Here is a 144,179-nt window from a genome sequence, read left to right as displayed (position 1 = left end):
TTAAGACTCAACAAGTACAATTTTCTTGCTGCACTGGCAGATCATTGAACATGAATGAATGAATGAATGAATGAATGAATGAATGAATGAATGAAAAGAAACTGAAATAAGAGGGAAAACTGGGACAGAAAGAATGTTTGAAACAGACGCCAGGTGTTGACGATGACCAGACCGGACAAAGTATCAACAAGGAAATGGTCAAAGGTCAGTATGAGTGGACAGAAGGAGGAACATCCAGGAAGTCGTTAAAATCCAAAAAACAGAGAGTGAGACAACCATCTCCTGCTCGGATGACATCAGAGCCGTTAGTCTTTTTTTTCCCACACAAAGGGTTCCCATGGTCAATCATAATATTGTACGCACTATTTGACAAAACATAACCAAAACAGCAACTTGGACAAAGAACATTCTTATGTGTTTGCAATGTCTTAGCATATTTCTGACAAATTTTGGTGAAGAAGTTTCCTGGAAGTAACTCTTACTGTAATTTGGCACTAAACGCTGAGAAAGAGAAAATTCTTTGGAAAAAACTGTGACTGAAAAATGTTTGAGCCATGGCATGATGAGTGCAAGTATTATACATGATTTTGATGACACATGATCACACAGTATCATCTATCTCCTAAAGGTTCACGTTAATAGAAGCAGAAAACACAAACGATGCAACTTAAGGTGTATTTGTTGTATGTGTTTGTGATAGTTAACGAAAAGGGCTCTTCTATGTCTCGCCATGCTTTACAACAACATGCCCAAAGACACTTGAGGATTTAGAAACGGCATGTCTTTGGGTGGCAATTTTGCAATTACTTTGTTTATTTATTTTTTCAATAGTAACGTGTTCCCACATAACATCAGCCATGTGTGTGGGCATGTGTGTCTTTGTGTGTGTTGTTTGTGTGTTTCAGTATTAGTTTAGTGTTGTTGATTTAACCCCGTCAGGTGCAGAGAAACCCAATACTCATCCTCCTAATGACCCATGTGTCAACTTCATAAGGGAACACTGACAAAAAGACACAGCTCTTCCAAGTCCAAGTTTAACCCTTAGACACAGTTTCCACTGTCAACATGAATTCTATGTCATAATACTGATCTTTTTATATGTAAATTATTGATTCATATTTTACTGCTTTCATTTAGTTTTATTGTATTTTATGTGTACATTATCGGATTCCCATATTGTTTTTAACTGCTTTTGTGCAGGCAAGGCAAAGTGACAGTATCTGTGTTGTGTGTTCTATTAAATTAATACAGTCTCACTTGTTTAGTGGCAATACACAAGAGAAGCTACGCTGTTAGAATAGGTGCAAAGAATAAAAGTGTCATGATTTAACATTCATTTAGCACAGTAGAGTGCTGTGCTGCAAGTGTCATTTTCAGATAAAAGCCCTTCTTCCATTCCAGCAGACAGCTAAAATATGAAAAACACCATTTAAGAGTTAACTCATGGCTGAGGTTTAGACCTGTAATCCCCCGATGATACTTGCTGCTTCTACCCTTGGTTAAAACAAACAGGGTGTGGGTCCCACATTGTCAGGATCGGATGAAAAGTTTGTGTGTTTGTGCATTCTTGCTGTGGCCGTTAGCAGAGCTTTTCTAAGAGACATGACCGTACAGTACACCTGGATGTATTTGCCGCTACCACACCTGCCACACCTGAGCCCCTGGAATGCATTTACCTCACTGCTCACGTGTGTCTGCACGTGTAAACACACGCAAGAAAATGGACATTATATATCACACAAAAGTAAACCGTATCTATTACCGGTTTAAGATGAATGGAAATCGTTCACACATCTTCACCAGTCACTCAAAATCTCTTCATCTATGGCTAAAATCTTTTTTGGTCACTGTAGAAAATTATGTCCTGGGGATTTTTGCCAGATTTTTTAAAAGTTATGAGTCATCCTTCTTGATGGATTACCATTTTGTATGGTAATGCGCAACAACTACCCTGACCCAATAACGGGCCCCTTTTGTTTACATAATTATCAGATTATTATGGCAGTTGCCTTGAGAAACAGGGCTTCTATTGCATATTTTAAAACAAAAACTCACATAATAAGTGTTCATGTGTAAGGGACTGATACTGGTTGTACACTCAAAGCTTCTGCTACTGGAAGATGTCAGCATTCAGTGCTACTGTACATCCTGTTTTGATCACACTTAGCAAAACAGTATTTTCCTGCATAACGGCAACAGAGAAGCTGAGAAGCTACACACCTGAGGATCTGAAGTTCCTCCTCTGAGTTCTGCAACTCATCAGATAGCCGTCTCCACCTCAGCAGTGCCTTCAGCTCGGATTGTTCTGCGGTCTCTTGTACGGAAAGCTGGACGGAGGAGAGAGGTGCATCATTTAAAGGGAGTGAAGGAAAAGGCAGAGCACAGGAATGAGAGGAAGAAAAGATAAATATTGTGAATAGCATCAGCAAAAACAAAGAGAAACAGAGAGAAACAGAGTGAATGATAAGTCAAATGCACTCCAATACGTATTTATGACTATTTTAGTCAGTATTCGCTATTGATTTAGACACTGACAGCTTAAATCTGTTTCTTCAGAGCCAGGCTTATATCGGGGTCATCAGGGTGACACGTTTTAAAAGTGCAGACACGGGAAAAACCTTTGCGTAACTTTCCACAGTGTGGGAAAGCAAAAAAAAGGAGGATTAAATCTGTGCACACGTCAACTCCCACATCAGAGCTGCAGTTAGTGTTACAAGCACGGGGATTCCCATCAACCCTACACTGTCTTCTTTACTTTGTCCTGTTGTTTATCTGTTTTTTAAGGTGGGTTTAATTACCAGGGCACCAGACTCTCTTGACAGTGGGAATCTCCAAATTCAAAGAAGTAGATAGCAGTACCTTTTCTTTTTCCAAACTCTGGTGTGTCTCAGCTTAGTCCTCTTACATTTTAGTAGCTTAGAAGCTTTGGGATTGGAAGCTTCATTTTGTGGTGAGCTCAGGAACTTCTTTACCCTTTCATTTTTTTGGAGCCAACTCCGCTGACCTCTTAGAATAAGTTTTTGTTTCATGATCGCCTCTCTCTGCATTGGGATTTGGCTTGTTTTTATAAACTCTTTCCTACAATGATTCATGATTTTACTACAGTAATGTCATGCCCAACTCTTGACATGCAGTCCACCCACAACGGTAACATTTGGAAATCCTGGCTCAGAAGTAGTGGAAAGGGGAGGTGGGAATGTCAACCTGCATTTCCTTAAGTCGTTGTATGGAGGTACTGGATCATATCATATGGCAGTACTTTTATATAATGACAAGGGAAAAAAATGTCCTATATCAACAAATGCTACCTTGATGTTTCCTGAGGTTGTTTTTAATTTAACGTTTTCTCTTTCCTATGAAGGACAATTGTGCTCTCTGTGGTAGTTTCATCATACAAGCTAAAATATCTGTAGTAGAACAAAGTTTTTGGCTGCAGTTGTACTGTACTTGTTGTGCTTGTGCCCAGATGATGTCCTCGAGGTAAGTTGCAAAGCCCTCGCTGATCCATTCCTCAGTCCAGTCTCTGGCTCCTATAACCAGACCAAACCAGGAGTGGGCGATTTCATGGCAAATCCTGGACCCACACAGAGACATGCCATTCTCTACGGAACCAGGACTATCAGCATACAACACACTTTGGGACAGGAAAATTATGTGGGGGCTGGGGGAAGACAAATAGAAAAGATCAAATGTCAGATATAAACGAAAGGGGATAGAAATGTCTTTACAATCAAGACAGAAAGAGAAAGAGAAGTATATAAAACAATAGGGAACTAGCAGGAAAAAACAGTGCGGTTTATGAGGAAATAAAAACCAGGGCGAGATGAAGACACATCGTATACTGCTGAAGATGTTTCAAGAGTTTTATTGTGGTAATGTTCCACAACTATGATTATAAAAACCGAGGCTGAACGCGGCAAGTAAGACAAACTCAACACTAAATATGGGAGTCACTCAGGGCCGATCCCTTTTCTCCATCTTCTGTGTTATGTTTAGCAAAGGGCAGCTTACTCATCAAGCATTCTTGCCAAACCAAATTGCCCTACACAAAAAAATAAAATACACATTGTTCATATTTTTTCCTGGACCAAAAACTGTCAACCCACAATTGGCAAAATAAATGAAATGAAAGATTTGTGCAACTGTTGTAATCTTCATCAAAGGCGGGCGATTTTATTGCTCCCACTTCTAGTCTTTTGTGACGTCAAGGCAACGCTGTAAATTTTAGGCTTGACGAGGGGTTGGATGTTTTCATGATTCTTTACAATTAAAGATAATTATAAACCAAATCTTTGTCATTTCAAGATCTTGGGACTGGGAACAAAGTCTGACATATGAATACATTTATTTTAATTTAAGAGTCTGTAATGTATTATGTCCATGATTCATTTATTGTGCAATTCAGTTAATTCTCTCGAGGAATTTAAATGTATGGTAAAATAAAAATTAAAGGTAAATAAAATGCATGTTAAATTCATGCAAATATAGCAAATGGGCATCTTTGCAAATCCTCTCTTATGCAAATAGATATGTATACTATTTATATGCTAATATATATATATATAAGTGAGACAAAATGAGGGACTATTTATGTTAACAGATTGAAAAGCCTCATTCAACTTTTAAGCCAATAGGAACACTATCAAAGACGTGAGCCAACCAAAATTGGGTGGTAAATTGTTAGCATATGTGAACTGGTGAATACTATTTTCCAGTAAATGGATGATAGTTTTCCATTGTCAATATCTTGATTTTGAAAAAGATAGCACTTTAGATAAAAAAAAGAAAAAGTAAAAAATAAAACTTCTGCAGGAACTGTTCATACTCTCCAGGAATACAGCGCACATGACGTCGTATAGCAATGAAACAGCAGAACAAGATCAATTGAAGTGCTCTGTCAAAGCCAAGGTCATGGCTGAAGACTCCTCTGTTGCATTCTTTACTTCTTTCTTATGTAACAAGCTCTGGTTGCCCTGAGGGGCTTAGGGCCAACTCTGTGTGAGAGGCAGGCTGTTCTTCAACAGAAGAATGGGAGAAGGGTCACAGAGGTGCAAATGAATGGTCTCTCTCACTCCTGTGGCCCATATAACAACACCGGACTGTCTAAGGTTCCTTTCACACTCACTAGATCTTAAGTGTCCGACTAACATCGACCTGCCATTGGTGGGAGAATTTATGGCGAACTGCAGGTCTCTACTGAAAGCATTTTCAAAGAATCAAACCAACCCTATGACTTCAGTTGCAGCAAACTCAGTAGTGTCCAAAAGTCTGAGCCCACTTGCCTCATCTCAGTGTGTCTTTAGGTCTAGTGCTTCTACAATTTATATGGGTTGGTGTGGTCCTTTATCTGCAACTGCAGAGATACACCAACTACATTTACTTCAGCTGTAATATTGACAGTTTCTTCTGGCAGCTACGGTACACTAAGCCCACATAGAAGTGACACTGATGGAATATAGGAAGCTGGAAAATGTGCTGCTGCTGAAAGATAAGCATCTTAAGTTATCTTGTGTCCTTACTCCTTGCCATAACCTAATTATGGTGACTTGTTCAGACAATTACAGAAGAAAACTGAGTAAAGGCATAGGTTAGATCTGCTCTGCCACGCAGTCCATATAGGAGGAAAATGATATTGGATATCTGAAAACAAGTAAAGTAGTCCGCATTCTCCAGAGGGCTGCTTTATCAGATCGAAAAGCAGGGCATCACCTTCTGTTATTTAGGAAAATGTAAACATCATACAACATGGTCTTAAGGGCATCATTTCAGAGACAGCTTTTCAAATCTAATCCCAAATTTTCCTGATTACACAAACAAAGGCTCTCACTGGAGCAGGGGATGCTAACATTAGCCTTATGAGTTTTTCTTTTTTGTAGTCTAATCTTATTCCACCACAATTGGAGAAGCATGCCTTTGTTGTCAGTTCCAGCTGCGCATTTGTCTGCGTCTGTGTGTGCATGAGTGTGAGACACAAAGACAGTCTTTCAGAGACGGGCTCTTGCACATGCTCCTCTGAGGGAGGGCGGAATCCATTACTACAGTGACAAATAGTGTCATCCCACCATGGTGGGGATGAATAACAACAGCATCTTTCACGTTCGCTGATGCACTGAGTGACATTAGTTGACATCGGGGACATGTCAGGGATGCAGGCATGGGAGGATTTTCACACACATCGTGGCATATGTAATACCTGCACCTTCATCTCTCCTCTATGAATCTGAGAGTATAGTGTGGCGATGACTGTTTGTGTATGTGTCTACAGTTTCACTGCTGTTTTAAATCAAATTTAATTTTACTTTTGCACAAAGTGTTTCTGAATTGGATATTTTACAAATTGGTAAATGTGACCCTTGAAACTGCCATGCGTAACTTTTAGATGTAAATCTTCTCCACATGACTCACTCTGCGTTTCTAAGTGTAGCCGTGTTTCGATCTATCTTAGTTGCCTGTTTTCAAACGGAGGACGGAGCAAACGAATAATGTTACATTGTTTCTGTTCCACCAAGATCAAACACAGGCAGAATAATTGCATCAGCGAAAACATGCCGCTTTAAACTGGTAAGTGGCTCAAAAAGCAAATGCCTCCACCGACACGAACATTCACAACCAAATCTGACCCATTAACAGTGCACACAAAAATGTAATCATGATATCGATATATATCCACCCCTTAATCAGATTGCATAAGTTACCAGGCCAAGTTTCAGACAGACACACAAAAGGCAACACAAACAACTTCCTAGTTAATGTAATTCAGTGAACGATTGCGTCACCACGTCTTCATCTCACCGACTAAGCTAATTTGATGTTGATGACGTTGAAGACGATTTCACCCAAATATGGTGTCAGACCCAAAAGACAACGAACACCCAAAAGGCAACAAACATTAAAGTTGTAGGCTGCAGTCTCGAAGTCTACAACCAACCTCAACTTTAAGTAGTTTCCTATTTTACAAGTTAATTTCGTCCAGATGTTAAATCTGTTTTCGAGAACCCAACAAAAGGTCTATTGATAAATAAATTTGGTCCGTGCCCTTTCATCAAGGTTACTTCAACATGTTCTGGTGACTGTACATAACTTTGTATTTACTGATGTTTATAGGCAACCTTCAGCTCATATAGATTAATTAATAATTGGTGATCCAGTCTCATGTATGTTTTTGACATTTGCCCTCTCTCTCTTTGAATTCTATTCCTTTTTTTTTTTTTAATTGGCTGCATCTGTGACTGTGCAACAGATTGCCCTTTAAAGTTGAATTCTGATTAATTTTAGGCATGTTCTTTTAAAGATTGTAATAAAGAAATTCGATTTTTAATTTCCGAGTTGCTGAACCTTCATTTTTTGAAGGTGATCATTCATCTACTACCGCTTTATCCTCCACATGAGGATCGCGGGTCTGCATGTTTTTGGACTGTAGGAGGAACCCGGAAAACCAGGAGAAGCAAGGTGATCACTATTGTTTTCATATTCAAAAATGCACAACATTGCTTTGGCTTCACATCCACAGAGGGATGGACGAAGATCATAATCAGAGGGGCTTTCTGTATCAAAACGTATTAGACGAAAAACCTTAGGTGACCTTTTGACCATGGAACCCCACTGGCTCTGCATCGCACAAAATAAAATACTGATTAAAGCCCTTCTGTGCTTTCTCACACGACTCCGAGTCACCCACTGTGGCTTGGCCATGAGCTGCAGAGGTGTCAGGGCCAGGGCAAATTTTCAATTTAGTAAGACACAGATTGCTGTAGTGATTAGCTTGTCCATTTCTACATCCATTATTTATCCTTCCATCTCCCCATCCATCGTTCCTGGCTGTAGGCCATTTTTCCCCCCAGTGGGACACTTCCATGCATAATGCAGCAGGAGCCCTATCATAGTCCTGTAATTGACATCCCAGCCCAGCTCAGCTCATAGCTGAGACACCAGTAAAACAGCCCCACGAGATATAGGAATGAGGAAAAAAAGTGCTGAGTGAGTGTGTAGGGTATGTGTAAAAGTGAGTGGCAGCAAGAAACTAATTAAAGGTGATAAAACAAAAAAACAAAGAAAAACAGATGGGAGAAAAATGTGACAAAATAAAGAAAAAAGGGAACTGAGGATCATGTGGGTGTGTGAAAAGAAACATTATGGAAAAAGAGAGAAAATGGATAGATATTTGTCATCAGGTTTTGCCGTTTCTCCAAGTGCAGTGTTAACTCCCAGGTGTGATAATTGTTGATCTGCTGCTGAACCGTCTCTGACACAAGATCGATTTGATGGTGAGATTTTGACACATGACATAACCACATGCCCATGCAGAATGTGGGTAAAGCCCTTTAAGACACAATGACAGACAGGTAAGGAGATAGACAAAAGTCAAATGGAAAACAAGCAGCACTTGAAATTTCTTTTCCATTCAGGCAAATGTTGGCGCAGACTGGCCTTTCTTAATGTCAGCTTACGGGAAGAAGCTTTGTCTCATTTTCCCTCCCTCCCGTTCGGACAGAGTCTGTGGGCTATTTTAGACACAGGGGTCTATTTGACCAAACTCCTACCACCCTTCTTTCTTTTTTAACAAGTCTGACTTCAAATGTCTGGCATTCCAGGCTGGCTGCAGATCAGCTCTCTGCTCCCAGACGGGGCCCCACAGGTCCAGGACAAATGCCACTCCATGTAGGGCCTGATCACATGAACAAGGGCCAAGCTGGGGCCCCCAGAGAGCCTACCCCACCCACATACACGACATTGCATCAGAGCCTGAAAATAAATAGCAGAAAAGATATCAGAGGTCATCAGGAACTGGGAGGCAACTCTGCCATTCGGTTGAGGCTGTGTTGTGCCAACGCATGAAAACTAAGCGGCGTGTTTCCAACGTTAGTTTCAAACTGCTGTCAAGTACTTAGAGTAAAAAGACTCAGATTCATATCATTCTCACTGGTGTAATCACACTGGTGGTGTCAATGCAGGTCAGAACCTGATGAAATTAAGAAAAATGTTCCACACGCACACAGAGATTTAATGAAAAAGATAACAACGATATATGCTAAAGGCATAATGTAAAACCCAACAGAAAGTCACAGGCACAGACATGGACACACACACACCCACATACTTTCAGCAAATCCACTTTGAATCCATATCAGCTGGGAAGTGATAACAGATGTCTGATCCATCCTCCTAACAATACAACAATCCACAGAGCAGTTTGCTCCTTGTTTAGTAAAGAGTCCAAAAACTGATGTCACTCCAGAGGAATGTTCTTGAGTGTGTGTGCGTGCGTGCATGTGTGTGCTTTCATCTACATCCAATATTATGCTGGTGTGAAAAAATTTAAACAGCATGGACACCTATTTGTCTATAATTTAGTGTATGTAATGTTTTCTTTAGGTGGATAAATGTTAGTATACTGCTGTTATGGTATACTGCTGTTTTATTGGAGACCACAACAACAACAGCTGTGTTTTGTTTACTTCCTGTGGCGGCCGTCAGGTATGGACAATGATGAGTTCTGGGTGGAAAAAACTCACTTTCAATGTCTGTCAGATAAACCCAGTTCATATAAATACAGAGTGCTTTAGTCGTGGATGAATAACAAAACATATAAGCGAGAAGCTAACAAATACCCAATTAGCATTGTAAAGGATGATTACGTTATTGTAAAGGAAGATTAGCATAGCTATTAACATGCACATCCCATTGGAGGCTTTCTTTCCACAACAACAGCCTCAGTCAAACGAACTGGACAAATCTGTTTCACAAGACTATAATATCATACATTTTCTTGCCTGCAGGATAATAAATAATCCTTTTTTTCTCTCTCTTATGTAACATTGGAGAATGAGACGGTGTGGAGAAATTGAGATCACTCAGTACTTTAAGGCTGTATAAGAAGTGTTTGACAGAATGGAAAGATGGATGAAGGCTAAATCGAAGTGAAATTAGCCGACAAGAGCAGAGCTGTCTCTTCATCTCGAAAAGTTTCAGACAAGCCCCTGCAGCTGAAACACACAGAGTGTGGGTTAACGGCGGTTGCAACCGCTAACTTACAAAAATATTACAGCAACACATAAACATAAAAAAACAACAACACCAATTATCACTTTGACAAATACTCAAGGTAACAAGATAAAATAAGAAAGAAAAAAACAGGTGTTAATGTACAAGGGAAATTATTTGTCTGCAAGGAATATTTCTTCTCACTGTCAACTACATCAACAACTTTGAAAAATAGGTCACAATATAACTAAGCTAAATTATTTTATAGAGCGCAGTATACAGTATCTAAATATATTTGCTGGAGACTACAAAATCTGAGATTTTGTGCACTATAGAGCATATAGTACCATGTCTACTATATGTTGTTCACTACAGTTATCATATCGTGTTATATCGCTATATCTTATCGCAATATGTCTTTTATTATCACAGAATTGTATCGTGATAACGTGGCGTATAATAAGGTACTCTGTGATCCCCACCCGTAGTCATATTGTAGGATAAAATAAACTGATGCGTCTTAATATTTGGACATCAACGGAGTCTTTTAGATTGGTTTATATTTGGTCTTTTCAAATGTTTTATTCACAATTAGGTAAATTACTAGTCCTTTGAGACAGATTTGGTAGTGGAAGATGCATGCAGAAAAAAGGAAACAGTTACAACAACCAAAATTTGAATAAAATAAACCTTGGCTTGATGGTGCTGAGGGGATCAGTGAAGTGAAATGATGCAGCGTTTCAACACTCATTAATACCTTTATAATAATGAATCACATTTCAGCTAAATACAAGTCATTTTGGCCAAAAAACAGCCTTTTATGTCAGGCAACTGTTAGACCAGCTTGTAGCACAGCTCATTCCCCATTGATAAAAGCAAACACAGACATCAGAGATCGGAAGCATTACCAAAAGCATTTCACAGCAGTTTGTTTCAAATGTCTCATTTTGGCCAGTTCAGCACAGGCATTCTATGGAGATTAAATCGTCTGACTTTGAACAGAGAAATGAAATTACCCCCCCTAGCCCCTAGGCTGCAATACCACACACATAGACATCACTAGGAAGCACACCAACAGCAGCAGCGTCCCCTACAGCATACAATGGACCTATCCATCTTTCCACTGAATGGGTCCTATGGACTCATCCATTAGTTAGGAGAGTGGGTGTGCACTGACAGGCCTGCTTTGCCGCAGCTCCTAATCCAGAGTTATGGCACAGTGTGTCTGTGTTACTGTTAAATGTAGTACTATATGCCAACTGTTGCTAGCGGGTTCACATCTTGGGGCAGTTCCAAGCGACACACCATCACTCACCAACCACCCACTATAATTGCTGCACATTTGGCACCTGGGGACAAGACAGCATGTATGACGGTGACTATAAATTTGAGCAATGCTGCAAACACACCCGAGAAATGGTTGATTGATATGCATCTCAAAAACTGTATTGCATATGTTGCTGCGCTGTCGTTCTTGGAGTTGTGTGTTTACACTAAAAGTGTCCTTTCCTGTAAAGCAGTGGAAGAGTTAAAAGATGGCCCCTGCATGTGTGAAAAGGTACTATAGCAGAACAGGTAAGTCAATACTGCAGATAGAGAGGGGAAGCGGAGAGGCCCGAGATAACTGGAAAGGAATGTCCCTGCAATAACAAAACACTTGCTTAACTTGACCCTGCTATCTTCATTAAGGGAACAGAGAAAGGTCTGACCAAAGAGAGACAAGCAAGCAAGAAAAGATGAATAGCAGTAGCCAGTGCTTGTGAGGTTTCCCGTGGGTGTCCCATGTCTGTTTGACAGGAAGCGAATAGCGGAAAAAGGGGAAACTGAAGAGAAAAATAAATAAAGTTCACCTAAAAATCTTGCAATCACTTTCAAAGTGCCCACAGGACACTCCCTCTGCTTCTGTCCAGGTGCAGGCACGCAGAGCTGGCTTTTCAGCTTGCCAGTCTCTTTTGTGCGGCTGTACAGAAGAGAGGGAGATCCACTCAAGGCGGGAAGAAAGAAGCACCTCATCCTTGACAATTTGATTAACAGCTGTCTCCTGTGCCAAAAAAAAAAAAAAACGACCCCCCACGCCCCCAAACCTCCCCGCCCTCAATAGCCTAACTACCTCCTGAAAGCGCAGAGTCTGTGTCGCACACTTCTAGGGTTACTTCACAGATCAAACTGGAGAGGAGAGCAGAAAGGCAAGAAATCCACAGAGACATCAGAAGGAAGTGGGGAGGACAAGCAGTGGGAGGACCGGGAAAGAAATGGAGTAAGGAAGAATAGAGAGAGAAAGGGAGCGGCATAGGTCAACAAGGAGGCAGGAGTTGCAATTCAGTCAGGGTGCAAAGTGATGGGGAATCATAGCCAATGAGGCGAAAGACTGTGACTGATGCTTGAAACTAGAGCAGGTTAAGAATAACATCTTTTTATTGGCATTTTGTGGACTGCCGTTATATTTCATTTACTGTACATAGCATTTAAGAGTTAATGACCTTTCCTTAATGATCACCATTATCTTTTAAATGTTGTTGGTTTTGAATGATTCATTCACTTACTCCATGACTTTACTTTTCTTAATTTAGTTGTCATGTTCTAGTAATTTCAGTGCCATGAAAGAAGCTTGCAGAAATGTAATTTTATTTATTTTAAGTTCATAACTGAAAATCTGTGTTTATTTATGCTTACAATGCATTTGGGTGAGAATTGATAAGGTGCCATGTAAATCACATGCTTTATTAATGGGAAAAACAAGCTGAACAGAGCAGCAGTGTGCATTTATTGTTTGCTCTTGCATTTAAAAAGATGTTACAGTTTGAAATAGATATTTTTCTTGCAGTTGTGTTGCCATGTGGGAATAATGTAATGAAACAACAATTTTTCTGGCGCTGAAATAAATGAAACCCAGTGTCTCTGCAGGAGAGGGTAAATCTATCTAAAAACCTGTGCTATGCTCTGGGAAATGGTCAGCAGTAATGGTGAGAGTATGCAATCTCTAGTTAATGGTTTAAAACATGCAAACCTACTGGTCTGGCCCTATAAAAGATGAAAAAGAACCGGTATTGCACTGGAGAGTTCCAGGGCAGCATGGGATTATCCTGCAGGGTACAACAGCCCACTACTTCCTCCCAACAGGGACCAATGACCAATGCAACATCCTGCAAGCTCATAAACAAACAATGCAGTCAACTGAAGTCAGCCTGAAAATCCTCCAGTGCCACTTAGAGAGGTCAAGAGGTACATACCAGTCATAATTTTTACCTTGTGCCTGTGACAGTTATATGGCTACCTAGTTTGGTTGTACTGCAAGCGGAATTGCAAGTTTAACTACATGATTCATTTTCTGTCCAGGCTGCCACCTTGCACGGGACAGTAGTTGTGTTAGAGGAATAAAACACACAATGAGAAATGTAAAAGTGTGGACACTCGTAGGTATCCTTTGGGGAGAGTTTGAAAAACTATGCTGCCAACACTACATTGTAAAGATGTTTATGGGTTGGCAAGTTGTGCAGTGTGCTTAAGTTATTCTGCTTGAATAAAACTGCTATAATCAAGGAAGCCAGTAATAAAAGTGCAGTGCGACATGCTGAGAGATATTTTTACGTGTTTTTTGGGTTTATCTGAGCCCGCCATCAAGTGGTGTAGCGAGGCCCTCCCTTCCCGTCACCAAAACAGCAACATCAAGGAACTGCACACAGAAATGTGACTTGATTAAAGCTCTGACGACTTAACCAAATAACACGTTAACGCAAAACAAAACATCACCTGAGAAGAAGATAACAGGCACTGACAAATGATGTGTGTGGCATTCCTATGATGTAATCCCATTGCACACATCCTTAACCCCATTATTTGAACAATACGTGCATTCATACAAAAACAAGCACAGGAATCTGCCTGTCTACAGTGAAGCAAAACAAAACCCACATCACCCGCACTACTCTGAGGCCTGTTTCAACACTTGTGTCATTTCTCAACAACAACAAAAAAAATGCAGGGAAACCACCACTCTGTCGCTCTTTGGGCCTTCAGTCAGACATGTCTTCATTTGGCCATGCATCCCTGATTAGGCCTATCATGTTCAGCCAACACTTCGGGACTCATTGACCCCAGCTTCAAAAAGCACAAGGAAATGCCGTGCCCTTCCTGTCACTCCCAGTCGGAACCAAATAACGTGGTTGTGATGCAGTAAAGAGATTGTGCATCCAAATAGAAACAGGGAAAAAGAAAGAGTATGAGCTAAGGCAGAGAAAAAAGACACCACTAATAGCCACTACTCAGTAAACAGCGAGTGGTCCGACCATGACAACTGGGAGCAGATTCGTTAGTATTTACAGCTTCAGTTTACAACATTCCCATGTCCTTCAATCTCTCAGGACAAAGAGCTTTTTAAAAAAAAAAAAAAGGACTGGAAACAGGAGTGACTTTTAGGGATTCCCCTACTCTGTCCAACTCTTTTCTCCTCTTGTTTCCTCTCATTCAGTGCATGTCGTCATCCGTACTTCTCTATCAATGTTTAACCATATTGTATTTTTGTTCCTCTCCCTTATCAGGATCTTGATGTCTTGAAAGTTTTACTAATAGCTCTGGACGAGGTTCACACAGCGGAGCTTCTAAATCCCCCACCCCCGTGTCCGGTTTGTCATGGAAACTGATAGAAAGACAACAAGAAAAATGTGGCCGAGACAAAAAGAAAAATCTATTGCTCGGCAAAAAAATATGCCTGATTTGATGCCAAATTGGAGCATAAGGATTATGCAGGAAATATAACAGACTGATGGTTTAAATTTTTACACAAAATAAACTAAATTTGGTTATGCAAAATCCTCCAGACTGCTCCCTGGCTTAATGCCCTGGAAGCAACATTGTGTCTGAGCCTAGTCCTCTTTGTGTTTGTGTGTGCACGTGGCAGAAAGCCTTGTGGGTTCACAGTGTACGTGGCACAGCCCTTGAATGCAGACCTGCCCTTACTTGACTTCTTAATCTTCGTTTTCCTGCCCTCCCTCTCCGTATCTCAGTGTAAAAAAAACTTCACGGCACTGTGACCCCCCCCCCCCCCCTTACTTTTTGCCGTTGCCCTCCCTTCTCTGTATATCACACTACAACAGTTTCATGCCCCCTTGCTACTGCTCCTTGGCCTAAAGCCCCTCCTCTCCTGCTGTTTCCACTAGGGCACTGCACAAAAACTTTGCTTGGCTTCATCCCAATGACTGGGGCCCACATACCTCCCAATCCCAAGATTAAATAGCGCCAGTCTCTGAAGTCCTTCCAGAGGCTAATGGCTTTTGTTGCTGGAAATAATCCACACATCCTCTCCCACATCCTGGGGGTCTGCTGGCCTATCATGAATCCTGCCTTTGCCCTCTTCATCCTTTTCCCATCTCTATCTCAATCTATGCTTCTATTTTCGAAGACCTCCCTGTCTTCCCTATGGCACAACCCTGTGGTTACATGCAGTGGCACTAGCATGCAAGACTGAACCACCTGCATTGAGGGTGGGATGCAAACAGTTGAACCGTGCAGCGTTTTATAGGGAGTGAGCGCAGGTGCTGTCTGAAGCTTAATGAAGGCCCTAAATCTTTTCTCAGTCATCTGCAACTAACTACAGTTTAAGCAGTCAGGGCAAAGGGGACAAGTGCCTGGGAGCTATTCACATACAGGAAAGAAAATATCTGCAACTAGTACCACAGCAGAACAGTGTCTGTGTAAGCATATAATGTCTGTTCTAAATAAATACATCAGAGAGAGACATACTTTCTCAAGATTGGAGGGAGGGGTTTGTAAATCACAGAGCACTCTGTATTTTGGGTGAAGTAGTTAAAACAAATATGCAAAGTTGAAGAACTCGATCCAGACTGCAACCGTCTTGTCAACCTCTATACTTTCAAAATATCTCTGATTGAGAACAGTCTTGGAAATAACGTCAGAATTTTCAGGCGGAATGCGTCTCAACTCAGGCTTGAGCTCATATCCTGTAGAACAAGGACAACCAAAGAGTGAGGAAGAAGACGGACGAAGACATTATTCACGTAACTTCGAGCTGGTTTTCATTCACAAATACACAACCAAAGCAGTTGCAAAGAAAACGCTATACACTATAAAACTACTGCTTTAGACGGCTAGATGCCAAGCTGAAGAGAAGTTGACCAAACAACAAGGTTGGGAGGACAGGAGGGTCAAACATGAAGTCAAAAATATGGAAAGCAACCATATTGCTTTCCATATTTTTCCCCACCATAGTGTGGAGGTGGGGAAAAAAAACCCAGCGGAAGGAAACTGAGGGTGAAAAGGGAACAAACAAATACAAAGAGGAGAATTATCTATGCTGCATATTACAGTAAATCTGTCATCCTGTGGCTTAGTGGCCACCAACCAGGCCACAGACCTCCACTGAAACTACACACACACAAATACACATAGGTCTAGTGTGGAGCAGAGAGCCTGTTGACCACCTGAAACCTCTGCAAAAAAACACATAAACACACAAGACTATGTACTTAATGACTGAGTAAGTTGTGTTTGTACCCAGAGAGTGGGTTAACCACCCTTTTCATTAAGAGGGTCAGGGTCTGAGGTTAAGATTTGTCTTTAAATTAAAGAGAGAAAAAAATGGAAGAACCGTGATATGTTTTGGAAGAGGGGACGGAGAAATTGAAACACGGAGTAAACTAGGCTGTCTTGTGTGGGAGTGCCAACATCGTGGTGAAAAAAAAATGGTGTGAACAGGTTCAGAGATGTTGTGGGTATGAATGAGAGGAGATGATGAGGGAAAAGGATGGAATGGAGTAAGGGAAACAGTGAGAGATGAAGAAAGAAAAAGAAAGAGTAAAAGAAAGAGTTTTGGAAGAAGAATGAAGGAAGAGAAAGAGATTTAAAAGTAGAGGGTTAATAATGGGACAATTACAGAAGACAGGGACGGCATATGGAAAAGTGCTTAAGATGAGGCCTGGTGAAGAGAGTAAAGATTCCTTGGTCTGCCAACTTTAATATATTTACATTTTGTGCAGCTTGACCCAAGTACTGCTTAACTTTTTAATGTTACCTTTCTTGCTGAGAAAAAATACAGAGATGGTACCACATCCTTTTATAAGCACCATGAATATCGTAAAAAAACAAAAGAAATGTCCCACAGGCCAGTGTTGAAAGCTGTTGTGTTTGGGAAAGAGGAGGGCTGACAAGTGATTGAATAAAGCTTAGAGGGAGTTATAGCTGAACTCTTTAATTCACTAAAGAATTTCAATGTGAAGGATCTCCACAAAAAAGATTGAGACAGAGTGAGTGTGTTTTGAAATCTGAAGTATGTCATTAATCATTCGAGCCAGAAGTATTTTATTACTTGAAAAATCAAACCAGAAGCAGCAGGACAAAGTTGAGAAATAACAACGTGCTGAGTTCAGCTTCAGACTTCAGTGTGGCAAATCTTTGATATTCCGTTTCCTGACAAGCTGCAAATAACAATATGCAGACACCTTCCTGCAGAACACAGGGATGGGCATGTGTGTTCAATTATTAGCTTGATTATTAAGAAATCGATCAGTTACGGTGACTATTCCTATTATATTAAAAAGTTACAAAACAAATGTTTATCAATAATGCCATAAAAAAATAAAAATCTTTCTACTCCAATCACTAATTGATGTATAGTGAACAGTGGCAGCAAGCATTAGTTAGTATACTCCATATGTGTTTGCAGAAGTGATGACATTTCTTGATTCTTTCTTCTCTAAACTCAACCCACTGTGGATCCCACATTTACCAGGATCTTTGAAAGCATCTCAATAGATGCTCCCATTAGCTCAACATGCTGTGAATCTGCATTACTTTCACCAGCTTTCATGTGCTCAAGTTTGGAATATTCCAATATTCCAATAGCAGTTTAGCTTAGAAATGGCCATCCCTAGTCAATAGTACACAGCAACAAAGAGACCCACAAGGCACCAATTTCCACATCCCAAACTGCAAAGAATAAGTGGGAAACCACCCCAATTTACGAGTTACTAATTAGTTAATATACATATTCGAGACAGATATTTTTTCACAAGATGGTGGAGACCAAAACAGAGCGACAGAAAGAGTGGAAGAGTACTTTCATCATGTGCCTGTAAAGGTCTAAAGTAGCTGTGTATGTTATTGATTCACTGAAACGGTGAATCCATACGCTACCAATCACCTTGGTTAAAGTGTACATATAAAAAAAAAACACCTCTCCTTGATGCACTGCATAATACATTTAAATTGATGAATTGTAATTATAGACCAATTGGACTTTGCACCTCTAATTTGTAAAAGACAAGGAATTATCACGTCAACATTCATTTTTACTTTTCTTTATCCCTTTAACTGTATCTTACTCCTTTTATAAAAATTTTACTAATCTGAACCTTTCAGAATTTGCGCTCAAAATCTTACCTGGCCATGCCCAAACTGGAGAACCCTGCAGGAACGATGAGGACATCAAGGCGGGAAAAGGGGTGGACCCCAAGAACGGCATGGGCTGCAGCCAAACATCGTGGCAACAGCTTGAAGACTCCCATCTGCAAAGGGAAAGCAACAGGTTTCTCAAAACAGACCTCAGAAAACTACAAATTCCACTTAAAGCAGCTGTTTGTCTGCTGATACACAAAGCCGTAACAAACAATTGTTGTCACCAGAACGTTTTACAATAAATTATGGCTCACCTATGATGAGCTGAGAACTGAATAAATGGACAAAAGTCTGTCAGTTGACATCATAAGTGTTCATGTCATTTAAATCCCCACTATAAAGAATGTTTCAAGTGGATCTTATGAGAATACAGTGACATACATTCAACAGTCTGCCAAGAGATGGTGGTTGAAAACATATGGTATGGTGGCACAGACATGTGCTGATGCTAACTCACTCTTCTAATCAAATAAAATATAATTAGCTCAGCATTTTCTTTTTATAAACTCCACCTGGGCCTGTTGCAGCAAGCCAACGGGGCCAAACACACGGTATGGAATCACCCGCTGGGACCTCGGCGACTGCTCAGTAAATCGGCAAGGGTAGTCACCATGGGAACAAGAGATTCTGCTGTCATCAACCATGCCTGAATAATCAGTTTCAGAAAACTCCTCATCCTCAAGGGAAGTGTAAGCCAATGTAGAATCCGAGCAGGTGGTCTGGTCTCCACTGCAGCAGATTATAATGGGGGAGAAAAGTTAAATCCAAGGTTAATTACAATGATTTAATGAATTTTCATACTGAGAGAAAACACGTCTCGAGTTGGTGAATCACATATGGCACACACAAGTCCTGTCTCTCTGTACTAAGCATGAAAATATGTAATACATACACCTAACAAAGTACAGTAATCCCAAAAAATGATGTCTTGACAAACAGCCTCATTGCTCTTAAAACCAATACCCAACACTAACTCAACACTAACTCCATCCTCAGCATCGGAACTGTTCCAAAGGTTTTTCGAGCAACGTCCAACTTTCCTTCCCGCCAGTCAATGAAAATAAAGGCCTTCCTTGTAGTGGGAGATTCCTGGGGCGTGTAGTAGGCTACGGCTGGGCTGCCGCTGGAGGAAAACCATGAGGGGAGGAGGACGATTACTGGAAACCCTTGGCAGCACTTGCAACTTTTTGGCCAGTGAAGACGAAGACCCCAGCCCAACCCTGCCCTGCCCACGGTGAGCCAGCTCTCGTGTTAGTCTGTGCTCTATGTCCTGTACTTCTATAAAATGTTTACTCAATTCTGCTTCTTTTTGCTCATTGCTCTTGGGAACTGTACCCAGCTCGCTATGGTGCAAACTTTTTATGTACTTGTCATAAAAAGCTGATTGAGTGCTGCGCACTATCCGTCACTTGAACTTTGACTGCACAATTTCTTGAATGGCAAAAGGAAAGTTTCACCATAGAACGCTGAAAGTCCAGGCTTACATTAATAGAGGCGGAATAACACAGAAGATAAAAAAATATGATACCTGCCAGTCTGGAGTGGAGAGCCCTTTATTACTTTGCTGGATAAGCCTCCAATTTCAGACACAAGCTCAGCCTCAGTCTGCTCCCCAGACCCAGGTTTGGCAGTCGTGCCACAATATGTCCTGTCCTTCACCCCTGGTTCCAATGCTGAGGGAATTTCTGCTGTGACTTGGCACCAGTGGCCCACTGCCAAGGTGAAGGTGGAAGCAGGCATGGGCATCGTGACGAAGTAATTCCACACTGAAAAACCTGCAGAGTAGAGAAAGAAGAGGGGATTTCAAATGTCAGGGGTAGGAAGATGAAAAGACTTTTATATGACAGCTTTTAGAGAAAGAAATGAAAGGGAAATTTTGGAGTCAATTGCCAGTTTGTTCCATTTCATTATTCAGTCACATGTGCTCTTCACCAAAGTTAAACTTTTAAACTCAAGCAACATTGCAAGAACTCTCATTTTCTGAAGGTAGAAGAAGCTGCACATTGCACAGAATAAAAGCCTCATGGGGCAAATTTGTGATGTTGGCCTATAATAATAAAACCTGGCATTAAATCTTCTGGTTGCCACAAAGTGTATGTTAAAAAACAGCTTACGTGTGTCTCCATCCTCAGTGGGTACAGCTTGCTCCTCTCCACTCATCAAAGCCAAACACTCACTGGGGGCCCGTACTGATGCCTGCCATGTTGACATGGCAACAGGCGGCTCCTGGCAGGGGAAGAGGGCTCGGTTGTTGATGGGAGACCCGGCAGTGTAAACACACACCCTGGAGAGGTAAACAATGGTAAACAATAAACAACCCTCGTTTAAATGCATAAAGGATTCACCAAATGCGCACACAGAGAACAAAATAGCCTGGAAAGCAGGTTTTCATGATTCGATGAATGTGTATTTACATTTACGTTTCAACATTCCAGAATCAAAACATTAGCTTGCTTCAGACTGAAACGGTCTTTTACCTCTTTTAAACAATTTAGTGGAGTTTAATGGAGCATTTCCGTCATATTTGGGCTTTACAGACTGCATCAGATTTTACTTATTGCTTCTTCCGATACCTGATCCAGGGAATTTGACCTGCATTAGACCAATAACAATACAGAGTATCATCTTGGCTCATCCCTAACTAAAAGAGAAACCATTGTTTAACTATATGATTTTACATACCTGCCATCCTGGTCATTGATCCACCTCACAGAGCCACCTGTTGGCCTCGTTTCATAGCAGATCCGAACAGCACGAGGGAACTCCCGAGGGGACGTGACCCCCGTCTTCCTTACCTGCAGACTCCATCGGTCTCTATGAAAATGCAGAGAGCTGCTATCCTCAGTACCAGGGGCACGGCTACACAGCAAAAAGAGCTGGTTCTTTTGCCTCCATTGGCTCGAAGGCAAGGATATGAGTTTCTCAATAAAGGCTGCTTGTGGGTTCACTGAACTGACCCCCAACGCCTCCGATGTGTCGCCTGATGGGAGACTAGACATGGCTGAGACAGAGGTGACATCCACCTCCTCGATCTTTGACACATCTATGTCACAGCAGTCCAGCACTAAGGTGAATTCACAGTCACTAGTGGTTTGCCACAAATGTGAAGAATGAAGATTTTTTGTTTCAGCTGCAGTCTTTGACCCAACCCCGGCGAGGGTGTGAAATTCATCTCTTTCTCCAACACCAATCACCTTCTCCGTGCTTGTCATAGTCTTCTCGGGTCCTTTTGTTCCATCCTCTATTATATCCACATCATGAAATCCATACACTGACTCCTGACTCATTTCAGCATCTTGAGCTCCATTACCAACTGCAGGTCCAATGCCATCCTTAGCATTAGTTTTACTCCCACTGCAAGGCTCCAGGAACAGAACAATACTACCACTGATGACCTTCCTTTCAAAATGAACACTCAGGTCCAGCACATAATGTCTTACAAGAATATGGTTAGTATTGGCCCGTAGTGGAAGGTCATCCGTGTCAGGATTTAGGTCTTCATTTGATTCCATGTCACACACACATGGCATTAGAGTTAAGCAGAGAATGGGAAAACCTAAGAAGAGACCAAAAATACAGCTTCATTTATCTGTTAACTTATGTGTGAAAACTTTTGCAGTCACAGTCATTCCATTCAGCCTGCCTGGGGCATGAAGAAAGTTTGGCAGAGGTGCAATTACTATTTACAACACATAAAAAAACCTTGAGAGGTTATTGAGTGCGGGAAAAGCCATGATGTCTCAGATCAATTTCATGTAAAAATAACACATTTTACTCCACCTCCATTTCCCACAAGCTTTGTAAAACATGATTACAGCTTCAATGACAAAGTGTTGGACTAAACTATGAAAATAAATTCTGAATGAGGATCTGCTGTGTTTTTTTTTTTTTTGCTTTTTAAAAACGTTATTTCAATAAAATGCAACAGCAACACAATCAACCCTATATTAACACAGACAATATTGTATTTGTGCATAATAATTCTTGCATCATAGAATTGGATTATACATGTCATTGTATATCATGAACAGATTTAAATCAGCTTGATATGATCTCTTATTTACTTTTAATAATAATTGAACTAAGCATAGATAAGACAGATTAAAAAAATGATAAATGACTAAAGGTTATTAATTGAGGAGACATAAGCTCTGACAGGTCGGGACAGATACAATGCAATGCCTTTACAATGCAGGCAAAACAGGTAAGAGCCTGCCCTTCATTCATAATTTATTATTATTAATAAAGGTTTTACAAAAGCAAGATAACTACTTTTAGTACAGGTTTAGTGAGGGTTAAGCACGCTAAAACACAGATATTTAACTCAGCAGGAAGGCAGCAGGGTGTTTTTTTAATGTTTCAACTTTGGTGGCGTGATGCTAACTTTGACAGTGACATGTTTAGCTACAGAGTTTGGGGCTAACTTTACACTAAAAAGTCCGTACACAGTCGTTCAAACGCCGGCAGAAAAGTCACCACTAAACAGACCCACAGCGCCACTGTGGACAACGGCGAGTTTTAACAACGTTTGACGGAACAACTGCGCCGACGAACACACACACACACGTACCACGAGTTTGGGATACACTACCTTGTTGTGAATGAAATCCATTCCAAACAGACCGGCAACGTCCGGGATGTGAAGTGAAGTCGCGTGACGATGACGTCACATCCACGCGACGGCATAAGATTGTAGTTTTTAACCCGAATTCCGCCCACCGTCAAAATATTATTTTAAAACGGGGTAAATAAGCTTCACATAGTTTGTAAATTATTTTAATGAATTAATTTACTTTTTAATGACTAATATTATTTATTTTAAGGACAAAATGTGCCACAATAAAGCAGTAATACTCGTTGGTGATAATAAGGTATTCCTTTATTTATTTACTTACTTATTTACCATTACTGGGTAAAAGTAAAAGTACATAAACTGATTTTTTTTTTTTAAATAAAAAAGAACAATAACTACAGATAAGGGGTAAAAAAAAATAAAAACACATCGGCTGTGTTCCAGTTACCAACTTACAATCTACGATATGCAATGCAACAAGGCAAACCAGGAAATATGGACCATACGTGAACAAAATGTGAAAGTGTGCATTCTCAAGTGCTTAAAGTTTAATAACAAACAATCAAACACAAACCAATGAATGTACATATATTGCTTTATTCAGGTGGTTTGCATTGTAGGGAAGTTAGATGTCCACATTTACCAGAGCACAACATGTATGGACATAAAAATACCTCATAAAGAAAACATAACATCTCCAGTGGTTCAATACCACCAATATATGACACAACACCAGCATCTCAGCAATTGGCGTCATGTTTCAAAAATAGGTATACATTTTGATGAATAATTAATACTCATGCACGCCGTGTTAAAGTTTTTCATACAATTTATCAACTTTAAAAACATTCACCAGTTCATAAATATGGGATGTAACTAGAAACAGAGCTAAAACACACAAAACATTTTTAAACCAGTATTAATAATTTAAATAAAAATGTATGCCCACTTTTGAAACACCAAGCGCATAACAACATACAACACTAATGCAATGAGCCGTTTCATGGATGTCAAATAAAATCAGAACGTCACCATTTAATACTCCAAAGCAGTGGTACATTACTCTTGTGGAATGTATTCAGACGTACTGAGTAAACATAATTCATGTTGAAAAAGCACAGCTGTGTGGAGTGATTTCTGAGCATCTACAGAAACGAGAGAGGAATTGAATTTTGGCACTGCGTGTATCGTCTGAAGTCTATGTACAAACAGGTAATGAAACGGCAGGATCTTAAAAGTACCCACTGAATCGTGCTACGTAATACTATTTCCAATTCATATCATTATTGCTTTTATTTTATTTTTTTATCTAAAAAATACATCTCCATAAAATAAAAGGCAAAATAGCTTCTCATACCTCTGTAAACATATTAGATATTATCTGATCTAATACATCTCCTATATACAAATTTAGAGATATTATAGACCCAAACAAGTTTATCTGTCCTGTGAAATTACATCAGATAACTCTTAATAAGTTAAACTCTTCGACTAGCTACACGTTCATAATAATAGGACAAGAATAGCTTTAAGAGTTTACACAGGTATCAATGCTTTCTTTAATGTACATAAATCAATCCATAGCATTGCTACTCTAACTGGCACTGAGTGGAATTTCAGAGGCCCTTTAGCACATGACAGAATCATTCATCATCACTGAGTACAAAGTGACTTCAGTATGGCACTAAAACTCTTCTACTCGATAAACACACGCTCATTCAAACATTTACACCCACATACAAACAGGACACGGTAATTACTGGCATACATACAGGCCCTGGGCCAGCAAGGGCCTCAGAGAGGAAGTGAACTCAGCTTCTTTACCAACCGAGAGGAAATGTTTGCAGCATTATTAGGACTTGCAGTTTTATATACATATATATAAAAAAAAGAAATCAACAGAGCCTAAGCATCTGCAGAGTGCTTAATTTTCCCACACTCCTGTTTAATGTGCTCACCTCGCCATGCGTAACAAACCACTCTGACATCATGAATGTGGACATACAACAAATAAACACTGCTGGATTGTTGTGAGTTCTCCATTGTGGACACAATGTACTGCTCCTCCCCGCACACACACACAAAGGAGTGCCAGGGTATCACCAGCAGTTGATTTCCTTGTTTTTCCTCATCTTTTATCTTCTCATCCTCTCTCAGGTCTGCGACAGTCTCTCCATCCCGATCGCTTCATAGCGCCGGTGTGTCTCAGATGAGTTACGGCATCTCAGGAGTTTTCCTCCTGAGCTCTGCGGAAACTTAAACGTTTGAAGGAATCCCTGCGAGAGGGAGAGAGGACAGCGGATGAGAGACGACAAAAAAGATAAGACACGAAAAAGATGAGGAGCGATGACGAGAATGAGGAAGGGCAGCAGAGATACTGTATAATGTACATTTGTCACGAGGATGGCACAAAGATAGGAATAACTGCTGTAGGTGCGATGTAGCTATTCTTTTAAGTTCAACTCCATCTGTGCAGACATCGATGGATCAAGCCAAAGTGGACAGTGTGAATGAATCTCTGCTCAACTCCATCACTTCTCACTTTACTTTGGGTTCAGCAATAACACAGAGCGATGAAAAGATCAATGATATGTTTTCTTTTTCTCTTTTCAACACAGGATCGGCTGTTTTGATTTGGAGGATCAGTCTACCTGTTCTCGAGCCGAGGCCTGATGATGGGTTTATAGAGCTCAGGAATCTTCCTCTCCAGCATGGGCCTCAGGCTCTCTCGCAGGCGGTTATAGTTTTTCTTTAGCTCCTGTTGGTATTCCTTCTGGTCAGAAGTGATCAAGTGCTTGTTCTTCTCGACTGCTTCGCCACACCTACAGGTGAGAAATCACGTGGATTCAGATGAGATGATCAAAGACCTTGACCTTTTGAATGTAATAACATCAAACTGGAGCGGCTTCAATCATGATTCTATCAAAAGAAATCCTTCACTGATGAATGCACTTCACTTGGATATATCCAACAGTATATACATATTAGAGCTTTCAAAGTACACTCTGCACCTAGAATGAGAGTCAGACTGTAAATAAACCATACAGGAGAAAGTCTGAGCTGCACAAAGAGAAAATGAAGGTACAAGGTCACCCATGACACGTCTGTATAATGGCCAACATACAGGGAGTCTGCAGAAAATGCCAGAGATGGGGATGATTACAAACACATGTCTGAGTTTATCTCTTAGCTTTTAACGAAGGGAATATGGAAACAGCGATGTCGTAAAAAAAAGGCAAGGTATAGTAAATGCACAGTTAATGACAGTTCACAAGAGCACAGGAATTTTTCAAGCAACGGAACGCATAGGCGTGTGTGCAGCTCTCACTCTGGAAGCGTGCTTTGAAACTTTATAAAATGTGTGTGGCTCTTTAATTTGCAACACTCTTACAGGTTTATTGAGAAGAAAACTCGAGGTAAACAATCTAACTGGCTAAATGAGCTGGGACTAGAATAAGTTAAGCAAAAGTGGATTTCAACTTCCTTTAAATCCGCTCGCACAGTGCACCATGGTCAGAAACTTAAAGTAGAGTTTACTTTCTTCAACAGTCAGTCTGACCACAGCTCATTTCAAGATCAACACACCCATAGGTTCTCAGTGCAAGTGCATTTGTTATTGAAAAAAAAATTTGGGTCTGAAAACTGAGATTAGGAGATTACTTTTAATATTTATCTCCCATCATGATACTGTTATATATACACTGGTGTAATTGCATGACTTTATATGACAATATAGATTACTTTATTAATATAAGTAAAATAAAACGTATTTATGTATGGATTACATAGTGGTAGCAGAGTTCTAACATATAGACATAATTGAATGCAACATATAAATGGTCCAGCATTGATTAATATCACATATTACAGTGTGTAAAGAGTACACAGCAATAAATTAAGCAGTTTAAGAGCAGTGTTTGTTTACAATACGCTGCACAGCAAATGACATGGTTACATGTGCGGCCTCAAGCCTCAGGGGGACATACTGTATGTGGGATATGTGACGGAAGATGATGACGATAACGTAAGAAAGAAAAAAAGTGGATTCTTCTTTTTAAAGACGCCCCTGTCAATGAGATGGCCATACAAAGGGGCCAGTGCCAGCGTGCCTGGATTTAGGATAGGAAATAAACCTTTTTCTGAAATTACAGTAAATATTTGCCGTCCTGGTTGCAGCAATCAAGGCAGCTGGAATGTGACATGAGGGTTAGAAAATGAAAACCACCTTTTGGGAGGCCGAAAAAGCACATGCCCAGGGGATGAAATCACGCGCACGCACGCACGCACAACTGCTTACAAACACAAAACCAGGCTCCTGCACAAAATCAGCACATCTTCAGTGGGGAGAGTGGTTCAAATTATGTTATGCATATCCACAATAAACCTTTGCAACTCCAGTCCATTAGTGTCACTTACATTATAATTTTTTTTTAGCACCTTATAGTTTTTATATTTCAGCATATGTGATCTGTCTATGTGTGGGTTTCTTTTTCAGATCTGATCTGAGGGTGCGGCTTTGCACCTTCATGTTTACCAAATAATTTGGAAGTCAGAGTAAACAAGATTCTGACAAAATATTCACCGCCACAATGGCTTATATTCATTCATGGTCACACTACCAGTTTAATTGCATTAGTTATCATCTGGTGTTGTGATTTAGTGGCAATTCTAATTTCAATCTCTTGCAACTTGACTTCATCATCACTCACAGCTATCAACAGAGCTCTTTTATCTTCCAGTATATTCTGCAGCGAGCATCCTGGAGAAGACTCCCATTCATTCTAAGACTGAATTTCAGTTTCTAAAGTATTGTTCTATACTTCTAAATACCATGAGAAGAAAAGCAAATTCAGATAAAAATCAATGGTGAACTACTTTATGACTTTAGTACAGTAAGTTCTCAGCAGGTGATGTTTCTCTGAACGCTTCTTACCTCATTATAAACTCTTTGAAACACAGGCGCAGTTTATTGTGGTGGCGGAAGAGCTTTGGATCCGCTGGGATCTCATTCAGGAAGACCTGGGCCACCTCCAGTGGGCCCTACAACGGAGGACAAAAACAAAAGAGACCGGGGGTAAGAGAGAGACTAAAGATGGAGAAAGCAGAACAGAGTGCAGGAAGGAAAGCGAGGGAGGAAAGAGAGGAAGTGTACCGAGGAGAATGTGCCTCATTCAGACAAGGGTGAAGTGACTTGTTAACTAATGGGCCAAGATGCTGAAGTAGAATATGACATATGATCGGTGAAGGAGCCACGATGAGCCTACTGTACGGCTAATAGTATGGCTAAATCTGCACAAACAAACCATTTGGCTCCTATTTGCCAAGTATGAAATCGAATTATCTTAACTTATATCCACCATAAAAATGCAGCACACTTCCACAGCGCCTGCACCATGACAGGCACAGTAAAACAGCTCTTATTAGCATCATAAATGCATTGGGCCTTAGTCCTTTGTGTCAGAGCTGTGGACCCACACACGCACAGAAACACAGCCTCCTCTACTGATTCCAGTCGAGAGTTATATGTTTACAGAGAATCCGAACGTTAGTGTTATGCATACAAGCGTCAGGTCAGAGCGAGGGACCTGTCACTGCGATAAAGCACACGAAGGAGGGAGCAGACGCTGTCCCTATTTTCGTCATTACTCCAGCATTCACCGCGCTGGCAGGAACCTGGAAACGATCAGATCAAAGAGAGTGCTGGTTAAGCGCGTCGCGCAGCACAGACATGAAAGGAAGAGGGGCCATGAATTGACGTTTTAACTAAATCAGGGGGAAAAGCAGAGGGAGGATTAGTGTTACGGATGGGGTGAGGGCTTTGATGTGTGATCATTGTCATGTCTCCCACCTGCACTCTGTGACTACAATGGCACTGTAAATTTGATAAGTTAAATAGAGGTAAATTATCCTGGTTCATCCCCCCCCCCCCCCTGCACATTATGAAGGGACAATGGAGCCACAAATAATACAGAGAGCAATCATATCAGGGAAACATGAAGTATCAATTCAGATATAATTTTAGCAGACAGATAGGAGCGTAAAAATAGAAGCAGGGGCTTTATTCACAAAAAGCCCTCGTTCACATGTGACATTAACATCCGTCCTCAGTGTTAAGATCGCATGGATACCGTCAAGTATGACTGTTCACACCAAGCATAAATGCTTCCTGGATGCGTCTCCTGTGACCACATGTGAGCTCAGATTTGGCTTCCCCCGCCCTTTGTTTCAATAGTCATATATTACATTTCTGGTGAAAGAAAAGGAGAAAAACAACCAATCTATTTACACACTATGTCGCACGATCCAGGCTTAAGCAAAAAGGTGACAGAGCCTTTTCTGTTGCTGGCCCTCGAGCTGTGGAATCAAAGTGACATCAGAAATGCCCCATTAATAACACTTTTCAAAACCAGGCTTAAAACGTACCTTTTTACATTGGCCTTCCCTGTGCTTTGATTGTCTTACCCTGTTATGTCTGTTGATGTCATCTTAGCTTAAACCACTGTTCTGTATGTGTATTTTATTTTATTTGCTTATCTATTCTTTTTTATCCTATTTTATTATTTTTAGCTTATGCACCATGTACAGCACTTTGGTCAGCGTGAGCTGTGGAAATGTGCTTTATAAATAAACTTTACTTACTCACTATGTGTTCCACCCTTTCCCGCTTCCCTGTGTACGTCTCAAAGTGAAAACTGAATCAAAGCTCTACTCATGCTGCTGTAACATTACTTGTTACATGTACATGACATAAACAAATATTCTGAGGACAGATCATGCTCATGCACGCTCAGCAATGTGACCACATGTATAAACCTCCTCAGAGAGGGTTTTTGTGATCAGCTCTGAAGACACATTGAGGACAGATCGGGAGCATTCAGACTTGTATCTGTACGATCGGATCACTCGGATGTTAATACCAGTTCTGACCGGGTTTCAAAGTCACTGCAGTGGCTCCTACATTACCTGGTTAACAGTGGCTCCGACTGAGCCTTGCAGCAGCATCTGTAACATCTTGGCATCAGGCTGTTCTCTGTGAGTGGCAACAGCCAGCTCTCTGGTCTTCTTCTGCATGTCTTCTATGGCCACTTCAATAGGAGTCAGGTCAAACTGGGGACAAAAGTCAAGACAATATCATACAAATTCCTTGCCGCAGTCTTCAAGCAACAGAGAAACTGTATAACACCATGGCTCTGGTCCTTACCTCCTCTTTCTGGATGACGTTGAGGCGCGTCTTGATGTAGGGGAAGGCATGCATAGTAGTGAGGATGGTCTTCCTCTTGTATTGCTCGTTCAGTTCCCCCCGGGGGCGTCCGCTCTTGGTGAAGGGCGTGGTGTACATGAAGCGCCGCAGGTTGAAATTCTTCTCAAAGTTTGTGAGTCTGTCTTTCATCTCGTAGTCATCAAAGTAGGGCTCCACATAAGTGATTTGGATATACGCCTGAGGAGGAGGAGGAGGGGTGGGTGTGAGTATTTTTGATTCATAAAACCAGACTGTCAATGTAATAATAACTCTGTGCTTTTAGCTGAAGATCTGTATGCATTTATTTGTTTTTGCCAACAGCCATTAGAGGGCTGGGCCAATTTCTGCATTCCTACCCTCTGGACTGATCTTTATTTTTAGGATTGTTGCACTAATGAGCACAAACAAAATCTCCTCATGTTCTTTTCTTCTGCCAGTTTGCAATGCAGGCAGCATAACAGGAAAATATGAAATTGCACATATTCAGCTGTTTTTGTAATGTGTTACAAGCATTTGGTTCTTCACAGATAATAAATATAAATAGTCATTTATATTTAGCCAGATCTATAACTCAACACATCATGGGTATATTTTCTCTGTTTTAATCCAGTGCAAAGTGTCTTTGAACAGTATTATTTAGAGATTAGACATTTTATTTTATATGTTATGGTAGATTTTGTGTAATTTTGTGTAATTATTTACAAATATTGAAATTTTTACTTCCTCTAATGAGCGTTGTGATATTATCGTCTCCTACCTTGTTGGGATTGAGTTGTTTTCTGTCCACAGGCGTCGAGTCCTTGATCATCACCAGTGTGTCATCTCCAAAACACTGATTGTAGAAGTTCTAGGAGTCGGGAGAAAACGGGTTTGTCACGTATCAACATTGAAACTCAGAACATAGTCTATTACAAGTTTTGGAGCAAATTGGACTTGTGGAACGATTTTTTCCCCCCCTTTAGGCATGTAAATAAACACCAATCTTTTCTGTTCATGCAGCGAATATTAGATTTCACCAGTACAGCCAGGGCAGCATCTTCCTTTTTTTATTATGCCATAATCTCACATTAACTCCCAACATACACATTATGCACAGTCTCTCTCTCGTACCTCCAGCCTGTGCGATATCTCCGGCAGATGTGTGATCCCTGGCTCCTTGTAAATGAATTCTCGTTCGTCCAGGTCGCCTAACTTGGCCCCATAAAAACCCACCCGGAAATAGGTTCCAAACATCCTCTTATGGCCCTGAGAAGATACAGCAAATCTATATTAGAATGTGCAGCTATTATTATCAGTATGACAAGGACAATAATTTAGGTACATGAAACCAGTTTTCAAACCATACAAATGAAGCCACGCCTACTGTGCCCTATGACCATTACCTTCTGAATGATATTGTCAAAGGCTCTCTGTAGTTTGTCATGAGTGGACGCCAGTTTTCTGAAATCTCTGTGAGCCTCAAGGATCGGTATGATGATCTTGTAGACCTCATTCACTGCCTCGTAGAGACCACCCTGGAAAGACAGACATTCATTAAAAAGGGAGTTTAGAAAGAAGAAACACTGTATTTGCATTTGATACTAAAAACAAATCTACAATTTAAATCATAACTACTTAACTACTTACATAACTACTAGCATTAAACAATACAAATTAAACTATCTCCAAGAGACAACATCATTATTTTAATATTTGTGTCTTTGATACATCCCTAAAGCTGTTTCACTAAAATATTATTCATATGTTACTATTTTTTGAGTATAAGCTGCTTAATTTTTCTCGAGCTAGAACACAACATAATCTAAACTAGATTTTGATTATTAGTATGCAGACACAGCCACAGGTTCCTGCTCATAAATATGAGTCTCACATTGCTGAAGAGCTCGGCAGCCTGCTCGAGCAATCCCACCAGGCCGCTCTCCGTGAAGTAACGTCCCGAGCACACGCCGTCCTCGTCTGGGGACAGGATGTCGTCCGACACGGCCGACTCCTCCAGCACATTGGGGGAGATGTTCTGAGGAGGGAAAAAATCAGTCAAGTAATTGATTAATTAAGCCTCGAATCAATCACAGGACTTTACAGGAGGAGCTGTCCTACAGTGGGAAACTAAACTAATTCAATGACCGGTCCGATCGATGGCCTGCTGTCTGCAACAGGCCAGAGTGTCCTGTACCAGAGTGCAGTAGTAGCTCATCGATAACATCTTCACTGTTCCTGTTTTCAGTTTAAGGGAGGATGCATGCAGAGGACCATATTTAAATGTTGACGTTGTGAGTGTACAGCTCCCCCCTCTGGACACGGGGGGATTCCCTGCCGTCTACAAAAAACAGCAGTGTGACGAGTGTTTATGATGATGTGATTGACTTGAAGTGGAAACGGAAGAATGACAATTAAGTTTGACATTAATTGAGCTGAACTGAATTTTCAAAGACTCTAAATGGAGACATTCGCTGCAAGGCAAAAAAGATATTAAATCTAGATATTTAAATACAAAGAAAAATGCAGCTTTGCATGAATAGGAGCATTCATTCTTCTGTTCCTGTATGATTGCATGTGACCTCTAGTTTGATTAGACAGATGTTAACTTCAGCAAGAGACTCTTTATGAAATGAATTCTCCATCCTTCAAACACATCTGCACGTGGTTGCCACATATATACTGTACATTTATAAAATACGACTTTCTTGATATGTCTACATCCACATTTGTGTTTTCTACCTGGAAGGTGACGCTCCCGACAGGCAGGTACTTGTGATCCTCCAACATGCTGAGGTACTCAGCCACCAGAGCTGCAGCGTGGACCAGACACATAGCAGACTCAGTGTAACACTTCCTGTTTATGTGCTTCTCTGCCATGTTCTGCAGCCAGGTCAGACGAAGGTCAGGCGATGTCTGATAGCCCTTTGCTATCCTGGGGATGAAAGGAGAGAAAGAGAGGGTATTTGTCCATTTTTTTCCTTCTTTCCTTTTCCTGGTAATAGCCTTATTGAGATTAGATCTCTGCCAAGAAGCAGCATTGAGGAATCAAGTTATAACACGCGCAGACTACGAAAACGATCAAGCAAATGCTGCATACATACAGTCTGTATTTTGGCACTTGACTACATAAGGCTTAAAGTAGACATATTATACCTTATTTATACAAGTTGAAGTAGTTCCCTGGTGTCCTAATGAACATGCTTCACAGCAGTTCAATCACCCTGCCGAAACAGCCCTGTTCAGAATGCTCACTTTTGAGTGCCTGTCTCTTTAAATGCAAATGAGACACAGGAAACTACGTCACCGTCACTGAGGCTCTGGCAGCTAACAGCAGTTAGCATTTGGAAAAGCCATAATTTTTGCCGTCATATAAAATGTATCCACTGGACATGTAAATCCTCCGAGGCTGGAAGTTTGTGTAGAACTCTGTGCTGCACTGTTGAGCCAAGAATAGAAAACTTAGCGGAATTCTGCACTTCCGAATACTATTACCCTCGCCTTCACACTCGCGTTTTTTGGGGACAACGATTCCAGGAATGTCTCACTGTGACGTCACAATGACCGTGGAAGTCAATATCCCGTTTTACTTCCTGTACTTAGACCAAGGCGGACCACAAAAACATGACTGAGTCATCTTTTTCCACACTTTGCCTACTCATAGAGCCCCCAGTGTCCCAAATATAAGTATTAAAATTATTAAAAAGTTGATTTTGCATAATATGTCTCCTTTAACAGAACTGTCGTGTCAAATGTAAAGAGGAGATGAAAAATATCTCTAACCAAACAGAGGCAGTGTAGCCGATTTAAAGCTGGGGTTAACACGTCCTCAAACATATGAACGCACACTGCCTTGGACACTGCTAGATGCTGACTTAAGCGCTGGGAGGACATCCATGTTCATACATACTACATCATGTCTAAATCACCTTTAAGAAAACAGTTAGACACACAGAATGTAAGAATAACAAGACGCTGAGGGAGCAGTGTGGGATAATACCTCTCAGATCTGTCCCTGATAAAGTGATTGATCCTCTGTCTTTTTCCAGAAGTCGTTTGTTATATCCAGCTTTTTTTTTTTTGCATATGTCAACAAAACAATCAGCTGTTTTTATGAAGCGTGACACTGACTGACTGACTCCCTTCTCTCTCTTGGCTTGTGTAAGTACACGACTCAAAAATACATTATATTAGACTTGTTGTCTTCAGATATTTTAATCCAGAAATCCATATCATCGACAGAGTATGCCAGGGAATTAATTAATCCATTCAGCCTAAATATAATATTTAATCACGTTTATTACAGTACTGCACAGTTTTTTTTATTGCCGACTATCAGCAGCACGGAAAGAGGATTTCAACAAATGCGAATAGAGAGTGTTTGAGAAACGGTCTCAAACTTTAATTATGGTCTAAGCATAATTACAGTAATGTTTGTGTCCACAAATGGACAGAAAACATCCCAAAACTAAATGTTTGCATGAGACCGAGTGCTGATTATTGGTTAAGTGGGGTTTTACAAGCAATCATTAGCCAAACACTGGAATAAATCTAAAAAAAACAACAATATGCAGATGAATGAATTCAAGCAACTGGAGAACCAGAATGTCCTCTGTGTCATTGACCTGTATGTGTATGTGTGTGTTTGTGAGTGTGTGAGTGTGTGGGGGCAATCCAAGGTACATATTGAGGCGAGTGTAGTCGAATGTGTAAAGTCGTTCCGTACAGCTGTCAGGTCACTGGGGCCAAAACCCAAACAGAAGCATGACAAATGATGCTTGTGTGGTGATATTAGAACATGTCGAGGTAAAGTGCCTGAATCAATATACAGCATATGTAGACTCTATTTGTCTCAGTGCCTCTCTGTTCGTTTTTTTCTTTTTTCTACCCAAGCGCCACACAAATTCAAACACTACACACACACACCGTTTGCATCTGCATATACACAAAGCCAGATCAGAGGACTAAACTGCTACCACATGGTTACCATAGTGAGGGCAGCAAATACAGGCAAAACAGCCCAGACCACAGAAAAATAGGAACCAGCAGCACACCAGAGAGAGAAACCACAGTGATGAGCGAGACAGAGGGAGAGATTAAGAGACGGACACTGAGCACAGACAGAATTACGAGGCTTTCTTTGACGATTAATCTATAACCTATACAGCCTATACGCCATCCATTGCGTCTTTGGCTTCTCACCTGTACATGAGGTCCATGAGCATTTCAGGGTCATCCTGGAACTCCCTCATTTTCACCGTGTCTGACAAGATGCTGTTGAGGTTTCTCAGGAGCTCGTCTACCTGAAAACACAAACAAAGCCAGGCATGAGTTTATGATATTAACAAAATCAGCAATGTCATATACACTACCGTTGAAAAGTTTGGGGTCACCAACACTAATTTTTCCATTAAAACTCACACATTTGTTCATCAAAAGAGTTGTAGAATGAATAGAAGATATAGTCAAGACATTGACAAGATTCTAAATAATTGATAAAATAACTGTTTTCTAATCATCCAATAGCCTTCTAACACAATTAGCAAACACAATGTACCATTAGAACACTTAAGAGATGGTTGCTGGAAATTGGCCTCTATACACCTATGTACATATTCCATTAAAAACCAGACGTTTGCAGCTAGAATAATCATTTACCTCATTAACAATGTATGGAGTGTATTTCTGATTCATTTAATGCTATACTCATTGAACTCATAAGGACCCCAAACTTTTGAACAGTAGCGTAGTAGCCTGTGTTTTGTGTGCAAATAGTGTGTTTTATTACATACCTGTGAGGGCAACTGCGTGTTCTGCATCTCAGTATCCTCCCCTGCATATGCCAGGATAGTGCAGAGCGAGCGTCGCAAGTATTCGTCCTGGAAGTCTGACGACTTGCCCACCAATGAGGCCAGCGACATGGTCACCTGCATCTTCACCCTCGAGAAGTTCTGACGGAGACAGACAGTCAATATCACTATTTTTACATCTGTGGCAGTTTAAGATGAGCAAATAGTAATGATTTGCAATAATACTGCAACTGTGTGATGAGTGTTTAAGACTATCTGACAGTGTGGTTTTCTTCTTTCATTGCTATGTCTACAATATTTGCACTGTGAGCACCTGGGATCGTTTGAAATGGCATTTCATTATGAAGTGTAAATGCGAGAGTGACAATAAAGGTTGAGCTGAATATCCACTCCAAAACACTCTAAAATGATACATTCACTGCAAGTCAGGAAAAAGGGTATTTAATATATTCAATAGCAGGTCTTGGCCCACATTACATACAGTATTCCGAGGCAAACACAGCTTTGCATGAAGAAGAATATTATTTTCTTCGCTCCCTAATTCACCTCTAAACTGCTCGGTTACCATTAAAGTGCCAAGAACGACTAATGCATGTTTACCTAAGGAAAAAAGGCTCTTCTTCTCAGAACCATTCTCTATTTTTCAAACACATCACATATATTAATACCTATTAAATGCAGTTAGCTCGTTTGTTTTTGCACATTACTTTTTTTAATATTTAAAGTCAATAAGCTGATGTTTCTGTCCAATGCTTCTTCCCTTTCCTTGTCTCTCTATTTTTCACACTACCTGTCTAAAACAAAAGACCTGACAAACAGCCATCCATCTTCAGCAGGGGAGACGGTGTGTGTGTGTGTGTGTGTGTGTGTGTGTGTGTGTGAGAGAGAGAGATTGTGCTTGTGTGTGTGAGAGCCCCCATCTATCTCCAGCATGACCAGCTAAGCGGGAAATGATCTCCCATTAGCACAGACATAATCACCCATGGATCATCTCTACGGCCCCATTCTGTTCAACTGAGCATGGAGCCAGCGACTAACCACCCATCACTGCCCTCTAACTTGGTGTGTGTGTGTGTGTGTGTATGTGTGTGTATGTGTGTGTGGACTCAAAAGAACCCTAAATGATCGCGTAAGTCAACAGAAAAAGCCTCCGTCTTTTCTCTCTCTGACCCATTTTTGATCCATCCCATGTGTACCAGTTTCTAGTCATGTTTTTTTTTTTATCTTTCTTGGTTCTTTGAAAAAACAGCAACAGATATTTTCACTTCACATAAATGTGTGCGACAGAGGACAGAGCGAGACGAGGGTGGATGAAGGGACGAAAACGTAAACAGAGAAACGATAGGAACTCCTGTGTGAGGGAGTCAGATTTTTTTTATATATATATACACACCTACATATAAACAAACATACAGAGGGAAATACTCCCTTTAAAGTGGACACGTCTGTGTGTGTGTGTGTGTGTGTGTGTGTGTTTGCTCCATGGACTGGTGTCTGACTTTCATTAAAGTGTGCAGACTGTAAACACAGGAAATATCGACGGCAATGAAGGCTATCGAACCAGCAGAGAAAATGAAAGAAGATACTCTGTCTTCCCTCTAAACCTGCTTTGCTTTGGATTTGTCTCACGTCAATTTTCTTTTGTTTTCTTCTCCTTTTTTTTTTTCCCTCCATCACTGCATTACCCCTGGCCAAAACATTGCGCTATCTCTATTATGATTTCCTCCTTTCCGCCTCGTTCACGTTCTCTTTCTTCCTGCCCCTAAGGCAGATATACTCACACATTCACACATATAGATGTACTGACGCGCGCGCGCGCACACACACACACACACACACACACACACACACACACACACACACACACACACACACACACACACACACACACACACACACACACACACACACACACACACACACACACACACACACACACACACACACACACACACACACACACACACACACACACACACACACACACACACACACACACACACACACACACACACACACACACACAGGTCTGGCTTTCATTACTTAAAGAGGGCTTGGAACATGGCTAGGGAGACAGTGACATATCTCTCTGCTCTTTTTCTCAGAGACACATCCTTCAGCAGAAACTTTCTGCAGCAGCGCGCTCAAAATAGACATGGAAATGATATTAAAGCTAAGCAGGAGCGGAAACGCAAAGATGGGATAAAATGTGTCTGTGCCTTTGTATCGTCACTGGGAAAACGTATCGTGAGCAAAGCTGAACTCTTGTGTGCGCCGAAATTGAATTTAATCTGACATAAATGCATTTTCTCCTGAAAGCTTCGATGTTAGATAAGGTTTTATCTGACAGAGCGGTAGCACATGCCTGACATTTGCTACGCCGTGTGTGTCTCTGTGTGTGTGTGTGTGTGTGTGTGTGCATCCTCACAACCCAGCACAGCGTAAACACAGAATCATATTTATATGTGATTACATGGTTTCCGTGTGTGAGTGTGTGTGTGTGTGTGTGCTTACACTGGCATTACTGTAGCTGTATCTCATGATGAGATAGAGGGTGGCACAGGCCTGGCTCCTGTTCTCATCAACAGGGCTGCTGCAGTAGTGGAGCACCTTCTGGCACAGGTCGGCACACTGCTCCGCCTCCTCCTCAAACAAGAGGTCTCCGAACTGCAAACAAACACACCGAGATACATGATGCCAAGGTAGTATACACACACACACACACACACACATATATATATATACAAAAATAATCTCACTTTTATCAGCCGTTACCACCACCCACTCAAATAAATAAGAAATTTTAATGTAGACACAGATAGTGTTCATGTAAACACACCAACCCACACAACATCCTACTGATGTACAACACAACACACATACAAACCTGCCTCATCAGGACCAGGTTTTGGTCTGTTTCTGTGAAGATCAGTATTCACACACAAACACATTCAAAAGTACCTTGACAACAAGTGCTCGGAGCGTGCTGAAGGTGTGAGAGAGGAACAATGTGCTCTGGTTGCAGGTAAGCGAATGCAGCAGGACCTTCAACACCCCTCCGACCACGCTGTCCTTGCAGTCGGCCAATGGCACCGCCTGGACATGAGACACATGGAAGCATTAACAGAGCAACTAATAATAACTACACATGCAGATATACAGGGGAACCAGTTGGATGAAAAAGCTAATGTTTAAAGTGTGTGTGTTAAGTGACTAAAATATATATCTTATGACTTGTGAGACTGTGTTACTGTACTAATCACCTCATTGGCTGCCAGCCATTTTCAGGACAGAATTTTTTTTTTTGTGAACAATTTTTTATTCAATTTATGTTTATTATATTGTTGACAAAAAAACAGAAGGTGCAACCATCTATGCACATATACGTACACATGTAAACCTGTACATACATCAGGACAGAATTTTGACTATTTTCAAGACCCACAAAACAGTGTGTTCTATGACTAGGAAAACACCAAAACTACCAAAAGAAAGAGTAGACTTTCTACTTTCATCAGACATCATTGGCAGTGATTTGTACAGTATTTGAATTGACGTCGATATATCTCATTGGCAGCCAATGAGTTAACAAATCTGAATGATTAAAAAATAAGATTTCAAGTAATGTAAAATTTAGCAACATTGTCTGCTCTAAAGCACTAGAGGTGTGTCCGATGGAGCCGAACACACACTCACACTTAAGTAGGGACCAAAGCAGCTAAACACTTATGTTTGTCAGTGTTTGTACGGACTATTAATGTAAATGCAACAGTAAAAAACCTTGAAATAACGAAAAGTAAAATTGAAAAATATAAATCTTTAATAAAAATAAAAAAACTATAGTGAATTGTGTGTTTACCAAACTAACTAAAACTAAGTATAATGGTAGTGAAAATATGCTTGGAAATTTATTTCATACATAAGCCTTTTAGGTTCATAGTTAAGAGAATTTATATTTTCTCGGCCCGCTGTAATTTCGAAAGGTTGTATTTGAGACAGCCTTTTCATTCATAATACAATGTTTTCTATTTGTTTTTTGTTTACAGTGGTTTTTTTTGTAATGGAATATCTAGCTGGGTATTTATACTATGACCTTTTTTTTTTTAATCTTGCGCCTGGCAAATACTATTCGATTTTTTTTTTTTTTTTTTTTAAACTAAGCTAAAACTTACAAAAAATTTAATAAAAAATAAAAAACAAACAAAAAAAAAAAGTAAAAAATAAAGACACTAAAACTCATGAAAAATCCCAAAGAACCTTACTTATTTGTCAGCACTTGTAAACAATATAAACGTAAACGCTTCAGGACCAAGACCAGTTGTGTAACAAACATCACAGTTCAGTTACATACTGTATATAAACACAGCACTGGTTTAGCTGCAGTCCTGCCCTCTCTCTCTCTTTCTTTCCCTTTATCCTCAGTACAGGCAGCCCCAAAGTAAGAGCCTGTTCACCTTTCTGCACATTTTTCCACGATTAAGACATCTCAACTACCTTGCAAACCAAAAGGCAGCGATGTAGGAGCAGGTGCAATTACTCACGAGTCGACGGTAAATCACTGACAAAGCGCTGCCAAGGGGTTTTTTATATTGTTACAGCATTTGAGAAAGAGTTATGGTAACTATGACTGTGGTGCGTCAGTGAGCCATGTTTTAGCCGCACCTAAAAATCCCGAACAGAACACTGGGGAGAAACTGTTTCCAGTCTTTACTCCACATTTCTGACATGCAGTATATACAGTAATGTGTGATGAGGAGAATCTATGCACTTTAAAGTGTTTAGTTACACAGATCACACAAGTGAACAACAGCAGCATAAATATAGATTCATCGAGATTATATTCTTTCCATGTGTGAAGGTATATTAAACATATCAATCTTTGCGTTCAACTTGTTTTCTCGTCTGCATTATGGCAGCTCACAGAGTGATATAACACATACAGCATTTCTCGTAAGAATCACATTTCTCCGGCTTGACTTAGAGCCTTAAAATCATTCTCAAGAAAGAAAGCTGAGCGGAGCTCATTTCAGCAGCCTGTGAGGAAATGTTTTAGTATATCAATTATGCAGGAACGTAAATGGATTTTTATATTAGGGCTTGCTACTGACAAATATTTGTTTTGTTGACTATACAAATACATTTACAATAACAAAAGCACAATTCCATAACGTAGTGTTTGTTTTTTCTGACCTGGACGATGGTCTCCAGCAGGTCCAGTACGATGAGGTTTGTCTCTGTGGCTAAGTTACCACTAATCAAAGCCTCCTGATCCAGCTCTGCTTTAGTCCTGGAGAGAAAATGAATATAAGTGAGACAGAAAAAAGAGAAATCAAAACATTCACCACAAAAGATGTGACATACTTGTCGTGTCGGTCATTGGTCTGTCTCCACTGAGTGAGGTCTTTCCTCCAACGCAGGTTCTCTCTCTGACCCAAAGTCCTATCTGTTCCTTTGAGTGATTCAAAGGCAAATAAACACATTTTATTTTTAATTTAATACAGCTCTAAGCCAACATACGGTACAGTCATGTTTAAACGGTGCATGACACCTGCACAAAATGGAACTGGAGGATTGGATATAAACTACTGATAATGTTGAACATGTGTGAGCTCACTAGTTTTGAAGGTAGACGGTGACAAATGTCAAATTGTGACTCGAGCTGCAACATATTTCCATAATCGAGTAATCGTTTGGTCTGTAAAATGTTCATCTGTGTTTGTCAAACCTGGAAATAATGAGGTTCTCAAATGTCTTATTTTGTCCCCAGACCAAAATTATTCAGTTTTTAATGGTTTCTTTGTTATTTGGAGTAAAGAAAGTAGAATATATTCACATTTAAGAAGCTAAAACAATCACAAATCTTGTTTTAATAATGAAAAAATCTTAAAAATAGCTGACGACTCATTTATTAATCGATTAATTAAGTTATTGTTTCAGCTCTAATGTGACCAGGTTGTAATCCTGAAGGTGCATGGGGAAAATACACTACCTCCGACTCGTCTCATCATTTCACCGCGGGCTCCCATGCCTCTCAGCAGGGCTTCTTCCAGCTGCAGCTTGGCCTGCTGGGACTTCTGCAAGGCCTGGGTGCTCACTTTGTCACTGCTCTGTTTACCCTACACACACACACATTTCTGCATGATATATACATATGCAGTCAAGGTATACATAGTCATGTGTATATAAACATTGCAATATTTATTATATATATATATAAGAGTCTTAGAAGTGCACCGACTCAAACCAGAAGAAAGAAGGAGAAAGTAAATAAACAAGAAAACTGACCCTGTACTCGAAGCAGGACACGCAGATGGTGAGGAGCTCCAGCAGCTTGTTGAGCTGTGAAGGAGGCATATCTATAGTCCAGCGCTGAATCAGACTCTTCTCTGCGTTCTTCATCACCCACAGGAAACACACCAACAGGTGGCGACTGGTGTCTGCTGCCAGCGTGGCTACAGATTTACCTTGCTGAGAAGAGGGGAAGATGTAGAAAAGGCAGATATGACCAAGATGGTGTGGTGTGATATATTGATCCGACTGAAAAAGCAGGAAAAGTCAATGTGTACATTTACTGTATCTACGGATACCGATATCAGTCCGATACGTTTATGAAGCTGTTAACAACACATTTGTGCCAAGTCATTTCAAAAACATAACTGTGGAACAAATATAGTGAAAGAAGAAAGAAACAGCCCAAACATGACTCCGCTAAAACAAGTCCCATTGACTTGTACAGTAGACATAGACAGACAGATTTCATGTTGGTTCCAGTGAAGCGTTGCTCTTATTCCCATCTTAATAGGTGCTAAATCTACTGCAAAGTCATTTACTTTCATTTGTGTGATGATGAATTGTTTCTATACAGGGCTACCGCTGCTATACTGTGTGGCAGCTTTGATAAATGTTTTCATTAACCTCCTAGTGCTCCAGGTCTCCCACCAAGAACCCAGTTTCGAGGTATCTGTTCCACAGCAGGAGAGAGGGGAGTTCACCAGAACCGGCGTCATCAACATTTGTCGCAAACATATTCACCAAATTTCACTTGGGTATTTGAAAATAAGCCGCAACATTTCTTTCTGTTGCTGAAAGTAAAAAAGACTCAAATATTGTTTTTAGTGGAACAGCCTCGAAATGAAGAGCACTCTGGAAGCCGCCATGTTTGGATTTGTGATTGATCCCAGGCTGATGGCACAAACTTAGTTTTTTTTTTTTAAACCGAACAACAAAGAAAAAGTGATTCATCGCTCGGAAAAAGCTATGAAAGCCAAAGAGAATGGCAGCAGTCAGTTTTTTCGTTGCCTGTGTTGTTGCTGTAGCTACACTTGATGAATGTGTTTGTCAGGGAGGACGACCCTGTTCACTTATGATGCCAATGCCTGCCCATAAACCATCTCCTGCAGATGTGTGCGTCTGTGTGTGTGCGTATGTGCATGTGTGTGTACTGTATGTTTATGTGTGGTTTTTCCACGATGGATGAATTGTGTGTGCAGCTCTGACAGCTAATCAATCTACTTCACAGCAGCTCACCTGTTCAGAGACAGACAACTTACAGCTACAATCGCACACAAACACATAAACACATGCAATTATGAACTTTAAAAATGATTTTTTTTTTTACTTCAGTTTATCACCTTCATATTAACAAAATCATTTCAAAATTTTACCATGGACGCCATGGAAACGAGCACATTCCGCCCCAGTGTGTTGAAGGGGTTCCCGGCGATCGCCAAGGCAACAGACTGATTGATGGGTGGGACATTTTCAAGGTCATCCTCAGGTACGCCCGTCTTGTTCTTCCCGCCACGTGTGTCAGAAACTACAGAGACAAACAGGGTCAAATACTGTGTTTAACTGAAGGTAGGGAGCCCGGAGTGCTAAAATAGACATGAGAATAAATCATTTCCACAGCTATGATGTCCATGTTTCACTGGGGATTACAGTTACAGCGAAGGTTAAAGAAAAAGGATGACATTACGGCATCACAACAGCGGAAAATGCAAAATGAAAAACACTGACATTTTTGTGGTTGGCTGCAAACTTTAAAACTCAATCTATCAATGTAAATGTGCGTGTGTGTGTGATTACCAGTGAAATCCAGGTAATTTGTTGAGTCGATGATAATCCCCACTAGGGGGAGGTAGAGAGTAGCCACCTTGGCTCTAACTTCAGGTTTAATACATCGATGGTCAAGATCATGAGAACACAGCAGGCTGTAAATGGCATTGATGGCCTTTCTCTGGACTTTCCCCCTTTAAAATACACACACATATCACATGTCGTACCTGAATCCACCAATAACATTATAAATAAACTGATAACATTTACATTTACATTTACAGATTACGATCTTTTAGTTTTCACTGAAAATAATGTGACATGACTTGAAGAAAGCTGGTTAAGCACCAACTTAGATTACAGATTTGTGGTAATGGGGTTATAGGAGGAAGGCTATAATACGTCTGTGTTTCCTTACCCCTCTGACTCCATGTCGAGGGCAGCACTGAGCTCCGTCAGCAGCAGACCTGAGAGGTAGTGCTGATGCTTGAAATCCTGAGAAAGCTCAAACAGCCCCAAGATCCTCTGTTGCTCCTGGAAACTACTCGAACCAGAGCTCTGCGATGAAGAGAACCACGAAATATGGGTCAGATATTTGTTTCATACGAACAGAACTACTCTTCAAGAGGGCTACTGTTTCTATTCTTTCTACTTGCTAATAAAGGATGGTAAAAGGAGAGACCTGTGAGGAGATGGATGGGCATGGCGAGGCAGGGGCAGACGCAGGGCTGCTGAAGAAGAGGCTCAGGTTGAGGTAGTGCTCATGACTGCACAAGATTCGCAGGAACTCCAGGCGCATGCTGATCAATGTCGGCATGGAAACACTTTTAGCCGACATCTAGGAGAGAAAGCAGGCAAAATTGATCACTTTATTCAGGGTTTTACACAAGCAAAATGCAGTTGTTCACAAATGTTTTGTGTTATTTCACCTGGTTGCAGTAGTTTTTCACCAGTTGGAAAACAAATCCTCGATCCATGAGAGACAACAGGTCATAGAGGAAGAAGGCCAGGCTAATGTTGACTTTCTCTGCTTGCTCTACCTCCTAAAAACGGCAACAATCAACAAACAGAGCTAAGTGGATCTTGTCGATCGCGCCGACCCGCGGTGTAGAGGGCACCGCTGACATAATGACCACTGAGGCCGAAACTGCCTCCGCCAAAACAAGCATTGTCCATACCTTTTGTTGTTTGACGAGGATGGTGCCGATCTCTGCTGTAACCACAGAAACAATGGTGGTCAGGTCGTCTTTAAATCGGTCGGAAAATCGATTTCTTCGAGGGACATTGTGCTTGTCCAGGTAAGACACGTGTTGGGCCATGCTTTTCACCTATTCAAGCAATCACACGTCAAGCAAACAAACATGAATCATGGAATATGAACCCTGCATGGAAAATTCCAGTGACAAAGACTAATGTGATTTAATCTGATGATTAACACACAATCACTCAACGTGCCAAGTAACGTGACAGATGCAAAGTTGATTTGATAAAAAATGCGGCCTGACAATAAAATCTTAATTTATCATATTCTATTCTCATTTTTCACTCAAATTACTAAAGATTCCTTTAAAGTGAGTGTCTTTTAGATATGTTTTTTTGACTGACATAGTAAACGGGAGGTATCGGCGTGAACGTGGAAGATAATTCACTTTCAAAACCCAAGAATTATGTTGTGAATTTCAATAACGGGGTGGTGTCAATCACACTTACATCTTTTTCTAACATGAAAAGCATGCGCACAAACACACGTAAACACAAACTGACCAGTAATTCAAAGAAGAACCAGGCATATTTATACACGTTCTCTCTGCAGACCCCCGTGCTGACGACCATCTGTAGGGCCAGCTCCTCGTGAAACTGCTGTAAGACAGAAAACACACAAACTACAGTGAGATCCGGCCTCTTTTTGTGGTGATCGCTGATTAATTTAATACAGTACATCTCCAGAGAAACTAAGTGGGAAATCATTTCTGGCTGAGCATTGAATGACCAGGGGAGAAACAGGACACTAAAGAGTGGCAGTATTGCTGTCCTTAGTGTCACACTGCCCCCATGTGGTCACTTGTGTTAATTCAGAGTCTGCAATGCACTGATAATTCTGACAGCATTGATTAAGTAGCTTGAGCTTTGTAATGTACCATCAATCAATTACTATTAAGTACATAAAAATTATAATTATTATCGTTACTGACATCAAATTATGCTTTTAATAGAGATGTTTTGTTTTCCCACTGACACTTATTGATAGAAACCTCATTTAGCTGAAAATGATCAAAATCCAATATGTTGTGTTATTGAGAAAATGCAAAAGTCAAAATTAAGAAATTAAAGCGTTTCACCTTTCTGTTTGAGGGACGTGTGTTTCCTGCGGGATTCTGGTGGTTGTTTACTTCCACATAGGTGGACATGCGGCAGCCCGGGTTGTTGAGACCCTGGGGACGGAAAACACAAGCAGGTTCCGTCATCACGTTGAACATGATGGATGCTTTCATTAGAGTGGGTGGCTCGTGGTCTATTACAATACCTAATGTACTGAGGGAATGAATACCAAATTACTGGGGGGGGGGGCTTTTTTGTGTGTATTAGGGAGTGTGGTGAGCTGAGTGACTGTGCATGTTACAGCAGACTGTCATTATCAGGTTATCAAGTGGTTAATTCTACTTTTTAACTCAATCGTTTATTATACAAACGTCATATGTTCCAGGTTGTAACATGAAAAGTTGTATAAATAAATATGAATCCATAGGATCGAGGAACTTGAGCAAATAAACGTGAAACATGTATCTCTGGAGCCTTCCACGATTCTCCATGTGATCAATAAGAAATGGTGCTTCCTCCAGTTGGTCGGGAATGTTAATAGTTACCTGTGATGAAGGCTGGACTGAACTGTGCTGTGCATGTGAATTAAAAAGGTCTCTGATATGGTCTCAAATATCAATGGCACAGTGGATACTGGATTATTGTTTGCCCATAACACAAGTCCAAAACATGTTATTCCTGTCCACACCAACAGAGGAATTACAAGTACAGTTTTGAGTGAAAGACTCATAACATAACACACAACGTCCACGCCCTCTTCATATGTGTGTCACACTAAAAAGGGTTCATGTGGAAACAAGAACCACAACAATACCACTGTTACAATCATAATGAGCCATATTCCTTAATTAATACATCCAGCCGTCCTCCCAGACAGGTTTGTATTAAGACGTGAAACATGACACACAGGGAATTTTCACAGGGAAAATTAAATATATATATATATACGATATTAAAATCTCCAATAGAAGCAGTCCATTCCGCTCCAGCACTTCGATTGTGATCACATGGGCTCTGCGTGTTGCTTTTGTCATACATACTGTTGCTGACTATTGTTCTCCGTTTGAGTAATATAACTTGATCAAGTCTTTTCTAACATTCCACACTACAAAATAAGTAATCCAAATATGTATGATCTGTATTGATATTGTATCGGATCGATATCGGCCAATACTCAAGACTACAATTTCGGTATCGTGAAGTGAAAAAGTTGTTTCAGGAGATCCCTAGTTTGTTATATAAATATATAAATATAATATAATATATAAATATATAAAACCATTTATGAGCCTCGCGATGGAAATGGCTCTCAGAGAATATTATGGTAAAAAGTTCAATTTTAAAACTTGAAATCAATGTTATTGTCCTCTATGAACAACATAGTCTCGCAGCATCTAGAACAGCCTCCACTAGTGAATAAAATTGAAGTCTCCTGACCTTCAGAAAGATTTGATTCGGTGAAACCATGCATACCTTGGCAATGAAGAGGTTTTTAATCTCAGCGTCTTCAGCAGACGTGTGAGGGCCAGGGATGTCAGGGTTGCTGCTGCTGCGGATTCTGGATTGGAGAAGCATATTCCCGACTGTGGCCGCTGTGGCCCGACCCATGGTGCTGTAACGACTCTCTGTCGAAGGTATCGCACCGTCTATACCTAACCACAGATACATTCACAGACACACAAACACAAGTCTGGTTTTCAGCTCTTAAAATAACCAAAACAGAAACAATCACAGGAAATGTGCCACAAAGAGGAAATGGTAAGAAATCAATGTGTCACTACCTGCAATTGTCACGTCTTGAGTGGGATCAGGCAGACGAAACACCCAGTAAAGGTAAGTCGCCAAGAGGCTGTTCCTCCCCTGCTGGTCCCTGATCAACTCCTGGCTGTTATGAAGACTGTTGACGATGGACACAACTGATTCGAAGGCTATCTGTGCCAGATTGGCTGTGGAACACAGTGGTAAACACAAGTTTATTAGTTAATATTCATGAAAAATGCCTGTTAATTTTTAAGCATTTCAAGTACAGTACATAGTCTATGGGACACTACGCCTCCTTACTTGTTTTATAACATCTGGAAACATTTTCCTGAGGAGTTAAAGTCTCAGTCACAAGTTTCAACTCTTCTTCAATAGAATATGATGTCAATTTTGTAAATTATGTTCCCATATTTAGAAGAAAATGAGTGGAACATCAGTGTGACTGAAGGCTGTTTCTGGAGGCTTCAAAGCATGAGTTCATATTTTTAGTGGTGGTTGCCAGCATGAATGAATTGTATGAATTCTAAGACAATTTGCACACCTATCACAAATATGTTATGGTTTAAACCAACTAATGGAAAAATACTTAAACTGGTCAATAACTGGGAAAAGGGAAATTTGGTTTGGAGGTATTTTAACAAAAAGACTACAAGCTATAGATGATAAAATGAGGACTATAAACTACATGTGTTAATCTCTTCAAAATTCCCCATTCTCAGACCACGTCTGCCACAGTCGTGCATGACTAGCTGAACTAACCCTATGAAAATATATACACATAAAAAGATACAAGACCAGTTAACTCTTTCACTGATATTTTTGAACACTAAAAACTGACTGAAAAATGTTTGGGCCCCAGGTGTGTTGTTATTTCACTGCAACACCCAATCATTTAAATGGATGTACTCCCTCACCGGTCTGGCCAGCAATGACCATGGGCTGCATGATGAGGGTGAAGAGTTTATCCAACACCAGGTGAAGGAAGAGGACCAGAGGCTCTAAACTGGACGAGGACAGGGAGACGATGCTGAGCTTTAGCTCGTGCTCCAGCTTGTTCTCTGGAATTTTCTCTTCTCTGACGCGCAGAGGGAACGTAGCTCCGCCCTCCAGGGCATGGCAAAGCGTGAAGAAACGCTCCAGGTGGTTGTCCTGGTACAGAAAATTGCACGAGCGGGAACAATGTGGGGGCGATAAGAGGGATGACGACATGTAGGTTTACGTTAATGTCTGGTGCATGACAGACCGTCATCCTATCGCTGTGTTTGTGTTTGTGCGTTCAAACATAACTCACCTGTGTGTGTACAGACGACACAGCCTGGATCTCCAGGTTGAAAAGTCCTTTATGACTCTCCATCCACTTCACTGGAGGAACCTGAGGAGGAAGTTTCTACACAGGGAAATATATGTCAGTCTGCATGTTTCTCCAGGCTATAAAATGCCTATGACCTTTTACCTAAAAACAGAGAAAAGGACTAGGCACTAATAATATATATATTTATATGACAATAAAACTTTGTTATAAGTAATAACAAAGGTTCAGTACATAACGATAATGTGTTTATGCACAGTATAAAAACTCTTTGAGATGACACAGCATTCACATTTAATTGTTTACCTTAGAAATGTTCATTGATCATGATCATTTGATAATAAAGACTGAAGCAAATCATTTTTATCTTAACTGTTTTGGTCATATCGCCCAGCCCTACATGTATGAAATGTAGTATTTAGTATAGTAGATTTTAGCGGCGATCCAGGTACACTCTCTGCTCTCTTTCTGTGAACAATGACACAGATGGACGTACATACCTCGGGCGTGTGCAGGGAATAGTTGGCAGGTAGTCGATCCAAGACGATGGGCAGACAGAACTGACCGATCTGCAGCCGGTCATTATGCAGTATGGGCAGCCACTGGATCAGAAGCAAACAGTATGTCAGCTACAGGGGTTTTAACATCAGACTGTATATGCTACACCTGGCAGCTGATCTTTCTTAATTGTATTTGTCTTGTATTACTATTAAATAAATGTGATGCTATGATAGCTCATTTGTTAACCGACATGCTGTACATTACTATAACATTTCCATTTATATATATAGCTACTCACAGAGTATCCGATGAGTGTCTCACAGCTGGTGCTCTGGTTCTGCTTCTGTTGGCAGCTGATGTGGTAGAAAGTGAAAAGCAAGTGATGTCTCTCTGTCAGGAACGCCGGGAGAGCCAGCTTCACCTCCTCATAAAAGTCTGGAGACCTGAGACAACGAAAGGAGGAGAGATGTGGAGTTACCCCAGACTGCCTATGTAACAAAATGAAGCTGTCACAAATAATATCATCAGTCAAGTGTACTTGCTTGTTATGGTAGGTAACGGGTGTGTAGATTTCGCGCATTAATTCAGGGCCACCAGATTTCCCGAAAATGACCTGAGAATAAACACAAATTACAGATGTAATAAATTAAGATTCAGATTAACACTGACCAATGCACATTAACATGATAACATCAGAGTATGTATTTCCAGAAGTTAAATAAATCGTTTGGTAACACTTTAGATTAGGGAACACATTAACTAAGTGCTTACTAACATGCATTTACGTAGCATACTAGCCCTTTAATAGTAAATATTTAGCACCTATTACCTTATGTAGGAGTATACATATATATAGCTATAGGTTATGTAGATTAAGGTGTTAATATATTCTTAATGATTCCTAATAAAGGGCTAGTATGCTACTTATTTTAGTAAGCACCTAGTTAATTGTGGGTTAATATGTGTTCCCTAATCTAAAGTGTTACCGATTGTTCATTTATATAATGTACACATTTTTACCAAGCATGCTTACTAAACTAATCCGGAGAAATACCTTTCACCATCATAATACATAATATTTATGTGATGTAAAAGTGATGATAAACAGCAGCACTCACAGGCAGGGAACAGGTGGTGTCTTCTCCGCTCATGAACTGCATTTTGATGGTGATGTTTCTCGCTGATGTCAGTCTGTTGACGAAGTTGAGCCTCTGGGGGTAAATGAAGAGGAGGTTCCTATAGAGACACGTGGAGATAATGACACAGAGACACTTAATGTAAAATTATTTCATTTAAAAAAATGCAGTTATAATGTACATCACTAGGTGGCACTGTTTCCTAAGAAAAACGCCTCAGTCATGTAATGGTAAGGTGACAGTAAATGTCACAGAAAAAAAATCAAAACAACCCGTAATTTAGAGTTGCCTTTAGTGGTTTAAATACAACACTGTAATCTGTCCTGAAATCCAGAATATGGGGACCTACCACACAATCTACTGTACAAATGCTGAGAGAACAATAGCATGTAATTACCTTACAGAGGATTTGTTCACACATGAAGTTACTAATGTTTTGTAACAAGAGGAACCCATTTTAGAGCTGAACTTTGGGTAGAAGCAAAACCCCCGCTGCCTTGTTACTGTTGAACTACGCTGCAGTTTTGCAGGTTTCATGGACAGAAAATGCCTAAAAATAACCCAAAAAGGAGCAAAAGCTCAAAGTGATGTCAGCTCTTGAGCGACAAGCATAGCATGACAGCTCTCGTTGCTTCTGGCTTTCCAGAGCAATAAAAACTGCAAGAGCTAACAAACCTGTTCAAACTGCAGGCTCTGACTCATTTGTTTTTTAAAAACCATCTTTTTTTAATTCGTCCTGTGGGGGATGAAGGCATAAGCGGTTTCATCTGACTATCTTTTTTTTTTTTTTTTTTTTTTTTAAATATACTTGTTGGATCAGGTTGTTTTGTTGTATGAACAGAAAAAAAGTGTGTGGTCACTCAGCGACACAACACACCATGTGACTAACCTGTAAATGGTGTGAGGCACATAAACCTCATTGGATGGGAACTCCAGCACCTCTTTCACAGGACGAATGTTTTTCTCTGCCACTGGTATGAGAGGGATGAGCTCAGTGGACAAACATCCCAGCGGCATATCGATGACCGGGGACATGTCCAGTTTTATGGAACCTAAAATGCACGAGATAAGAACAGACTTCTGCTTTTATAACAATTAACAACAACCTATTTCCCCCTCCTGTCTATTATGTTGATTTTATTTGTATAATCAGTGTATATATTTTTATTTCTACATTTAGAAGAAGTTATGTTGCATGCGTTTGTGTATTGTATGCATTTGTGAAAAGATTAACATTTCTTTTAAGCGGTATGGAACACAAGGTAACCCATAATGTGTCATCGTTTACAGTTGCACACTGATAAATTTAAGTCTCTGTCCAGTCAGGCTAAGCAGAGTGGCTGCTGACTGTACCTTCAAAATAAAATAAAATAAAATAAAATGAGAGATGACCTGGTATTGTCTTGATTCTTCTCTGTGGAGTAGAGCTTTTCTTGATATCAGCCAGAAACTTGAGTAAGTCCTCATCGCTCAAACGATCTCCTTCCTGAGACACACACATACACAAACAAAGAGTCAATTTAAATCCCAGTTAATGAGTGAATTATGCACAATACAGCATTATAATATGAGTTCAGTTGCAGCCTTTTAAGAAAATAGCAGAGACAAGGCTGGGCTGACTACATTGTCATTATTGGTCTTAAGAAAGAAGTACACATTTTTTAACATGTCAGCCAGGTGTGTGTGTGTGGCAATCCAACCTGTTTGAAGATGGTGCTGATAGTGATGGTCGCAGGTTTGAAGGAAGAAATGTTACAAAACTGATCATCGATGGTGCTGAAACGTTCCGAGTTCCTCCTTGGAAGCTGTGCTTTCCGGTCAATGCTGCTGGATTTAGCTGAAGAACAAAAAAGTGTATAAGGTGATAGGTCACATGATACACACAATCAAAGGAAAGGACCTCTAAAAATGCAAAGTCGTCACAAAGATTCCTGTCAAGCATAGGGCACTCATAAGGTCAACACACACAAGCAAACACACACACCTCTTAAACTATCAGAGTCGGTGACATCACGGTCTATCGCAGCAGTCGAGATGACATCCATGACATTAACGGTCGCCCAAGCAAAAGGCATGCGATAGCGACCCAGCCTGTGGCAGAACGCCTCCGCCTGGCCTCGCAGCTTCTCAAGTTTGTCCTTATTCTAGAGATGAAATACAATGAATTGCCTTTAAAAAAAAAAAAAAAAAAGACACACTGTACATGACATTTATAGTGATTTGCAGAAATGATCAAGTTACCTTGGAAGAGTCAGATTCTCTCAGTGTCATGTAAGGGTCAGCACAGTCACTGATCTCTCCCTGCTGGAGAACCTTCTCAATCTGGAACACGGACAGGAAGTACATGAGCCAAATCAACATCTCAGCATTAACGACACAAAAGAACATCTATAGTTCAACGGCAAAGGCAAAGTATATGGAGCAAGAGATGTACACTGAATTACAGGGTATATAAAAACTGCGACACACTGTTCTTTTTCGATAGCTGGTATGGATGTCATTTTTACCTTGATGACCAGGTAGATATCTGGGGAAGGGTAGGTGACGGAGAAGATGGCTGATCTGGCCAGGGTGGACTGATCCACGTGTGGCGTGTGAGGTTTCAGGAAGTTTTTAAACTGCTCTGAATTCAGATCACAGTAGAAGTTCTCCGATATCTGTAAGGAGATAGAAATGAATGACTTTCTATGACGTTTTTAATGGTGCAGGAACAGCAGCAGTTGTTATTGGCTCATGCAGACATGAAATCAGGCGGTTGTTTAGGGAGCACTTGATTTGCTTTGCATTGGATGAAGCCAAAAAATCCTTGCTCACAATTTAAATTATGATTGCGCTGCCTGACTGAACATCAAGGTTTATTTTTAGCAGTAGACACCCCACTTCTGACACTTTCATGTACCTGTTGCAGTTTCGCCTCCTTGCCTGCAACATTTGTGACATAAAATGCGGCACACTCTGTGAGCAGCGTGGAATGTCACCAGACAACATGAGATCCAAATACCACCACACTGAGGAACACAAGAGAAAGTTGTGCAGTAATGGTGTAAATGTAAATGAATAAATAAAAAGTTACACACTACAGCAGGGGTGTCAACTTATTTTAGTTCAGGAGCCACATACTGCACAATTTGATCTCTAGGGGGCCGGACCGGAAAGATAACCACATAATAACCTATAAACAACAAGTTTTTCCAAATTGTTCCTAATATTATACTGAAGCTTACCATTTACCACACTGCATTACAACTTTCATATCACAATGGATCTACAAAGGCACAAAAATTTAGTCACAGGTATCTGGAACTGAAAAATATGGTATTTCACAGTATGATTAAATCATACTGTGAAATTTTAACAAATTCATCCTGCAGGCCAGATTGGACCCTCTGGAGTGCCTGTTCTGGCCCACGTGCCGTACGTTTGACACCACAGCCATATTGCTGAAATCTAAAGGAATTTGTTTTAAAAAAAGACTCCAGGATACATGGTTTCATATAAACCAAATACTGATCCTGAAATATCATCTGTTCAGTCCACTCTACTGTTTCTCCACTCAGATCCCCAATGACCTGAGGCTAGGAACACAGCCATATGTCTTGGTCTGGTCTGGCCATATGTGTCATGTGATACTATCCACTGGAAAGCCATTAACTGCCGTTTTTTTTTTTCATTCTGCTCATCCCGTAGGACGTCCATTACACTGACCACACCAAGGCAGACTGCTCGTGTGCCAAAACCAACCCCAGTATCTTAAAGGGACACTGATCAAATGACACACTCTGGAGATGTAATCTCGGTAGATCACAATTGGTAAAATCTTATCTTGTTAATATTGCCCCAAAAAGTCTTGGAAAAAAATAAACCCCTGCACACGTTTTTTGATTGAAATGACCCCGTTCACTTTCACATGAGGTACAGATTAGAGCATTTGTTTCAGATGGTCTCAGCGGACGAGTCTACCTCTTACTGACAAATAACTTCGTAGAAATCAAAGGCAGCTGACTTGTACGGAAAACTTCAAATTTGCATTTAAACAGAAAAACATGTCAAGTCTGCACGTGTGTGTGTGTGTGTGGATTCTGTGAAATATGAGGAAATAATCCTAACATAATATAAGATAACATTATTTTCAGATGTACACTTTTCAGAACTGCTTAGCTTAGCATTAGCAGCCATGTTGCATGATTTAAGCAATACTAATGGACCTATTGTGTAATAGCACTAGAACTGCAACTAAGGATTAATTTTGTAATCGATTAATCTGTTGATTATTTTCTTGATTAATCGTTTTGTCCATGAAATGTCAGAAAATGTGAAAAAACGTTGATCAGTGTTCGTCAAACCTGGAAATGAAGATGTTCTCGAATGTCTCATTTTGTCCACAAACCAAAATGTTTCAGTTTTAATGATTTCTTTGTTGTGTCGAGCAAAGAAGCAAAGAAATGTTTACGCATTTAAGAAGCTAAAACAATCAGAAATCTAGTTTTAATAATGAAAAAAGCTTCAAACCGATTATCGGAACAGCAGGAGACTGAGTATCCACCACATACTGTATGTCTTAATGCTGTCGTCTTGTTCTTATCACTCTTTATAACCCCCCCATTAGAACGTATAGTTTTTGTTTCCATATATACACTAAAGCCTGTGTTTTAATATACATGAATCTGATATCCTAAGTTGACCACTCGGTGGGTCAGATTCTTTGTCTGCACCTCGGCTCAGGGACCAGAGGGACATGATTAATAGCCGTAGTTTTATTTGGAATTAACCGAACATCTGCTGAAGATTTCACAGATGTGAAAACAACAAAACCGACGTTGAACGAAAACCAAACACAGACATAGCAACATGATTCCCCATGGGACACGGGGAGACAGGAGAGAGCATGTGATGTCGGGGAAATGAGGAAGTAGATATTGGATAATAAGAAACATAACACTCTTCAGGAGGAGCAGACAAACGGTTATTTGGAGCAAAAGAGCAATAAAAAGAACGACAAGATTTAACACAATTATATCGCAGACAAAACAAGCTCAACAGTTTCTTCCTCACTCACACAGGGATACATTTTTAAAGTCTTTCACGGTCTGGATGTGTCTCTCCTACTCAACATGAAGTTGGATTAACCTCCATATGGAAGAACTCCAATTCAGCACAGAATAGAACTTTCTTAATCCCCTAACAGTGGCAGATACATAATAGATGGAATAATGAATAGATAATCTATCTATAAAGCAAGTTGCATCTGTCTGTCTGTCTGTCTGTGACAGGCATATCTCGCTAACCGTTAGTCAGATCGCCCTAAGACTTTGGATATGGGTTGAGAATGGCCCGATGGTGTGCATCCTTGATTTTAAATTTTTTTGGAGGAATAAGAATTTTCGCTGATTTATCATGCCGCACTTTCGCTGATTTATCACGCTACACCGGGCAGGCAGCGGCTCATCAGCAGCAGCTGCGCTGTCTGGAGCGGGGAGGTGGGAGTGAAGAGGCTGTCCTCGCGGTGGGTGAGACATTTTCACACAGTTCACCGCAGAACATGGTAATGAAATGAAATGACGAGGTGTCCATTCACCAATACGCATGCTACTAATTTGGGGCTAACTTGGCGAACCTGTTTCCAAAGGTAAGCTAGCGAGGCTACGATTAGCATTAGCGTAGGGCTAACATAATACAAAAACTGTGCAACCTCAATTGGCACAACGCAAATGTTTTCACTTTCAATTATCATTAGCGTAGCTAGATGTTGTGACTGTCAGCCACTCCCACTATAAGAACACATACTTCATAATATTTATTCATAATATATACAAGGTAAAATCCAATGTGATGCAAATACAAAAATGTCTAAAATATAGTCACTTTCAACAAGATGGCCTGTGACAATGTAACATAAAGGACACTGTAACAACTTCTGTACATCCTTCAAATTTCATTTTGTGTCAACTGACTTACCTTCATGTCTTAAAGTAATGGTGCACTGTCATTTCTCTTTAATTAGTTGAGTCATTCTTACCATTACAAGGATTAGAACAGTTGTCAAATATGACTATTCACTGTACAGACCTGCACAACACAGCTGATGCACTCAAACATAATGGGAACCTCTGAGAACTCCCTCCAAAACTCTTGGAAAACCATTCCAGGTGACTAACTCATGAAGCTGAGTGAGAAAATGCCAGGAATGTTCAAAAGCTGCCATCAAAGCCCAATGTGGCTACTTTGAAGAATCTTAAAATATAAAACATATTCTGGTTCCTTTAACACTTGTTTTGTTTACTACATACTTCCATGTGTGTTCCTTCACAGTTTGGATGCCTTAAAAATAAAAACAAATACAAGAAAAACCTTTGACTGGTACTGTATATTGCTTCCTTTGCATCCCAAGATCAGCGTTGATGATTAATAGGTCATTTCCAAAATTAGGGGCTGTTGAATTGCTTTATTGAACTTGACTGCCTGCGTTAGAGCATCAAGCTAGACAACAGCTGCGCACCACTGAGACGAGGGGAAAGGCCGGAGGCTTAATAAACCCCATCTCATCTGAGAGATCCATGAGCACTTAAGTACAGACTAAGTCCTTCCATCCTCTTCACCCAAAAAATCCAGCTGTGTAAATCCACAGAAAACATGCAAACAGCCATCGTGGCTGACTGGGAAAATGTAGCGCAGTATTAGTGGCGATAGAACCAAAACACGACCACCCCAGGAGCATAAATATGTGATGAGGATGATGAGACGTAAAAACCTTGTAGATTATGCAGGACGTACTAATGGTCATGACAGAAGAAAACGTGCAATTGTGTTAATGTTTTTCAGACATTTTTCTCAGGAAATGTGAATTATTTTTTTGCCCTATTTGACAACCGTCACCACATCTGCGGTCTCAGCGTCAGTGCCACATATGGGCACGGAAGCTGAAATGACTTGTGTGACTCAAAAGTGCAGTGACACAAGTTTCCTCTCACTCCCATTCATACACAGTCTGACACAGATGAAGACACAGTGCTAGCAGGCAAGACAATGAAGGATTCTTGCACTAAAACAGATTATCTCAGAAATGACTTGTGCTTTAAAAAATGGATGCTGTTCCTTATTTATCCAGACTGATTTTCTAAATTGATAGAGATCAGTTATAACAACGTTGTATAGGAGGTTTACGTTTTAAAACAGCATTTTGTGTTATGATATTACAAAAATGAATTTGTGATGTTTATTCTGCGTTTCTTTTATTTAAGTGTAGTTTTCAAATTCATCATGAGTACATCATCTGAGAGACATTCTGACAGTTTCCATAACAAAACACACACAGAAAAGTTTCCAAACTCTCATATTTCTTAGATTAGAAACAACCCTGAGGCAAGATTAGAATTTCCTCACCTTTTTCTTCTCTTTCAGGTCGTACAAGGCCATTGTGGCAAACACGGGCTCAATATCAATCTCAAACCTGTGAATCCAAGAGGAGAAAATGTAATTTAGCGAGTGAGGCAAAAGGTGCAAGGTATAGTGAATATCAGCATTCCCATTCCCAAGTACTTCCAGCTGCTGTGGTCAAATTCTATTCTATTTCTGCCTCTTCTATTCTATTACTGTGGATGATTGTTATGATGAGAAGTGACAACATGGATTATAGTAAGTGATGACATGTTTGAAATGAGGGTCAAAAGAGCTGAAATGAAGCTGCCAAACCATAGCAAGCTGAAAAATGCATTCAACTCAAACATTGGCAGTTTTTTGAGTATGCAGTGTACACCAATCCCTCAGGGAGAGGGAGGAACAGTGATTTTCTGCAGAACAATTCCTGCACATCACTCCTCCACCCTCCCACAGTGCTCTATCCATCTCATCTACTGCGTGTCATTTTGAGCCAGCTCACTCAGACTCTTAATTCATGATCGAATGTGAAACGCAAGAATTCCAAGTCATTTTCATAAACGGAGGGGGTCATTTATTTACGTTTTTAACACAACCAACAGCTGGTTTCTTGTCCAATTTTCTTATGAAACAGAAGACAGCTGTTAAAATGTCAGCGCTGTTCTCCCTCCTACATTATAACGAATATGTATGACATACTTGATGGCCTGGCACCGGACCAGAATGCGGTCTCCAGTGTGTTCTTTTGGGCAGTCAGGAATGGGCCGGATCTCCACTGCATCTTCCTGGAACACAAATTCATAAAAAAATGTCAATATAAAAAGGGAAAAGATTGAATTTTTAGATTTAAAGTTGCAAGTCAACATCAGAATGGAAAGATTTACTTAATTTACTCCAAATATTACTTTTTCTATGGCTTAAGATATGTATTTCCTTATTTTATTTTTATTTGTTTAACCATTATTTAACCAGGAAGTCTCTTGAGACCGAATTCCGTTTTATGGGAAACCTGATCAAGACAGCACCTATGTAGAGAAAGGGTGCAACTATTTATTACACTTAAAGATTATTTTCATATATGATTAAAAATCCCCCAGAGATCCATGTGATGTCTACAGATTTCACTTTTCATTCTAGTCTAAAGTCCAAAGGTATTTTGTCAGTTTCAGTATGCGGTAGAGCTGCAACTAACAATTATTCTCATAATCGGTAAATCTGTCGATTATTTTCACGATTAATCAATTAATCTTTTGGTCCATTAAATGGCAGAAAATGCTAAAAAAAAAATGTCTTGTTATGTCCTCAAACCAAAATGATTCAGTTTGAATGATTTCTTTGTTATATGGAGCAAAGAAACTAAGAAAATATTCACATTTAAGAAGCTCAATCAATCAGCAATCTTGTACTTTGACTCCATGTCTCACCTCATCAGCTGGTGGGTACAGTGCAAACAGCTCAGGGTGTCTATGTCCCTGTCGCGCCTCCTGGTTAAAACGGTCCAGCTCCTCATGGCTGCTGAAGGCCAGCAGACCCTCCACTCTCTGGTCCGGAGTTAAACACCGCAGGTTAAAGTCGGAGGAGGTCAGCGTCCGGCCAGAGTCATCACTCAGGCCAGCTAGAGTTGGAGACTTGACCTGGGGCAAAGACAGAAAGAACGGTGGTGGGTGGTGGCCAGGACAGAAAGAAAAGGGTGGTAATGAAAAGATGTGTGGGGGGGGGAGGGGTTGAGCAATAGGAAAAAAACTAAATAATGGGCCAAGAAGGTGTCATTGAGAGAGAAAACAATTGGAAATGGGCCCAAGTGAAAGAATAATACATTGGTGAATATCTGGTCCTTTTGAATATTAGCAGCACTAGCAGCACAGGGACGGGTGAGGAAAGAAGCAATGTTCCCACCCAACAGCTGAATGACCATGTTTTTTTGAGCAGTAGAATTCACATGGGCGCTTCTTGGGTGTTTTCAGTCATACTGCAACCTGTTTGCAGAGTGGGAATCTCACAGAGTTGTTGGTCAGAATTTTATGTTTTTCTGGGTTTCACTGAGAATATTTAATTATTTATTTTAAATAGTTTTGACATTGTTCTTAATCTCTGATCCTTATTTTGTCATTCAGGAATGAATAAAGTTTTGTGAATCTGACAACTGAACCCTGCTATACAGAGAAAAACACCGACTCATGCGTGAACTCGGCCTCAACAAGCACCAGCTGGTCCTCCAAGTATCACCTCGACACTCAACGCGGCGTTTAATGAATACTCGCCAACATACACTTTATTCAAAACACAGCCTCTATGGACATGTTGTCAGCAGAGACAACAAACAGACTGTCAGTTTTGGCCGGAGAGACAATGACAGCCTTTCTTGTTTTTCCTGATCAAAGCTCAGTCGTTGTTGACTAGAATGTGGCATATGTTCAGAATAGTCTTTGGTTGGTGTTAGTCTATGTTGAACATGTACAGTCAGACAATTGTGTGTGCATTTTTCATTTGACTTTCCAACGTCCTGTACTACATGCGGGGTGGTATTACTCACTTGTTGCTTGTTGTATCGACACGTTGTGCATTAACTTATCAAATTCTGTAACTGGAGATCTCCCAGCAGGCTTGAATTATAGCAGCAAAAAGCTGAACCACTGAACCAGAGTAACAATGGCCAACGAAGCTGCATGCAAGAAACTGCATTTTTTTTTTTTTTTACATGCTTTCCCAGCTAAGGTTACAGCCTGGCATTAACTTGCAGAGTTAATCCTAATCTACTGATGTGACGTAGATGCCATGAGAGGAAAATCTAAAAAATGCACATGAAGAATTCTGCTGCAAATGTTTTCAATTTATAATTCTTGAAATCACCAAGTCATACAAGTGTATATGAATTGAAAAAAAATATTTCAACATAAGCATCCTGGATTTAAAGAGAAATGTGATGAGTTGATTGAGAGAAATTAGCTTTAATACTATATTAGTATATAGTTTGCTTTCATTTGTTTCAGCTGTCTCTTTATATTATTGTAGTATTGTAATGTAGAATTATAATAACTCCAGCTCATAATATACCTTTGCACATACAGTGATATAGAGAAATGGAACCAATTAATCCCTCTTGACACTAAAAATAACAGAATGAAACGTCATTTGTTCATCAATGAGAGGGCCCAGTTTGTCAAGGGGACCATGAGGAATCACCCAGACTTAGCTTTGGGGTAAGGCATAACCTCCCGTGCTACATACTGCTTTGGTCAGTCCCCCCCCCCCTAACCCACCCCTCTGTCCCTGTCTCTTTCACTCCCATCACCCATCAGTCTCAAACCCAGTTCTAACACCACAGGCAAGGACAGAACCCAAGCTTCCACTCTGGTGAAGCTTCACCCTGTTGAGGCTCCGCAGCACCATCGCACCATGATCCCAGGGCTGTTTCTAAAGCAGCCCGGACCATAAAAGCAGCAACCTATTTAGCGCCGAGGAACAATAGTGCTGTTCTTCCCTGCTCTGTCCCTTTGCTTTCTGGCATGTAGATTATGCAGAAGACAACGGCGGTAATGAGGGCCCTTTTGGTTTGAGTGATTAACCAGAATTGGCAAGGATGCAACAACAGGAGGGGGGGCTTATGAGGGGGCTGGTGAGGAGAGCTGGTTGGGTAAGTAGCTTGAGGCTGGATTGGCTGCGACTGCCTGACGCAAGAAGCTCAAGATTTGGCCATTTAGAAAAGGGAAGTGGAGAGAGGATGGGAACCTGGCTCGAAATCACATCGATGGACAAGGCATGAATTTGTAATGAAGCGAAGAGGTCATGTCCTGATATAGATGTGAGCTTTTGAAAATAAAAATAATAACAAAAAAGTGTATGCTAGATTAGAAGAAAATGAAATGCAATACATTTGAACAAAACTTTCCTTTCAAGTAAATAGAATTGATTGCAATTGGGGCATTTCAAGTTTAGTGCCACAGTGGCAAGTGTGTGAGGACTAACAAAACCCTGTTGTGTTCACTATTAAAGCTTCCCCCCTCCCACCCCCCATTCTCACACCCCTCCCTCACATCCCACATTCAGTCATGCTGGCATTGATCAGGACAGACTACAATGCAGCTCTCACTAATATCTCCACCTTACAAAAGACACTTTGAGTGTGATTCTAAAGCTCGTACAGCCTTTTTTTCCTCTCCTCTTCCCAAAAAAAAGGGACAAAGCAGCAGTTTGACCCTTTTTTAGAAAAAGCTATAGTACATATTTACTTTCTATGCCAAGAGTGAGATGAGAAGAGTGATACCAATCTTATGTCTGTTCAATAATTAAGGAGCCAGGGCAGAATGGCAATTAGCTTAGCTTAGAATTAAGACAAGCCCGCGACTCAGCAAAAGCTGCATGGCGGCAACTCTCGCTCTCGTAGATCCACCTACAAGCATCACTAACGTTCAATAACTACCATTTAAAACAAATTCTATGTTTACGCTATTCAACTTATCCTTGTAAAATGTGTTCATATCATCTGTGTGTTGTTGTTTCTTCTCCCTCTAGCAACATTTATCAGTGCTTTGGTTTAAAAGTGGTTAAAGAGTAAGCTGAAAAAGATTCAAGGACAAACACTTATCCTTTATTGAGTGAGTGTTGGCTAAGAAACACAGACTTTGTGAAACTTCACTTAAGGAAAGTTAAAGAAAGAATGTGAGGGATTCATGTTTGAATAAGTAACATTTTCTTACTTTACTAAAGATTTATTGGTTCATTTATTAAACCTTTGTATAAATTGCAAACTTAGTTCAAATGCATGGTTAGTTTTCTCCTTACTGGTTTCAGTTGACTTTCTGGCTGGACATCGGACTCGAAGGTCTGTTTCCGGAGGAGTTTGTGTAAACCAGCTCGCTCTGAATACGCGCCCCAGCCATCCCCCTGGCACCTTTACACACACAAACACACACACACACAGGCAGGCAGGCAGGCAGGCAGAGACACACACCAGAAAAAAACAACATGCATGGTTACAACAGATACACCTCTGCCCTTTAATCAATCCTGATAACAACACAAACACAAGTCTTGCGCAACATACACACACAGTGCAAGTCTCGTCTGTGAGTGTAGGTGGGAGAGAGAGAGAGACAAAGCACTACAATGAATCAGACAGAGGATCCCACTATAATGTTTATCAGGCTCTCTCAGGCCTTTTGTTTCCTGTCAGACAGACACATGCAACTTCTCAGACAGTTGGCAGCTGTCGCACAGTCTGACAGCCAACAGTCGGCTACTACAGTCTCTATCCATAATAAGCAGCATTCATTATTTGAACATCAATTCATTTACGATTATTATCCAGGTATCCGGGTATGTTATGAATCCAGGTATCCGAGTGAAACCGTATATTTACCTCCGAGAAACCACGAGCCATGGCTGGATGTAGCTCTTTACGCAGTCTCTGACATGGGGCTCCAACTCCACTCTACAAGGAGAAGGACAAGGATGAGGAGAATTTAAAAAAAAAAAAAAAAAAAAAAAAAAGATATGTGCAGGTACAGTATACTGCAGATAATATGCAAGGAGACATTCACAGACAACTGACAACTCTGCATTCCTCGGTTATCTTTATTCAGTATGCACTTCTTGATCAACGTAAATGTTTTAAATAGACATTGAGATTCATACAAACTCTTTTAGTCCACTGATTTTTTTTATGTTGCAACTACATGAGTTTTGAGTTGGGGTTTTAGTACCCAATCAAATAGGGTATACACTAGCATTCAAAAGTTTGGAGTCACGTAGAAATGCATTTTGCAACTCTTTTGATGAATAAAAGTGTGACTTTTAAACTTGGAAAACTTGAAAAACTTGGGTAAATTGTATAGGTGACTCCAAACTTTTGAACGGTAGTGTAGTTGGAATTCATGTGCTGTGTAGCAGATAGACTTGGGTTCAAGACCTGGTCCGAACAAGGACCTGTCCAGGGTGTAGTCTGTGTTTGCTCCAGCGACCTGCTGCGAGCCTCATGTGGAGGATAAAGCGGTAGATAATGGAACTTCCTGTTCCATTCATTCATATACTGTTTTATATTCTGTACTAGTTTATTGGGAGTTGTTGAGTAACTTAGTAACTTGTTCGTTTTATGCCACAGTCTACTGTTGTTCTGCAACCCACCCATCCTCAGGAACAGAGAATCTGACAGTGCGACACTCCTTCTCCACCTGCTCCACTTCCAGGTCATCCTCAGGAAAGTCTCCAAGTTCGTTCATAAGGTCCGAGTGTCCACTTCGCAGCTGTGACATCAAGAACTCCTCCAGGTCCAGGGGCTCCACTGCGTCATACGACTGGGGCTAAAGAAGGAAATGGAGGAAGACAAAAAAATGAATAAAACACCAAAAAAAAAACAATAAAATAGGCAAATTAGAAGCGATACATTGCCCAAACACGGCCATACTATAACACAACTTTAGTTAAATTCATGGAATAAAGTAGGGTAAGTTTTGGGTTGGCGAAGCAATTGTTTAAAACCAAGCAGATGAAACGTTGTACAGTCCTTAGTCATCATATTCACACAACGCAGGAGCGAGGACACAGTAAAATGAAAATGTGGAATAGGTGCAGGAGGTGAGACCAAACCTGATGAATCATGGTTATTTTTCCAACACCTCATACCTGTCGAGGAAAAGAAGTTATGAGCACCTGCATAAACAGGAGCTGGAACAAACTGGCCCTTAATAAGACCTATTTTTAGATGACTCGAACTACAGAGCCAGAGCGGATCAAAGAAAATCACTTCTGTGTACAGTAAAAACAGATAGAAATTGTCATATGAGACTTAGAATGAGCATTTTAGATGAGCATGAGCTTTAAGTTTTAAATAAATAAATAAATTCATCGCTTATCGGCCGTCGGAAAAAAGGCTGATGCCGATTTGCGTCAAAATGGCGAATCTTCCCGGGCCAATAATAGGGCCATCCCTAATATTGATTATCACAGAATCGATGTACTGTGATACTATTGGTATCGTGGACCATGTATCGCGAGGTACCCCGTTATTCCCACACCGAGAAGCAGTTAACTTAAAGGCGCCATATGTAACAATGTGGCCAAAAACGGTTACTACCCCGAGGTCTTTAGGTCTTGTTTTCTCCGCCATTGCAGCTTAGACGTAAATGGCAACCCGTGGTTGCTCGGCAGCGGAGACTATACTGACTGCAACGATTGGTTGACGGCGGTAGGTGGCGCCACATGTCAGAACATGATTTCAAAATATAAATATGATTTGCAGTCTGCAAAAGATCTTTTTTTAATGCAAATATTTTGGCTGTACTGTTGTTGTTGGTGAGTTCAGTATGTGATACGAGTCTCTGTGACATATTAGGAGGATTTTACGGCCAGTTGCTTTAGATTTATTACATAATGCATCTTTAAAAAAAAACACATTCTGTTGCCTATGTTATGTACCACCACCGCAAACTGATAAAAGCATATAGTCCTATCCTTATGGAAACATCGTGCATAGTGCAAAGCATAGTGAGAGAGAGCCAAATCAGCCAGTGGCGTACACACTCGCATACGACAGCAAAGGTAATGATAACTGCAGCAACAACATGAGTCACTGCTGTGCTCAACTTTTGAAAGCAGAGCAAATTCCTTTTGCCTTCAGACAAGTTTTTACACATCGATTTTCCCTAAGGGATATTTTTCTCTTGCAGAGCAGCACTCCTGAGCAAATTGCACCACATGAGTGAGTATCAATGCTTTTGCATGCAACACAAAGAAGGAAGCGGAACGCAGCAAGACAGACGGAAATACTGAATCATTATTATTTTAAAAACACAGGCCTTTTGATGAAGCCTTTAGCTCCTCTGTTTGAGGCGGAGGAGGCGTCAAAACTTGACAGTGTCTCTACAGTGGTGCCCTTCCCCATATGTGCATCTCTGTGTCTCAAAAGTTCAAACAATCGGTGTAAGCGTGGCTTCTTTTTCTTGATTGGTATGGAAACTAAATAATACAAATGAATGCAAATATATGCATGCCTCTGATCGGTGCCTGCTGCTCCGCGGAGTCACGAGAGGGGAGCTTGCATGAAACTAACTCCTCTTGCCAAATCGGCAGCCAGACTTGTTTACCATCAGCTTAGTCATTACTGATTTTTATAGATGATGACTTTATGAGAATGGGGTTTGTTTTCAAAGCAGGAAGAAGTGTGCATCTGACAAAACTCATTGAAACACATGGTCAAGGAGAATAAAAGGAGCTTTTTAAACATTAACAAAAAGAAATGAAATTATCATCACTGTGCTCAATGCCAAGTGGTGAAACATTGGAGAGAAAAAAGATATTAAGATATGACAAAAATCCAACTGCAGCCACATTAGTGATAAATCACAGCAATCATATGAACATTGTAGACTCACCCTGCTGAAAACTTAAAAGTAAAAAAAGGAAGTGCATGAAATGGCGCACTCCGGAAATAGGAACCTGCAGTGAGCACCTAGTGATACTCAATGCTTTCGGTTAAAACTGAGTCACGACGCATTGCATAGATCCTTTTAAAATTGTTCCTCATATTCCTAGATGCTGTAAAATCCAGTGGTATCATAACCAATAACCCAAAAGTGGAAGAGGTGTTTGCAGCCAGTCAAAGTGGATGCTGAAGTTGAGCCTTACTCTTTGAACCCACAGAGTGATTTCATAGCTTTGCCGCTTTGAGGCAACGACAACGTTACATTACAAGGAAGTAAGCAAGGCGTCCCTGCATCAAATGGCATTTCAACAGACAGGAAGAGAAACTACCGACAAACACACACACACACACATGCTGATTTATACACACCCACAAGCCCCTCCACACATTCATAAAAACATGCATTTATCACAAGCCTCTCTGGCGCTTCTGACACACATTATCCTCAAGGACTGGAAGTCATCAAGTCCACCGAGCTTCAAAAACTGGTTGTATGAGGTTTTCATTGTCTTTCGATGATGCCTCTAGCTCTTATAATGTATTGTTTACACACATTTATTGCTATGGATGTACTACAGTATGTACTGCTAATGGTTTTCAGATTGCCAACTCAGTTGAGATCAACTTCAAATATTTATTTTCTTAGTTATGTGGTTGTTTCGGTCTATAAAGTATGATTATTATTATTTTGGCGAGTGTGTCCTTCCGCCTACAGTGGTGTGAGTGTCTTTTTTTGTATCATCTGTTCATCAATATTAAACCAACAGCGATTGGTCCAAAATTCATCATCTCAGGCATAAAACATAGCAACAGTGTGACGATCCAAAACGTGAGCCATATCACAACTGCAACAACAAACACTCCGCCCTCATCCCTATGCTAGACATGACTACTGAATCATGGGAAACCATCATCCCAGAGATTATAGTATTAAAACCCCTCTCCCGCATTTTTAATCCGGTCATATTAAAGATTTGCCCGTGTAAACTGCAAGGTAAGCAGGCCCGATCAAGCAAGCAAGCATGCATGGATGGACAGTCAAAGTCCTCAAACTCTGTCAGCTGATGAGCTTAAGGATCATTGCCAGGAAAGGTCTTCAGCTCAGTCACAAAGATCTGACGGGAGACTTAGTTGTCTGATAGCTTTAGAAAAACTTGACATGATAGAGAGAGGTTTGGTGGAAGAGACAGAATAAATGTGAGGAAGTGACAGAAATAGAGGGAAAAAAATCAGGAAGTATGAAAGAGAGATATATTAATCTGGGTGGTAGGAGGTTCAGAGGGGACTGCAGAGCAAATCCCTGCAGAGGATTACTGTGCATCATTCTGCCGGCTTGCTTGAGAGAGCAGGATTCACTCTGGCTTCCTGCTGGGCTTCATCATTAACGGCAGGAAAACAACCTGTCATGGTGGCAGTCGGTGCTCGGCAAAAACTTAAAGGAGTCAGCCTGATTGTAACAAAAGCACGCTAAGCCATAAACAAGTTCTCATATTATCTATAATTACAGGACGTGAGGTCCTTTTAAGCAATACCCGGTTGCTTATTTTGCAGCAATGCAGGCGGCAGATTTTTGCAAAAAAAAGGAACTTATACTGAGGCTGAACTTCTACAATTCATACTCTAATCTTCAGGATTGGACAGTGAACTCAGAGTCAGACAGAGTCACTGCTAATGACAGTAAAGAGGATGTGAAGAAGATGCGCTTATAGGCCTGCGGCGGCATAAGCTCTAAAGACGGGCGAGTGCAGCATTAGAAGAAACCGCTGACATTCTGCTCACAGCATTTCCTTAACTAGCATCACACCACTAATATTAAGTGGAATAATGGACGGACAGACAGACATACAACAAGGCTGGACCCATTACAACAGATATACAAGTGACATATATTAAAGGTCCCATATGTTACCTTATTTCTCCAAGTTAAACTAGTTCCCTGGTGTCCTAATGAACATGTCTGTGACATGCTTTGGTCAAAATACCATAAGTATGAAGCACCACAGCAGTTCAATCACCCTGCCAAAACAGCCCTGTCCAGAACGCTCTATTTAGTAGTATCTCTTTAAAAAAGAAAAAAAGAAACTTAAGGGACAGGAAATTACATCGGCCACAGAGACCGGGAGCTAACAGCAGTTAGCATTTGGAAAAGTGATAATTTGCAGACCCTAGCAGGCACATTGCTGTATAACATGTATCCACTGGACAGATAAATCCTCTGAGGCTGGAAGTTTGTGTAGAACTCTGTGCTGCACTGTGGAGCCAAGAATAGAACTTTTCGCAGACTTCAGGTTTTCGGATGCCGTTGCCCTCGCCAGCACTCTCGCGTGTTTTATGGACAAAGCGGAGCTCAGCAAGACAACAATACCAGTAATTTAGCACATTGTGAGGTCCCAGTGAGCACAGAGGTCAACATCTCGTGATTTATCTCCTATACTTAGACTGCGGAGGACCACAAAAATATGAGTGAGTCATCTTTTTTCACACTTTGCCGACTGATAGGACCTCCAGAGTCCCAAATATAAGGATTTAAATGATTAAAAAGTTGACTTTGCATAATATTGGACCTTTAAATAAAAAAAAAAACATGAAATCAACAACTTTGCTCCTGCCAACTTGTGGCCGGAGGCTTAAATACAACACAAACCAATGTCAAAAAGAATGCTTCTATATTGATACAGTACTTTGAAGAATCTATACAGTATCACGCCATGAAATATTACAATATTTTGATAAACGAACACCTGCTGGAGGCTAGGACGAGATGTTTTTACAAAGATTTTTGTAAAGATGTTTTTATACTCACCACAGTGATGCACACTGAGGCCGAAGAGTTGGAGTTGGACCGGCTGTGATATACACCATGGTTCCCGTACTGTCGTCTGATCTCTGCAGACGAGTGCCTGGGACAAAAACAACATAAACAGAATCATGAGGTTGTGTAGAAGGCAGTTACAAATCAAAGATAAACATGATATAACAAAAGGCATTTGTGTATAATATTCTTATAGAAATTGTGACAACAATTTCACCATTTAATCTTACATGCATTAACATAAATTGGTCACTCACAATGACTTCATTCAAACTTTGTTCATTCTCTCTACAGACGTACATCTCTGTTGGCTGTTTAAAGGAACAGCCACTGGAATGAATACATTATCATGATTTGAGGACCAGGCTGTGCAAAAAATCAACAATATAATTTAATCTCTATATACCACAGACTTTGTTGTTGACTCCTGCCATCAAACATGGCACCATTACTACTTTTGTCTAAGCAACACCACAATAACAAGCCAGTTTTATTGTATAGATAGAATCATGTACTTAATGGGTGTGATAGGTGTGTCATTTTTTTGCTTGTTTTATGCATGCGTCAGAGTCAGAAAGAGAATATACTGTATTCATTTGAAACACTGCCACTCAGTGAGTTTAAGGGCAAAGACTTCAGTCTTCAGCAAATAGGTCACATCTCCGACTGCTTTCTCTGTGGTCAATCTCATGGGTTCATTATTTCCCCAAGGTCATTGTCGCAACAGCCTTGTTACTAATTACCACCACAAAGCCATAAACACCAATGCAGTGGAGGAATGCAGCATGTCAAACCCACAGAGGCTGCAGAGTCATGAGGCATGTTAAATGTTTCAGATATCTCCATGCAACCAAATATTATATATATATATATATATATATATGTCCATAATAGAGCTGAAAACCACTTGACCGTTAGAAATGGTGATGATATTTTCAAGTGTTAATATTATCAGTTATATTTCAGATGTTTACAATTATCAATATAATGTTTATTAAAATGTTTACAGTGTAGAAAAATGTGTATTTTCTGGTTGCACAAATTTTACATAAAAAATATATATTTAAATTTCAGTCTTAAGTTTTTGCATTGACTTTTAATGTTGACATAATGTTATGTTCCTGACAATCATCAACAACTGACATTGTATTGCTGCCAAACTTTATATTTTATAGTAAATATGCAGATTTCGGCCAATAATGCATCATTTAAATTTCACTAAAATCTGCATTGGCACCCAAACAATAAAGCTGTCCTTTCCCTCCTGTACTGTACACAATAGCAGCATGCCAGGCAAGGGTAAGGGAAGAAGAACATTTTTACATACTTGCAGAGCAAAGTCCAGTGCAGTGCTATTTAATTTACTCTCAGCTCAATATCAGAAAAGACACGCCACAGAAGATTTAAAAGGTAAAATAAAACAACTCATGGATGAGCAGTGGTAAACAAAAACCAATCTCAATCAGAAGAAGCCAAAGTCACAATTGTGACTTTCACAATTCACCATTGCTGCCTCGTGCGTGTCCATTTTTAACCAGGGATTAAACCTTTTTTGACCAGCGGGAACAGGGTTTAAATTATGGCAAAATAAAGAAACTGATGAGGTGAATAAAGAGGCAGACAATAATGCAACACAATGGATGCCAACACCTAACAACAACAACACAACTTAAGTCTCCATGCCGACTTCCTACACTATGTGTAAAGGACTGTGTGAAGTTACTCAACTTGCAGGACTTTACAAAACAAAAGTATCAAATGCTTTTACTCTTTTAGCAAGTTCCATTTTCAAATAAGAATACTGTCTGGGATTTATGTAATTTTGTATATCTGCTACTTTAATTGCCAGAAACAAGCTCCCTTCCTTCTTTACAAGACTATTCTTTCCAAGAAAACAAACAAAAAGGACATTTTTTTCCCAGGGGCAAATTGTCTGGCGGGTGTATTAAGATTCCACCCAAGGCAATTAAAACCCTGTAAAACCTCCTCATAACTCCACTTCTAAAGAGACATGAACCATCTGAGCTCATAACCACGCTGTGGTCAATATGCTCCCTCCCCTCTTCGACATACTGTATCGAAGACAAAGCTTGTGCATTGTAAATACAGAATCATTTACATATACACACACACACGTCGTCACAAGCACGCACACGTGGGATCACGTTCTTGCACGAACTGACACACATTCAGAGCCAGTGTGTATAAAAAGATTGGGCAGGACAAAAAAAACCAAAAAAAAACGCAGGAGTCAGCTCTTGCCAGCAGAAGCGAGCAGGCATTATTTGACCACGAGTAGACAAACAGCTTGTCACAGCAGACAGCATCTGTCCTTCTCCTTTGTGGCATAAACCCAGAGCTGCTCTGGTCAGGAAGACAAAATGCAGCCATTTGAATGTTGGTCATTTGGGGCAAAATAATACCAAAAGCAGCTTGTGCCATTAGCCGTTTTTTCTTACTGAAACCACCAAGACATACGGACTGAAAAATGAATGACTTCTTGAGATGAATCGACAAAAAGACACACGTTTGCATGTCAACACTAACAACAAGGGCCATACGCAATGGTTTTAATGAAGTTCACCACCTTTTAACGGAGACCGACACTGCTCTTAAAAAATAAAAACCACCATTATTGAAGTTGACATATTTGATCCTGAAAGCAATGTCTGAGGTTTTGGAGCCACATCTTTCAGGACGTTGGGCTTCCTTCGGGTCTGAGATCCGTGAAAAAACGAAAAAAATTCCCAACACGTTATTCAACACAGCTGAACAAAGCCACGTCAGCAAATCAGCTGATGCTGCAACCCCATTGAGCAACACAGAAATCTCTTAAATGGGCAGTGTAAAGAATAAGTCCTTGCTGAGGATCATTATTCATCATTACTCCCTATGCAATGAATGGACGCTCGAAAGATTTTTTCAGTTCAGTGGAGAGGGAACTTGGCATGCAACCAGAGGGTTGCCAGTTCAAATCCAATCAAGGGCTGAAGCAAAGTGCCCAACCCACATTACTCCCCATTGATTAATTAATTGGACACTCACACAACATTTTACCCCCAGGCATGGGGGACCACACATCCAGTGTAATCCAAGTGATTGTGCCAAGCCCTGATAAATATAAAAAAAAATGACACTCATTATATCATATTTGTATGATTTGGTGTCCTACAAAGTCATGAAACAGTATTGTAACTAAAATAGACTGATCTATGTTAGATGAATCAATACCCATGTTACCACAGTGAGCGTGGTTCCTGTTCTCTGATTTCCTATGTGACCCGATATCACAAAGGAACCTCATTTCTCATGTTAAGTTATAACCTATACATCACTATACAGCATGCTTCTAGGTCTTAAGATCAGGCGAAACAACTGAACAATCTTGTATTCAGTGACAATAAATTACCAGTTCCTTTTGTCTTTTATTCCCATGATGAGATATATAATCATGACTATGTAATCAGCTCTGATGAGGACGGCACACTGGCACAGCTGTTCCCGGGGAGTCGAGGCGGAGCCAGAATTACAAATGACAGGTATGAAACAGGAGGCTGATGACAGATTAGGTACACTGTGTTAAAACACTTCAAGACAAAGCACATTTTTTCCTCCGCCATCGCCCTGCTGTTTGCCAGAAACTGAGCCGAGTATATCAGTACGCACACCAGTTACCCAAGTGCATTAGCAGGTCATGTCATCAAACCGATCAGCCTATACACTATTACACTATGATAATTAGCTGATACAAAAATGTATTTAAAGAGAGAAAGGACAGAAAAGCTTGCACAGAAAAATGACACCACACCTGTTTATATTGATCCTTTCCCTATATGGCTTGATTGCATTCTTTTATTCTCTTGTCCACTGGTATGCTGCTTTTGTGGAAAGACTGTGAAGCAATACAACATTGAGGTGAGGAACAACATTTTTTCAGTATTCAAAATATCTACACACTGTCATTATTTAGGGGTGGGAATCGCAGGGTACCTCACGATACGATCCACTATACATGGTCCGCTATACCAATAATATCACGACACATCGATTCTGTGAAAACATCAAATCTGGCCAATTATCCTTTAAGGCTTTAATCAGAACAAAATAACCTTAATTAAAGAAAGGCTTTGTAGCCAACTCCATTCTTTTAATTAGGGGTGGGGGAATATATTTATTTGAAAGTTTCTATTTTGAAAAACCACACAAAAGACCAGTTTGTTTTATTTGTGTACAGTTTATTTTTGCAACTTCTGGGAGAAAAAGGCAGCTAGTCTAAGCTTTTATTTATGCAAGTTATTTTTTGTACAGTAAGTAAGTTTTTATTTGTTTTGAATAAATAAATGTTAACTTTTGTCTTAATTTTGCCTTTGTGTGATCACATTATAACATTATCTTATACGAACTGTATTGTTTTGATGCCATAATTTGCCTTAACACACTATGCATTGTATCAATTTTTGAATCGAGAATCGTATGAATTGAATCGGCTGAATCGAGACCCTAACAATCGGAATCAAATCGAATCGTGAGCCACCCAAAGATTCACATCCCTAATTTTAATATCCTTGAGCTGTCAAATATGACTAATAGTGCAGTAATGTCTGTTAGAGCTACTTCAAAACTACTGCGAGTCATTTGATGTGAATGAATGCTTGAATGCTTGATGCCGTCAACCGTATTTTCTAGTTTCTGCGCTCCATATAATAAAGAAATCATTAAAACTGTATCTTTATGGTTTGTAGACAAAACAAGACACCTGAGAACTTCGTCATTTTTAGATTTGGGAAACACTGACCAAGCAAGTAGTCGATTAATAGAGAAAATATTTGTTAGTTGCAGCCCTAATCCAGTATCCGGCATTGTAATTATATTAGAGGGGATATCGTCTTTGACTGAGCAACTTCACAAAAGCCACACATAGTTTCTCCAGACTCGCACCAAAGTTCAGCAACCATAACCTCCTATAGAAAGAGTCTGGCCCCTTTATATTATGTCACACTTTCTATAGCAGGCCTGCACTTGCTGTGTGTGCATACAGTGTGTTCCTGTCAGCATTTCTGGAATCATTAGCCAAGCACAACCTCACAGTGAGTGTGGCTCCAAAACTACACTCTCACTGCTTTAGCAGCAGTTACACAAATCTTCAATCTACATGTGCGCCATAAGGCACTTGAGACTCTCATCAGGCATGCTGTTCATCTAGTCAGGCTACAATTACCGCTGTCATCATCATCATCATTATTATCAAGTCTATCCACTAGATAGAGGTGGGCGGCTCCTTTGGCTTGTACGATATAGGCCCATTGTCCCTCATAGTAAGTTTTGTCTCCAAAGAGGAAACACGGAAAAACAGAGTGCGAGTGGTGTGGTGTACATGACAGGAGGAGACCAAAAGGGGGGGGGGGGGACATCCCTGTGTGTCCCTCTCATACTATCATATGTCTCCAGACTTAATGGGTCTTACCACTATCAGTACCATCACAGCTCGGCTTCCTGTCAGGAGCAGGCACGCACACAAACACAGCAGTCATTTAGCGGCTCCAAGCAAGAACAAGTGACCAAAGGAAACACCTACTTAACCACACGGTGAATCATTTACATATACATATATATATATATATATAGATTAAAAGAAGATGCTTGTCTACTTCACACCCTGTCAGCCCCATAAATCATTGGCCCACCAACAGCCATGAGGCTTTAACAGATGTCATGGGCCCAGAGGAAATCAGATGCAACTAAATCCGGATGCCCCCTATCACTTAAGACCACTGAGCAACAGAGGCGCCCGCACACACCACCCACAGCTGTCCTCACACCTGTTAGCATATGCTCAAAAGACACAGCAGCTTCAGGGATGCAATATTGGTCAAACACACTGAACACATGAAGAAATGCACACTTCCTGATTTTAAAACGGACAGAAGTTAAAAAAAAAAAAAAAAAAAGTGAAGTGAAACCAGAGCCGCTCCATGTCCACATGTGTGCAGGATTTCCTTCACACACCAGCCTGATAAGAAAGGAACTGCACGAGAAACACATCAGATTTTCTTCTTTTTTTGACTGCGAACATCTCCACAAATATCGATCTATTGATTGCTATTATAGCGGTATTCGCGAACTCAGGAAAACCATGAATATTTCCACGTGAGTGACTTGAAAGTCCCGTCTAACTCACCAGTGTACAGTGCTTGTGATCTATCTCTTAATATGGGGAGCTGCAGCTTTCTGACTTATTATTCATTCATTCATTCATCATCTATGAAAAGAAGTATCCTACAGTATCTGTGACCACCTTGAGTGCAGACTGAAGGCTGCACCTGTTTAAGAAACTTTAATAACTGATATTAAAACACAAATCACAATTATTTTGGTCAGGATCATCACAAAATATGACGTAAAATAATATCGTCCCAGGCCTATTATGTGACAATGAACTGCTTCAATCCTGAACACATGCGTTCCACCTTATGACTGGTGTTCCTCTTTGTACTTGCGGTCTGTTTGTTTAGCTTTAGTTGCCATGGTTTTCTTGGCTGTTCCATGACTTGGCATGATTTATGTTACACTATCCTCACATATCCATACATTTCACAACACCTGACTTTTTTTCGAGTAAAAAAATAAAACTAGAATGAATTTCCTGCAGAGTGTGCTTGCTTGGGTGCATTTCACTAATGCGAGCAGCTAGTGGAATAGGGTGTTGATGCTTCAGCTGAGAATTTCATCAATACTTCATTCTTCAGATCTTGTGCTCCCTCATATTGGAGTCCCGAGTTCATGTACAAAGTTTGGTTTCGATACGTGAAAGTGTTCCTGATATATGACCTATATATATATATAGGTCATATATCATAGGTATATATAGGATATATGAACTCCCTGTTTGGCAGCTACGCCACCGATTCGTCTGGCTGTGACGGGCAAATGCTTCCGAAAATCAAAAATCCTTCTTGTAACTTTTGTGAGGCTTGGTCCATTTGGAGATATCTCAAAAGGTCTAGGAGCAGGAGCTGACCAAAAATCTGGCTGACAGGAATAAGAAAACTTAGAAACTTAGAGGGACAATAGTGTGCTGCCTTTCAGCAAACACACTAAACTGAAGCATTTTGAAATGTGTGTGGACTGCCTCCTCTTCTGTTCCAAGGCTGAGCCATTTGTAACAGTTACCATTGCACAAACACTTGAGATCACATGTTATCTCTTTGAAATCGCAGCCCAAAAGTTAGCCTGGGGAGTTTAAGAAGCGGTTGCACGGAATCACATCATCAGTGACTCCAGCCAGGGAGTTACATCAGCAGCACGTCATCCCTGCTGCTGACCCTCTCCTGTCACTTTCCCCACTGTCCACCAAAGCATTATTCGTTCAAAAAAAAAAAAAAAAAAAAATCACACACATTATTACCTGATCTGACCCGAAATGACACCACTGATAAAAACAAAACACTAAATCAATTTAAAAGTGTACTTCCAGTTCATGGGACTGTCCTGTATCATCACTAAACGGCTGAGCAGACTATGAAAGTGCTATGTGCTACAGTACAGCATCGTCTGCTGGCTCATCATTGGATTCAGGCTGTGACCCAAGGTCACAGCCTGAACTCAGCTCAGCTCAGCAACTAATCATTTACCTCTGTTGCCCTTTAGAGACAAATGCACCTTCACCTTCACAGTGTGGTGATTTATCAATAGATATAGGGATGAACGGTTTTAAATACCTATCTAATTGTGATTATTTCGACAGGGATTGCGATTGCGACGTGATTCGCGATATTATTTTCATTTGAAAAACATATTGAAATGATAATTTCACACCCAAGTTGGTGCCTAAAAAATACGGTGCCTCTTATGATAGATAGATAGATAGATTGATTGCTTTATGGAGGCTGCCATGCTTCACGTCCATGTTTCACATGTTTCAGCAGCTCCAAAGAATGTGAGCAATCTGTCATCTCACCATCATGCGTAATTCTTACACAGTGGACCTTGTAAAAAAGTACAAACATGGCAAATAACATAATACATAGTCCACACCCCGTAAGATTGGACTGCACTGGAAACACAGCACAACAATCACCCTCTCTGCTCTCACACACTCACACAGAGTGAATGAACCCTGGTGCACACTTAGACTGCTGTAAAATCACACAACAACACAAATTGTGCAACAACAAGGCACAACCCTGTTTGACCCTGCAAAGAGCAGCCCTCTACATGCTGCATGTGTCTCTGACTGACTGTGTTGCTGGATAATACAAAAATCAGTGTATTTGTTTTAATGAGTCGCTCTATAGAGGAGGCATGGCACACAATGGACTTCCTCCACACCTGGACAAAAGCCGCAGCAGGAACTATGACCACATCCCTCCTCTATGATGCTGACTGGTCAGACTTTACACACATCACAGGAAAGAATCATATTAGCAACACTAGATATAGAATCAGCATCCTCCTCATCCTCATAAGGAGGAAATGACACAGTATGAGAAATAATGAGCCTACAGGGGGAATAAACTAATATTCATGAGCCATCACATGACTGTGGAGCTACTGTGACAAGTTCTGTAAAAAGGGAAAAGTTGGCTAACTTGTCGTCTTCTCCTTCTCAGAGTGAAATAACTTAACCTGCAGCATTAACATTCACAACATGTGGCTGCCTGCTCCACTGTGGAATCCCCTCCAACTGTCAGGACAGAGCTCCTCCGTGCTCCGGAGAGAGGAGGAACCAAAGAGTTCAACTCCTCCACTCCTCAAACTTAAACATGACGCCCTGACAAACACCACACTAGACTTTAAAAAACAAAAAAATGTTGTCGTCTCTCTTACCTGTTGAGTTTCAGGGCGAACGCTCGTCGCTCTGCGCTGCCCAGAGAAGCCATATGTTAGCCCGCCGGAGCTCCAGCTCCAGCTCCAGCTCCAGCCGCTTCTTCTTCTTCTTCTTCCTCCTCTGCGCTGCCGCCGAACCTCGCTGCTGTCACGGACTCGCCGCCTCTTGCTGCTCGCTACAGCTCCACTGTCATGTCCACACTCATCTCTGCTGTGGCGGCGGCGGCGGCGGCGGCGGCAGGTTCGCTGGGTGTACACTTCCGCATCTGACTTCAACTGTGTCGTAAAGACAGAGAGAGAGAGAGAGAGACACACAGAGCGAGGGAGGGACGGGGGTAACACGGGTTTAGACGGGACACGTGCGCTCCCCCGCTAGCTAAACAAGCTTATGTGTTTTTAAGCTTTTTGTCTTGTTGGAACATTTGTTAAACGGATTAAAACAATTCATTTTATGAAAGCAAAAAAAAAAAAAAAGTTTATAATGTCAATAATGAAATTTAAAAGGTGCATTATGTAATAAATCTAAAGCAACTGGGCGTAAAATCCTCCTAATGTGTCACAGAGTCTCAGGAATAATGTTCATATAGCAAACTGAACTCACCAACAACAACAGTACAGCCAAAATATTCGCATTGAAAAAGATCTTTTGCAGACTGCAAATCATGTTCATATTTTGAAATCATGTTTTGGCATGTGGCGCCACCTACCGCCGTCTACCAATCATTGCAGTCAGTAGAGTCTCAGCTGCCGAGCAAACACGGGTTGCCAGTTACGTCTGAGCTACAATGGCGGAGAAAAAGCGAAACCTAAAAGACCTCGGTATTTTGAAATTGAGTGTAGTAACCGTTTTTGTCCACATTACATTTGGCGCCTTTAAAGGTGGAGTCTCCAACTTTATTATAACACGATTTACAACAGAGCTTAGAATCCTGTAGTCCAGAAATTGCACACAAACATGATGATGATTATTGTTATTATCATATAGTTGCATATATCATATCATGTTCATCACATCACTCTGCAGACAAATAAACAAACTACTACAAAGACTGTAGTTCTGTTACTATCATTATTGTTATTATTACTAGTGGTGGTGGTAGCAGTGGTAGTAATATTTGTTCTTTTTTAATGTTGAATTGTTTTCATAAACCCTGCACATCATCTTTTAATCATCATCTGTGCTGAATACTCCGTTTATTAGCAATTATCCGGTTCATTAGAAGTTTGCTTCATCAACTCATTCATTTTCTTTTTATTTGTGAGCGCCAAAGAGAAACCAAAACCAGTTTAAGGTGAATGCAAATGAAAAGAATCAAAGTGGCCTATGAGGGGAATAGGATCGGTTCTCTCTAAAGATGGTATTTCATCCATAGAGACACGATTAAGTCATGTGATCATGAAGGTGTGTTTACATAACATAGACTGGACACATGTGGAGACAACTAACAAGTTCACTCTGCAGAACAAGAAATCACAACTTATACTTTTCACAACATTTTGATGCATGCTCTGTCAAAAACCCCTGCCTCCTAATAGACAATCCATTTTTAAATGTATAGTGTGTATTATGTTGTATACATTTAATTGCAAAGTGCTATATTATTTTCTAACCCTGAAGCGATTTTTTTTTTTTAACTGTAGGTTAATATTTCCCCCTATAGGAAAGGTTATTTCTGTTAATTTTTACACAATAAGTCCTCATTTTGAACGTCACCTCATTTGTCCGAATTTATGTTGGTGTAAGAATATACATATGTGGCTATTTGAGTTACAGTCATGTTTGCTCATGAAGTGAACAGGGCACGGCATTCATAAATTGGTTTCTGTCGCCATCCTGTGGTGAGTTTTTGTAACCACACCCAAGTTCCGTCTGATAAACTCGGAGGACAAATAAAACCTGTTAATGTTCAATGTATTGTTTTAAAATGTTCTATTTATTCGTCATTAACTCTGTGGCTAACGTTAAACTTATCTTTCATCCGTTTTTCTTTCTGCATAACTAACCGGGATTTACTCGCGAGGTGAAAGCGGAACCATCGTCGCTGCGTCAGGTTTTCAGCCGAGTTTGGGCAGTGTAGCACGTTGTCAGTCACAGCGGAAATCCACAGCAGTGCATGAGTGTTCGGGACAATATTGTCGGCGATAATAACTTAATCAGGTATTTATTTTTAGTCTCTTTAAAACAAAGGACGTCTGTTTGTTGTGGTGTCGAGGAGCAGGTTTTAGAGGTAAATTCCACGTTCGCTGTTTAATTCTCTTCATCTCTGTTTACTCACTGAGCATTATTACTGTGTTGTTAATGCTGTTCTTCTATGTTATCTTTATTTGTCAAGGGATTTATGACGACATGTACTGACCGGCCTGAAAAATGGGACTTTATTTTTTATTCTGTATTCTGTATTTATTACAACAAACACACAGTGCGTGTATTATGCACTGTATGTTTGTATTAAACCACCACTCAATGTAAGGTTTATGCCACAACTACCCTAATTTAACAACTTTGGTAATTATCAAACTCATTTCTGTAATGGTTAATACACCAGTATCTAGAAGCTGTTTAACTGAAATTATATTTATAATGATATTAAGATGTCAAGTTATTTAATTACCTGAAAAACTAGTTTTACTGGTTGAATATTATGCTCGATTAATTTCTGACTTCTCAGAGAAGCCCAGTGATACTTAACACACACTTACAGTATTGGATGACTAGAGGATAGTACAATGATACAGGAAATACGGCATAAAAAAATGTACAAATTAAGAAAAAATCATCCTGTAAATTAAAAATATGAATAAGAACAGATAACAAACAACCAAAAAAGCCCAAAACAATGTCCATTAATCCTTCATACAGAAATTAAACGTTTTTTCACTCTACACACACTAAAAAAAGGTCTAAAAGCTTTAATTTATTATCATATGTTGCTTATTTTGATATTTTCATCTTACTTGTTTTTATTGCTTGTTTTTTTTATTGTTACACTGTGCACTTTGAGATCATTCTGAGATGTAAAGTACCATATAAATAAAAATGTATTATTATTATCTTCAAGCTCATGTAGAAATGCCATTGGGAGAAACCTTTGTTATCCTACATTTACTTCTCTTAATGGATCTTTATAATGTGTCTGATATGATTCTGATGTGATCCATATTGTGCCCCTGTAGGAAAACTGCACTTCTGTAATGGATGGCATGGTGATGGATGACGACGATGACTGCCCAGAACTGGTGTCCATTGATGCCCAGCCCGGTCCCACTGCAGAGCAGATACCTGTCACCATCATTACAGGCTACCTTGGTGAGACACTATCTGTGTCCTTCATCATATATAGATTATCGACTGGATTATAACCTAAAAGGTTATTAGTAAATTGTCCCCACAACAAACAAAAGCTAAACAAAACAGCAGTTGGTCACTCTTTTTAAGGGAAAGGTCCACACATCTGGAATAAAAAGAGCTCATTATAACATTTTTAACTCTACATCAAGGGTTTATGTAAATCATAGAGACTCTGAATTGACAACGATGCACTTGCAACCTGTCTAAATTATAGCCTGCCTACAGTATCTAGCTTGTATTGGTTCCAGCTGCCTCATGACACTTAATGGGATAAGTAGTGAACATATTCTGAAACAAAGGCAAACTGTAAACACTGAGATCTTGATGTAATTATTTAAGAAACCCTTTCTTCTTATTCTGTTACTGTTCTTATTAATAGTTTTTGTCATATCCATTGTTTGTAGTCATCGATGCTGTGATTATTTTTGCTTTATTGACGACGTTTGCTGACGTGCGTTTTTGTTGGTCTCTCCACTTGTTTCAGAGTTCCGGATTGTTTGTTGATGTGTCTGATTCTTATTATTATGTTCCCAGACCAGTGTGTAATCGGCGCTACCCCTCGTCTGTCAGATATTCCTCATAAAACCAGTGTTTTCTCTTTTTCTTTGTAGGTGCTGGAAAGACGACTCTCCTGAACTACATTCTGACAGAACAGCACAACAAACGGATTGCTGTCATTCTCAACGAATTTGGAGAGGGTAAACTCAATGTGTGCTTTGGAGACCTTTAAACAAACATGTACAACTTTAGTAAAAACATATGCTACTCTCAAAACCACGTGTTGCTGTGCTCACTGTGGTGTTTCCAATTATTACCACTTGAGGGCAGCAGAGTACTCTGAACAATTTGCCAGTGTTTCTCATCTTTTATCACAGTTTATAAAGTAGTGTGCATTATGCTTACATTAAGCTCAATGTTTTTGTTTGCATATGTCTCTTTTCCTAAAGTGTAGCTTTATTTATTCTGCTGTTTTTGTCAGTTTTCATTGAACTACTTTTAAAATTAGCTGTTGACGTTTGTGATTGTCCTGTGAATTTGTGTCAGTATTTCTTGACAGCAATACAAAATATGTGGTAGAAGACTGCTCGATCTCTTTCACTGACTTGAATTCTGCTGCAGGCAGCGCCCTGGAGAAGTCTCTCGCAGTGAGCCAGGCAGGAGAGCTGTATGAGGAGTGGCTGGAGCTGAGAAACGGCTGCCTCTGCTGCTCTGTCAAGTATGAGCATTTACTGTCTCCTATTGTTACAAGAATCCGAGGATGCTTTTAAGTTGTTGCTTAACAGTTTTCCCAGACACACGACACATTCTTGCTTTGTGTTACTTTTTGTTTCATGTCACATCAGAGAGCTAAAGTTGATGCTTTATTAATGAGATCCGTATTTTCCGTTTTTAATCATTAGTCTCTGTTTCTCAACTTTTCAGAGACAATGGTCTTAAAGCCATTGAGAACTTGATGGAGAAGAAAGGAAAGTTTGACTACATCCTGTTAGAAACTACAGGACTTGCTGATCCAGGTACACAATTGCAAGTTAAAGGGAGATTTTGCGATAAACCGTGTCACAAATTCACCAGCTCATGAGCCTGGGAAAATCTTCCTTTTAAATCTGAATTATGTTTTGACAGCAGAGGTACAAAACACCTACAAGGTACAAATTCTTACTGCCAAAAAAACAAACCAGGATTAAAACCACATTGACTCTGAAAGACAGCATTAAAAATAAGACAGAATAAAGATTTTCACATCCTTGCATCACAATGTCCCAGAGCTGTTTGATCACTAATGGTCACACGTCAGCATTAAAGGCTGGTGGTGGGATGATCCATTCAGACATTTCGCTGCAAACAAATCACTGCATTTTTTATGCATGTTTTTTTAAACTGTAGTACGTAATTTAAAAAAAGTACAATTCAAACCATTGTAAAATTAGTCACCCAGCTAAATTCCTTTGCAACACACAGGAAGGGATTCATTTTATCTCAAAGCCAGATGGACACAACAGCAGCATTGTGCTAATAAAGCAAGATGACTGCTTCTACCTTTATTACGACATAAATTAAGATTTTTCCTACATAAGGTGTTAATACATGCTTAATGTTTACTAATTAGGGGCTAGTATGCTACTTATATGCATGTTTGTAAGCACATTGTTAATGGTGACTATGTGTTCCCTAATCGAAAGTGTTACCATACTTTTGATCCCGCCCCCGCACTGCTGTTATACACACACACACAGACACTCTTCTGATAGTATTACTTGACAGAGCCTGTTTTCATTTGAAGAACGTATCATATGCTGCATTGTAAAGAAAGAAAGAAAGACCAGAGGCAGAACATCGACAACAAGAATCACCAAAGGTTACGCATTGTAACTTTAACAGATAAATAAAAACATTTTGCACATGTATTTGGCAGCCCAAAAACAAATGTGAGAATCATCTGTGTGTCCTGCATCAGTGTTGTGGGAGTGCCTGATTATCTGGATGACTAAGAACCTTCAAAGAAAAATCAATTCTGGATTTTATGATCACTAAATTATAGACTGTCCTTGGCTATTGTTTGTTTTCTTACTCAGAACAATAAGCACAATTTAAAAAAAATGACATATGGGTCAGTTAATGCTTTCAATATGGTATATGTTTTAATAAAAAAAACCCTGCAGATATCTTCGCTAAAGAAAGGACCAAACTTAGGAGCATCGGATGAGCCCATTATCATAATCGCAGCCAAAAATACGAGCTCTCCATTCAGCTCAGGTTTAAAATCAGGAAATCAATACGAGGCTATTAGAAGTTGAGGGCTGTAGCGATCAAGGTGTGCCGCTAAATGACAGCTGTCTGGATGTAGCACCAAGGGCAGACGCACATGACTCTGAGGCTGTCCTCGCATCTCTGCCACGTCATTGGCTGAGACAGGCTTGTTATCAACCAGGACAGGTCCGTCATTGGCTCTGGCAGCGCTGTCAATCACATAGGCTCCCCCCGGGGGCTATTCTCAGTCCCATCCGTCTAGGAAGAGGTCGGACGGGTTTACTTAAAACGTGCCACTCAAAAATGGTGTTTTCATTAAGCAGCCATCAAATATTTACAGTGCTTTCTTTTTCTCGCTTTGCAGCCCCAACAAAATGGCATTTTGTGAACAAGCTGTGGCTTGCATCGGAACACAGGGTCTTGTAATAACCGTGTGCACTGGCAAAATGGAAACAAAGAAAATGTACCAGCAGGAGATAAACAATTGAAAGCTTCTGATATTGGTTCAATCTGCTCCACAGATCCCAGCCAAAGAAAAGAAAAAGTCATGCAGGGTTTCTGAAAGTACTGAAGTGCTGACAAAAGTACATACGATTTTAATTTCAAAGAATATTAAAAACAACTGTGGTAATCATGTAATCATGCAATATTCTCTGGTTCAAGGTTTTTTCAAATGTTTGGATTTTCTGGTGTTTTCAGTTATAAAATTTGGCAGTCTTTTAACTATTTCTTTTTTAAATGTTATGGACTTAAACATTAATGGATCAGTTGAAAAAATAATCTGCAATCCAATCAGTTGCAGTGGCTGTTTTCATGTTTCTGTACATCTGTCATTTACATCAATCCTAACCATTCATATCATCCGTTAGGAGCCGTGGCCTCCATGTTCTGGGTCGACGCAGAGCTCGGCAGTGACATCTATTTGGACGGTAGGATGCTTGTAATGACACACACGTCTCTGATGCAGTGCCCGTTTGTCCGTCTGCTGCGTTTAAATAGGGGTTTCTCGGATATCGCTGCTCTGTTTCATGTAACTTAAAAATGAACTAGACATTCGCTGCTTTTCAGACATGCAACAAACTCCAGAGATTGTGTGTGTGTGAAAACGAAATATCTCCCGCCAGTTTCCTAGTTTAATATTAAGTTAATATCCCAGTGACCTCATGTGAGACCCCTGCAGGAGCAACTCCGGAGAATCCACAGAGAGCAAACGGACACCTGTTCTACCTGAATCTTCAATTCAGGTGTCACCCAAACCTGTCTCACCCAAACAATGTCCTGCTGTGCTCCTCCAATGTTCAGACCCCAATTTTCTGGGCATCACCTGAAGTTCATGTCTGATAAAAAAAAAAGTTTGTATACAGTCAGTGTTGCTATTTCAAGTTCTAAGACAGAATAATTGTGGTGGTTTCTCAACTCAGAGGCTTTAACTCTTTCCATAAACCTGATAAACACAAGTGTAATAGTCTATATCTGCCGTAGATCCAGTGGAAACCACATTTGAACGTCAGTTCCAGGACAATTAATAAGACACATTTTTGTAACCTGACCACTCTTGACTCATAGGGAGGACTCACATTTATTTATGTGAGTGTTTGCATGAACAGCATCTTTCTCCTCACACCAAACACTCAGCTTTTCTCTGTGTTGTGACAGACTCTTGGACCAAATGTGTACTTCAAATAGCTGAGACATTTGTACGTATACAGGGTGTCCGCACATTCCTTAAAAAGTCTTGAATTTTTTCTTTTTCTCACGGGACTTTGAGGGGGAGATGTAGAGAGGTGGAACATACAGTTAAACTGCACTTGTACATACAACTATTGAACCAAAAAGCATAAAAGAGTATCACTTTATGTTCAATAAACAGACAAAAAGTAAACTTGAATGAGTCTCATTGAATGACACACATGCTAAGCTTGGGTTGTAATACAGCGGGATCCCCCAACTATCCCCCCCTGCTATATTTATAGTGTTTTTCGGTCTTAAATTTCATTCAAGGTTGCATTAAAGAGGTCTTAAAAATTTGACTTGGATACCCTGGTATATGCCGGACAAAACTAAATAGTGTGCATCAGTTGTGATACTACATTTATGGATCCCCAGTAACTTCATATCCTTCATCCTATAGGCATCGTCACCGTCATCGATGCCAAGTATGGACCACAGGTACGTGATGAGTGGCTTTTCTTTTATGACATTTTATTTAATGTCGATTGCTGAAATAATATGTCAGATTTAATCAGTTTAAAGTGTTTAAAGTCATCTGTGGAACATTATCAGGATTACACTCCTCATTGTCTGTGCTCTTTCAGTGATTTGTAAATGAGAAACAGCATTACAATCAAACTTGTTGCAACTTCAATGACATTGTTGTGCAACTCCGGCATTAAAAAGCAAATGTTTATGACTTTAAAGCTAGTTTTAAGTTTGTGAGAGTGTCTGTTTCGCCGCCAGCAAGTCGCACCCTGGCCCTACCCGTGGTATTTAAAAAGAACCCGGGATAAGTGACACCTAGATAATGGGCTCAATGCCCAGTGAGGTGACACATTTCGTCGCCTACTACGTCGTCCTTGGAGCAGAGAGAGAGAGACAAGATGGCAACGTTCCCTGACTGAAAGAATGAGAGGATACGTCATTGTGCAGGAGTGACGGATATGAGGGATGTGAACTTTGTAATTGGACTGTCACATCCACTCACCTTCCTCTCTGTTAATCCGTCTCGTGAAATATCCATCTGTCTGAGGTGGGGTTTTAAAGGTACCAGAGTCTTTGGCCTCGCAGCCTCTGAACGGCCTTTGTTTCTCGACACACTTTTTTTTTTAATCGAATATATTTAGCTGTGGTGATTCAGGCAGTGACAGGTTGATGTCAGATTGACACCCATGGGGTCACGATCCAGATTAACATCTCCTGCTTTTTCTTTTATTAGATATTAAACTGTTTTTTGGACAATGCTGCGTCCCCAGTGACAGTGGGGGGATGCACGGGATAATCTCCTGGGATTTCACGCGTTGAGAAATCCAGGCATTTTAATTTGCGTCACTTTATCTGTCGTGTTTAAGTGTGGCGCCTGCTCTCTGATATTGAACTCTTTACATGAGTGTATTTATTAAAGTTTGAATTCTCTGTGGTCAGTGTGAGCAACGTTGAACTTTGAAGTATTTTGTTATTAGAGCTGCACCTCACGATTATTTTCGTAATCGATAAATCTGTCGATTATTTTCTCGATTAATCCAGTAATCTTTAGGTCAGAAAATGTTAAAAAAAAAAAAGTCTTGTTTTTGTCCATAAACCAAAGTGATTCAGTTGTAAAGATTTTCTTTGTTATGTGTAGCAAAGAAATCAGAAAATATTTGATATATATGTGTATATATGTATATATATATATTTACATATTAGCTCTATTTGTTATTTACATTATATATATTTATATATGTATGTGTATGTTTATATATATTTATATGTCTATATATATATATATATAATTACATTTTGTTGGTGCATGTGTGTCCACTCTCTCCTCTCTGTAGCAACTCACAGAGGAAAAAGCAGACGGACTCATGAATGAAGCAGTCAGGTATGTTTTTAAACTATCTAACGAGCTTTGGAGGTAACTTTGGACTTGAATTAACAAAATATACAAATTGGAATGATTGTGAAATGAATAAATAAGTGAATAAGTGAAAATAAATAAGCTAGTAAATGGAACATTTGGAACACACTGGTTTATTACTGACAACAAAGTAAGTAAAGGAATAATAATTGAATTAATTAATTGAGTTCATAACAAATGGCATTATAGGGCTATGGAAATCTAAAGAAGCTGACCTGTAATGTACCTATTATCTACTGATAAGGGTTAACAACCTTAAATCTCATTCTAAGTGTTCAATTTGAAAGAGAAAATGTAGTTTTTTGCCGTTTTTTTGTAAACTATCATGACTGGGTGTTTCATTGGAAAGAAAGCAAATATGTGCCATATCCAAAAATACCAAGGTATTCCACAAAGACGAAATAAGATTTACAGTATCCACCAAACCTTCCTCCCATCTGCCTGTCTCTCCGTCTCTCTGTGTGTCCCTGCCAGCAGCTGTATGGTGTTGTTGTTGTTGAACAAATACGCCGATGAAGAAAGACCCGGTTGCATGACCCTCTGCATTCTTTGTCTTTGTTTGTGTTTTCACCTCCAAACTAAACAGTGCCCTGCTTCCATTTGAGTGTGTGGCACACATTGACCTCTGACCCCGTGGACACTTGTACACATACAAACAGTTCGACAAGGGCTGTCACATCTTGATTTTCTCTCTTCTCGTTGTATTTTATTGTACTTTCAGGCAGATCGCTCTCGCCGACCTGACCGTTATCAACAAGACGGATCTTGTGAATGAGGAGGAACTAAAGAAAGTCAGAGACACTGTCAGGTCAGCATTTTTTATACTGCTCATTTTCTGCCGTTTTAATAACAATTTTAAGCTAGTACATGCTACAGATAAAGTACATTTTGGACAATTGTACTTTATCTGTAGCATGTACTAACATTGTTCCTCTCTCTTCAGATCAATAAATGGTCTTGTCAAGATTCTAGAATGCCAGAGATCGAGGTAAGAGTTATTTTCTGAAAAAAGAACTGCATCACTTTTTTTGTGTGAAAAGCTTTTTGTTAAAGGGGACAGATTTTCCAAAATCAAATTTTAATCATTTAAATCCTTATATTTGGGACTCCAGATGCCCTATCAGTAGGCAAAGTGAAAACATAGATGACTCACTCATGTTTTTGTGGTCCTCCTCAGTCCAAGTACAGGAGATAAAACAAGTGATGTTGACTTCCGCACTCATTGGAACGTCACAATGCACTAAATTCCTGGAATTGCTTTCATGCGGAGCTCCGCTTTGTCCATAAAACGTGCAAGAGTGAGTGCTGGTGAGGGCAACGGCGTCCAGAAGTCCGCAAAAAGTTTTATTCTCGACTCCACAGTGCAGCACAGAGTTCTACACAAACTTCCAGCCTCAGAGGATTTATCTGTCCAGTGGATACATGTTATATATGAGGGCAATGTGCCTGCTAGAGCCTGCAAATTATCACTTTTCCAAATGCTAACTGCTGTTAGCTCCCAGTAGCCTCTGTGGCTGATGTCATTTTTTTTTTTACTTTGTTTTTTAAAGAGATAGTACTAAACGGAGCTGTTTTGGCAGGGTGATTGAACTGCTGTGGTGCTTCGTCCTGGTATTTTGACCAAAGCATGTCACAGACATGTGTATTAGGACACCAGGGAACTCGATTAACTTGGAGAAATAGGATATAATATGGGATCTTTCATTTTTCCGCGGCCAGGTCCCCTCGCTCTGTTTTGTGCATGAAGTCCACATGCTGCTCCGTCTTTGATCTCCGCATCAAAGATGAAGCATTGGAGGCGTGACATTGCTCACACGTACACATACACAAACTGAGATGTCCTGAGTAAACACCAAACCTTCAACGCGGTGTCCAGTTTCCCCCTCGAGTCTTTGCTCTTTGACCTCAAGGCTTGGAGCCAGCATGGTCGCACATGTGCCAGTTTGCAGTCCGTGCAAGTATGTGTCCGTAAATGACCCCTTTTGTTTTAGCACGTTGTGTGTCGGGTCGCATCTGACTAATCCAAGCAGCGCGTATCAAAGTTCAGACCAGGGTGAGCAGATGAAAGACACCGTGCAGTGAGGGGTTAATCAGAAAAACATTCCCATTGCTTTTTCTTTTCTTTACTTTGGTTGAGTCATCTTACTCGGTTACTCTTGATTTTATTTTTAGCCAATTTTCCAGAAAATGCTTTAATGTCTTACCTTATTTATTACCCTGCTGTGGTGTGGTTGGATTAACATGAAGCTGGAATAAAGCAAAAATAAGTAGCAGTAATCTTCTTCACAGGGTGGATCTCTCTGAAGTTCTGGATCTGCATGCATTTGACACCAAGGATGGAGCAAAGTGAGTTGGTTTCGTTTTCAATTTAAGCCTCATGTTCACAAAATATATTCAAAACAAAATGTCCTCTAGTTTTAAACCCAATATCTCTTTTGATATTTGAATAGAAAACTATATGGTTTTAAATAAATTTGTCAGTACTTTCTGGCGGACAAATGATGACACATTCCCTGAGAAGTGCAGTGTTTAAGGATTTAATAGAATTTAATAGACAATGTACAAAACTCATTTATTTGTCATTGACCTTAGAATAAGACTTAAAGGGCCGCTCACATGCGGTTCCCAAAATCGCATAAACCGAAGCTCTTAAGCTTCTATATTCCATTCAATAATTAAGATTTTTGTATCGTCAAGTGACAATGCGAGATTATTACAGTCATAAAATTTGTTGTGCTCAGTGTCTTAACTTTGCAGAAGGAAAATGGCAATTTAGAAAAGCCTTATACAAAGGATAATGTGTCTAGAAATAAACTTGCATCATTCATATTAATATGGTCATCAGTTTAAACGTGCCCCCCTTATTATACAGTCTGTTCAAGTAAATAATACGGGGTGTTTCTTCTACCTTGTAATTTGTTTGTGTCAGTGTGACAGTGGAGGTTTTTATACAGTTTGATTTCTTGGTAAATTGGAAAATAGGACCACACCACTGATTATGGAGTGTCATTGTTCTATCTAAACTTTGACATTAGAGCTGCAATATTCCAGTTTTGTCTTGGTCTTGTTAATAGAACTAAAGAGACTTTGAGGCTTTGAATGCAGCCCCACAAATTAAAAAAAATAAGCAAAACTGTAAAATAAAGTTGTCTCTGTTTGACAGACAATTTAATGGTGAAACTTTTTTTCGAATTCTTTTCACTGCAGTGAAAAGATTCTGTGAATGGCGACCTCGCTCCGTCCGCTGACGATACTGAACGTGACACTGTACAGTAGCTGTGATGTCCTATTTACGAAACTCCCAGTGAAAGATCAAGAGCTTATTTTGCCTGAATCAATGGCCTTTGTTGCTGTTCCGTCTGAACTGTGTATCCAGCGGTCTTTGATACTATTGCTCACCGTGTTTCTCTCTAATTAACAGAGTCTTTTATTGAGCGTCCCCCTGTTACACCACAGGGTGGTCATCATATTGTGTCCCCCCCCCCCTCGCGCCGTAGAATGTCATTCTCATGAATAGAGTCTGTGTTCCTCATGTGAATGAAATGGTCCGCGGTGTTAAAGCTCTCTTACATGCCCTCTGAGACCAGCTGCAGAGGATTAGAGCTGTGTGTGTCCACTGCCCACTCTCGAGGAGACTCCCCCATGTCCCAACACACAGCTCCTTTTCCCCGTCGCCTATCAGAGTCGGGGCCCCCTCCTCCTTCTCGATCCCATGCTGGCTGTTTGAAGCGGCCCCCCCGCTGCTCTGCCTGTGTGGTACTAACAGCACACAGGGCTCAAACTGCTGGACACAACGTTTAGCCTCCTTGTGAGGTCTGATGCGGAGAACAAGGGCCGAGGTTTATTTGGGGGTGGTGGTGAGTGTTTTGTCGGATTTAATTGCCGTTTCTAAAGTTTTCACAAGTCCATTCAGAGTCGTGTCATTAAGCACTGATACGGAACACTTTGTGTTATACTGTGAGGAAACGCACAAAGGAATAAATGGCCACGGTCCGAAATGGTCTAATCCGCTGTTGTTCTGCGGCAAAGACAAAAAAGACTGGGATAAAAAGCTCAAGTACATTTTCTTTGTACTTTTATCCAACGCAGTTCTTTAGAAAATAATTATGTTTAACCTTATTGAGCTCCAACAAGGCAGCTATAACGACGAGCTACAGATAAGCTATTAAGTAGTGATTACGAAGCATGTCACAAAGACGAGGTCAAACGGAAATATTATCATAAAATCATACTTTTGTTACAAGCATTTCTATGAATTATATTAAAGATTTTATCCCAAAAGACAAATCCAAGGTCGACCAAACTTGGTGTATGAGCCCATGACTTCTACTAGTGTAAGTAAATATAGCAATAGTTCATGGACTGATGCTGTACTGATTGTATGAAGTGCTTTAACAATGTGGAAATATTCTGCTGTATTTAAGCTTCAGTTTTCTCATTCACTCTCACTAGAGAGAAAGAAAACTGTATATATTTTATGCGTATAAAATAATTATTGTTATTATTATTCAGGTACCATTACCGTAAAGTGTCAGGTACCATTACCGTACAGTTTTTCTTGAAATACACTATTTTAAGACTATTGACTTTCTTGTCATCACAACCCTAATGACTACTTATGAAAAGCACCATAATAATCATGTGACTCTCAGGATTTTACCTTATTCATTTATTGATTAATCTGTTATAAACCGTGATGATGGTTGATGAACAACCCTAGAGCCGTCTAAAGACAATAAGTCAACATTCAAGAATAAAAAAAAAGGCAAAAAAAGAACAAAACTAATGACGATTCATCAAACAGTCAAAAGAGGGAAGACAACACTAAATAATGTCATTATTATACACTCTAGTGCATGGAATTCAGTGTACAGAAACTTTTATAGCAGTATAACTGCATTTGATGATGGTGATCATTTCCTGACTCATTAAAAATGAATAAATACTGCTGTGCTGTGAGGTTTAAACGAACATTCTCCTCCTCAGTTTGGCAGAAAAGCTGCAGCTCGTGAAACCAACGCGGCCTCATCTCGACAAGGTATTGTTTGTCTGCTCTGTGTTTCATTCACACTCATTCAACTTCTCCCTGTGCTTAAATTTCCTTGTTGTGTTTGCTAATTTATTTCAACACATCATGTGCCTGGAGACTCTCGGGGTGGGGGGGGGGGATGATACACTCCCCTGAGGCTAAAACGGTGCCTTGCATTTCCCCAGGCTGTGACACTTTAGTGAAAACTCCCTCCCTGCTTTGGTTTTTGTGTCGAGATCAATTTGAGGCTTTTGATGTTTCTTTTTTGTGTGTGTGTTTTTTTTTTTTAAACTTACACTACAAATAGATACACACACACGGCAGCATGGACACATTCACTCTAGTAGACGTCTGTGTACTCCGTGTCGGCTAGACTGACCATCGTCTTGGCTGCATATTATGACTCTCCAATTGTTTTGACTTGTGTCATAAAATGTGGCAGATTTTACAAGAAAAGCTGCTATTTTTCCCCCATTTTATAAGTTGCTTTTTTTAAAGAGCTGAGTATCCTATATATATAATTGCAGGACTGCGTTAGAGCGAACGGCTGCAATTTGTTTGTGTTTTATAACCATGAACTTTTATCACAGGATGAGGTGAAGTGAGGGGCTGTTTGCGTGGGCAAATAATGGCATTGTTGTCTGTTTTCTCCGGGGTTCCCTTTCCCGCATGAAGCTCAACATCCCTCCGAACCCCCCCCCCCCTCCTCCTCCTCCTTCCCCGCGTTGCTCTTTTCATGTAAATGAGAGTGCTGTTTTTCTGTTGTTATACCAAATGACAAGGAAGTGTGTAATCTTAACACTTCAACACAACCCCCCAAATATCTGCAAAGTGCTCTTTTAATGCTGTAAGGAAGTGTTGAGGTGTGTGTGTGTGTTTCGACACAGTCATCAGCCGGGGCGTAAAAAACAAATCTTCTGGTGTAAAGTTCATGATGACGTTGCTAAATTTCAGAAATATTTGTTAGAACGTAATTAACTGTGAACTAAAAGGGTGGAACTGTATTGGTATTACACTGATTTAAGAAGTATAATAATTGAAGTATACTTTGAGTTACTTATTCTAAATACTGTAATATACTTTCCAGATCGAGATTTTATACAACAAACCTGTGATCAGGTTGCATAATATGCATTTTTAAGACAAATCCATCACCACCAATAGAATTAGCTTCATGAAAAATTATAATATTATAATATTATACAATGAAACTGGTGAATATGATGCACTTTTTACATTTTATTATATCAACTCTACTCTATAGAGCGCATTAAAATATGACGTCACTAAAAACATTTAAATCAGTAAAGATAGGAAGCATAAAGACATAAAACATTTAAAAATGATACAGAGCATAGTAAATAAAATTACCCGCTAAACGCCATTCAGTAAAAATTGTTTTTTTTGTACTGTATTAACTTCATTGTTTTTTTTTATTGTGGCTTTGCCAAGTGTTCCTTTTTACTACTGAATTATTTATTTTCAGTTTCCTGGGTATAAATTCTGTCTGCCTGTGTTCCCGTTTCATCCTCAGAGCATCTTAACGGTGACGTTCGAAGCGGCGGGAGACGTCTCCGAGGACGCCGTGAACGTTTTCATCCAGGTACACCAACGCGCTCCGAACAGCCCCCCCCCTCCCCCCGCCGCCTTCAAGTGCTTTTTTGGAAAAAGGAAAAATATCCATCTGCCTCCTTGTTTTTCAGGAACTCCTCTGGGAGAAGATGTTCAAAAACAAAGAAGGGCGACCCATGACCGTCATCCGGTTAAAAGTACACAATAGAGACACAGTAGTCATTCCATTGTCACCAGTGATCAATAACAGGCACTTGTAGCATCTGAATTAAGCAGCGGCGAATACTTTTATCAAGCGTGGGTTAAAGTGTCACTTGTGACTGTGTGTGTGTGTTTTCAGGGCATAGTATCACTGGCTGGTAACGCCCACCAAGTGATGCTGCAGGGGGTCCACGAGCTCTACGAGCTGAATGAAACTCCACAGCTTTGGGAGGAGAACCCACGGATCAACCGCCTGGTCTTCATAGGTGAAGACTCACACACACACACACACATTCATCCTGATGTTATTCTTTAACACCGCTGTTAAGATTGCCAGTCCATTGAGTTGCAATGAATGGATGAAAATGGCTTTGAATGCAGTGCATTAACATGTGTCCTCTGATTTTTTTTGCATTAATGCACATGAAAATACAAAATCCAGAGAATTGTATCCACAGGTTTTAACTTTCTCTGTGTTTACATAGCCATGCTGTGATAATGCTCACTCCAACCTTGATTCACAGGTAGGAACCTGGACAAGGATGTTCTGCGGGAGCAGTTCACGTCAACCCTGGTGCAGGATGCAGACAGAAATTAGCTTTAAAGATCTTCTTCCCTCTTCACGTCAAAAACTGGCTGAGCCTGGAGCAGAAACTTGTGGCTGCAGAATTTTGCAAACCTGGGACTGTTTCAGGTGTTAATTCCTTTCCCCACATAAGGACGAGGTATGTTCCAGGATGGCTGAGGTTACTGTAGAGATCAAGCGTGTTTATGTTGCTGTAGTTCCCAAACTGATAAAGTGATAAAACCTTGAAAAAATAAAACATAACAGACTAAAACGAGTGTACACACAAAAGACACCGACAAACATCTTGAAATTTAATCAGTAAGCTGCTATTTAATAAAGACTGCTTTGGCGAATCAGCAATTTCTGAAGGTTGGGAGCACAAATAGTGTGAAATTGTACTTTATATATGAAGCAGCTTTGATTATGTATGTGGCTTTTAAATTATTCTAAATAAAGTTTTTTTTTTTTTCTGAAAGTGTTATTCTGTAATTGTACCCCAACATAATCAAAAATTACATTTATATATATATAAAAAACCAAATCTGAATTTGGTCAAATCCATGCGATACCCAGCAAAGTGTGAAAACCTTGTGTGAAAGCATTAACATCTTTCATTGTTATTAAACGCATACAAAGAGTCTTTTAACATTTGCATTTGCATTACGTGAACACGTGATGATTAGAATAGTTAACAGTTGCTACTAAATAATGATTTCAACAGTGATTCAACAATTATAGTTAACTAGTAATAAGACTTTAGCTTGAGCCAGGCAAACCTGTGGGAAACCTCATTATTCTCAGTGAAATAGCTATTTAGGTATAAGGTATCAGGTATTTACTGGTTTGATAATGTCAGAAACTAGTTCCCAGTAATGTGTTTTTTGTGTAAATAATCTGTCTCGTGAGTCAGGATTATTTTTTTTCACATCAATGGCTCAGCTTCACTTAGATTACCAGTAACAATGTCTATTATGAACTACTACAGTGGAGCCAGTGGATATACAGTACGATGCTGATTGTTTTCTGGCCAACATGGTAAGACTTTTTCCCACTTCATCTGATAAAATATAGCAAAAAATGATACACTAAATTACTTAAATAAGCTTATATCAAACACTTATGGTCTGTATCCACATTGCATTCTACGTCTGCTGCAATGCCCTTTTATATTTTAAGTAAAAAATAATGTGTTTAACTGAAAATTAAATACTAGGGCTGGGGATATGGTCAAAACTAGTAAAAAAAGAAACAGTTTAAAATCAATTTACAACATTTTTAAATGTGAGGCACATGTGTTTTATCTCAATGTATGTTGGCACAGTGCATAAACTCTCAAGTTACATAATCGTCTGATTTAATGATTAAAATAATACTTAGCCGATATTGATTGATATACCTTTACTGAAACACTCAAATACAACCTTTATACCTTCTGGTATTTATAATATAAAGGTATAATATGTACAATTTAGCAACGTTTAATAGTGTAGTTTCATATTCCTTCATCTCACACTTCCCTTCCAAGTGCATCGGACAAAACCCTCCTCCTGCTGTCCGGTCCTCTGGACTATCCTGGACTATGTTGATAGAAAGTTTCATAGAAATGCAATTGGGAAAACAACAAAACTGCATCTTTTACTTAACTGTGAAAGTGTGTAGTGTGAGGGTCATGTAACCTGTGTAAAGTGCATTATATAAGGTACATGAGAGGAAGAGAATGGGATTTCATTTAATAATTGCCCCCCTATTTCTTATTTTCTCACCAGGAAGTTGGCAATCAGTTATCATGAAAACTCCAAAATGTTTATTTTGTCCAATGTGGGCCAGTGTAGAAACCCACTTCTGATCAGAAAAAGACTAAGTCTTGGTCATTTTTGTACACATATTTTAATCTTTAATTTCTGTTAAATGAAAAATAATTTCATCAGAATTTTTACAAAGTGGACCTTTAATCCTTAGGTCAAGCACACAGCTCTCTCTCCCTCTCTCTCAAACACACATATCCGCACACACAGAGTTGGCGCAGCCCGGTGAGGAAATAGGTGGAGTTTCTCCAACTTCGGTCATTTGCAATGGAGATGCTTTAGCAGCACGGTCTTAACACATATCCGCCGCTGAACCGGTTTGCTTTGAGGTTTTCCTCTGCTGCTTATTCATCCCGGTCGTAAAAGCGGAGCTGAGCTCTGTAGGCCAGGACGCACTCAACAGCTGAGCCGTTTCCTTCTCGATTCTGATGCTGATGGTCTCGTTAAGACGACCATTGCCTCTATTCTTCGCTGGCTGCGGGGCGTCCTGCCACGGCCATTTTCATGGCCACATCACCCGCGGGCATCCAGAGGTGGCAAACTAAACGAACCCGCAGGGGTTCCTATGGGAAACACCTGGTTTCTTATCACGGGTTAGGCGTGGTGTTGCATTGCCAAGACTTTCCCACCTCCCACTGTGCTGCAGCACGATTTTTTAAATATATTAAATGATTAAAGAAAACATGTCACATGACAGTTTATCATCTTAATTTGCAAGCATCTGTATGAACCAACATCCTTGTCTGTGTGTGTTTATGTTGGGCGGGTAATTAACGAAAATAAAACAACAAATCAAGCGCCCTTCACTGATTATATTGATTATATCTTTAAATTTATATGATGTTGACTCTCATACCAGCTGTTTCTTAATGTCATTGAATCACACAAATACAAGGATTCACCCCTGAAGTTGTGCTCTTTTTTTTTTTGCATGAATGGGCCATGCGCACTCGAGCTCCCTCCCCACCTGTATTCTCCCCTCGTGCTCCCCGCTGTGAGGGGCTGCGCTGATAGGTTTACAGGGTGAAAGGGACTGGCCTGCAGGGCAGCAGCCTCTCAACATATAAAGCCTCAGCCCTCACAATCACAGTGAACAGCTGGAGCAGAACGTGTCCGGAGAACTAGACGCCAGATGCGCTTTTACGCACGACCTTTGGTTTTTACGCACGGCGAACTTAACTTGCCTCTTTGGCACAGTTGAGTTTTTTTTTTTCTACGCGTCTGTGAACATTGTGACCATGACTCTCTCCAGTGAAACTGAAGCTTCACAACACGTCGCCCTGCCTCTGGAGGAGGATGAGATCGACATAGTGGGCGAGGATAAACCCACACACGGACGTTTCTATGGAAACGATTGCGCAACAGACGCCGGCTCCTCGGCAGAATCGGGTGCTGAATTCGACTCATCAGGCGCTGACTCGTCAGGGGAAAGCGAGAGCAACTTCTGCGCAGACGCACAGCCGTCCAGAAAAGCCGAGAGCAGCTCGGTGAAGCCTCCTTACTCCTACATTGCCCTCATCACCATGGCCATCCTGCAGAGTCCGCAGAAGAAGCTGACTCTGAGCGGCATCTGTGACTTCATCAGCGACAAATTCCCCTATTACAGAGACAAGTTCCCCGCCTGGCAGAACTCCATCAGGCACAACCTCTCCCTCAACGACTGCTTCATCAAGATCCCACGGGAGCCTGGGAACCCGGGAAAAGGCAACTACTGGTCTCTGGACCCGGCTTCAGAAGACATGTTCGACAACGGCAGCTTCCTGCGCCGGAGGAAGCGCTTCAAAAGAAACCAGCCCGAGTTTGGCAAAGACGGACTTGTGTTTTACTCCGGGGTGAACTTCCATCGGCCTTACGGGCAACCATATTGTGTTCAGGGCCAGGTTAGCTCCCCACCCACCGCTGCTCTCCGGTACATGCCCCTGCAGGAGGGCATCATGATGCCTCCCTCTAACTATCACCTTCTGCCACAGACTCTGAACAACCAGGGCAAGAGCAGCGGCCCTCAAGACTTCAGAGCGCAGCTCTGCGCGTCAGAGCCAGTTGTGCCAAAGCCTGTGCCAAAGCCTGGCCCTTTAAAGTGCTCCTTCAGCATCGACAGCATCATCAGCAAACCCTCACCTTTCACCCCACAGAACCCAAACCCACACAGCGCTCTGCTCTACGGTCACCTCATGTCAGGTTCTGCTGCCGGTTTGGTTCCGACGCTTGTGCAGCCTCCCAGGACTCCATTCTGCCCTCCGGCCATGCTGAACTCTGCTGCCCTCATAAACGAGCGCCTCAGACTCTCCTATCCTCGCTGCTGAAGCCTCTGGCCTCAAGAGGCTTCTCAGTGTTTGTATGTTTAAACTATAGTTAATTTCTTAAAGAAATGCCTTACATTGCATGATATTTATGTGAGTTGACATTCAGAGTGATATCTGAAAAAGATTCCATTGTAAATAAGATAAGTGGTAATAATAATAATATATTTGTGCAACATGCTGCAGAGGGAACTCGACCTTTATGAATGTTTGTTTTGTTTTTAAGCTGTGAAAAATAAATATGTGAAAATGATCTGCTGTGCTTTAGCTCCTTTATCTGGACACACCAAACACGTCAATGGCATTAGTATATAAAATATTATAATTGAGACAACGTTTTCTAACTTACAAATGAATGTGCATGATTTAAAAAAGCAATTCCTACTGATAAAAACACCTAACAATTTTTATATTGTTTTTTAAGAATTTAAAAATATTTTACAAGTCCTCTTGTTTAACTAAACTAAAACAAATCACATCTGAGATAAACAAGTTGTGTGTGTGATCCTGAAGTTACCAGTGAAATAGAATATTGAACCTATTTTTTTAATGTTTCATTGAACAATTTAAAGTTGCTATCATCATGCTACACGTTTTTGGAATGTGTATATACTTAAATACAATTTAAATATCACAGCCACAACAACGTGATTCTCTGTTGTCCAGCGCCCTACGGCCCACTAGTGGGCATTGGTGGCATTGCAGGTGCGTGATAATAAACAAACAAATAAAAACTTCAATTTAATTAATTAATTCAAATATATTTTCTTTGTTCTGTTGAACAAAAAAACCAAACATATTTAAAGACACACAAATGTGGCTGATGAAAATATTATGTAATTTTAAAATACTTTGTTTTGTTTACATGTAAACAAAGTGGGAATTTGAGTTATGTCCAAAATTATAAATTACTTTGATAAATCATCGGTAAGTGTTGGATAAACTGTGTACCTCGATATTGTGATATTATGTTGCTGGTGTTTAATGATGCAGTGCTATGATTGTAGGTGCAGTTCTTCTTAAAGCCTCTAGGTGGTGGTGTTTACCCACCTGCTACCAGAGTTTGACGCTGACTTCTTGTCAGAGGTGAGGCTGACCATGTAAGTGCAAACAATAAATACAATATCACAGAGTCAAATCATTTATTTTATGCATTTGAAATCCACCATGTGTTATTGTATGACCTGTAAACAACTAAACAACAAGTGGATTTTTCTTTATTATGCATTAAAAGTGTAGTCAACCATTGCTCATGTCTTGGTGGTGGACAGTGCGGACAGCACAGATAGGAGACAGTGTCCGGTTTCAGACTGGGATTGAAACAATTCCCATCTGCCATCAGTCACTGGTCTATTTTTGTCCTGAGGCTCAGCTGATTGTGGGCCTTGAAGACTCTGACCCTCCCTGGTCTTTTCTCTTTTCTTTTTTTTCCCCTCTCTCCCCTCCTCACTCACTTGTTCAGGCTTATTAGGAAAAGAGGGAGTTGTCTCTCTCTCTTTCTGTGTGTGTGTGACAGGCAGCAGCAGAGCAGTGGAGGCTTTTGGTCCCTGTGTGAACTCCACCAGTGAGGGATGCAGCAGCTCTCCATGTAGAGACAACACGTCTTTTAGAGAAGCTGCTGCCACTGCTTATCAAGAAGAAGTGGTTTTACAAACTGCAGGACTTAACTTTGAGATCTTGTACCAGCCTCAGCCGAACTCCACACCTCACTTCAGGCTCCTGCTGGAGGATGGAGACGAGTCCCATCCCCGTGGTGACGGTCCAAACCGCCCCCTTCGACGACCAGAGGCCCGGCACTAACGGGCTGCGGCGGAAGACCGCAGTGTTCGAGGGCAAGAAGAACTACCTGCAGAACTACATCCAGAGCCTCCTGTCCTCCATCGACCTGCGGGACCGACAGGGCTGCACCATGGTGGTGGGCAGCGACGGCCGCTACTTCAGCCGAGCTGCCACAGAGGTCATCGTGCAGATGGCAGCGGCCAATGGGGTAAGAGGAGAAGAGATTTAGGAAAGACGAGAGATTCTCTGCAACTACATTATATTTTAACCAACTGTTCATCTTTAAGTTAGTTTTAATCTTGATTCATCCACAGCCAGCATGTCCATATGGGCCCCATTTAGGCTCAGATCATGGGTCTCAAGTGGGTTTGTGTAGTTTCAGTGGTGTGTTTTCCCACTTTAAGTCCATGGCTACATGGATACTAAGTGTTTAATAAGTGGACAGATTATGCCTTGTACCATGTAGCTTCACTGTGGTGATGGTTTGGGACCCATGTTGTCAGTTCCAATTATAACCCACAAGTGATAATGCAGGCAATGAAAGAGATTTGTAATGGAAACACCTTTATAGTCTCTGCTAAATAAACTTGCCAAGAGTGATGATGATGAAGTTTGGCCAATAAAGGTATAAACAGAAGGCTGTTCAGGGATGTCCAACATGGGGGTCTGGACCCCTGCAGGTGGCCACCGTGACAACCTAAAAGGTCACAAGATTAAATCTAAATAAAATAGATTAAAAATACAGATACAATCTGTCTTTGATAGGTAGATGGATGTGTTGCAGTATCTAGAACTTTAACTTTTGAAATATAAAACTGTAAGAAAAGAACAGTATAGATGATTGAAGCATAATAACATACTTTATTTTCAGAATCAATGTTTTCCTGTGTATCTTTTAAAATGTAAACAGCTTCAGATAAGACGTGCAAAATCAGTCCCGACTCAGTACAAGTCATTAAAGGACCTTTCATTTCATGCCACAAGCTGAGAAATACTTACAGAGAAATTCAAGAGTCACAGCAGCCTGTACCAGATACTGTAATTAAGTATTATTTAGTATGTATTTCTTTGAATTCAGTTCAATTCAAATGATTCTTATTTACACATTAGGAACACTAGTATGTATTCACAGTGCATTAACTGTTATAAATATGAAACAGAGCAATAAACAGTCCTTAAAAAGTACTCCACTACTTTTGCCTGCAGAGATTTTATCTCTTCACAAACTTCTGTTGAAATGTCCAGTCATGAGTAAAAGTGATGGTTTGTGGTGTAGAAACAAGCAAACTAATCGCTCACCCCTAAAAGTGACTGACATCAAAGTGCCAGCAGCAGATAAATGACAAGTGAGAGGCAGACAGACACAGAGTGGAGGAAAATCCCCACGGTTCATTTAAAACGTTTGCTCTCTGAGATCTTCGTGATTGGCTTGGTCAGGTTCCAAAGGAAAGGAAAAAAGAAAAAAAAAATTGAAGGGAATATAATTTGTTGTTGAGATCGGTGTGCTTTTCTGCTGGCCCAGCCAAATGTCTCCTGACGTGCGTCTTATCAGCACTTCCATCCATCCTGCGTTATTTTCCTGCCTACGTGTGCCCCCATCCTGTTCCATCTCTGCTGGCCCAAACTGTCCACTCTGGATATCCCCTCTTATATGGCACTGGACCAAAAGTCAGACGGGAAATAGTGCAGATATCTCTTTTTTTATTTATTTATTTAAACACTGGCTCGTGATGAAAAAGTTTATAACAGCTCTTTTGTGCGTGACTTTCTAATGACATATTTCTGTGTAATAAACATCTCTGTCCTTTATGCCTGGAATGTTATGAGGATACACACTGACGTAAGGAGCACACATTCCTCCACAGTGAGGACACTTTCAATTCATATACAGCTGATATTCAGAGCTATTATGGGATGCCGCTTTAAAAGTAGCACGTAAACCATGAATTCCAGGCACCATCTTCGGGAAAGTGAGCCAACAACATCCTCAACTCATGTCTCTGTCTTCAGATCGGTCGTCTCGTAATCGGCCACAACGGCCTCCTGTCCACCCCGGCCGTTTCCTGCATCATCAGGAAGATCAAGGCCATCGGTGGCATCATCCTCACAGCGAGTCACAACCCAGGAGGCCCCGGCGGAGACTTTGGAATCAAGTTCAACGTGGCAAACGGAGGTGAAAAAGGATGGAGCTGGAGACTCGGGGGGGGGGGGGGGTTGTCATTGGATTGGAAGTACCGTTTGAGTTTGCTCATCTCCTTATTTTGTCGGCAGGTCCATCTCCGGATACAGTGATGGAGAAGATCCACCAGGTGAGTCGAACACTCGAGGAGTACGCCATCTGCCCCGATCTCCGCATCGACCTCTCCAGGCTGGGAAGACAAGAATTTGACCTGGAGAACAAGTTCAAACCTTTCAGAGGTACAGTACAACACATTACTCACTCACTCACTCCCTAAAAATGCACACTTGCCATGCAACGAAAATGATCTCTCGTGTTTCCAGTGGAGATCGTCGACTCAGTCGAGGTCTACCTACAGCTGCTGAGGAACATCTTTGACTTCGGCGCCATTAAAAGTCTCCTCACGGGACCAGATCAAGTAAAGATACACATAGATGCAATGAACGGAGGTGAGGGGAAATCATCACCCACTGTCGATTATCTGGTTGTTTTGTCTTCTTGTCGTCATCCTTTTCTCTCCTCTCCACTCAGTGATGGGCCCCTATGTACGTAGGATCCTGTGTGACGAGTTGGGGGCCCCAGCTAACTCTGCGGTGAACTGTGTTCCTCTGGAGGACTTTGGCGGCTGCCCTCCAGAGCCCAGCCTGACTTATGCCACCGCTCTGGTCGAGGCCATGAAAGGAGGCGATTTTGGCTTCGGAGCTGCATTTGATGCAGATGGGGTAAAACATCTGCTTCCTCTACGACCTTTACAAAGTGACTTACAGTATATATATGTATTGAAGAACTTTTCCAGATAATTGAATAAAAGGGATATTTACTTTCCCAGTGAACTGCCCCCCGAGGCGCAAACAAAAGCCCTGGCAAAAACTGAATAATCATGTACATTTTATAAAAAACAGACCAATTATGTATCAGGTTAAGAAGTTGATTAGCATACAGTTTCCCTTCAGCGATGAAAGTAAACAAAGATTTCAAAAAAAATGAACGCAAACAATGCCTACAGCTGTTCCAACTTTTGTTGATCACGCACAAACTACAAAGGCTGGCGTTGACAGAAACTTGTTACTCGAGCCTGTAAGGCAGGAAAATAATGCTGTATGATATAGACGTATGAAATGTGGAGCGACCTTTTTTGATCAGGGCTTCGACGTTACAGCGAGAAAACAAAGAACCAGGCTGTGGGTTTGTGTGATGAACACAGTGATCGCAATCACTGAGCTGGTTCAGGGAAACCTGGAGTGGGAAAAACTGCAATTGGGATACTTGAAGGAACATCCTGAGGGAATTTAGTACTCGGTTTCTCACGATAGCCTTTTGTTAATCCTGTAGAAATAAACTCCACCACAGGTCTGACACACCACCACTGTTGTAAAACTGCGCTGAACTAAACAATGTGTAAACACAGCGAACGAATGCTGGTATTAATAATATACAACTGCACACATTGTCATGTTCCCCATCATCTTTATTGGTACTGTTGTTGCTTGAAATTAAAATAATGCTTCCCATAAGCCACATCAAGCCTCAGAAAGAATGTTACATGCTGTGCTTTTGTCAAAAGCAGTCTGTCTTTAAAGAGCATAACGTACAAGTTTCCCAATTTTTTTTTAAAAAGGCCCATCATTCATCCCGCTTGCTGATATTTCCCAAATGCCTGAAAGCTTTGGTTGTTTTTGTGTTGTAAAATAATGACAATAGATGAGGGAAATTTAACGAGTAAAAGGGAAGCACATGTTACATGTATTTTAATTTTGTAACTACATGACAACACATTTTTTTAACGATATATCCAAGGCTATGTGTCAATGACTAAATCGAACTAAGTTGGGCTCCGCCCATAGATACCAGAAAGAACTGTGTTTGTTTGTGTTTGCTCACTGATAATAAGAAGGAAGCGCAGCAGTAGGAATCCGAAGTAAGACTTTATCCACGATGATCAAACACGCAGCTCACTTTTTCCTCAGTGTCAGCCAATAGTCATGTCACCCCTTTGCTTAGCGTCAGGGGAATTATATTATATTATATTATATTATATGATGTTTCTCCTACAAAGTTTACCGGTGTCTTCACGGTCATTAGTGGTTATAGTGGTTATAATCAAATCAGTCGATTTTTAGGTTCACAGCTTCATGTCCATCTGTGGCTCATTCTGTGTTCCGTGTTTTTATGACAATGAGTCGAAAAAGGTAGAATTGTCTGTTTATATGGTGTCATTTTCTAATTTTCTTGCTATCAAGAAGTCATGTTTAAATACCAAAATCAACTTTAACCCTTGAACACCTATATCGAAATATCTGCCGGGCCTTTTTTCTTGCTCATTGCACCCATTTACACACATTGAACCTTCGATATGTGGTAGTTATTTATCATTTACTGCATGTTAAAAGAGTGTATTGACAGTTTAAAGTCAGGAAAAACAAAAAAAATTATTATTTATTATTATTATTTAGAAAAAACAATGCATCACCAAACCTCAGTGGTGGTTTTTTATCACCCAAAAAGCACCGTCTTCAAGGCATTTTTGGATAAAACGTGCCTTTCTGCATTGACGTCAGTAAAATTACTGTAACAGTCACATGCTGGCTTTGAAGTGCAACTTCTTAGCCTTCAGAAACTGTTGGAAACGTTCCAATAGCACAAACTGACGCTTAATTACGGTCACGAAAAAGAGCGCTTGCTCAAACGTGTCGCCGACGATATGCCCCTGGTGTTGAAAGGGTTAAAATCAGATTACAAATATATATATATATATATATTTATATTTATATAAATATATATATATATATATATATACATATATATATAATTTTAATGCCCGCCTAATTTCCTAAACAAGCTAGCCTCTGCAGTGGCTCCACCAGAGTAAACTCTGCATCTGTGCGGGATTATTTTCAGCTGCAGATTTATACACACACACACAGAGAGAGAGAGTATTTATGGCAGCCTGTAGGATTAACTCGAAATAAACCGGCATGGTCATATTCATCATAAAGAAGGAGCGTGTCACCCAGTGCAACAGTGTTGTCCACTCATGTGTTTTTAATAGTTTTTGTAGAAAACAATGGCACAAAGGAATTCCCTAGATTATTATTATTATAATTATTAGGTGTTGGCTGTGTGGAATACCAGTTTATGATCTTTTCTTTTTTATGGATTTTTGCTCGTAAATGAATAATAAAAGAGAAATTTAGTCCGACTGTAGTTCTTCCCTGATATAATTGGCTTGGCGAAGGAGGCCGTTGTTAGTAAGCAGCATACCTCAGAAAGGTTAAGAACTGATTTTGATTTAATTTCCTGGGAATGGAAGAAATTCCATTCCCAGTGATCGATGTACAGATCGAGATTAATTTTTTTGTTCTGCTAAAAGTGTCAGTTTTGTTTTGAAGAAAGTAATTGAACATGATCTCATGGAAGTCTATGTTACTGTGGTCAAAATCTCCAAGATCTCTGTCCATATTGACACCATGAGAAACCCTCGTAGTGCTTTTCTCTTGCTAAACTGTATGATTTTGTGCTGTTTGTTGTCAGGACCGGTACATAATCCTCGGAGAAAACGGCTTCTTCGTGAACCCATCGGATTCTGTGGCCATCATGGCTGCCAACCTCTCCGCCATCCCCTACTTTAGACAGCATGGCGCCAAAGGCTTTGCCAGGAGTATGGCCACCAGCACCGCCCTTGACAGGTATAAGACACACACACACAGATAGACGATGAGCTCACACACACACACACGTATACTTTTACTCACCGCCTAAAAATATTCTGGGTTATGTAAAACTGGAGCTGTGCAGAGGGCGCTGAGTGAGAGGATGTGATCCCAGCTAAAGTTATCCACATTTACATTGTTCTAGGCAGAGGGATCCCTTGCACTGCACCCCCCCCCCCCCTCACCGAGGCTTCAACAGAATGCTCCTCAAGGGTAGTGTGCTGTTAAATGCCATGAGGGAACCACAAGAGATCAACTATAGTTAGTTCACGCTGCATTCTGCGAATGTATCGTGTACTCGTCGAGTTAAACGAGACCCGAGGTCTTTTAGTCTCAGTAAAAGCCTCTTCAAAATCATATCTATCATATATTGACATTTATCATGAGCAAAATCCTATTATGAACATATTTTTTTAAATCTTTATAGCAAATGATTCATATTTTTCTTCAGCCAACCAGCTATAATGGTTGTGTACAGGACACTCACATGATTAATGTGGTTATTTTCACTAGTATTGGTAGTCCTGCCTCCATAACAGAGGGGCTAATGTTAGGAAAATAACGGTGCAGTCGTATGTCGTTAATCCAGATTAGCAATGTATGATAAATGGGATTCATAGGTATGCAGTAAAACCGAATATTACTGTTTTCACACTGGTTTCCATGACTTCAGAGAACATTGCATTAACTTAAATTAATTTCCTGTAGACTTACGCTAACCTTATCCATAATTACTTCTGGCCCTAATCCTAACTTTAACCTTACCATAACCCCAGCCTAACCTTAAAACATGTCTTCACCTTAAAATGTAGTAATTTATTTTATGGGGATTTGATTTTTGTCCCCATAAGGAAGACAATTCCCCATAATGTGACTTTTAGATGTAGGTCCCCACAACATAAGGAATACCAGGTACACACACACACACACACACACACACACACACACACACACACACACACACACACACACACACACACACACACATAGGTTTGTGCAGCTATTCTTCTTAGGACACTGCATTAAATTATAGCAATTTGGACACCCTTAAACACCCTTTTTCCTCATCTCAACCATAACCATTAACCCAAACCTTAACCCAACTGCAATTCATATATTTGCCTTAAACTTAACCAGTTCCTTGGAAATAAGGACCTGTTTTTTTTGTCTCCATGAGGACTATACTGGTCTGGACAAGGTCAGTGTTTATGCTAGAAATTGTCTTAAAGAGGTAATAAGTACAAGTGCACTGCAATGTCTGCCTACAACTACGCACACAATGCTTAGATAAATAGCTTTTTCTCCAGTTTCTGCTGCAGACATTTTGTCTCCTTTATCTCTATTTTCCGAGCGTTGGTGTTTTGTTGTATTGATGATCGCTTTGATTTCCTGGAACCCATTACTTTGTGGCGCAGTCTGCCAAAAGTGGAATTACTTTATAGTTTGAATGTCTGTTTTAGATCATTTACCAGACGTTATCAGATAGAGAGAAACATTATCAGATAATACCACGCTCCTTGTCAGAAACCTATAGCATTTTGTCAGGTTTTCGTTTTTTTTTTTAAAAACCAATTTCACCGGCCTACTCACGGGGTAAGCGCATTGAGCTCTCGCTGATAAGCGCCGACATCCTCGGATGACAGCGTCACTTTGTTCAACACAGCTTCATATAACAGGCACTTTGGGTTCTCACACAACGCGTCTGTCTCTGGAGATCTGACGTCCATATCTTGCGTGTCTTTGGCGGCTTCTGGGGAGTGTTGAAGTACTTAGCAGTGTGGTATTGGCTCCTGGAGTCGACCCAAATGTAGGCCTTTTTAGGAGAATGTGTGGCCTCGATGTGTGTCTGCACGCTGCAGTGTTTAGACTGAGCAATCCTCCCTGCTGTGTGTTTATGCATAGTCAAGCAAACTGTGTTATAAAAGCCTTGATGAATGTGATGTTGTGTATACACTGTGTATAGTTGTGTATCTGGGAGGAATAAGGGAAAATGATGAGGGGAGGAGAATCCATTTGTCCTCGAGTTGAGCAGTGGACTTTCTTTTGTTGTTTGTTATAATACGATCAAGCGAAGGCTGACGTTAAAGACGTGAAACCTCACTGTTGAATCATTTGAAGGTGTGGGTGTCTCCGTGTGTCTCTGTGGAACACGCTGTGAGCGAGGTCTGCTGCAAAGATGTCGGGAGGGGTTAGAAGAAGAGACAGTAGGAGGGAATTTTGACTTAAAGGAAACATCTGCCTCTCCTGTAACTTTCCGGGAATGGTAGGGAGAAGGGTTCTTTACAGAAATCAAGCAGAATCAAATGTTTTTACGTTTTAATGGCCATTATTGTTGCAGGTTTGGAGGATGTGTAATCATCATTGCGCATTGTCAGCACATTGAGTGTTGTGGTTATGTCAGATCTGTCATTTGGTCGTAGTGGGATGACAGTTTTGGCCTCACGGAGTCACAGTGATGTCACAAAGAAGTGTTTCCGAAACAATTTTGTCTCATATACCCACAGAGGTTTATCAGTGTACACTACCGTTCAAAAGTTTGGGGTCACTTAGAAATGACCTTATTTTTTAAGGAAAAGCACCTTTTTCAATGAATATAACATTAAATGAATCAGAAATACACACTATACATTGTTAATGTGGTAAACGACTATTCTAGCTACAAACGTCTGGTTTTTAATGGAATTTGTACATAGGTGTATAGAGGCCCATTTCCAGCAAACATCTCTCCAGTGTTCTAATGGTACATTGTGTTTGCCGATCGGGTTAGAAAGCTATTGGATGATTAGAAAACCCTTGTGCAATGATGTTAGCACAGCTGAAAACAGTTTTGCTGGTTCTTTGACGAAAGGGCAAATTATTATTTTGAATAAAAATCATCTGGTCAATGTCTTGATTATATTTTCTATTCATTTTGCAACTCTTTTGATGAATAAAAGTGTGGCTTTTAATGGAAAACGCAACAAAAATTGCATAGGTGACCCCAAACTTTTGAACGGTAGTGTATCTAAATGTGTTAAATTCACTTCCAGAGTTTTCTAATTTGAGGGCAAGGTCACTCAGCAACCTGTTTATTAACCAGGACACCTAATAAAGTGTCAGTAGAGTGGCACCTGGTGTGGTCTTCTGCTGCTGTAGCCCATGTTTTTCAGGGCTAAACAAGGTCTTTTGGACATCTTGAGTTACTGTGGCCATTCTCCCTTGATCTCTAGCTCATCAACAACCAGAAAACCACCGCTCACTGGACATTATCTTGTTTTTGCACTAAACCCAAAAGATGGTTGAAAATGGAAATTCTAATAAATTAGCATTTCTTTTAAATACTCAGGTTTAGTCCCGTCTGACACCAAACTGACATGTTCAGAGTCACGTTTCTTTTCCATTCCTATGCTCTGTTTGAACTTCAGCAGGTCATGTTGACCATGTGTCCATGCCTAAATGCATTGCTGCCATAAGATTAACTGACTGGATCTCATTGTTATCGTTATACCAAACCAGTTTTTATAAAGGGCTGGACTTGTTTTTTTCCATGTGTAAACTGCCAAGTTCATAAAAAACTGACAAATTTGTTTTAAAAAAAGATAAAGAACTGAAAAAAGGCTGTCATCATGTTCAAATGTTATACGCACCGGTATTTTGACAGCGGGCAAGATGCAGCAGGGGGCCAAGTTAAACACTGACCTAACAAGCACACTTTTCCACTTTGTATAATATTATGATTTGATAAATATCTTTTTTAACACAGCTTTGGAAACTGTTTGAAACCAATGTTAGCGCTGATGTCTCCACAAAACATTGTAGGTAACACAGCTATGACCATTTACAGAAATCACCTCAACTTTATTTTTCCTGCTCTCAGATTTTGGCCGATAAGGCAAACGCCTCCAGTTTATTAAATTGACATGATGTCCAGTGACCTTTTGTGAGTCAAGTCAAGGGAGGACGTTTTAAGCCCAAGTAAAGCACCAGCATGCTGCGCTTGTTGTCCCTCAAGTCTGTAGTGAGACTATGGCTGGATACCATGTTTGGTAAGATATCAAACCAAGGCCAAAGGCTAACAATATTTCACTGGACACATGCAGGGAAAGAAAGAAGGAAGGACAAACTGTCTCTATTCAGTTTTATTGAATTGCAAAAAACGTTCTCTTTGTAGTGTTCACTCATTTTGTTTAGTTTATTAGTTTAGTTGACAGCGACCATGTACAGAACCGAGTCTATAGCTACTAGAGTTAGCTAAATAGCTAATTTGCATCCGTGGTCCCTGGGCAGGGACATGACAATTAAACACATACTAATTCATTTGAATTAGTGCCTGACAGGTGAGACAATTCATAAATATAGTATAAAAAAATAGGCTGTTAGGCCACATGGCGGTATAGTGGCTAGCACTGTTAGCCTTGCAGCTAAAAAGGCCTTTTCTGCTGTGTGAGTGTTTTTTGGGTTAAGTGGACATTCTAATTTGACTGTCGGTGTGACAGTGAATAGTTGTTCGTTTCTGTGTGGCCCTGCGATGGACTGGTGACGTGTCCAGGGTGTACCCCCACATTTCGCCCTATAGGCCACAGTATGCTTCTCCGACTGCGTAATGCGTTATCCAACTGCGTAACCACGGAGACCCCTCGAGCCTTCATAGTTCTCTGTCGTGGTGCAATTTTCTGCCCGATCAGTAGGGGTCGCTACGCAAGGTTGTTGCGCTTCTTGCTACAGTGAGCAATAGCATCCGAGAGAGAAAGACTGTTGTTGTTGTTGTTGCAGCTGAATAACATTGAATCAGTGGCTGTTTCTCACCTGAAATAAATATTTTCTGTGTCCCGGAACGCAATTTAAGATCATTTGATGCGAGAATTGGCCATTTAGAGTCTAAACATGTGGTTTGTGACGTATTTATAGTTTGGCAGCGACGTTGGCGGCGGTGATCAGCCCCGCCTCTGTGGTCGCTCGGTGTGTGCACAGTGGCCGGCACAGAGCAGCGTTATCTCGGCCTGTCCTGATGACCAATCGCAGCCCTTGCCGTCTCTGTTGTTCCTTGATGGCGTGACGGGCACTTAAAAAATATTTTGTGCACCCGGAGACTCTCCGACAGCCTCTCCGGCGACGTAGAGAGGGGTCTCCATAACCTACGTAGAGCACTTTACTCAGAAGTATACATTGGGCTTATGTCAGCTGGAATAGGCTCATTATGACCATCATATGGGGGATAAAGCAGCTGACAATGAATGTTGAGCATAGAAAGAAACCTGGTCATTATTTTTTAACTTAAAGTGATTATTAAACATTCTTAATAAATGTTTTTTTCTAAATGGTAATTATATTCATGTTTTTAACAGCATCGTCATAAATGCAAGGGTATCTTATAATATTATAAGTAATATTTCTTGGTTGAGTCTCAACATCTGCTACAGCCTCATCAGTACAACTATTTATTTGTTCCTTATATGATAAAGGAATTTATCAAGACACATGATCGATCGTCTGTTTTCTCACACCAGAAAAGGACTGAATTTTGAGAGCTAGAGAAGAGATAGAGTGGAGGCTTGAGCAGCTGAGAGGTCGCACCTACACACAAGGGATTACAACCCTAAATAGAAATCTTCCAAATTCAGACCCTGCGTCCCTGATTATATTCATTGGCCAAAATTCTTTAGTTTAAAGCAAGGCAGAAATATATCTTACTACTCTACTTTTGCTGCTGTTCATATGTTCTGTGAACGATTCCAGCTCCTGAGTTCTGATCTTGACCCGGGTGTTGTCCACATATATCGAAAACAATGGATAAGTGCAGTTCCTGTGAAGGAGGCCAAGGCTGTGCTCTCTACCGCTTCCATGTAGAGGTTGGCCACTGTGAAAGATAATGGTGACCCATGTGTTCTGCCTGTAGAAACCTTCATTATATTCAAAGTAGGTCAGAGAGTTCAAGCATGGAATCTGCAGTGAGAACGGCCCTGTTGTGAAAGGTTGGTGTCGTCCAATCCTTGTTGTCTTCTCTGCTGCATGTGAAGAGTAATCTGACACCATGGTTTTCCTCTGGGTCCGGTTTAATCTCTTTGGCTTTGTTTGCAAAGTCCTGGGATTTTTTTCTTGCGGTGTGGTGTGGATTGTGCGTGTTGCTAAACACCGCTCGGACTATACCACGCCAAGTTATTCTGTCTCCATGTTGATCGAATGGTTTGTTTGTTCCTGATTGCTGACTCAGTGACTACGATGAGATCCACCACTTGGATCTGCTGTGATATAGAGACTGCAAATGTTTAGCCTAAATCATTTAGTTCATTTCATTTTTGAATGAGTGTCAACCATTTTCTTTTGTCCTGGGACCTAGGCCCCTCGGTTAGATTTTCTGGCCCATCTGTTTAAGCTTTTTGCATCTGTAGATAAATAGTAAGAACACCGACAATATTGGATGATACTGTATATGTATCACTATAGGACTACGCTGTTGTACCGAAATGGAGCAGGGATTAAAAAAGGGATTAAAAAAACTTTCAATATCTGGAATTATTATTTACTGCATGTTAAAAAAGTGTATTAACAAGGTGAAATAAAGAAAAACAAAGGCTTTATTGAGGAAAATAAACACTGTAGTGGTACACAAACACCAATTTTTGCATGTTGAATTTAAAATTTGAACGGTATAAAACATTTAAAATAATATTTGTTTGTCCAAATACAGGACAAAAATGTAAACTATATACAGGCTTTTTTCCAACACATCTCCTCTTTGGTGACAAAGGTGCTGATTCGCTGACTTCCTGTAACAGTGCAAGTTAAATTACCATAATAACCACAAATTCAACATCTCTGATTTCAGAAACCATTGGAATTTTTCCGAATGCACAAACCTTGGGGTAATTACGGTAATGCAAACTGGGTTTGCACAAACATATCAACTGTGATATGCTCAGTGTTAAAGGGTTTAAATTACTTCAAAAAGTGCTCTCATTACTTATACTAAATTATCAAATTCTCTGACATTGTAATGATGATGCCACTTATATGGCACTTATACGATGGGGAATTTATATCTCTTCAATTATGAAAAGTCTCCTTTACACCAATATTTAAACGTTATATTAAATGTCAGTCATCCGAAGTTGCCCTCTAAACACAACATTCCCACCAAATTGGGTGAAAATCTGTCCGTGCAGAACCTGACCGTGTTTATATTTGTGTTGGTCAACTGCAGTGTTTATATTCTCACACTGTTCACAACAATTTAGTCCCAGTCAGAAAGCAGAGCAGTGGTCGGGTCAGTTTCAGTGCTTGTGTTGGCTGCGGACATGCCATTTAAAACGCCATCAGAACTTGTCAGCAGGCCAGGAGTTTTTTTTTTTTTTTTTTAGGAATTCGAGGCTTTCCGTTCCAGCTCTCACTTCCCCAAAGGAGAATCAAACTGGTTTACTCTTATTTGGTAATTTATCCCATCCTCATGTAAACAACTATAATGGGCACTGTGTGGAGGTTTATTTATGTGCATGAGGGCTGCGCGGATGTTTGTACAAGTACCACCATTTAAAAACCTTCAATATGGCTCAAATCCACATTTATATTGCTCTGAATTCCCACAATAAAAGCATTTAAAATGGGTGTTTTTCCACGTCTTTGCTTCTTGTGGAACAACAACCTAAATTTTGTGAATGCTGCTGCAGAAATGGTAAGGTTTCAAAATGGATACGGTTCGAGAAATGCTCCCAAGAGTGAAGGGGATTTGCTGAGTCTGTGATTCTCCTCTGTGGGTTCAACACCGTAAGAGTCTCCTTTCATATACAAATGGTCATTTAATCCATTGTTATTATTATATATATACTATTATTATTATATTATATATGTACTGATATTTTGCACGTTGTGAGATACCTTCTCTAACAAGCACCATGTCAGCTTTAATAAAATCACCATGCGACTGTAAACAAACCTTTAAAGAAACAAAACAAAAGATTATTACCTCAGGGTCCTTAACTGTAACTGCAGCCTATTCCTCGAGGCCTAGATTTATAAATGTATTTAGTGATAAAAGAGAGGGAGCAGGACTCGAGCAGGAAAAGTGCTTAATGGTCATAAAAGCTTCTATAATCATAGAGAATAATTCAATAAAATAGAAAGGTGAATGGTCACACGGCCGTATTTATAGGTGTATTATGTACTAAATCTGAAGCAACTGGCCGTAAAATCCTCCTTATATGTCAGGACATGAATAATGTTCATATAACAAACTGAACTCACCAACAACAACAACAGTACAGCCAAAATATTCGCATTCAAAAAGATCTTTTGCAGACTGCAAATCATGTTTATGTTTTGAAATCATGTTTTCCAATCATTGCAGTCAGTTAAGTCTCAGCTGCCGAGCAACCACGGGTTGCCAGTTACGTCTGACTTACAATGGCGGAGAAACCGAAACCTAAATGACCTCGGTATTTTGAATTTGAATGTAGTAACCATTTTTGGCCACATTCTTACATATGGCGCCTTTAAGTCTGTGTCCATTCGAGTCCATTCTTTGTGAGTTCTTATCGTCCATGGCTTCGACATTAATGTCCCCTCAGCCAAAGACAACAACTAGACAAGGTTTATCTAACATTACAGATCCATAACATCATATTAAATTGAGATAACACTTGCCTTTCTACCACTAGATTTCACTTTTCCAGTGTTATGTCTCGCCAAATTCCATAGTATTAGTTTTCTTAACAACTTCTATTCTGTCATAAATTGTCGGCCTTTTTCTTGTTAATGCATTTTTATTGCACACTAATAATATTTGTAAAACAGGTCTATCCTTTTTACGGCGACAATGACGGATCTGTAACTATGAACTTATAATCAAGCCTGCTTGGATGAGAGGTGAAACATGTTTAAAAGTGGAGTTGCTACTTGATGCAATGACCAGTTATGTCATTGTACATATTTGTAATGATGAACAACGAAAAAACTAATTTCGGTCCAATTTAATATCTGCTGTAATTGGAATATAATAGTGCTTGTGTATGGGAGATTAATCTTGAGGTATTTGTACTGTAACGATGCTGCCTTTTCCATTTGAATTTACACTGTTAAAATATTGACTGATTTCCATTTTTGTTCAGAGATACCCACTCTTTTCTAAAAATACACCCTTTTATAACAATATTGCATATTCCCACACTATCCAGTATCCAGCCTTTTTCCTCTGCAAATGTGCATTTTAAAGGACTACAAGTCTGTTCTATTTGCTTCTTCTCCCTCAAGTCTTTGTCTTTGTGCTCCCTCTCCTCCCACACATCATACTGTCTGCAGCCTTTTCCCCTCTTCAGGACCCCAACATACATGTTTACACACACTCCGTGTCCTCCTCTGTGGCTCAGGTTCAAAGCAAACATCAGCTTAAATGTTCGCTCACTTTGTTCTCGCTGCCTTCTTCCTTTAATTCAATTATTGGATGAGCTGTTGGCAGATCACTGTTGTCTCACAACATTTGGTTTACTTCATTTCAAAAGGTCAGAGGATTTGCTCGTAAGTTTATCTCTATAGAGAGAGCTGGGTGGAAAAGATACATACAGTGAAGTTGTCCCAAACTTTGTTTTAATTTCTCTCTTTCTCTCTCTCTCTGCCTGTTTTTAGAGTCGCCAAAGCCATGAAGCTGGCACTTTACGAAACTCCGGCAGGTTGGAGGTACTTTGGAAACCTGATGGATTCTGGACGTTGTTCCCTTTGTGGAGAGGAGAGCTTCGGCACAGGTATGATAATGATGATGCTGATAGGAGCAAATGTATGCATAATGTAAGGCTTTGACTATTTTTATTGCCATTTATGTAGCTCCTAATATGTAGACTACACATGTCCAAGAGACCTGAATGATAAAAGACTCACAACATCACTAATGCATGTCATTTTAAACATATACACATGTACATTAACTTTAAGTTAAGTGAAGTAAAAATTAAGTAAAAGATGCTCCAAGACTATCTATATATTATCTGGAACAGTCATTCACTCACAACAAAGCCCTCCACCATCAAAATGTCATCAATACAGAAAAGAAATGATCCACTAAATACAGAGACAGTGCAGCAGTAGCCTGTTTGCATGAGGGTAGAAGGTCACTCATACAAACCCTCGGTCCGTCTCGGAAAATATGAGTAGGTGTGCGACTGAGAAATCCCCCTCCTCTCAACGGCAGCTGTTGTTGAGGTGCCTGCAAACAAGGCCGTCACCGGAGGACTGCACCAGCCAGCTGCTGCTTCCTGAATATGCAGCTAAGCGTTTCCAGTCAACTTTTTTTTTTACTTGAAATTAACGGTAAAATTGGGCCGTTATTAAAATGTGTTATGATAACGCAGCGCACGCCGTTTAGAGATCGGGAAAATTCAACAAGGCACCGCAATTAAGTCCGGCCAGTGCGGTTAACTGCAATCCAGAGGTGTAATCCCACAGGAATTAGCACACACACAGTTTAATAGCAGTGCTGCGCATTGTGCTGCTGCAGATTCCGATTTTTTTGATTTAATGTTTTGTTTATTTAAACACACAGTATGCAATTTCTGCCTCTAGGGGTCTTTCGATCGAAAGGATAACAAAAGACTTGGTTTGATGGTGTCAGGAAATAGGAAATAGATGATTTGTTGACTCATTTGGTTACCATATCAATCAATTTTATTTATATAGCCCACAGTTGGGTTACAAAACACAGTTTGTCTCACGGGACTTCACAGGGTTGGTAACATCCTCTGTCCTTAGACCTTCGACCAGGCTAAGGAGGAAAAACTACCAGGGAAAAAAACCATTATAACGGGGGAAAAAGTTAGAAACCTTAGGGAGAACCACAGGTGAGGGATCCACTCCCTGGATGGACAGACGTGCAGTAGATGTTACCCAAAACATACAATACACAATTCCAAAGAATACGGAGTAAAAAGTCTATCAATGCCACTGGATCACTGGGTTTGTCGCAGCCTGCAGTGAAGGCTGTTGTGATCAGAGACTTGGGGACGTTTCCGTCCTGGCCTCATCCCGTTCACTGGTGACACCATATGTGTTTGCAAAATGTTCAGCTAACAGCTATGAGTTGTCGACTTTGCATTTAACGTACCACTAAACACATAAACGTCCCATCGTAACGTCCCTTTAAAGACGAGGATTCCCTTCCCCTCCGCTCTATCTCACCAGGGCTGCTTCAAATCTCGAGCTGAACGTGGTGCTTCCTGACTGCCTGTAGCTCCAGTCAGAGTCACATATAATAAATGTGAAGGCTGTGACACTGACTGCATGTGTAAATAATCCCCATTCTTCTGCTATAAAAGGAAACGGGGGCTCCATGAATCACTGAAACATGTGAACAGGCGTCCAGTGGTTTCTATGAATGCAAATAATGTGCATTTGCTCTTGCCCTCTGTCTACAACTGTCAAGCTTCCTTACCTTTCCTAATGCCAGTGAATCATTCTCTTTATTGGGAGTGGATATCACTGATGTTTGACAGAGCGAAATGTAAAAAGTGGGGGAAAAATCCTGAACATGAGAAACAGTATGTAAAAATGTGTGTAAAGGAGTCGAGTCGGATAAGAGAGCAGCTTTTAGAAAAAACGAGGGAGGGAGAGTCTGAATATGAGAAGTATTGACGAGGAGGAGAGAAGTGGAAGCAGCAGAGAGCACAGAGGTCTATGGGAGCTCTCTCGGTGTCTCGCCATGTAAGGCCAAAAGCTCAGAGACAGAGAGAGAGCGAGCTGCAGAGTGGTAAATCATCAGAGCTACTCACCACTCCTGCTCCTCACTACCTCCCCATACACTTATTCAAACACACAGCATGACTTATGGCACGCAACATGTAAAAAAAACCACACATGATGTTATGTAATACTTCTTTTCTAGAAGTTTAACATACTAAGATCAAAGACAGTGAGGCAGACTGAGAGTAACAGAAAACTTTTGTCCCCAGTGTTGACTAGTACATGAAGATTTAAAAGTCTTCCAGTTTTAAAAGTGAGGTCCAGGAAGTAGGATGAAAGTAGAAGGTAGCCACCAGGGGGCGACAATGCTGGTTGCAAAATATCTGTTAAGTCAGTTTAAATGGAAGTCAAATGGAAAATGAGCCTAATTCCTTCTTCATTTATGACAGTCTTATGGCTACTGTCAGGTCTTCTTCAAGATGATGACGCAAGCATGAGGTTATTTAAGAAATTAACGTTAACATTTTGTGCGTGGGTTTTCTCCGGTTTCCTCCCACTGTCCAAAAACATGTAGATATGGGGATCAGGCAAATTGGTCACTCTAAATTGACCTTAGGTGTGAGAGTAGACGGTTGATTGTCTCTATTATGTGGCTCTGTGATGGACTGGGACCTGTCCAGGTTCAGCTACGATTGGTACAGGAGTGGAGACCAGTGTGATGCCTGGTTGCAGATGAATTTTGAGTTCCAAAAACGGTCATGGCACAAGCCAATGGCAAATCTCTGGGTTTAAAATGGTAGTTCCTGTTTCATCTGTTTGACTACATGCTTTTTATATAGTCTGTTATAGTGCAAACGCCACGTTGCTTTCCATTTGATCAACTCCTCCATCATAACAGAATGGTAATTTTCTAGATTTCATTAAATGTATTAGATTTACTCAACCTCTTCTTGTGTCTTCAGTTTTGGTTGCATATTAGAGCAACCGCATCGCTGTGTAGTGTAGTAAAAGATGTGGTTGTGCCTCAGCGGTTTACTAATTAGATTTATAGGTGATCGTCTGTGTCTGGTGTCACAGAGTCAGACAGAGGGAGACTGACCATGAGCCTGGGATTAAATAATGACATCAGTTTCCTAACAGCTGTATGATGCTACAGCCAGACATAGACCTTGATAGTACACTTCCCGTTTACAGTATTTTTTATATTTAAATCTACTGTATACTATACAATTATGTATATTGTAAAAGACATCAAAATCAGCATCTTTTTCAGCTAAGCGTTTCCACTTTGGCCTCTTGCTGGGAAACATTATGAACATATTCATCAAACATGTCAGAGTGTTCCCTGAACAGCTAGCTTTACTGTGCAGCTGTCTTTGACAAACAAACTGATAGCTCCCCAATGAAGGAGACTGACGAAGGGTGTGATCTGCCTCTCTGACTGGGTGTATTTAGTGTGATTATTTGGGGGTGTGGGGGAGTGGACATGTGGGAGATGCTGTTTGGAGGCATGTGGCACATTTGGTATGCAACCCAACCCATTCACTCTCATTTAAAATGCTCTTTCATAGGTAAATGTGGCAAAAGGGGTTTCATCTGCAAGAGATATATTGGAACATTAAGCACACGGCAGAGTCATGTCATGTTTTCTTTTCATCTTTAGGTTCAGATCACATCCGTGAGAAAGATGGCCTGTGGTCAGTGCTGGTGTGGTTGTCCATCATGGCAGCGAAGAAGCAGGGCGTGGAGCAGATTGTCCGAGAGCACTGGACCCGGCTTGGACGCAACTACTTCTGCAGGTAATCAACCAATTCATCTGAGAGTCTGAGTCCTTTAAATGACTATATCTGGAATTTATGTCAAACCAACAAGGCCTGAACTTCATGGCCCCGCTTTCCCCAGATAGGCTCAACCTCTGTATCAGGACCAAAGCCAAATATGTCTTGGAGAACTTCAGCTTCATCTCCTCCAGTTTTTATAAACTCTCCCTGTAAAGGCAGAGACAGTTCCTGCAGTGTTCCCATTGACATTAGCTACAGGCGTTTACATGATGCACATATTCCACAACGTGATGATGTAGAGGAGAGAACGTACTGATCGGGCCAAGCACCAGATGATGTGTTCGTTAAAAACAATCATAACATTGATCATGTTAAAAAGGTCCAGAGTGGTATTTAGGAAAGCTTATTGGCAGAAATGCAATATACTGCCCATAAAATGTGTGATTTCTAAGGCCGCCATTCTGTGCCGCCATGTTTCTACGGCAGCCCGAACAAACAAAACAGCCAAAGCAAACCAACAAACAACATCCTTTCTGGTCACAGAAGGCCACCATTGTTCTGTGACATGGTGAACTGCAGTGTCACCACTAGATGTCACTAATTCTTACACGCTGGACCTTTACGCTACATTGTCATACCATATACTCACTATGTCTGAGTGTGTTTTATCTCTAAAATATTTCCTAATATTTTCTCTCTCTGCTCTTTATCAGGTTCGACTATGAAGGCCTGGATCCCCGCGTAGCTTTTTACCTGATGAGGGACCTGGAAGGAGTGATTTCGGACAAAGCGTTCACCAGTCAGAAGTTTGCCGTCGGTGACCACATATACAACGTGGAGAAGGCTGACAACTTTGAGTACATCGACCCTGTGGATGGAAGTGTGTCCCGAAACCAGGTGAGTGTAGTAAATGCAGTGTTCGACAAGTAGAAATGATAGGGAGGTTCGAAGTAATAATACTTCAAGGTTGCACTTATCCAATATGATATCAGCTCGAATATTGACCTTATCAAAGAGATCAGGTGTCAACATCTAAAAACACTGGGTGTTGTTTAAAAACCTGTCACTCATTCAGTCACGGAGGCAGCCAGTGTTTTGCGATCTGTGGTAGCTTACACACACATACAGTACGACATGTTTTTTAAATATGTAAACCTTAAGTTAAGTGTAGCAGCCGATAACAAGGGTGTTTTTAAAGGTTATGTCAAGACTGATCCAAACTTCCAGACTTCACTGCTCACTCCTCCTTTTCCCAGACACATCCAGAAACTACGGTGGCCTTCACATACCAGAAAGGATACTCTCCTTCCCTGTTTCCGTACTCAATAATTTGTGTTTCTATTTCCACACCCGCTTGGTCTGATTTAGTCTGTGATGCAAGATGGTAGCCTCCACAAGGCGAGGCCTCTACATCAAATACATATAAAAGGATTATTTTAAAGCAATGAAAACCAGTTTCTATTTGAAAGCATTTAAACTTTGAAACATCACACTTAATTCCTAAATATTACAGCTGATCTAATTAATACATTTCCACAGACCTTATACCTGTATTAACATGTGACTTGGAGACATATTTTATGTTGACGATCACACGGTTCCTCCATCTTACTTTCTTTTATACACACACACTCATAGTCTTCAGCCTCTTGTGGGCCAGACCACACACTGAGCGTCGGTGTTATCTCATCGGGAAGGTTCCATGTTTGGACATGACAGTCCTTCTTCCATGTTCAGCCATAAACATATGCACACAAACACAGATTACATACGGCACAGAATGCTTCGCACACACACACACTAATAACTCCCTCACTCACTGTTTCCCTCCCTCCCTACCGCTCCACCAGTGGAGTTTACCCAGCTGACTCCCTCTGTTCTGTCCACAAATGTGTGGAATCTCATTCCTGGCGTCAACACTTCTTAGCATGTGCTCCACCTAATACCACACACAGGTTCACACAGCTATCCTTTTAAGGCCCGTCATTCACTTGGTCAGCCTAACCAGTGCATTATCCCTAACCCTAATAATAACTAGTTAATGCCTTACCATAACTTTAACCTAGCCACTATTCCAACCTTAGCCCCTAAACTTAAGCGGTTTCTCAAAAATGAGGTTCTGCCTCATCAGGGCCAGGTTTATCCTGAAGAGATAATGAATACAAGAATATAAACACACTTCCATGACTTCAGAGGACATTGCATTGACTTACATTCATTTCCTGGAGACTTACTCCAACCTACTGGCCTAATCTTAACTTTAAAACACATTTTAACCATAAAATATAGGGAACTTGCTTTTTGTCCCCATAAGGAAGACAGGTCCCCATAATGTGAGTGTGTAAACAGATTTATGTCCCCACAACATTAGTAAGTGAAAACATGCATATTTTTTATTTTATTATTTCTAGTCAAGAATGCTTTTTAATTTATCAACATAACCTCGCCAGCCACTTTATTACGTGCACCTGTTTTGTTAGCATGTTAGCGCAAACATCTAATTAGCCAATCATCATCACATGGTAGCAACTAAAAGAATTTAGGTATGTAGTTCTAACAGAGCATTGGAATGAAGCAAACATGGTATAAGTTTAAGTTTAAATCAAAAGTGTCTCTAATCTGAATACTCGGCTGTTTTTAACCCTGGTTACAGTGACTCCACAGCACACAGTTTGTCAGTTGGCCCAAAATGTTTTTTTGACCTCACTGGTAAATCCTCCGTCTGCCCAGTGTGTGTTATTACAGCACACATTCCTCCCACAACAGAATTATATCAGCTGTCGTCTCACTTGCAGCAAGTGTGTTTGAAGGGGAGGGCATTGGCACAAAGACACACACAGACACAGACACAGACACAGACACACGCACGCACGCACACGCACACGCACACACACACACACACACACACACACACACACACACACACACACACACACACACACACACACACACACACACACACACACACACACACACACACACGCAGAGAGACACATTTTTGGGATTTACCCAGCAAGGGACATGGCAGTTTTTCTACAGTATATATATCTTAGGCACATACAGTGTAGATGAATTCAGAGACAGATGGATAGATAAACCGACATAACTGTAAAATATGCGATGCCTAAACATGGACACTGAAGCCATACTCTTGTTTTGGGGGTTGTTAAAAGGTCTGTGTGTAACATTTTGGAGGGTTAAAGATGGCAAAAACTGCCCATAAGTATGTTTAAGTAAGTTATAATAAAAAATAATAATAATTTGATTATGTAGCATTAGAATAGAAAAAAAGATGTGTTCTATAGGCAAGGGCATTGCATTATAGAGGCTGTGATTATTATTTCCTTACTCTAACACACCTGATTCAGATCATCATCAAGCACTGCAGAAGCCTGATAATCAGCCATTAATTTGAATCAGGTGTGCTGGAGCAAGAGAACTTATAAAACATACAGGACAGTAGGTCCAGGATTGAGAAACCTCTGGCTTTAGAACAAGGAAAATGTCCACACTACTTCGATTTATCGGGGAACCATCAATGTATGTATGTAAAAGTATGTTTTCCCAGATCTGTTTCTGACACTTACAGTCATTTCCTTCAGTCTCGTGGCCTGTTTTTTTTTTTTTTGCTGTGATGTGTGCATTGTCAGCTGTACATAGACATGTGTGTGTGATTTACACTCAACAAAAATATAAATGCACGAACAAAAACTTGTAGTTATAAGAAAATAGACATTTTATGTACCATATGACATCATTTGAAAAAAAAAAATACTATTTCTGTGTCTCAAATCCAAGAATTAGTCTCACTTAAGTCACAGAATACTCATGTAAATGGAATGATTTCTATCCAATCTACAGTCGAGCCTATTATTAAGATACACTTATAATAAAGAACTGGTGTGGTTCTAATTTGGGACCCTTGATATTTGCAGTTGCAACTGTTTCTAACAGCCTCCAGATAGCTGCTGCTAACCTATTGTTAGTGATGAGCTGATTTACTCACAGATAGAAAAAAACAGCCAGCCAGGCCGATGGTCGGACATCTTTTTCTTGCTCGAATCAGATTAGAAGTGCCACGGTCTATAAAAATGAATAGCTGAGTCATTGTTTAAAGAGGTTAACAGCTATTACTGTATGTGGTTAACGTTGTACTGGGGCAACTATTACTTCCACAACAGCTCATTAAACTCCTCTTAAAGGGAAAACACTCATCGTTTGTTGATGTTAGGACATTTTTTTAGTGCTGAACACAAATATTACAACAGAAAAGTCAATCAAAGTAATCCTGTTCAATGTTTCCCAAAACATTTTGCGGTCTTCTCTCCCTGAGCTCGTCTTTTGCTCTAATGGGATAAGGAAAGAGCCGCTGTGGAATCCAGCTCAGATAAGAGTCATCACGCATTCATTAGTCAGAAAAAAAAAAATCATCTTATCTTCCTTTACGTCAGAGAGCAGAGCTGTAGCTGGTCACCCCAACACAACAATTTCCTGTTTTCCTTAAAAATGTTCAGACTGAGTTCAAAGAGTGGACAGATTTTGATGTAATTGCCAAAAACTGTATATACTTTTAGTTCCCTCTAGTGGATATTCACATGTACTACATTAAAAAAACTATTTTTTTTTAAATATACAATACCAAATGTATGATAAACCAATATTTAAATATTTAACTGAAGCACGCAATGTTTTTTTTTTTGCTGTATGTTGAATTTTAGAATGAAGTTGTCAATGATTCACTTTGTCCTCACACTGATTCAAATCAATGAGTCATTTTTGATAAAACAGCACAACGAGACCCGTGCACAGAACCTGTGCTGGTTACGTGCAAAGACGTTATACGAGTTGCATTTCCTCATCCCATGTTATTATAAGCAGAATAAGATAAGATATTTCTTTAAGACTCACACAACGGGGACATTTGACACAGTTATTACAGAGTTAACAGCGAAAGAAAAGTAAAAGGAAAGGCATGGAAAGTAGGCACAACATCAGGAAAAATATAAATGTAAAAACATGCATACATAAGTATACATACATACAGTGTGAGGTGGTATATTGTATATTTTTGACTCGTCAAGTTGCCATCGCATGAATGGGCAGATTTATAATGAAGTCCTGGCTTTGTTTGCTTCCAGGGTTTGAGGATCATCTTCAGTGACGCGTCACGCCTGGTGTTTCGGATGAGTGGCAGTGGGGGAGGGACGGGCGCCACCGTCCGCATTTATGCCGAGAGCTTCGAGAGAGACCCCGAGAGACACGACAGAGAGACACAGGTACAGCGACCACAGTGTGTTCTAGGACAGAGTCATTATGCCAAAATAAAACTATTTAAAAAGGGTCCAATCTGTAAAAGAGGGTGTGTCAGCAGAAATGTAATATACTTTTAATATAAGTATGTTTGAGACAGTGGCGGATGCTGGTCTTTCAAACAGGTAAAACTAATTTCAGGCCCAGTTATTTATACATAAATAATCATCCATCCATCCATTATGTACTGCTTTATGTAAAACTGAAATGGTATAATGTATACGTACGAATGAAAACAGTCTATATTGCCGACCAAATAACACAACGACCAACTATTTGTCTACAGACACACAGCACAAGCCCAGTGTCCGTGCCCCACCCACCGCTCCATGGAAGTTGAGCTTCCATGGAAGTTTTTGCCACATTTGTCCAATCAGCGCTGAGCTGGTTTTAATGCGGAGGCTACTACACTTAATTGCGTCCTAGCGCACGTTCAGTATTAAAATGTAAATACAACACAGCACATATTTGACTCACATTTGAAGGGTCCGTTGCCGTCTTAGAACAATCGCCGCTGCTTTAACATGAAAATGGTATCGTTTCTGCAGCTTTAGCGTTTTATATGTACTTCAGGAAAGGGCCTTTACAGGTTGTCACTTTGCACATCATGTTTCTACCGTAGTTCCCCCGACATCCCCCTCCAATCTGCTGTCTCACCTTTATACTGTATGTCACAAATGCTTAGTCACTGTAGCTTTAATGTGCAGTTTTTGTTATCGTTTGCCATCATTTCTGATTTCAAACATTGTTATTAAGTTAGAAGCCTCAGAAGCCACAGTTGAAGACTTGATTTTCACACGACACTGCTGAAGTTGATTGACTTGTAGACTTTGGAGTGATTAGGAACACGATCGTACCTTTCCTTGGGTAGTTCGGATAGCTGGTGCACTTTAACCATACAGAGGCTGTAATAAGGTTGTTGTTGTCATCATGGCTAGACAGGCCTCATTTAGGTTTCAGTATGAAACATTATGTGCTTTCATTCACGGGAGACACCCATGTTTTCTAAAGCCTCTTGTCAACCAAGACGAATCCTATGTGAAATCTATGACTTTAAAGTGGTTTTCCAACAGTATGAATCAGATATAATTTAGAAACAGACGAAGGATTCATAGTTTAGTAGCAATAAATATAAAAACAAGAATCATTTACCTTCTGCGTTTCAGTGAACAGACAATCTCTCATTAATAATCGATCGTAAATAGAATCATAATTCATTCCTAATCATTCTGCTCCTTACCCAGCACATAAATCATTACACAACATGTACGATTAACAGGCCTTTTAAGCTTATGTTAGGCTGGAAACACTGCAGATACTGCAGTTATCTATGGCTGAGCAGCAGAGCCACACAGTCTGTGTGTGTGTGTGTGTTTTGGTGTTTTGTCTCCATTGACACTGAAGCTGCTACGTTTAACCTTTACAAAGTGGACTGGACTATGTATTGTGCATCACATGATAATGAAGGATTACAGTTGACTCAAAACTCCTGAGTCAAGCCATATAAATGTTAAGCAACGTTGGGTGACCTACAGAACCGAGCACGTAGAGCAACATCAAATACTGTGATATACACTCTGTGATGCTGTGCAGCAAACACACGCTGCCGTTTGTTCTTTCGTCCTCATGCACATGTTTTGTGTTTTAAATGATTTGTCACCTCTGATCCAGTTGTCATGGCGCAACTCGACGTTTCCTCATTGCCGCTTTCTTTCTTTATTGCACCGCAGTCTTTCCTGTTGAGCAGACTTTATGAATGAATGAATGATTTCAGGAGTAACAAGAACTGTGCGACAAACTCGGCTATTGCCTCAGTAAAATCCTCTTTACATGCGTGTTTTCGCAGTCTTTATAGGGGCCACGATGACGTCAGTCAAACTGGGTTAGTGAATGTGGCATTTGTTTTAACTGTCTGTTTAACTGTGTCAGGTTTTTGGCCCCAAACTCACATGATGCCTGCACAACAAAGCAGCTCATAAAAATAACATATACAGCAAAAGAGGTTAATGTCTATGAGGAGAAGTACTGGATGTTAAGATTAGTTCTTCAATAACAATCACAAGTTCTGTTCATAATGTCTGAAGTGAACTTAAAAAACAACAAAAATCTAATTACTTAGTGGAACTCTAATAAATAAAATACAGTTTTGACCAGTTTTGTTGTTTTTATGTCTTCTGTGATCATTAGCAGTTGGATTAGAATGATGTGACAGTTAGTTTGTTATATGAGCAAACTGTCAATGAATTTATCTCTTACAACATGTTTTTGTAAAGCTCAAGCAAGTCTTGAGTAAACCTTTTTCACAGCAGACATGAAATAGTTTTTGCCAATAACGTTAAATAGAGTTCCCATCCAGGCTTAAGAAAGCCTGTGTCGTGCTATTTTTCAAGTGTAAGAGTAAGAGTAAGAGTTTTTTCTAAGAGTGTAGTAGTTTAATTCTCCTCACTGAAAAAGTCTTGACTGTTCTGTGTGTTATGACTGCAGGTGGTGCTCGGGCCTCTGATCGCCATCGCATTGAAGATCTCCAGCATCCATGAGAGAACGGGTCGCCGTGGACCTAACGTCATTACATGAGCAAGCATGAAAACACACACACACACACATGCAAACACTCGCATTCACAGTCATCTACCTGTATCACGCAGACTAAAAAGGCTTTTTTTTTTTCTTTTTTCTTTTTAAATGTGCCTTCTCTGTAGCTTCAGTTTCATTATTTCTTTAAATGTCATCTAAAGTGAATGAGCTTCTTGTTACTGCTGCAGTTTATTTAAAAAAAAACAAGAAAACGTCATGAGCGTCGCACATTATTATCAGTGTATTGATGGGCTGTGTGGAACAGTGTCAGAAAAACACAGAGGCTATTTAATTATCATGACGGGCAAATAATGAAAACAAAAAAACAAGTTATCAGTGCGCAGACTGACATTTAAGGATATTTGTTTTAATCCACACTGATGTTTTTTTAATCACGTCTCATGTTGCTCGTCATGTACATTTCCTCTCACACAGTGTTTGTCTTTATTTTCATGCAGAAATAGAAATCGTTTTTTTGTGTCGAATCTTCTCTATGAAGGACGATGAGGACAAAAAGATAAACTAATGTCGCTTCTTTAAGAAAAGGAACAAAGAAGGAAAACAAATTATTAAAACCTTGGGAAAGATTACAGTACATCACCATACTCGATTATATATTTCTTTTCCTTTTAAAAAAAATAAATAAATCCAAATAAACGTTCTGTGTGTAGTGGTTGTTCTGGTTTTCTTTTATAATTGAATCGGACGCATCCAACGGGACAAATAAAAACACATCAGAGTGAGAGATGCTGCCTTCAGGCGCTTTTCAGATTTTAATTAAACATGTTCTTAATGAAGAGCACCATCCTGGGCTGATACTTAGCGCCATGATTGAACATCCTTGAGGAAAAGTGGAGGCCTTTTTTGTGTGTGTGTGTGTTGTTGGGCGAGCACCTGTATGTGGAAACTGTAGAAGCTGTTGTGTTGATAAGAAACCAGGCGGGTGTTTTTTTTTTTATCACTGTACGGCCTGAACGAGACACACAGAGAGCGGGATCTCGTAAACGCCGCTGATTGCCGTCATTACGAGTTGAGGATATGCCAGTGGATATCCGCAAGGATGTGTTCACTTAGTCAGTCAGACATTACAGGTTATTGCCTCATGCGACCGCTTAATAATGTCGACGCTTATTTCTGAGGCTTTTGAATGGAGATCAAAGTTTGACACCTCACAGTTTTCAGGTTTTTTTCACATATGATTAGTTGGATTAAATGTTCTTCAATAATCCCAAACTTTTATAATCTGTGCTTTAAAGTGAGCACATTAATGCTTCACTGGTGTTTTTATTGTGCTGAACTTCTTAACTCAACTGTCAGGTGAACCTCAGAAAGAACATTGTAAGGACAAATCATGACTGGAGAGACATTATGGCTCATAACAGAATTAAAATTATACTACACTTACAAATATTTTACATTGTACACTGTATCTGTCTGATTTATTCGAAAGTAAACATGGAATAAGTGTTTAATAACACTATTTTTTAATATTCTTGGTTCAGGTCAGACAAAGTTAATCCAAATTATATCAAGTTGCCCAGTAATAAGGAAAATAATAATAATAATACTAATAATAATGATTATTGTTGAATATTTAGAAAGAACAATAAAGTGTTTTTTTTTGTAAATACCTTGACATTTTTATTGTGTAACACAAAATACAGATCCCTGATCACATGTAGAATAATTCATTTATACACATTTACATACAGAGGTCTTTGATTTCTCAATTTGGAAATAAAGTGCAGGTACAAAAGTAAAAAAAAAAAATAATAATACAACTTTGTCTGTGCAAGGAACAGGATCAATCATGTCATGTCTTGAACATGAAGCTAATCCTTTATAAACATCTGTGTACGATCACAGTTCAGAGGGAAAGTGCTGGGTACAGATCCACGACTCGGTCGTCCTTGGCCCTTTTTCCTATTTTGGGGCTCAGTCTGGAGCTCGTGCCTTTGTGCAAATCAGCACCTCGTCTCTCAGGACAGGAAAGCAGAGACACGTCTCTGTCTCTCCCTTCTTCAGTTCAGTGTTTGGACAAGGCCTCTCTCCGCTCGTCTGCACCCGCCTGTCCCTGCTGACAACGCTCCACCTGACTGTACCGAGGAGGCTGCTCCCAGCTCCACGTGAAGTCTGGGGCCTCGGAGCCGTCCTGGTTGTACAGCGGCGGAGCGAGAAGGGTCAACGCGACGTCCACCGCGTCGACCACGACCACAGTTTCGTGGACCGAGTCTTGGCTTCTCTGGGAGTCTTCGTATGATGGAGGGAAGGAGCTCGGTCTGCAGAAAGAAAGGAAGAGAGAGAGAGATGTGTTAGTTTGGTTTTACAGAGACAATGTGCATGTCATTAAGATTTAGTCATTAATCCAGGATTTAAATTGTGTGTTTAACCAATGTACTACTCTGTTAGAAATAAGGGTTCTTCTACAAGGGCTGAGGTTCTACCTGGAACCATTTGCTTCTGAGGGTTCTTGGTAACACTAATGGTTCCAGTAAGAACCATTTTGATCCAGAGAACCCTTTAAAACCTCTTCCCTGAATACAGGATTTTAAAAGGGTTCTTGATAACACTAAAAGGGTTCTCCTATGAGGACAAGACGAAGAACCTTGTATGGTTCTACTTAGCACTTTTATTTCTAAGAGTGTACTCTTGAAATAGGTTTGTTTATGCTCAAATTTGCTCTCGTCATGTCATTATATTGTGAATACTTTGTGATAGTCATACTCATCTCAGACATATTTACCCAGTATGTCGTCATTACAAAAAAACAAATGTTTTTCATAAATGTTTGTGTAGTTTCCTCCAAAAATAATCTATTTCTAGTTGTATTAAAATATTAAATACATTACTTTACTGTATAGATTAATGGAAACCTACTTTTGCTTATTGAAATGTACTTTGACACCTTATCATGGTTCAAATTCTGTGGTGTACATTTAGATTTATCACTTCATTTTCTTTTGGATACATATTTTATCATATGAATATGAGGTGTACAGAATATACTACAATCATAATAATAACAATGATAATGTAACTATTACAGGTGTTTTTACCTGTCAATGGTGAAGACCTGGATGTGATTCCGATGTCCTCCTCTCTGGTACATCTTGGTCTTCATGTTGTGACACATGGTCCAGAAGACCCCGGTGATGACGACCACGAAGCCCATGACGATCATGACGTAAGCTGGGATGTTCGCACGTTTAGACACCAGGTAGACCCCGAAGAACACCAACGCAAATCCCAATCCAGGCAGCAGTAAGCGAGCCAGAGACCACAACCGCTTTGTCACGTTCATGATGATTTAACTCACTTGAAGAAAACCTCCACAAGTCTTTTCCTCTGTTTTTCTCCACAAATCTCACAGAGACTGATTTCAGATACATAGATGGCTTAGATTCATCCCGTGGCAAATTCACACATCACATGTAATGCCAACCAATGCTGTTGCAGCTGAAAAGGTGTGTGACACACGTTTCTCTGCCTCCTCACACACACACACACACACACACATACTGTAAGGGGAGGTTTGCTGGAATGTTCCTCCCTCCTCGGTTGTATATTAACATTGTTATTGATCTGGGGTCAGAAGGATGAGCGAGATAGGACGACTGCAGGCAAAAAACATTGAGAAAATTATTTTGGCTGAGAGCTGATAAGAGAACAATCGACGAAACTCGGTAGTGGACATGGTGAGTGCTGCATATCTCAGTATACTGAGGTGGTTTATGTAACGTTAAAAGCTGTGGTATGATGTGTAAAATGAGAGGTTACATAAGGTAAAAGAGGTGATAAAGTGTTTTAGTAAATTCACTTACTTTCTCTTTTTCAGTTTTCTGACTGTTTAAAATCTTTAAGGTAACTTTTCAATTTGTGTTCATGTTTGTATGAGTGCATGTGCGTTGTTTATTTCAAATTTAAAGGGGACATTATATCCCATTCCTCCAAGTTAACCTAGTTCCCTGGTGTCCTAATGAACATGTCTGTGACATGCTTTGGTCAAAATACCATAAGGATGAAGCACCACAGTAGTTCAATCACCCTGCCAAAACAGCCCTGTTCAAAATGCTCTGTTTAGTAGTATCTTTAGGTCCACCTTAAAAAAAAAAGTAAAACGAAACTTAAGGGACAGGAAATGACATCAGCCACAGAGGCTACTGGGAGCCAACAGCAGTTAGCATTTGGGAAAAGTGATCATTTGCAGGCTCTAGCAGGCACATTGCTATCATATAACATGTATCCACTGGACAGATAAATCCTCTGAGGCTGGAAGTTTGTGTAGAACTCTGTGCTGCACTGTGGAGCCAAGAATAGAACTTTTCGCGGACTTCTGGGCGCCGTTGCCCTCACAAGCACTCACTCTTGCATGTTTTATGGACAAAGCGGAGCTCCGCAAGAAAAAAATTCCAGGAATTTAGCGTCTTGTGACGTCCCAGTGAGAGCGGAAGTGAACATCCCGTTTATCTCCTGTACTTAGACTGAGGAGGACCACAAAAACATGAGTGAGTCATCTTTTTCCACACTTTACCGACTGACAGAAATCAATTCAATAAAGTTTTTACTTGTATGACTTTGTGATATGAGAAACACTGCCTTAGTGCTTCCAGGTATTTGTGTCTCTGTCCTCGGGTCATGCCTCACTCAGTCTTTGGCAGATTTAATTTAATAATATTTGGTCACGATGAGGAAGAAGTATCTTAAAGGTCATGGTTAGAATCATAAATGGTCAATTGTGCTTTTGGAAACTGAGGTTTCCTTTCTTACCAAGTATCTTTACCTGAGAATCTCAAAAGGGTTGAAATGTAGGGAAACAGGTGAAGTCATTATAAAGAGAAAGTCTGGTTTGGTTACATTACATCCCCCAGAAAACCTTTTTTTTCACAGGAAAAAGCTTAAAAAGGTAAAATTCTATCTGATCACAATTATGATCAACAATGTTAGGATAAGGATACTAGATGTGCATTAGATGCATTTAAATGTTCTTAAACATATTGAAACATTTGGACATAATCTTTGTTTTCTTCACCCTCAAATGTGAGATTTGGTAAATCCCAATCCAGAGACTAATCTTTAAATAAAATCTACACATGAACTTTGGCCTTAATGCAACAAGCTGTACTGTAAAAAAATGTGACTTCCTTGTTACATAAAGCTGAATAATAAACAACAGGCGTGAGCAGACCACACCTAGAACTCACACCTTGTGCTCAAAACAACACTTTTCATGTTTTTTTCCCCCTCTTTTTCCTCCTGAAGTCTTGTGTCGTTTATGACTCTGCAGTGAAGACTTTGGATACTTTTATGCTTGTTTTCAGTGCAACAACTTATCTTTTTAAGCTCCTTGTGCAAAAACATTGTATTTATAGGACACATCACGTCTATAATAATACTAAAGTAACCGCGCTGACTCAGCATTTGGGCACGGTACCGTGACTCGTCCTCTCCGGCCTGCACCTTGTTCCTTGTTTATTGGTTAGCATCATCATAAGTCATCGTTTAATGATGCTGCATCATGAATGGTGCACGAGTCTGTCAACGGAGTCATGAATGAGATGTACCCGCTTTGCAGAGAATGTAACACTTTTATGAATCTTATCAGGCTTATCAGCGCAGAGTTAATCCCTTAAGCTTGGCAAGGTTGTTTTTTTTTTGACAGGTTAACACACCCTTGTGTTGTGTTTGATGCCTACATTCAATGCAGCTTTCTTAAAAAGGCCACAATTACTGAATGATGAGTGTTAATAGTGGTACTGTGCTGTGCAGAATATTAATATTTGTAGCTTATCCACACACGGTGTTATAGGGAATGGCCTGCAGCGAGAGGCACTCTGCTGTGTTTTTGAAGACGATTAACGATGACGTGAGCACAGTTCTTGCAGATAGCGTATATTCTGACAACTCTATCTTCAAGACTCTTATCACAAATCGCCTGCGCTGATATCGCGAATGAGCTGACTGTTAAAAAAAAAACAAGAGACGTCTTAAAACCAGGAGACTGACACTGCAATATGCTACATGCCACATGGCGGATAATCAGAAAAGAGCACACACACACACACACACACACACCTGGGCTGTGGTGTAATATCCATCTGGGAGTGTGTTATTGCTCCAGGGAGTTTCAGTGTCTCTGTCATTACAGCAGATTCAGAGGAGGTGAGAAAATCCTATTTCAAAGTGTTTTTTTCTGCTCTCCCTCCAGAGGACCGTTTTTATTTATATTAAATCACTGTATGCAAGCGCGTGGTGTGTGTGTCCACATTGTTGTTCTGATATACGCTTGGTCACCACATATTTAAAGTGAGAAAATGTAGTATTTCAACATTTCATACAAACATCTAGATGCATGTGATAAAATAAATACTATAATATAATACTTGTGTTTTACTGATCTATCAAGGAAGGTAACTCTGAACGCTAAATAATAGGATTTACATCATTTTTCACCTTACTCAAGCTTTATAGTTACCTCTCCACTCATTTGATTTATTTTGTGTCACCACAGCGTCTCTGGTGTGGATGTAAATACAGACCAATGAGTCATTTGTTGAATATCGTTTCCCCAACTCACTGTGTTGCGTTTATAATTTAATCAGGTATTTTTGCACAATGCCCTAAACCACATGTGTCAAACTCAAGGTCCGGGGGCCAGACGTGGCCCGCCACGTCATTTTATGTGGCCCGCGAGTGATTAATTGGTCTTGAAAGCCGGTGTGTTAAAATAGGTCTATGCTGCTTTAAGGCATGCGTTGTCCATAAACTACATTTCTTACAATGCACGGCGATTGCGCTACCCGTAAAGTGGCGGCACCACCGCTAGATCGGAGTGTTTCACTGTATACGCATCTTTCGACGAGTGAAATTGAATAAGTAAGAAATACAGAGAGTTATTTAGCAATGTTACCTTTATTTTACATTATATTTGGTTACATTTATTCTGTATGACGGTTACATCTGGCCCTTTGAGGATAACCATTATGCTGATGTGCCCTAAACTGATTATGTGCACTAAAACAAAAAATGCAATTTAAGCTAAAAACAGTGTAAATGTATAAAGAGTATATCTGTAACAGTATGTGTATTTGAAACCTTCACTTTATGCTCCCTGTAGGTTTCACACATACATATACACACGGCTTCTTTTAGACCTAATTATTGAGTGGTAATTATAGACATAGTGAGACAGAGAGCCATTAGCTGTGCCGGTTATTAATCAGCTGGACACTGATAAGGACCTGCCATCCCCTCTGTCATTAATACACATCAGGGTCAGACGACACACTCGGCACACTTGTTATGCAGAATCTGGCCACAAGACACACACACACACACACACACACACACACACACACACACACACACACACACACACACACACACACACACACACACACACACACACACACACACACACACACACACACACACACACACACACACACACACACACACACACACACACAGAGTGACTGGATATCAATGATTATCGATTGTTTCGACGGTCAAGTAATTCATGATCTGCATAAAAAGAAAAGAAAATCGTTTGTGTTTGTAGTACCAAGAGTGGTCCAGTGAGGGCGGTGTTGCTTTATTTTCTTTCATCACTGCCAGCAGTTACTGAGCAAAGGACCCTGCAGTAGTGCTTGGTTTATTCAAAAAAACAACTCAATATAAAAAAAAGAAAGAAATTTGAAATATTAAGTGAAACAATACCTCTCTTCTACCACATCACATTTAATATGTTCAAGAGTGGGTCAAAAATATCTCAAACTCACGACCCACGAAATGTGGCCACTTAAATGTTTGTTTATGATATTTATAGATTCATGGATACGTTTTCTCTTGTGAGTTATATATGAAAAACACATTTATATTGAAATTATGTAAAATATCCTCACAATTGTTATCGCTATATCAACATGGAAAATCATGATGTAGTTTTAAGATATCGCCCACCCCTACTGTTGTCTGAGACTTGAAGCTCATGTGGCCCCCAGGTTATTTGAGTTTGATAATATGTTCCATTTGGAGGAGATTTGGACTACTCAAACTACTAAATGTTTCCTGCTACAGTTTTTTTGTTTTTGTTCAATAATTTAATTGTTCGTAACACTTTATGTGACTTGTGAATGTTGTACTTTATGAATTATGCAAACCAGGTTTATTATGAACATACGTCTCAACCGTTTGGTAGAGGCCTGTATCTGAAATACTGCAGGGTCTAATTAAAAAAAAAAAAATTAAACTTATGGTTATCATAAGGAAATAAAATATAAAAAAGTAACGAGAATAGGGCGAAGAAACTTCGACATGTATTTGTCTTTTCTTCTTGTCCAAGTGGCTCTCCAACCACTCTTTCCACGTTAGGTGCTCTGGTCTGCGGTGTTTCACTGCTCTTTCCTGTCGTAGCCGTATAAAGCCTCGCACTTGTCTGGACTAGCTGAGGGAGGAGGGGATCAATGAGGAGATCGATCGGGTCCATGGGAGTCCTAATGGCCCTGTTGCTGCTCCCTGACTCCCTGCCTGGCTGCCTGAAACAACAGCAGGGAGCATCCTGTGTGACTTTATGTATGTATGTGTGTGTGTGTGTGTGTGTGTGTGTGTGTGTGTGTGTGTGATCCAAATCCTGTCTTCGACCCCCACTGAGTCGAGACCGACACTCAAGTCATGATACAGCACAACCTCAGTGATTGTGCTGTTTGATGGAGCTGATGGCTGAGGATGATCTGTATGAATTACAGGGCCTTTTACCTCATTTGAGGTCAAATCATGGTTTCTGAAAGTAGACTAAAATTACATCCCACGCTGTTATTTTTGGTATACAGTAAAGTTAATTAGAGTTGACTCAACTCATATTTTACTGTCAATTTAGGACGAGTTTGTAAACAAAATGTAAAACTAAAATGAAGTGCCTTGAAAGTAACACTTTAAATGCTGTTTTTTAATATCATTAACTCTGAACTTTCTACCCTAACGCCTCTTTCAAGGAATCTACTGACTTGGATTTAAATTTACAACACATTTTTCTGTTAATGGTTTAAATATATACATCTTTTCAGGTCTTTTCTATGTGTTGAAAGTTGCTAACTTTAGCATAGCTGCTAATGTTAGCAGCTAAACATTTGCTAACATTAGCAACTTTGCTAGTTGAATGATTATGAAAACGTAGCATACATTTAGCTCACATGTATCATTTTAATCTTAATTTGTGCTGACAAATTTCATGTGATAAATGTTTGAGGGGGGATTTTACTATCGAGCTTAGTTAAGCTAACGCTAGTACTGAAATGGACACAAATGATGACCTCCAGTGATGGAAATTCATTCTCAGTTCAGAAGGACCTGAATATTATATACTTTTCTTTCTTTAAGTGTTCAACATGTTCTCATGTGGTAGCTCAGGTATGTAAAGCACCAGGCTTATATCATTTTCAGGTCTTTTCTCAGTGTTTAACCTTTTGACACACTGTACACTGCCACAGTTGTTTCAAATTTTAGCATGGCTGCTAATGTTATCAGCTAAATTAACACGTTTTGCTAACATTAGCAACTTTCGCTTGTTAAACGAATATGAAAAAGTAGCATATGTTAGCTCACAGCTTGATTTGCTTCCATGTATCATTTTAATCTTAATTTGTGCTGACAAAGATCATATCTATTATAAATGTTTGAGGGGGGATTTTACTATTGAGCTTAGTTAAGCTAGACAAGCTAACGCTAGTACTGAAATGGACACAAATGATGACCTCCAGTGATGGAAAGTACTTCTCAGTTCAGAAGGACCTGAATATTATATCATTTTCTTTCTTTAAGTGTTCAATATGTTCTCATGTGGTAGCTCAAGTATGTAAAAATTAAGAACCACTGGCTCATATCATTTTCAGGTGGTGAAATCTTTTGACACACTGTACACTACCATAAAGTTGCGAACTTTAGCATAGCTGGTAATGTTAGCAGCTAAAGTAACACGTTTTGCTAACATGAGCAACTTTGCCAGTTAAATTATTTTTTTAAAAAGTAGCAAACACTTAGCTCACAGCTTAATTTGCTTACATGTATCATTTTAATCTTAATTTGTGCTGACATATTTCATATAATAAATGGGGGGGGGGGGGGGGGGGGGGGGACCTAAGCTCTTTAAGAGCTCAACAACCACTGTCTGATATCATTGTATTAGGTCTTACTGCCACTGTGAGTGCAATTTAACATGAACTTTAAATGATACACGAACACAAAACCATACAAGCTTAGTGCTATACTTCACATGCACTGACATGCTAACTCTTCAGCCAGCTCTTCCTTCATGTGCACATGTCAGTGTCTCCCAGGTCTGACAAGCGACTGCATATATAGAGAGAGGAGAGCCTGATAACAAAGCAGCCTCAGCTGTGTCAATGAGCTCACCTGTGACTGCTTCCATCAGCCATGTTCACACCTGCACTCCCTCATGCAGTCACGCCGACCTCCACAATGTTATTACTTAAAACTACTATGAATCTGAATCTCTTTAAATGCAAACAACAGTTTAAAAGTTTCTGTTTTATTCAGAGGTTTACAAGAATGTGGACTTCAGACAAAGAAAATCTAGAAAATGATACTTGAATAGGCTGAAAGTGTTTAACTCAACTTGATTCATTTGGATTAGTAGGATGCTGAATTTGCTGTGCAATGATTGAGCTGACATTTATAATACTTTAACGCAGTTTTAACCTTAAAGGGATGCTACTTGATTGCTCGACAAGTGACCTTGGAATTAAGTTCCTAAAAGGACATTTATGCAAATACCATATGATTTATGTCCAGTACCAACATGAGGACAAAACCCACAACAAAGTATTGTACCCTGCAGCGAAGCAGGACAATGAGGGTATGGTGGATGGAAGCACTGGAAGGGTGAGTTGCATCTGAATTTTTCTGAAAATGTCCTAATTTACAGAACAGGTCTGCAAAACTGTGTGCTGACATTTCCCAGATTTCAGCGATTTTGATGTTGTCTTTAGTTTGGGAGCAAATTTAAGCGTGGGGTGGCACCTGGCTTGAGTACGCTCGATGCAGGACACTTGCCCACTGCCCAAAAATTTGAAAAATGTTGTCTGTGGCTCAGTGGGGAGATTAATCTCTTAAGTCTGAGGAAAAAGTTAATGGCTTTGCACACTTACGGTGGACAATAGAGTCTTATACGTTACACCAGACAGGGAGGGTCATTATGGGAATTGCTGGTATTTTCTTCTCTTGTGAAACCCGGCAACTTTTTAGAAGTGCAAAATTAAATTGGGCAACCCCTCAAAGGGTACGTCTGGTCTATTGTATTCTACATTTTTGCTCCCATAAAAATACACAAACCGACATTGTTTTGGTTCATCTCTCGATACTTTCTGACTTCCCCAAACTGGCACTCTGCCTGAATCTTGTGGTTCCTACTGAACACATAAATCACACATACTGTATATAATTCCTGAGCACTGTAGTTTTAAGAAAACCTCGCTTACAGAGGAAAGCGTGTGCTCAATAGTGTGCACGTTAATAAGCTCCCATAAGGCACTGGATGCACAGACAGCCCTTGATAATAGGATCATAACATGGTTAAATGTAATCTATTAATGGCAATCTTTAAAAATAGAAAAATAAAGAATACTTTTGTTATTAGTTTAGCAGTTGAGTAACATTTTAGTTCAGTGTCACGCTGCTAGGCTGTTTGACATCATAGATCTGACTCACTGGTATGGAACAAATAAAGAATTGGACACATTCAAAATGAGACACCATGGAATAATTTGGTTGAAATAAAACTGCCAAAAATGGTTTACGCGTCGGACAGCCAAAAACACGTGTGGCATCATTGGTTTCAACACTGCTGTATGTTGTTTTGTTGCAGTTGTAGTTTTCTTTGTGTTCACCGTCTGTCCAAAACCAGACCCATGTGGTTGAGTCCGGAGATGGTGCTGCTTGTCCATCATGTGAAGACATCACTTTAATGTTTTTCTTCTCTGCACCAGTCAGTTCTTCTTTTGTTACTGGTCTATTTCCTCAGCATTCTGACAATAACACTGTTGTGCTGTACGAGAGTTTACTCGGGACCGTACCGATGTTCCCCGGGTCCTATGTTCCCCGATTTGTATGTGACCGGGGAACATAGGACCCTTTCTCTAAACCTAACCCTAACCCTACCCATTTTCAAAAAAGGGTCCTATGTTCCCCTGTCACATACAAAGTGGGGAACATAGGACCTTTTTTGGAAAAACGGGGAACATAGGTACGACCCCGTTTACTCTGGGTTCTCTGGTTTACTCCCACAGTCCAAAAAGATGCAGATTTGGGGATTAGGCAAATTGGACACTCTGATACAGTTTAATCAAAAAGCCGGCCCTTATCATTCGTACTCTCATACAGGCTGTAATAATATGTTTTGTTCAAACTGCACTGTACTATATTTCTAATATTTAACATATACAAACAAGGCAATCAGAGATGGCACACTTCACCCCATTCACAAAACAAGCCTCTGGCGGCCTCTGCTGGTCATAGCGGCAAGTGCAAGTGCGGAAGCACAAACAAACGGTTAAACAAACAATCTGCAAGAACAATATTTCACTCCCACTACATGGGGTGAAGTAATAAAGCTCACTTACTGGTGTACTCACTGGGATCGCACACTCTGGTTGTGTGTTACGCAAAAAGGAGTCATGGCCAAATCACACACTCGGAGATGGCGGACTTCACCCCATTCACTCAACAAGCCTCTGGCGGCCTCTGTTGGTCATATTGGCAAGTGCACGAACACAAGTCACGTAGAAAAGTCACGTATACATCTTCCATGTCGTATCACAGCACAGAGGCGAGAAGCAACAGGGAAACACAACTGACAACCAAAGTTCCATAAGTCAAGCAACAATTAATTTTGTGGAATTATACGTTAACATTTATGACAAAATAGTAATTGCCGTTGTTACGCTACATTCCTCAAATTAAGAGTTCCCTTGTCACAACAGTTTTTTCGAATAATATAATTAAAGAATAAGCGATACTGTTTAGATTTTTTTTCTTAAAAACATTTGCGCTAATAGTTGTGTGTGTTCATGACGACTGCGTTCCTGAATGTGTGCATGTGTCACATACGGGTTTAATCACTGCCACAGTTGTGGCAAACGTACACAGCAGCCCACAGGCTGCAGGATTTGTGAGCCAGGAAGTGACAACGTATAGACCAAACGGCAGCCTCGACTTTTATAATGAGCCCGTTACAACTGTCTCCTCCCTTTAATGGCGTCATGTGGAAGTGTTTAAGTGTTTCAGCGCGAGTTTTAAATAGAGCGTTAATACGAAAGCATACACTTATGAGACTCTGACCCCTCTTCTTTTGTATTTTAGTTGTATTTTTATCCTATTTTGTTTAGAATTTTGCATGTTCTGGATGTCCATGTTTTACTTTACATGTTTTTGTTGTATCTTAGTTTTATTTAATGGTGTGTTTCATGCACTTTTTCTTCCCGTTTGTCCCTGCTCCTGTGCCTCCACACCTGCTCTTCATCTGACTCGTCGACATTGGCTTTACCTGTGAGGCTCCTCCCATCTCTGCAGCTGCAGCTCATTCCCTCGTTCATGACTTCATATATAGGTGCAGTTCACTCTCCAGTCTGTTTGGTCAAAGTTTGTTGGGTCTCTGTGTGGGTTGTTTTGCTGTGCTGCTGGGTTGTAATGTGTAGGCATTATTTTAAAAATTCTGAAAAAGAACTGCCAGTTTCAACACTTTGGGGCAGTCATTTTCCGCAATGTTGACAGGGACACTTTTTTCTAATTTGTCAAACTGATGGTTTTACCTGGTGTTAAAGCACTTCTCAGTAACTCCAGTCTGAAAAGACATCTCCAAACGGAAAAAGCAAATCCACGCACTCACCAAACACATTGATAAGAAGCGTATTTGAGACTTGGGTTGCAAATTTTGGGGAATTTTAAAAGTTGATGGTTGGGAACATCAAAAGTGTTGCATAATCTTGGCTAAAACAGTCAACTTTAATGTGAATCCGGTTGACTATAATCACTGGGACATAGCACACTACTTACTGCAGGGCTATTGAGTCCACACCTCCCACATTTCTAGAATTCTGAACTATATTAAAGCTACGTTTCTGAGCCCACAGCACAGATAGACTTGAAGTTACACAATTTGAGCCATATATCTACATTAAGTCAAATAAGTTTTGATATTATGTGGTAGATGATATTTGATCTAGGGCACGTGTGAAACGCAAGGCTCGGGGGCCAAATGTGACCCACCACGTCATTTTATGTGGCCTGTGAGTGATTAATTGGTCTTAAAAATCTGTGTTAAAATAGGTCTAAAGGTAATTTCCCACAATGCATGGCGATTGCGTTACCCGCAAAGTGACGGCATCCTGCCACAATGATACACATCGCAGTGTATCATCGTATATGCGTCATGTGACGAGTGAAATTGAGGTTGAGACTGATCGCAAGCAGAATGTGTTCAACCAAAAAACGATGAAGCAGTGAAAGCTAGCTTGATTGTGGCTGAAGAAATCACCTGTGCTTCAAAGTCTTTATCTGACGGTGCTTTTTAAACCATTATGCTGATGTGGCCCTCAGTGAAAATGACTTTGACACCCCTGATCTAGGGTGTTTAAGTTTAATTAGCAACTCTTACATCAAAATGTATTGCTACCTTACTGGTAAACCAGATATGCTAAAAATGTAAGCCAGCTAGCAGAAGCTAGCTTATCCTGGTGCTAGCTACTATAAATGTGAACATGTGTTGCTGTTTCTTCTGCCTACTGCTAACAGTTATATATAACCACACCATATTTCATTCATGTTTTAAAATATTTTGTAGAACTTTCCATTAGTTCAGCTAACTTCTTTAGCTTTTTTGGTGGGTCATCTTATTTAAAGGTGCATTATGTAAATAATAACAATAAATCTAAAGCAGCTGGCCATAAAATTCTCCTAATATGTCACAGAGACTCAGGAATAATGTTCATATAACAAACTGAACTCACCGACAACAACAGTACAGACAAAATATTTGCAGCCTGCAAATCATGTTTATGTTTTGAAATCATGTTTTGGCATGTGGCGCCACCTACCACCGTCTACCAATCATTGCAGTCAGTAGAGTCTCAACTGCCAAGCAACCACGGGTTGCCAGTAACGTCAGAAAATGAAACCTAAAAGACCTTGGTATTTTGAATTTTGAACCGTTTTTGGCCACGTTCTTACATATGGCACCTTTAACAGAAAAATGCAGCGTACACCGTCCAGCCTATGACGGTGTTTCACACCAGTTAAAGTTGATGGGAAGTCTTTGTTACGTGTTAATATTTTGCAAAGACATGTGAAGAATGCCACAAAAATGCAACTTAAATTTCTGGAAATGTTCCAGGAATTTTTTTGGCCCCTTTGCAACCCTATGTGAGACAAAAGTTTAGCATTCTCCCCACAGATATTTCAGATTTGTAGCAGTGGTGATGAAGTGTGCTGCAGTGTATTTGTTATCCAGTGT

The 144,179-nt window shown here is 40.2% G+C and overlaps 6 protein-coding genes across 7 annotated transcripts in view; 3 read left to right on the top strand and 3 right to left on the bottom strand.

Annotated features, from left to right (window-relative positions):
• Window positions 1-21,902, bottom strand: part of aopep (aminopeptidase O (putative)) — a gene marked incomplete at its 5' end in the record, with an annotated part of 69,913 nt that extends 48,011 nt beyond the window's left edge. The window contains 9 exon segments of the mRNA XM_083905451.1: window positions 2,221-2,327; window positions 3,448-3,661; window positions 18,376-18,500; window positions 18,903-19,119; window positions 19,919-20,165; window positions 20,505-20,674; window positions 21,073-21,520; window positions 21,661-21,670; window positions 21,672-21,902. Coding sequence (XP_083761577.1) covers window positions 2,221-2,327; window positions 3,448-3,661; window positions 18,376-18,500; window positions 18,903-19,119; window positions 19,919-20,165; window positions 20,505-20,674; window positions 21,073-21,520; window positions 21,661-21,670; window positions 21,672-21,902 — 1,769 coding nt within the window.
• Window positions 21,903-24,838: 2,936 nt separating this feature from the next.
• dock8 (dedicator of cytokinesis 8) lies at window positions 24,839-78,554 on the bottom strand (the record flags this gene model as incomplete). The annotated part of the gene is made up of 48 exons (XM_083905167.1): window positions 24,839-25,239; window positions 25,615-25,785; window positions 27,897-28,003; window positions 29,927-30,070; window positions 30,165-30,401; window positions 30,961-31,050; window positions 31,314-31,448; window positions 31,586-31,717; window positions 32,074-32,217; window positions 32,922-33,114; window positions 35,382-35,482; window positions 35,972-36,130; window positions 38,504-38,656; window positions 38,951-39,085; window positions 41,180-41,276; window positions 41,351-41,438; window positions 41,979-42,105; window positions 42,275-42,457; window positions 43,654-43,805; window positions 44,075-44,238; window positions 44,463-44,602; window positions 44,727-44,882; window positions 44,974-45,087; window positions 45,223-45,372; window positions 45,809-45,904; window positions 46,384-46,476; window positions 47,837-48,015; window positions 48,145-48,309; window positions 49,039-49,273; window positions 49,416-49,511; window positions 49,934-50,035; window positions 50,233-50,377; window positions 50,477-50,547; window positions 51,053-51,170; window positions 51,960-52,122; window positions 52,463-52,556; window positions 52,771-52,907; window positions 53,055-53,214; window positions 53,312-53,392; window positions 53,578-53,727; window positions 58,451-58,517; window positions 59,144-59,229; window positions 59,869-60,078; window positions 63,227-63,335; window positions 63,804-63,875; window positions 64,568-64,743; window positions 69,667-69,763; window positions 78,502-78,554. The coding sequence occupies 48 exons, from the start codon at window positions 78,552-78,554 to the stop codon at window positions 25,188-25,190; spliced, it is 6,279 nt and encodes a 2,092-aa protein (XP_083761293.1). The 3' UTR covers window positions 24,839-25,187.
• A 2,047-nt stretch (window positions 78,555-80,601) lies between these two features.
• On the top strand, window positions 80,602-96,012 carry cbwd (COBW domain containing). Of its 2 annotated transcripts, none has more exons than XM_083905318.1 (16): window positions 80,602-80,729; window positions 81,676-81,808; window positions 82,462-82,548; window positions 82,970-83,066; window positions 83,273-83,364; window positions 85,468-85,527; window positions 86,730-86,767; window positions 88,132-88,178; window positions 88,936-89,022; window positions 89,158-89,202; window positions 90,504-90,560; window positions 93,201-93,252; window positions 94,778-94,846; window positions 94,947-95,012; window positions 95,156-95,282; window positions 95,541-96,012. In XM_083905318.1, exons 1-16 carry the CDS (start codon window positions 80,616-80,618, stop codon window positions 95,612-95,614), a joined length of 1,245 nt encoding a protein of 414 aa, XP_083761444.1. In that variant the 5' UTR covers window positions 80,602-80,615; the 3' UTR covers window positions 95,615-96,012. The 2 variants fall into 2 exon arrangements, with proteins under 2 accessions (XP_083761444.1, XP_083761445.1); XM_083905319.1 differs by having other exon boundaries at window positions 80,618-80,659.
• Window positions 96,013-98,627: 2,615 nt separating this feature from the next.
• Window positions 98,628-99,692, top strand: foxd5 (forkhead box D5; the record flags this gene model as incomplete). The annotated part of the gene is made up of 1 exon (XM_083904476.1): window positions 98,628-99,692. One exon carries the CDS (start codon window positions 98,628-98,630, stop codon window positions 99,690-99,692), a length of 1,065 nt encoding a protein of 354 aa, XP_083760602.1.
• Window positions 99,693-101,208: 1,516 nt separating this feature from the next.
• pgm5 (phosphoglucomutase 5) lies at window positions 101,209-129,948 on the top strand. The gene is made up of 11 exons (XM_083905268.1): window positions 101,209-101,676; window positions 103,479-103,641; window positions 103,740-103,886; window positions 103,971-104,096; window positions 104,179-104,369; window positions 107,179-107,333; window positions 116,952-117,067; window positions 120,658-120,793; window positions 121,489-121,672; window positions 125,914-126,051; window positions 128,570-129,948. Exons 1-11 carry the CDS (start codon window positions 101,419-101,421, stop codon window positions 128,657-128,659), a joined length of 1,704 nt encoding a protein of 567 aa, XP_083761394.1. The 5' UTR covers window positions 101,209-101,418; the 3' UTR covers window positions 128,660-129,948.
• Window positions 129,949-130,685: 737 nt separating this feature from the next.
• Window positions 130,686-131,960, bottom strand: LOC310940235 (transmembrane protein 252-like; the record flags this gene model as incomplete). Its single annotated transcript, XM_083905166.1, has 2 exons — window positions 130,686-130,938; window positions 131,716-131,960. The coding sequence occupies 2 exons, from the start codon at window positions 131,958-131,960 to the stop codon at window positions 130,686-130,688; spliced, it is 498 nt and encodes a 165-aa protein (XP_083761292.1).
• Between the last annotated feature and the right edge of the window lie 12,219 nt (window positions 131,961-144,179).

Source organism: Microchirus variegatus, assembly GCF_963457635.1.
Source record: "Microchirus variegatus genome assembly, chromosome: 18".
Taxonomy (NCBI): domain Eukaryota; kingdom Metazoa; phylum Chordata; class Actinopteri; order Pleuronectiformes; family Soleidae; genus Microchirus; species Microchirus variegatus.
This window is presented reverse-complemented; position numbering and strand designations above follow the sequence as displayed.

Bases quoted from the DNA above. Each gene is read 5' to 3' on its own strand.
- cbwd (XM_083905318.1), top strand. From the start codon at position 80,616: ATGAGTGTTCGGGACAATATTGTCGGCGATAATAACTTAATCAGGTAT. The intron at 88,179-88,935 runs GTATGTTTTTAA...TTGTACTTTCAG, and splicing joins CTCATGAATGAAGCAGTCAG to GCAGATCGCTCTCGCCGACC. The intron at 94,847-94,946 runs GTACACCAACGC...CTTGTTTTTCAG, and splicing joins CCGTGAACGTTTTCATCCAG to GAACTCCTCTGGGAGAAGAT.
- pgm5 (XM_083905268.1), top strand. From the start codon at position 101,419: ATGGAGACGAGTCCCATCCCCGTGGTGACGGTCCAAACCGCCCCCTTC. The intron at 103,642-103,739 runs GTGAAAAAGGAT...TTTTGTCGGCAG, and splicing joins GTTCAACGTGGCAAACGGAG to GTCCATCTCCGGATACAGTG. The intron at 104,097-104,178 runs GTGAGGGGAAAT...CTCTCCACTCAG, and splicing joins CATAGATGCAATGAACGGAG to TGATGGGCCCCTATGTACGT.